The following is a 105,305-nucleotide window of genomic DNA, read 5'->3' on the forward strand; positions in this document are numbered from 1 at the left end:
TTCCAACTAAATTACTGAAAGAGCTGCTTCCTGTGCTTGGCCCTACTATGTTGAACATAATAAATGGCTCTCTATCCACTGGATGTGTACAAAACTCACTAAAAGTGGCAGTAATAAAGCCTTGACCCAGAAAATATAATAAACTATCGGCCTATATCGAATCTTCCATTCCTCTCAACATTTTTAGAAAAGGCTGTTGTGCAGCAACTCACTGCCTTCCTGAAGACAAACAATGTATACAAAATGCTTCAGTCTGGTTTTAAACCCCATCATAGCACTGAGACTGCACTTGTGAAGGTGGTAAATTACCTTTTAATGGCATCAGACCGAGGCTCTGCATCTGTCCTCATGCTCCTAGACGTTAGTGCTGCTTTTGATACCATCGATCACCACATTCTTTTGGAGAGATTGGAAACCCAAATTGGTCTACACGGACAAGTTCTGGCCTGGTTTAGTTCTTATCTTTCGGAAAGATATCAGTTTGTCTCTGTGATTGGTTTGTCCTCTGATGTCCTCTGATGTCCTCGGTGTTCCTCAAGGTTCCGTTTTAGGACCACTATTGTTTTCACTACATATTTTACCTCTTGGGGATGTCATTCAAAAACATAATGTTAACTTTCACTGCTATGCAAATGACACACAGCTGTACATTTAAATGAAACATGGTGAAGCCCCAAAATTGCCCTCGCTAGAAGCCTGTGTTTCAGACATAAGGAAGTGGATGGCTGCAAACGTCCTACTTTTAAACTCGGACAAAACAGATATGCTTGTTCCCAAGAAACAAATAGATCTTCTATTGAGTCTGACAATTAATCTTAATGGTTGTACAATCGTCTCAAATAAAACTGTGAAGGACCTCGGCGTTACTCTGGACCCTGATCTCTCTTTTGACGAACATATCAAAACTGTTTCAAGGACTGCTTTTTCCATCTACATAACATTGCAAAAATCAGAAACCTTCTGTCCAAAAATGATGCAGGAAAATTAATCCATGTGTTTGTTACTTCTAGGTTAGACTACTGCAATGCTCTACTTTCCGGCTACCCGGATAAAGCAATAAATAAACTTCAGTTAGTGCTAAATACGGCTGCTAGAATCCTGACTAGAACCCCCCAAAAATAATATTCATATTACTCCAGTGATAGCCTCCCTACACTGGCTTCCTGTCAAGGCAAGGGCTGATTTCAAGGTTTTACTGCTAACCTACAAAGCATTACATGGGCTTGCTCCAACCTATCGCTCTGATTTGGTCCTGCCATACATACCTACATGTACGCTACGGTCACAAGATGCAGGCTTCCTAATTGTCCCTAGAATTTCTAAGCAAACAGCTGGAGGCAGGGCTCCATTTTTATGGAACGGTCTGCCTACCCATGTGAGAGACGCAAACTCGGTCTGAAACCTTTAAGTCTTTATTGAAGACTCATCTCTTCAGTGGGTCATATGATTGAGTGTAGTCTGGCCCAGGAGTGTGAAGGTGAAGCAACGAACCGCCCTTGCTGTCTCTGCCTGGCTGGTTCCCCTCTTTCCACTGGGATTCTCTGCCTCTAACCCTATTACAGGGGCTGAGTCACTGGCTTACTGGTGCCCTTTCATGCCATCCCTAAGAGGGGTGCGTCACTTGAGTGGGTTGAGTCACTGATGTGATCTTCCTGTCTGGGTTGGTGCTCCCCCTTGGGTTGTGCCGTGGCGGAGATCTTTGTGGGCTATACTCGGTCTCAGGATGGTAAGTTGGTGGTTGAACATATCCCTCTAGTGGTGTGGGGGCTGTGCTTTGGAAAAGTGGGTGGGGTTATATCCTTCCTGTTTATGCCCTGTCCGGGGGTATCATCGGATGGGGCCACAGTGTTTCCTGACCCCTCCTGTCTCAGCCTCCAGTATTTATGCTGCAGTAGTTTATGTGTCGGGGTGCTAGGGTCAGTTTATTATATTTGGAGTACTTCTCCTGTCTTATCCGGTGTCCTGTGTGAATTTAAGTATCTAATTCTCTCTTTCTCTCTTTCTTTCTCTCTCTCGGAGGACCTGAGCCCTAGGACCATGCCTCAGGACTACCTGGCATGATGACTCCTTGCTGTCCCCAGTCCACCTGGCCGTGCTGCTGCTCCAGTTTCAACTGTTCTGCCTGCGGCTATGGAATCCTGACCTGTTCACCGGACATGCTACCTGTCCCAGACCTATTATTTTACCATGCTGGTCATTTATGAACATTTGAACATCTTGGCCATGTTCTGTTATAATCTCCACCCAGCACAGCCAGAAGAGGACTGGCCACCCCTCATAGCCTGGTTCCTCTCTAGGTTTCTTCCTAGGTTTTTTTCTTAGCCAACGTGCTTCAACACCTGCATTGCTTGCTGTTTGGGGTTTTAGTCTGGGTGTCTGTACAGCACTTTGAGCTGATGTACGAAGGACTATATAAATACATTTGATTTGATTTGATTTGAGATAGACAACCCTCTGTGCCGCTTTGTGGACAACGACTCCCCTTGTTAGAGCGGAGAGACATCCTGTCAGTATATCCATAATCTTTGGTGTAGCCAACCCAACTCTCGCATGGCACTATTGGGGGGCACGGTGTGTAGTAAAACATCACTACATTAAAATCACTACATGCCGTGCCCCCCAGTCTGCGGTCAGCGGATAGACCCTTCTCAAATATATATGTTAAGTCACTTTTTGGAAAAGGAACGGAAAAAACAAGGGGTCGTCTGATTCTAGACACATCAGTCATCATCCTTGGGCCCTCCGTTGAAGAGGTATTGACGAGCCAACTCCGTATATCCAAAGTTAAATACAAATTTAACGCGGTACTTACTGGTGTTAATCATATCCCCTTTCACGACCTCTTCATCTTTCAATGTGACAGTAATCTCACCTTCCTTCTTCACTACAAAAACTGCATCATCCTCTTTATCTTCCTCTTCTTCTTTCACTGAAACGTCTTTCTCTTCTTCTTTCACAGTAACAACCTCAACCTCTACTTGTTTTTTAACTGTGACATCCTCTTCCTTCTCCTCTTTCACGACAATGTTCAGCCCCAGAGCTTCTTCCTCCGTCCAGCAGACCTCCTCTTCTGTAACAAGAGGAGATAAGTTTAGTGAGCTCATGTTTGGGGATGTTAGCTAGCTAGCTATCATTAGTGACCATGCTAGTTCTAACTTAACCAGCCAGCTACTATAGCTGAGAATAAAAAATAACGTCATATTCAATAGGTTAACAAGTAGATACGACAGAAGTGTATCTAAAACACAGTAGGTAATATACACCGAAAGCGTATAAACAACTGGAATCTTTCAGCTATTTTGGCTAGCAAGCAATCGAGGTCGTTGACGAGCTGTTTCTGAAAAAAACGTCCACTAGATTATACGTCATGCTGGCAGCATCGCCTGAAAGACGCACATCGCCGTCTGCTGACTGGAGGGTAAACGCAGTTGAGGATCATATTTTATTTTCAGACAAAGATTATTTTAAATGGATTTAATTAAATAATACTATTATATTGAGACATACAAAGACAGGAATGTGTTGATTGATTAGTGCGAATAAAAAATGTTTACTACAGCACATTTAAGGCAGTTTCATTAAGTCAAACAACATCTAAATAAGTAGCTAGCTACTGTAGGTCTATACTGTTCCTACATGGTGTAAGAATAAATCATGTAGATGTATATAATCGACCGACTAGGTCTATACTGCTCCTACATAGTGTAACAATACATCATGTAGATGTATATAATGCACAGACTAGGTCTATACTGCTTCTACATGGTGTAACAAAACATCATGTAGATGTAAATAATGAACAGACTCGGTCCATACTGCTCTGCTCCTACATGGTGTAACAAAACATAATGTAGATGTGTATAATGAACAGACTAGGTCTATACTGCTCCTACATGGTGTAACAATACATCATGTAGATGTATATAATGAACAGACTAGGTCTATACTGCTCCTACATGGTGTAACAATACATCATGTAGATGTATATAATCAACAGACTAGGTCTATACTGCTCATAGATGGTGTAACAATACATCATGATGTACATTTGCGTTCAAAAGTTTGGGGTCACTTAGAAATGTCCTTGTTTTTGAAAGAAAATCTTTTTTTTTAAATGTATCATCTATAAAAACCTGTTTTTGCTTTGTCATTATGGGGTACTGTGATGTCATTATGGGTTATAGTGATGTCATTATGGGGTATTGTGTGTGGATTGATGAGGAAAATGTCTTATTTCATCAATTTTCGAATAAAGCTGTAATGTAACAAAATGTAGAAAGAGTGAAGGGGTCTGAATACTTTCCGAATGCATTGTATATATAGGGGCAGTACCTAGTGAAATCACTTCATTAAACAGGAGGTACAAATACATAACATAGGTTCAAAATATCAACGTACAATGTATCAAAATATATGACTAAGCTGGAAGTGTAAACGCCAGCCCAGCCACAATCCTAGAGGTTTACTGATGATCAAGCTCCTCCTTCACATCTGACTCCTGATGATCAAGCTCCTCCTTCACATCTGACTCCTGATGATCAAGCTCCTCCTTCACATCTGACTCCTGATGATCAACCTCCTCCTTCACATCTGACTCCCGATGATCAACGATACTTTTCTCGTCAATCATCTTAAATATTATACTTAATTCAAACCTGGAAATCAACCAATCCTCCGTTGTTAACGCAATGGAAAGGTCAAATGCTTTTTCATCTAAAAGTTGAAAGTGTCGGAGAGAAATAAAATGGTGCTGATGCGGGCGCTGGAGATGGGGCTGTGTTCTAGTGGGTCTGGGCAGGTGTGATGTGATGTAATATGGAAGACCAGCCTATTCCCTATGTAAACTACAACAGAAATAACATCAAATGTAGAACTTCAAATTAAACCAATCGTTTGTGCTCATGACTTGAGTGATTAAAGTAAACCACAGTTTTGGGAATACATAACGCCATCTAACCAAAATCAAAGAATGTTAGCTATATGCAGTTATCTTAGCCAGCCAGATAACATTAGCTATTTAGCAAACTAGCTATGGTCAGCGAGCTGGAGCCCGACTACCAGAGACCAGTTACAACCCGATGAACAAAACCCAACTAAAACATAACTGCAGATCAAAAGAGCAAAGACATACAGAATGATGTCAGGGAAAATCCCCAATATCCAAAATAGAAAGATTACAGATGTCAGTCAGCTAGTGCGCTAGCAGTAAAGCCAAGGTTGTAAAAGTTACAAAACTCCCATAGTCTACTTCACAGAGAACATGCTGAAAAGTAGGGATGGGGAAACAAAGCTTCCTGAAGCATTGACACTTTCCAGCCAATTGTGTTAAAAATAGATTCATTACTCAAGGCTTTGAGCGACACATCATTTTAAACAGCCACATTTTTATAGTTGACATCACACACGTCGTAGTGCCTGCGCAGTGTAGCCTTTATGTCATCTACTAAACCACTGGCCATGTTCGAGAGCATCAAATCCATGCGGAATTGTGAGTAAATTATGACTTGTTGACTGATTTATAAATAATAATGAGTAGTTATTTATGATGCAAGGTGATTTGTAGGTCAGTCAGTCAGCAGTTGGCTGCAATGTCAATCAAGCCCAATACCAAACCAATCAGGTGGTTGTTTCAACAAAATGAATCTTCAGACGCCATTGATGACGTGCTGCTGATAAAGTGATACAGGCATCGGCACACTGCTTTGAAGTTTACTGCTTAGCAATTTGGACGCATGCCTCATACTTCTGGTGTCAAACGTAACATCCCTATTGAAAAGTTGACAAAACAAAAAGGAGCAAGCAAATTGATTTCCTCTGTCGTTTTGAACCCACTGCAAGAAGGCACCAGAGACCACCGTGCTAACACGTTCCCACTAGATACCACAACCACACAGTATATGAAAGCATGAGGTGTGGCTAACGTTTGCAAGCTTGAGCTAGATATCGACCTAGTGTGACCTTCCTGGTCCCTCAAGTCAGTGAGTCAACACAGGAAGGAGCAATGAATGGATAGGTAATGGATAGTTTATTTCCAAAGCTGCAATGATGGGACACACACAGTATGGATGAATGATCAGTAGTGATGGGATATAAATAGCACTCCCACAGCATTTTTCCATAAATCTGCCCTATAATATACTAACAAAAAAACGATTGAAATGTCTATTATAGTTATTGTGATCGTACAGTGGATTTAACTATTCTTACTAATTCCTCATTTACTACAATACATTGTTTCCACGTGTAATCTCATATTTACAACATCAGAATAAACTGTCATCCATTTTAGTATCAAAATATATCAAATTAACCTGAAAAATTATTCAATGTCCCCCTCTGGTGGCGAAGAAGTATAATACACCTAAACTAACAGAACCGGGCTAATAAACTGGCTGGTGTTCATGAGTTTATAAAACATATACGTTGAATGATCAGTAGTCGACAGGGTAAAAATAGCACTCCTAAAAAATATGCATTTTCCAGTTAGCTACCAACTTGAAAGAGGGAACTTTAGCATAAAACCCACATGGAAAACTGAGATTTGGCATATAACATATAAAGAGAGGCTTATTTGACGCCAAACCAACAACAGTAGTTACTAAAACATAAATTGCTAATGTATGATGTAATGGCAAGTTTATACTTTTCTATCCCAGGACCACTCAATTTTCAAATTCTTAAAAAATCTGCTGTGGATTACCCAGGTTCCCATACCTTTATCATTGACTGTATTACACTGAGTAATACAAACACACGAGCAGCCCAGCAGTCTAAGGTACTGCATCTCAGTGCTAGAGGCGTCACTTCAGACCCTAGTTCAAATCCAGGCTGTATCATAACAGGCCGTGATTGGGAGTCCCATAGGGCTGCGCACAACTGGCCCAGCATCGTCTGGGTTAGGATTTGCCCAGAGTAGGCTGACAATGTAAATAATAATTTGTTCTTAACTGACCTGCCTAGTTAAATAAAGGTTAAATATATTTAAAACATGTATCTTCATTACACCGTTACACTGGCATACAAACTCAGTAGCACAGAGTAGATCATCCATATGGCGTTGAGAAATACTGCATTGTGGGCAGTTTAGATGATTTCCTGAAATAAGTTAATAAAAATGTAATAAGCAAAAACATAACTGTTTGTACTTATAGGTAACCAGATCGTGAATTCCACTAGCTTACTAAGTCTTTAACCTCACTGTGTTGTTACACTGGTGAGTAAAAACTAATGCTCCCTACACTTTAACTTGTCTGAACAATATAATATACACTGCTCAAAAAAATAAAGGGAACACTAAAATAACACATCCAAGATCTGAATGAATGAAATATTCTTCTTAAATACTTTTTTCTTTACATCGTTGAATGTGCTGACAACAAAATCACACAACAATTATCAATGGAAATCAAATTGATCAACCCATGGAGGTCTGGATTTGAAGTCACTCTCAAAATTAAAGTGGAAAACCACACTACAGGCTGATCCAACGTTGATGTAATGTCCTTAAAACAAGTCAAAATTAGGCTCAGTAGTGTGTGTGGCCTCCACGTGCCTGTATGACCACCCTACAACACCTGGGCATGCTCCTGATGAGGTGGCGGATGGTTTCCTGAGGGATCTCCTCCCAGACCTGGACTAAAGCATCCACCAACTCCTGGACAGTCTGTGGTGCTATGTGGCATTGGTGGATGGAGAGAGACATGATGTCCCAGATGTGCTCAATTGGATTCAGGTCTGGGGAATGGGCAGGCCAGTCCATAGCATCAATGCTTTCCTCTTGCAGGAACTGCTGACACACTCCAGCCACATGAGGTCTAGCATTGTCTTGCATTAGGAGGAACCCAGGGCCAACCGCACCAGCATATGGTCTCACAAGGGGTCTGGGGATCTCATCTCGGTACCTAATGTCAGTCAGGCTACTTCTGGCGAGCACATGGAGGGCTGTGCGGCCCCCCAAAGGAATGCCTCCCCACACCATGACTGACACACCGCCAAACCGGTCATGCTGGCGGATGTTGCAGGCAGCAGAACGTTCTCCACGGGGTCTCCAGACTGTCACGTCTGTCACATTTCAATTTTGAAATTTGCTGAAAATTGTCCAAAGTGTTCATATCATCCTGAATTAACAGTACAGCAAAAAAATTACATCCAGAGTGCATCAAACATGATTTAGACCTTGTTTTTGGAAAAAGTGTTTGTATCTCTGTATTTCATTATTGAAATTTGCTAAAAATTGTCCACAGTGTTCATTTCATCCTGAATTTACAGTACAGCAAAAGAAAATACATCCAGAATGCATCAAACATGATTGAGACCTTGTTCATGGAGAAGTGTTTATTTCTGTATTTCAATGTAGAAATTTGCTGAAAATTGTCCACAAGACAGTGTTCATATCATACTGAATTAACAGTACGGCAAAAAAAAAGTACATCCAAAGTGCATCAAACATGATTTAGACCTTGTTTTTGGAAAAGTGTGTAATTTTGTATTTCAATGCTGAAATTTGCTCAAAATTGTCCACAGTGTTCCTATACAACAATAACCACATTTTTTTGGTACCATCCGGCATGCCGCTAGTCCGCTAGTCTTTTTTAGGCTCCATTTGGCAAGTCGCTAGTTCGGCATGACGGGAGACACCGTTTCTGGGTCACAAATCCCGCTGTGCCCTCTGACAATCCATCAAACAGGCAAAGCATCAATACTGGATTAAGATCGAATCGTACTATACCAGCTCCAACACTCGTTGGATGTGGCAGGGCTTGCAAACTATTACAGACTACAAAGGGAAGCACAGCCGAGAGCTTCCCAGTGACACGAGCCTACCAAACGAGCTAAATAACTTCTGTGCTCGCTTCGAGGCAAGTAACACTGAAACATGCAAGAGGCAAGTAAAACTGAAACATGCAAGAGGCAAGTAACACTGAAACATGCAAGAGTGCATCAGCTCTTCCGGACGGCTGTGTGATCACTCTCTCTGCAGCCGATGTGAGTAAGAACTTTAAACAGGTCAACAATCACAAGGACACTGGGCCAGACAGATTACCAGGGCGTGTACTCCGAGCATGAACTGACCAACTGGCAAGTGTATTCACTGACATTTTCAACCTCTCCCTGTCTGAGTCTGTAATACCAACATGTTTCAAGCAGACCACCATAGTCCTTGTGCCCAAGAACACTAAGGTAACCTGCCTAAATTACGACCAACCCGTAGCACTCACGTCTGCAGCCATGAAATGCTTTGAAAGTCTGGTTATGGCTCACATCAACGCCATTATCCCAGAAACCCTAGACTCACTCCAATTTGCATACCGCACCAACAGATCCACAGATGATGCAATCTCTATTGCACTCCCACGCTGCCCTTTCCCACCTGGACAAAAGGAACACCTATTAGAGAAAGCTATTCATTGAATACAGCTCAGCATTCAACACCATAGTTCCCTCAAAGCTCATCTCTAAGCTAAGGTCCCTGGGAGTAAACACCTCCCTCTGTAACTGGATCCTTGACTTCCAATGTATCACACTACTCTCACTACTCCCTCCCCCTTGCCCCATCTTCCTCTACTTTCTTTACTGCCTCAGCATATGACAACTTCACAATGGAGAATATTATATCCTAATGACTCCCATTGAGTACACTCTTCTCTCTTTGGAGTGATTTATACAATATGCTTAGATTTTAAGAAGCCTTCTGAATTAGGATTTAGTCTTCATGTTTTTATATTTTTTAGACCTTGTTTATGGAAAAGTGTTTAATTCTGTATTTCAATGTTAAAATTTGCTGAAAATAGTCCACAGTGTTCATATCATACTGAATAACCTGTACAGCAAAAAAAATATATAATCCAGAGTGCATCACACATGATTTAGACCTGGTTTTTGGAAAAGTGTTTATTTCTGTATTTCAATGTAGAAATTTTCAGAAAATTGTCCAGACAGTGCTCATATCATCCTGAATTAACAGTACGGCAAAAAAAGTACATCCAAAGTGCATCAAACATGATTTAGACCTTGTTTTTGGAAAAGTGTTTAATTTTGTATTTCAATGCTGAAATTTGCTGAAAATTGTCCACAGTGTTCATATCATCGTGAATAACCTGTACTGCAAAAAAATAAAATACATCCAGAGTGCCTCAAACATGATTTAGACCTTGTTTTTGGAATAGTGTTCATTTCTGTATTTCAATGTTAAAATTAGCTGAAAATTGTCCACAGTGTTCATATCATCAGGAATTAACAGTAGATCAAAAGAAATTACATCCAGAGTGCATCAAACATGATTTAGACCTTGATTATTGAAAAATGGTTATTTCTGTATTTCAATTTTGCAGCTGAAAATTGTGCACAATGTTCATATCATCTAGTTTAAACAGTACTGAATTGTTTTTAACCTACAGAGTGCATCAATCATGATTTGGACCTTGTTTATTTATGGGAAAGTGGTTATTTCTGTATTTCTTGATTGCACCTTGCTGAAAATTGTCCAGTGTTCCTATCATCTAGTTTTAACAGTACTGCAAAAAAAAAAATACTTACAGAGTGCATCAAACATGATTTAGACCTTGTTTATGGAAAATTGGTTATTTCATTATTTCATGGTTGAAACTTTCTGAAAATTGTCCACTGTGTTCCTATCATCTGGTTTAAACAGCACTGCCCAGATTTTTACTTAGAGTGCATCAAACATGATTTTGACCTTGTTTTTGGAAAAGTGTTTATATCTGTATTTCATTGTTGAAATTTGCTAAAAAGTGTCCACAGTGTTCATTTCATCCTGAATAAACAGTACAGCAAAAAAATTACATCCAGAGTGCATTAAACCTTGTTTTCGGAAAAATGTTTATTTCTGTATTTCAATGTAGAAATTTGCTAAAAATTGTCCACAGAAAAAATACATCCAGAGTGCATCACACATGCTTTAGACCTTGTTTATTGAAAATGGTTTAATTCTCTATTTCAATGTTAAAATTTGCTGAAAATTGTCCACAGTGTTAATTTCATCCTGAATAACCTGTACAGCAAAAAAATATATATCCAGAGTGCATCAAACATGATTTAGACCTGGTTTCGGGAAAAGTGTTTATTTCTGTATTTCAATGTAGAAATTTCCAGAAAATTGTCCACAGATAGTGTTCATATTATCCTGAATTAACAGTACAGCAAAAAAAAGTACATCCAAAGTGCATCAAACATGATTTAGACCTTATATTTGGAATAGTGTTTATTTCTGTATTTCAATGTTGAAATTTGCTGACAATTGTCCATAGTGTTCATATCATCCTGAAAAAACAGTACAGCAAAAAAAAAATACATCCAGAGTGCATCAAACATGATTTAGACCTTGTTTTCGGAAAAGTGTTTATTTCTGTATTTCAATGTTAAAATTTGCTGAAAATTGTCCACAGTGTTCATATCATCAGGAATTAACAGTAGAGCAAAAAAAATTACATCCAGAGTGCATCAAACATGATTTAGACCTTGATTATTGAAAAGTTGTTATTTCTGTATTTCAATTTTGCAGCTGAAAATTGTGCACAGTGTTCATATCATCTAGTTTAAACAGTACTGAATTGTTTTTAACCTACAGAGTGCATCAATCATGATTTGGACCTTGTTTATTTATGGGAAAGTGGTTATTTCTGTATTTCTTGATTGCACCTTGCTGAAAATTGTCCAGTGTTCCGATCATCTAGTTTTAACAGTACTGCAAAAAAAATACTTACAGAGTGCATCAAACATGATTTAGACCCATACGTAGAATGTATGCACACATGACTGTAAGTCGCTTTGGATAAAAGCGTCTGCTAAATGGCATATATTATTATTATATTATTATTATTAGACCTTGTTTATGGCAAAGTGGTTATTTCATTATTTCATGGTTGAAACTTTCTGAAAATTAAGATTTAGTCTTCATGTTTTTGTAATTTTTTTATTAACGTAAAATATTAGTGCACAGATATAGAAAACAGTTTCATGAGTATATTATTATTATTTTATTTTTTTGTTGACAAAATCTACTAAGCGTTTTTTTTACAGTGTTGATAAATCAACTACATGAAAGAAGAATTTCTCATAAATCGAAACTTCTTGACATCTCGACAGCTTCACAAAATGAAAAGATATTAAAGGCCCTAATTACAGCCTGCAGGTTAAATGCCAACATTAAAGAACTAAAGTTATTGGGGCATAAACAACCTGGCGAATGCAAACTACGCAGGACAAAACAGCGGTCAAAACGACATAACCTGTTGAAATAAAAGGCATCAATCCAAAGGGATTATCTACAATTAGTCAAAGACGCATGGCAGACCAAAAAAGTGGAACCAAACAATTGGCAAAATCGGGAAGTAGAAAGGAAGACTCTGCGCACGCATTGCTGTATTCAGCACCATTAAATGGAGAGCTGGCTTCTGTTGCATCTCCACACATGAGACAGGAATTAGCGGAGCTCCGTGGTGCTGAAATGGACAGCGCCTCAGCCCAGATGGCAAGGGCTATTTCCCGTTTGAGGGAATTTTGACATGCTATAGGCACAGTTCAGTACACCCCTCATCCAACAGACCCCAGAATCTATATAACCCCCCTCGTGTAATTCTCACAGAAACCACTTTATGTCGGCAAAGTTTTTTTCCAACACTTTCCCTGGATGCGCACACTCTTGCTCAGCAAATAAGGTCATCTGTCTCATTTAAACTTTTTAATTCACTGCAACAAAACTATTTGAGGTGCTTTCATGGAATATTTAGTCACTGAGAAAAAATTATATACAGGCTATATAATGTAATGGCATCTAGAAAGTGTTTTAATATACATATACCAGTAGGGGAGCCTACAGATAAATAATGTTAGGTTAGAGAGAAACATTTTTTATAAATTAGTACAATTTAAGTTACCCTCATGTTATACTTCACAAACAGACAATTTCATGATGTAGTGTTCCAATCCTGCATTAGACAAAGCAGTAAAAAATCTGTAGGTTAACACCGGATTAAGTAATTAACAAATGAAAAATAATATCATAACAAAAGTAATGTGAGCATTGGAAAGCAATGACTTTATAAGAACACGTATTGCAATGTGATGCATGTATTTGTTGATGAAAAAGTAACTATGATTTGGTGTACTCTACTTGATAATGTGTTTAGAGTTTTGAAACCACTGCCTATTTGCTGATCTGTTGTTGTAGTTTTTTTTATACCATATACTTGTGAAAATTGCACCGGTTGAGCGTAGATGAGTCTGTGGCCATTGTGAATAAGCACTTCTCATCCAGTAGGTGGTGTTAAATCCCTCCCTACGTGGCTTGAATGATGAGAAGAGTTATTCCTTATAACTCCTAAGAAATGTTAGGTCAGTGTTGGCAACATTACTTCTGGTCCAGCAGGGGGTGGTGAAATCCCTCCCTATATGAGTTGACATTCCTTTGAGCTCCTAAATTAAGCATAAGGTGTCAACAGTGCATCACTGCTGAACCCTGTTCTGGGCCGTTTGCTTCACTTAATTTGAGATGATTCCGTTCTTCTTCATTAGTCCTTCTCCATGTCTTCCTTCCTGTCTTGCCCTGTGGGTTCCACTGAAGTGTGTTTTTTAAATCACTGGCCACTTTAATTAATGGAACACCAGTTACTTTAATAATGTTTACATATTTTGCATTACTCATGTCATATGTATATACTGTATTCTATTCTACTGTATCTTAGTCTATGCCGCTCTGACATTGCTCGACCATATATTTATATATTCTAATTTCATTCCTTTACTTAGATGGGTGTATTGTGTATTGCGTATTTTTTTAAGGAGAGCCGCACACTCTAGGAGCTCAGATGCAATAATTTAACCTCTTAAGCGCACCCGACACGCAGGCGTGCCATCTTGCCATCTGGAAATGCAAATGCGCTACGCTAAATGCTAATAGCACTCGTTAAAACTCAAATGTTCATTAAAACACACATGCAGGGTACTGAATTAAAGCTACACTCGTTGTGTATATCCAGCCAACAAGTCAGATTTTTAAAATGCTTTTCGGCGAAAGCATGAGAAGCTATTTTCTGATAGCATGCAACACCCCAAAATACCTGAAGGGGACGTAAACAAAATAATTAGCATAGCTGGCGCTACACAAAACTCAGAAATAAAATATAAAACATTCATTACCTTCGACGAGCTTCTTTGTTGGCACTCCTAGATGTCCCATAAACATCACTATTGGGTCTTTTTTTCGATTAAATCGGTCCATATATATACCCTAAATATCGATCTATGAAAAGTGTGTGATCCAGGAAAAAACAGCGTTTTAAAACGCGACATCTTTTTTTTAAATTAAAAAAGTCGACGATAAACTTTCACAAAACACTTCGAAATACTTTTGTAATCCAACTTTAGGTATTAGTAAGCGTTAATAATCTATCAAATTGATCATGGGGCGATGTGTATTGAATAGCTCCACGTCTTCAAATCATGTTCGGAAATTTCTCCTCCAAAACATCCTGTTGGAGACCGGAAGGAATGGGCTCTCTCTTACTCCTTTGACCAAGAAACAAAGCCCAGGCAATTGACAAGACTGGCGACATCGTGTGGAAGCTGTAGGACTTGCAATCTCAGCCCCATGTAATTTGCTTTCCCAAAGACAATACATGCAAGTGGCGGATTGATATTTTTTCCAGATTTTGGTGATCAGTCTTTCTTCCGCTTTTCGATGAAACACACGTTCTGTTATAGTCACAGCCGTGATTTAACCAGTTTTAGAAACGTCAGAGTGTTTTCTATCCACACATACTAATCATATGCATATACTATATTCCTGGCATGAGTAGCAGGACGCTGAAATGTTGCACGATTTTTAACAGAATGTTCGAAAAAGTAGGGGGTAGGCTTAACAACGTTTCGACAGACAAGCTGTACTTGTGTACTTCAAGCGCTTGCCAGAACCTCGCCTAAATAGGTGTGTGTTTCCTTCGCCTCTATTTTATTTATTTAACATTTATTTAACTAGGCAAGTCAGTTAAGAAAAAAATATTATTGACAATGACGGCCTACACCGGCCAAACCCGGATGACACTGGGCGCCACCCTATTGGACTCCCAATCACGGCCAGTTGTGATACAGCCTGGATTCGAACCGGGGTGTCTGTAGTGATCTCTCTAGCACTGAGATGCAGTGGGTAGTGGGTAAATGTGGCCTCAGGAGGGCTGTCGTGGTATCGGCTTGAAGGGGAATATACATGGCTGTGACTATAACCGAAGATATTTCTCTTGGGAGGTAATACGGTCAGCATTTGATTGTGAGGTACTCTAGGTCAGGTGAACAAAAGGACTTGAGTTTCTGTATGTTATCACAATCACACCATGAGTGGTTAATTGTGAAACAAGCATCACCGTCTTTCTTCTTCCCGGAGAGCTTTATTCCTGTCTGCGCAATATACTGAGAACCCAGCTGGCTGTATGTACAAAGACAGTATGTTCCAAGAGAGACCTGATGTCTCTCTGGAAGGAGATTCTTGCCCTGAGCTTGTCTACTTTATTATCCAGAGACTGAACGTTAGCGAGTGATATACTCTGAAGCGGTGGATTGTGTGTGCGCCTCCTGAGTCGGACTAGTAGTCCACTCCGAATACCTCTTCTCAGCCGGAGGTGTTTTGGATCAGGCTCTGGAATCAGTTAAATTGCCCTGCGGGGTACGAACAAAGGAACCAATTCGGGAAAGCCGTATTCCCGGTCGTAATGGTGGTTAGTTACCACCGCTCTGATATAAAAAAGTTATTTCCGGCTGTATGTAATAACAAAAAAACATTTCCTTGGCTGATAATGTAAGAAATAGCACACAAAAAATGAAATACTGTTCATTAACACGGTACTTCATTCTGTTTATCTGTCGGCCACAGCCTCGAACTCAGGCCGGCCCTGTGTGTAAGCGAACTGACCCTCTCTGCCCATTCATCGCCATTTACCCGTTGTTGTCTTAGCTCTCCCAATCAACACTTTATGCCTTTCTCTAATGTCAATATGTATACTGTTGTTTAGGGCAGAGCTCATTGTTTTATTTTACTGGAGAGCCCCTAGTCCTGCTCAACATGCCTCAGATGACTTCTGCAACCGTAAAAGCCTTGGGTTCATGCATGTTAACATCAGAAGCCACCTCCCTAAGTTTGCTTTATTCACTGCTTTAGCACACTTCGCCAACTCTGATGTCCTAGCTGTCCGTGTCTGAATCCTGGCTTAGGAAGGCCACCAAAAATTTGGAAATGTCCATCCCCAATTACATTTTCCGTCAAGACAGAACTGCTAAAAACAGCGGAATTGCAATCTACTGTAGAGATAGCCTGCAGAGTTCTTTCATCATACTATCCAGTTCCATGCCCAAATAGTTCGAGCTTCTACTTTTAAATATCCATCTCCCCAGAAATAAGTCCCTCACTGTTACCGCTTGTTATAGACCCCCCTCAGCTCCGAGCTGTGCCCTGGACACCATATGTGAATTGATTGCCCCCCATCTATTGTAAGATTTTCTACTGCTAGGTGACATACATTGGGATATGCTTAACACCCCGGCCGTCCTACAATCTAAGCTAGATACCTCAATCCAAGCTGGCGTAGCAGTGCAGACGTGTTTTTGTTTGTCCTCTAGTGTACATTTCATGAATTTGTACGATGTAGCCACGATTTTAACTTTGTGGTTGTGGTATAGAGTGACAACAGTTGAGGAACGAGGACGTTAAACGATGGTCAAAACTCTCCAGCACAGTAGGTGTCGGTAATGCACCATTATGTTGGATGCCAACCGCCCCCAAAAAACACCTAGGAAGAAGAAGAATTACCACTGACATCATTCAGCGTCAACTTGGTAACAAGTTGTCACGGAGTGGCCTGTTAGTACTGCATGTAGCGGTGGCTATCGTAATAGAATAATTCAAAAAATATAGATACATCATTCACTATGCCTCCGAAGAAACCAGTTCAAGCTGCCGCAGGTAGTAAAAAAACGCAAGAAAAGAAGAAGGAAAAGATCATTGAGGTGAAATCCCTTTTGCGCACGAGATCCAAATTACGTGGGATAATGCTAAGCTAGTTAGCAAGCTAAGTTACAGTAACGTTCAAATGTTATTTTGTGAAGCTAGTAAGTTAGACAGATAACGTTAGATGCTAGCTAGTTATACCACGTATTGTTGAAAGAACACTCTCCAACCGTTATTTGCTATGTACCAACCCAACGAACGTTAGCGTTCTTATGCTAATCCCTTTTTAAGAACGTGGTAGCTACTGGTAGCTACCTTGTGCTTGCATGATGTAGCTTGTTAGCTGCAGACAGTAACTAGCAAAGGTTACAATCGTATTTATTCGAATTAATGTTAAGTGTAGCTAAGTTGTGTGATCGTCTGTCCACGGCTTGAATTAACTGCTTAGTCTGTAGTTGTAACACAGATGAAAGGTTGGCTAGCTAGTTATCTCACATATTTGTCGGTAAAGTTAGCTAGTTAGTCAGCTACTATAACTACTTCGATAGCTAGCGCCAGAAACATTATTTTGTCGTTGAGGTTTCTTCTAGGTAGCCTGCCAACTAACGTTAAGTCCTTTATTAAATTGCTGATATTCAATTTGTTTATCTATGTAGGACAAGACATTTGGTTTGAAGAACAAAAAGGGTGGAAAACAACAGAAATTTATCAAGAATGTCTCTCAACAAGTCAAGCAAGTTCCCGGTAGTAAGGTAAGATTGAGCTGCGAGGCCTACAGTCGTATTGTTTCTCAATTAATTGTCCTAATGACACTGGCCTGACTTGTAATTTCTACAGATATGTTTGCCATTAGAACATCAATCTATAGCCATAATAACCCGGCCTTTGTTCGTCTTCTCTCTAGTTCGAATGTACCTAGTTCATAGACCTTAATTGCTTTAGCGCCTATTGACAATAGTATCTCGTCACTGAGAGGTTTAAGAGCCCGACGCTTGCTGTAAACATTAACACGCATCGCTTGCGGTACTGTTTTGGAAACATAATGAACATATCGTGTACATCAGCAAAGAAAAATAAACAAAATGTCGAAAAAATACACACTTTTTTATATGGTTAATGTTAGTGTTCCCACACAGCCATTTATCCGTGTTACTACAGCGCTTGTTTATTGAAGACTTATTGGAGGCTTCTGTCCAAACACTTAAACTTTCCAACCTTCCAGTTACTAGTCCAACGCTCTAACCACTAGGCTACCCTGCCGCCCAATTTAAGTAGACGTGCGCTCATAATTGACTCTAGGGCATATAAATAACCCACAAGCTACTGGTGGCTGAAAACACAATCATTGTGGGATGAACAAGTAAGTTTATACTCATGAGATGTCATCAGAAGTGTCCACTTAATTTGAGGGCTGAGGGGATAGGGTGGGTCTTTTAAGTGTTTGGACCACAACCACAGAAGTACCACCTGTGCTAATTAGCTATCTAGCGTGCTCCAAACACTTGTGTGTAAGCGTAACTCAGGTGTAGTTAGGTCGGATGGAGCCACCCACAGCTGTATGGATCTGTGCAACACTGCTTCAGTAATAGTAGATTTTTTTATTTGAATGCTTCTTTCTCACTAAGGGCTAAATGTTTTCGAAAGCTGTATCGCAAGCAACGATTATTTACGTTTCTAAACTTCAAAACAGCCGGGATTGTAGGTCACACGAGCCAGTTGTGGGTGACGCTGACAACTGTAAGGAGAAGGCAAAATGCTCCCTCGAGTTTTTGAGAGCTAGTCGGAAGAGTGTGTTATGCCAGAATGTGGACAGCTAATGTTAAAGCAATACGCTGGATTTTACAACACTTAAGGTAGCTACTACACCCCCCAATGCTAAGCGTTGCATTTTCTTGGGATTCAATGGACTGCTATAGCATTTGCTAGCCTATCAGGCTGATGAAAAAGGCAGTTTAATAAAAAATTGGCAATATTTCAATCTTATCGAACAATTATCATTTGGGAGAACAGTGACATATTCTATCCCTGGATTGAGGTACATTTTCCTAGCCATATTCCGCGCTGTCCAAGGTTCTGGCATAGCTCTGTTCCAACTAGAGAAGAAATTTACGTAAGTCAGGTTCTTATGGCAACATCAATCTATATATGTTTTCTCGCTAATTTACTTTGAATTGACACATCTAGCCTAATTTTTGCCTGGATCGAGCATCTTAATTCTGAGTGTGAACTTCCCACTCTAGTTGCTAACAATAACATATACAGTGGGGCAAAAAAGTATTTAGTCAGCCACCAATTGTGCAAGTTCTCCCACTTAAAAAGACGAGAGGCCTGTAATTTTCATCATAGGTACACTTCAACTATGACGGACAAAAATGAGGAGAAAAAAAATCCAGAAAATCACATTGTAGGATTTTTAATGAATTTATTTGCAAATTCTGGTGGAAAATAAGTATCTTTCAACTATGCTATGATGTTTAACGTACCATTTCAATCTATCTAATCAAATAGAATCTACAGATTGCATGTTGAAGATAAATACTTTTACTAAGAGTATTAGTTTATTAGTAATTGAGATCTCCAGATCTCCTAACAGTACTATTTCTATGGTCAATTTTAGATCAATGCTATGCATTTTCAGCCATTCTTGAACCTGAGACCAGAAACAGGCCTGAGGGCAATACCAAAATAAATGGTCCATTGATTCTGTATCCTCACAACAAAATCTGCAGCGCTTCGATGAATTCTTGCCCCAAATATTCAACATTTTGGTGGCAAGAATTCTATATAATAATTTTAGCTGAAAAGCACGAAGTCTTGAATCTTGCGTTGTTTTATGTATCAACTCATACACCCTGTACCATGGAATCGGTACATTAAAAATCTCTTCCCAACTATTTTGCAATCTGTATGGTACAGTTGTCAACATCCTGGTCCTCAAATGAAACTGGTATACTTTCCTATTTAAGCTATTTTTAGATATTTTGTCAAAAATGTCCAATGGCATAGGACCAACAAAGTGGACAATTGGCAGAGTAAGTCCAAATGACACTTCATTCAACATTCTGGCAAAACAAGGCACCTTCTGAAAAATGTAAATGTGTGTAAAGCTGGCCTAATCAAATCAGTTTGTCACGTGTGCCGAATACAACAAGTGTAGACATTACAGTGAAATGTTTATTTACAGGCCCTAACCAACAGTAAAAAATGTAAGTAAAAAATAGGTATTAGGTGAACAATAGATAAGTAAAGAAATAAAAAAATAAAAACAGTGAAAAGAGTGAAAAACAACAGTAGTTAGGCTATATACAGGCACCGGTTAGTCGGGCTAATTGAGGTAAGCTTAAGCTATAAGCTACAGCTTGCTATTAGGTCAGGAGGCCGGCAAACCTGGTTCCTGTTGTGGACTTGTGACTAACTAGATCCTGTTTTCCTAGGTTGCTGCTGAAGGGGACAAGAACAGAAAGGGTGACAAGAAGAAAGAGTTAGATGAGCTGAACGAGCTTTTCAAGCCAGTGGTGGCTGCTCAGAAAGTCGCTAAAGGTGAGGATGGAAATGTCTTCTGTATCCAGCTACAAAGTTTCCTCTCGTACATATATTCTGAAAAATGCTCTGTTTAATATAAAAGGACATTGTCAGGCTTAATCACTGATTAGCTCTATGTGGACTACCCACTACTGTTTGTCAAGAATTAGAACAGGGCAAAGGTGCAACAAGTTAATATGATATAAACTGAGCAATTTCAGACCATCTTCATGCACCAGGCAGAAAAGCCATCAAGTGTGCATAGAGTTGCATCATTGTGGTTTTGTGTCGGAGATACTATAAGACATTTTATTTTAAAGTTCTTATTTGCAATGACGGATGTTAAAATTCTAAATTATTCATTCCATTAGTGGATTGTTTTCTCAGGAGGGTTATATCAAGTTTCAATTAACACAATTTCCAATGTTTCCTCTAAGTTGTCTCGAAAGAAAGGTTTATCGCAATGCATCAAATTACAAGATTAACACTAGCATGTAAAAGCATTTGTAACACCTTTAACAAATTAGATGTTTACTGTTATGTTAATGAAGTTCTTACAGATTGTATTACATGTTTCAATTAATGAGTTTGTAATAAATGTTAATGTTTATGTTGTACAGTACCAGTCAAGTTTGGACACACCTACTCATTCAAGGTTTTTTTATTTATTTTGACTAGTTTGTAAGTTGTAGAATAATAGTGAAGATATCAAAACTATGAATTAACACATGGAATCATGTAGTAACTAAAAATGTGTTAAACAAATCAGAATATATTTTAGATCCTTCGAAGTAGCCACCCTTTGCCCTGATGACAGCTATGCACCCTCTTTGCATTTTCTCAATCACCTTTATGAGGCAGTCACCTGGAATGCATTACAATTAACAGTTCCTTTGTAAAAGTTAATTTGTGGAATTTATTTTCTCCTTAATGCCTTTGAGCCAATCAGTTATGTTGTGACATGGTAGGGGTGGTTTACAGAAGATAGCCCTATTTGGTAATAGACGAAGTCCATATTATAGTGTGAACAGCTTAAATAAGAACTTTGAAAGTTTTTTCAAGTGCGGTCGCAAAAACCATTAAACGCTATGATGAAACTGGCTCTCATGAGGACCGCCACAGGAAAGGAAGCACCGGAGTTACCTCTGCTACAGAGGATAAGTTCATTGAAGTTACCAGCCTCAGAAATTGCAGCCCAAATAAATGCTTGAGTTCAAGTAACAGACACATCTCAACATCAACTGTTCAGGGGAGGCTGTAAATAAACTACTACTAAAGGACACCAATAAGAAGAAAAGACTTGCTTTGGCCAAGAAACACAGCAATGGACATTAGACCAGTGGAAATCTGTCCTTTGGTCTGATGAGTAAAAATGTGAGATTCTTGGTTCCAACTGCATTGTCTTCAACCAATGCAGAGTAGTTGAGCGGATGATTTCCACGTGTGTGGTTCCTACTGTGAAGTGTGTGGCGGGTGCTTTGCTGGTGACACTGTAGGTGATTTATTTAGAATTCAAGGCACACTTAACCAGCATGGCTACCACAGCATTCTGCAGCTATATCCTGTCTGGTTTGGGCTTAGTCCCACTATCATTTGTTTTTCAACAGGACAATGACCCAACACCTCTCCAGGTTGTTTAAGGGTTATTTGACCAAGAAGGAGATTGATGGAGCTCTGCATCAGATGAGCTGGCCTCTACGATCACCCAACCACAACCCAATTGAGATGGTTTTGGATGAGTTGGACTGCAGAGTGAAGGAAAAAAGCCAACAAGTGCTCAGCATATGTGGGAACTCCTTCAAGACTGTTGAAAAAGCATTCCAGGTGAAGCTGGTTGAGGGAATGCCAAGAGTGCAAAGCTGTCATGAAGGCAAAGGGTGGCTACTCTGAAGAATCTAAAATATATTCTGATTTGATTTGTTTAACCCATGATTCCATGTGTTATTTCATAGTTTTGATTTCTTTTCTATTATTCTACAATGTAGAAAATAGTAAAACATAAAGAAACCCTTGAATGAGTAGGTGCCCAAACTTTTGACTTGTACTGTACATAATTTAAATAATTACCCAATATTGTTACCCTGTGTTGGGTTACAATAACAAAAGAGAATATTTTTTTCTTAGGTGGATTTAATAGAATAACTACACATTAACTGGCAACAGTGGCAGGAAAGACCCTGAGGTAATGAGCGCAAGAAGAAACATTCAGTACTTATTATATTTTCCTCTTAATTCTGCAGGGGTGGACCCAAAGTCTGTTCTTTGTGCCTTCTTCAAGCAAGGCCAATGCACCAAAGGAGACAAGTGCAAGTTCTCCCACGATTTGACACTCGAGAGGAAGTGTGAAAAACGGAGCCTGTATGTTGACAAGAGAGATGACGAGCTTGAGAAAGGTTGGTGTCTTCTAACCATTAGTGTTGTCAGCAGTGAAGAAACTGATAAAAAGAAGCTGATATCTCTGCTGGGTTTTGTAGAGCTGACTATTTATCCTGTTTTGTATAGACACCATGGATAATTGGGATGAGAAGAAGTTGGAGGAGGTTGTGAACCAGAAGCACGGAGAAGCTGAAAAGAAAAAAGCTCAAAGCTCAAAAACTCAAATTGTATGTTTTGGCACATCCCTCTAAGAGCTAAGATTCTTCACTACTTATACAGTGTGTTCGGAAAATGTTCAGACCCTTTCCCTTTTTACACATTTTGTTACAGCCTTATTCTAAAATGGATTACATGTAAAAAAATTAATCAGTCTACACTCAATACCCCAAAATAACAAAGCGAAAACAGGTTTTTCAATTTTACATAAGTATTCAGACCCCTTGCTGTGAGACTCAATTGAGCTCGGGTGCATCCTGTTTCCATTGGTAATCCTTAAAATGATTCTACAACTTGGAGTCCACCTGTGAAAAATTATATTGATTGGACATGAAAGGCACACACCTGTCTATATAAGGTCCCACAGTTGACAGTGCATGCCGGAGCAAAAACCAAGCCATGAGGACGAATTAATTGTCCGTAGAGTTCCGAGACAGGATTGTGTCGAGGCACAGATCTGGGAAAGAGTACCAAAACATTTCTGCAGCATTGAATGTCCCCAAGAACACAGCGGCCTCTATCATTCTTACATGGAAGAAGTTTGGAACCTCCAAGACTCTTCCTAGAGCTGGCTGCTCGGGCCAAACTAAGCAATTGGGCGAGAAGGGCCTTGGTCAGGGTGACCAAGAACCTGATGGTCTCTCTGACAGAGCTCCAGAGTTCCTCTGTGGAGATGGGACAACCTTCCAGAAGGACAACCATCTCTGCATCACTCCACCAATCAGGACTTTTATTGTAGAGTGGCCAGGCAGAAGCCACTCCTCAGTAAAAGGCACATGGAAGCCCGCTTGTAGTTTGCCAGAAGACACTAAATGACTCGGACCATGAGAAACACAATTTCCCTGGTCTGATGGAGTTTGAACTCTTTGGCCTGAATGCCAAGTGTAACATCTGGAGGTGGTGGTGGCAGTATCATGCTGTCAGGATGTTTTTCAGTGGCAAGGACTGGGAGACTAGTCAGGATTGAGGGAAAGATGAACGGAGCAAAGTACAGAGAGATCTTTGATGAAAACCTGCTCCAGAGCACGCATGACTTCAGACTGGGGTGAAGGTTCACCTTCCAACAGGACACCGACCCTAAGCACACAGCCAAGAAGAGTGGCTTCAGGACACGTCTCTGAATGTCCTTGAGTGGCCCAGGCAGAGTCCTGATTTGAACTCGATCGAACATCTCTGGAGAGACCTGAAAATATCTTCAGCGACGCTCCCCATCCAACCTGACACAGCTTTTATGATCTGCAGAGAATAGGAGAAATTCAGAAGTGCCAAGCTAGTAGCGTCATACCCAATAGGACTAGGCTGTAATTGCTGCCGAAGGTGCTTCAACAAAGTACTGAGTAAGGGGTCTTAATACTTATGTAAATGTAATATTTCAGTTTATTTTCCAACCATTTGCAAAAATGTCTAAAATTTTGTATTTGTCATTATGGGGTATTGTGTGTAGATTGAGGGGGGTGAAACAATTGAATCTAATTTAGAATAACGCTGTAAAGTAACAATGTGGGAAAAGTCAAGGGGTCTAAATACTTTCCAAATGCACTGTATATTAGGATACATTGACTTTAGACTGACTTCTGCTTTTGTCGTCTTGTAGGTTTGCAAGCATTTCCTTGATGCCATTGAAAACAACAAATATGGTTGGTTTTGGGTATGTCCTAGTGGAGCTGACACTTGTATGTACCGCCATGCATTGCCTGCTGGGTTTGTGCTAAAGAAAGACAAGAAGAAGGATGAAAAGGAAGATGAAATCTCAATGGAAGAGTTGATAGAGAATGAGGTAGATGTGACCATTTTTTTCACAAATTCAACTTCCTACTTGAGATATTATTATTTGGCCCATATTACACTTAAAGCCAATGTTTGTTTCAATCGGCAGCCTCGCTACTTTATCCACTCTGAAAGTCATAAAGAGCTATGGATGCCAGAACTGGCTGTTAACTCTGTTAATGTTTGCATTCACTCTGAGACCAACATACTTAAAAAAAAAAAATGTTTTATCTAACTTGTGACTTATTCAATGACAGTGCTGAGATTGAGATCCTGTGAAGTTTCCGTGGGCTTTTACTGTTTATGAAATGTTACCAAACAATTACTTTGTCTATCAGCGATCTGCCCTTGGACCAAATGTCACCCGAATAACTCTGGAGACCTTCTTGGCCTGGAAAAAGAGGAAAAGGCAAGAAAAAGTGGCCAAGGCAGAGCAAGACATGGAGAAAAAGAAAGCTGATTTCAAAGCTGGCAGGTCCTTTGGGGTGAGCTTTGATTTAGTTTTCTACCAGAGGATGTCGCCAAAGCTCAAAATAATCATATATTTTGATTGCAGTATCACATCTTACAGATGAGTTGAAAACATTTGAATACTAATACAAGTTGTTGTTGTTGTGTAGGTTAGCGGCCGTCAAGTATTTGAGTTTTGCCCAGATCTGGCTGATGATGACGATGAGGAGGCTGATGACATAAAATACGTTGAGGACAATGATGACTTTGAGGTAAGCCTGATAAAGCAGATTTTTCAATAGGCATGTATCTCAGGATACTGATAATCTTTATTGAAGTAGCTTGAGGACGTGTTGGCGCTTCACCAGATTTCATTACCATGAAGTGATACATATGTATAACATTGATATTAGAGGTCGATCGATGATGATTTATCAACACCGATAGTCATTTATTGGAGGACCAAAAAAAGCCAATACCGATTAATCTGACAATTTTTTAAAGTTCATTATTTTATTTTTAATAATGGCAATTACAACAATACTGAATGAACACTTATTTTAACTTAATATAATACATCAATAAAATCAATTTAGCCTCAAATAAATAAGAAAACATGTTCAATTTGGTTTAAATAATGCAAAAACAAAGTGTTGGAGAAGAAAGTGATGTTTAGGGTTAGGTACACATTGGTGCAACGACAGTGTTTTTTTTTTGCGAATGCACTTGTTAAATCATCACCCGTTTGGCGAAGTAGGGTGTGATTCGATGAGAAATTAACAGGCACCGCATCGATTATATGCAGCGCAGGACACGCTAGATAAACTAGTAATATCATCAACCATGTATAGTTAACTAGTGATTATGTTAAGATTGATTGTTTTTGATACGATAAGTTTAATGCTAGCTAGCAACTTACCTTGGCTTCTTGCTGCACTTGCGTAACAGCTAGTCAGCCTGCCACGCATGCTCCTCGTGGAGTGCAATGTAAGGCAGGTGGTTAGAGCGTTGGACGAGTAACCTGAAGGTTGCAGGATCGAATCCCCGAGCTGACAAAGAATTTACCCCCCCCAACATTCCGCTGAAAAGGCAGCGCAGGATATTCAAATATTTTTGGGAAATATTTAACTTTCACACATGAACAAGTTACAGCAAATGGAAGATAAACATCTTGTTAATTTACCCATCGTGTCCGATTTTTAAAATGTTTTACAGCAAACACAACATACATTCTGTAGCTCAGTTGGTAGAGCATGGCGCTTGTAACGCCAGGGTAGTGGGTTCGATCCCCGGGACCACCCATACGTAGAATGTATACACACATGACTGTAAGTCGCTTTGGATAAAAGCGTCTGCTAAATGGCATATATTATATATATTATGTTAGATCACCACCAAATTCCAAAAAACACACAGGCATTTTTCCCAGCCAAAGATGGTCACAAAAGCAGAAATAGAGAGAATTAATCCCCAAGCTTTGATAATCTTCATCAGATGACACTCATAGGATATCATGTTACACAATACATTTACATTACATTTAAGTCATTTAGCAGACGCTCTTATCCAGAGCGACTTACAAATTGGTGCATTCACCTTATGACATCGAGTGGAACAGTCACTTTACAATAGTGCATCTAAATCTTAAAGGGGGGGGTGAGAGGTATACTTATCCTATCCTAGGTATTCCTTAAAGAGGTGGGGTTTCAGGTGTCTCCGGAAGGTGGTGATTGACTCCGCTGTCCTGGCGTCGTGAGGGAGTTTGTTCCACCATTGGGGGGCCAGAGCAGCGAACAGTTTTGACTGGGCTGAGCGGGAGCTGTACTTCCTCAGTGGTAGGGAGGCGAGCAGGCCAGAGGTGGATGAACGCAGTGCCCTTGTTTGGGTGTAGGGCCTGATCAGAGCCTGGAGGTACTGAGGTGCCGTTCCCCTCACAGCTCCGTAGGCAAGCACCATGGTCTTGTAGCGGATGCGAGCTTCAGCTGGAAGCCAGTGGAGAGAACGGAGGAGCGGGGTGACGTGAGAGAACTTGGGAAGGTTGAACACCAGACGGGCTGCGGCGTTCTGGATGAGTTGAAGGGGTTTAATGGCACAGTCAGGGAGCCCAGCCAACAGCGAGTTGCAGTAATCCAGACGGGAGATGACAAGTGCCTGGATTAGGACCTGCGCCGCTTCCTGTGTGAGGCAGGGTCGTACTCTGCGGATGTTGTAGAGCATGAACCTACAGGAACGGGCCACCGCCTTGATGTTGGTTGAGAACGACAGGGTGTTGTCCAGGATCACGCCAAGGTTCTTAGCGCTCTGGGAGGAGGACACAATGGAGTTGTCAACCGTGATGGCGAGATCATGGAACGGGCAGTCCTTCCCCGGGAGGAAGAGCAGCTCCGTCTTGCCGAGGTTCAGCTTGAGGTGGTGATCCGTCATCCCCACTGATATGTCTGCCAGACATACATAAATACATTTATGTTTTGTTCGATAATGTGCATATTTATATCCACAAATCTCGGTTTACATTGGCACCATGTTCAGAAATGCCTCAAATATCCGGAGTAATTGCAGAGAGCCACGTCATATAACAGAAATGCTCATCATAAACTTTGATGAAAGATACATGTTTTACATAAGATTAAAAATACACTAGTTCTTTATGCAACCACTGTCAGATAAAAAATTTAAAAAAACTTTACGGATAAAGCATACCATGCAATAATCTGAGACGGCGCTCAGAGGTACACAACATTTCTCCGCCATGTTGGAGTCAACAGAGATACGAAATTACATCATAAATATTCGCTTACCTTTGATATTTCATCAGAATTCAGTGCCAGGAATCCTAGTTCCGCAATATATCGTTGTTTTGTTCGATAATGTCTATTACTAGTGTCCAATTAGCTACTTTTGCTAGCACGTTTAGTTCACATGTCCAAACGCTGGTGCCAGTCCAGGCAAACTCGGACGAAAACTTCAAAAAGTTATATTCCAGGTCGAATAAACTGGTCAAATTAAGTAGAGAATCATTCTTCAGGATGTTGTTATCATATATATCCAATAACGTTCCAACCGGAGCATTAGTTTTTGTTTACAGAGTAATGGAACGCATGGCGATATCATGAGAAATGCGCCTGACCAGGAACTGGCATTCTGCCAGACCACCTCAAATATCTGCCATCCGGCCCCAAATCACACTAGAGGCTTCATTCCACGTTCTACTAACTGTTGACATCTAGTGGAAGGTGTAGGAAGTGCGAACAGATCCATATCTTACTGGGATGTGAATAAGCGATGAGTTGAAAATTAACCCGCCCCAGAATTTCCACTTCCTGTTTGGAAGTTTGCCTGCCATATGAGACTCACAGACATAATTCAAACAGTTTTAGAAACTTCAGAGTTTTCAATCCAATAGTAATAATAATATGCATATATTAGCATCTGGGACAGAGTAGGAGGCAGTTCACTATGGGTACGCAATTCATCCAAAGTGAAAATGCTGCCCCCTATCCCTAAAAAGTTAATCAGTCGACCTAATTGATACTGGTTATACCTCCCCACAGGTTGAAGATGTTCAGGAGTTCCAGGACATTGATCTAGCCAGGTTTGTTCCAAAGGAAGTTGATAACACCGGGATAACTGTTGCTGCAGTTGACAGATTCACAGCCAAATCGAAGCCAACAAAGGAAACGAATGGTGAGTGTTTGAAATTATTCTGCCAATAAAATGAATGGAAGCCACATCATTCTTGATCTCAATTTTTTTTATAGCATTTATCTTTCTATCCCAAATGTTTTCCATAACATGTACAGTACTGCGTAAAAGTTTTAGGCAGGTGTGAAAAAATGCTTTAAAATAGACATGTTAATAGATTAATCAAATCAAATCAAATTTATTTATATAGCCCTTCGTACATCAGCTGATATCTCAAAGTGCTGTACAGAAACCCAGCCTAAAACCCCAAACAGCAAACAATGCAGGTGTAAAAGCACGGTGGCTAGGAAAAACTCCCTAGAAAGGCCAAAACCTAGGAAGAAACCTAGAGAGGAACCGGGCTATGTGGGGTGGCCAGTCCTCTTCTGGCTGTGCCGGGTAGAGATTATAACAGAACATGACCAAGATGTTCAAATGTTCATAAATGACCAGCATGGTCAAATAATAATAAGGCAGAACAGTTGAAACTGGAGCAGCAGCACAGTCAGATGGACTGGGGACAGCAAGGAGCCATCATGTCAGGTAGTCCTGGGGCACGGTCCTAGGGCTCAGGTCCTCCGAGAGAGAGAAAGAAAGAGAGAATTAGAGAGAGCATATGTGGGGTGGCCAGTCCTCTTCTGGCTGTGCCAGGTGGAGATTATAACAGAACGTGGCCAAGATGTTCAAATGTTCATAAATGACCAGCATGGTTGAATAATAGTAAGGCAGAACAGTTGAAACTGGAGCAGGAGCATGGCCAGGTGGACTGGGGACAGCAAGGAGTCCTCATGTCAGGTAGTCCTGGGACATGGTCCTAGGGCCCAGGCCAGTTGAAACTGGAGCAGCAGCATGGCCAGGTGGACTGGGGACAGCAAGGAGTCATCATGTCAGGTAGTCCTGGGGCATGGTTCTAGGGCTCAGGTCCTCCGAGAGAGAGAAAGAAAGAGAGAAGGAGAGAATTAGAGAACGCACACTTAGATTTACACAGGACACCGAATAGGACAGGAGAAGTACTCCAGATAAACAAACTGACCCTAGCCCCCCCGACACATAAACTACTGCAGCATAAATACTGGAGGCTGAGACAGGAGGGGTCAGGAGACACTGTGGCCCCATCCGAGGACACCCCCCGGACAGGGCCAAACAGGAAGGATATAACCCCACCCACTTTGCCAAAGCACAGCCCCCACACCACTAGAGGGAAATCTTCAACCATGCAAAGTGAGTGAAAAGAAGAAAAATCTACATCAAATTAATATTTGGTGTGACCACCCTTTGTCTTAAAAACAGTATCAATTCTTCTAGGTTCACTTGCACACAGTTTTTTAAGGAACTCGGCAGGTAGGTTGGCCCAAACATCTTGGGGAACTAACCACAGTTCTTCTGTGGATTTAGGCAGCCTCCGGGTGCTTCTCGCTCTCCATGTAATCCCAGACACTCGATGATGTTGATATCAGGGCTCTGTGGGGGCCATACTATCACTTCCAGGACTCCTTGTTCTTCTTTCACTGTATGTTTGGGATTGTTGTCATGCTGCAGAATACATTTGGGGCCAATTAGATGCCTCCCTGATGTTATTGCATGATGGATAAGTATCTGCCTGTACTTCCAGTTCATTCTGACCAAATCCCCTACTCCATTTGCAGAAATGCAGCCCTAAACTTGCAAGGAACCACCATGCTGTTTCCTGCAGACACTCATTCATGCACAGCTCCTCAGCCCTTTGGTGAACGAACTGCCTGCCTTCAGCTATAGCCAAATCTTTCAAATTTTGACTCATCAGGCCAGAGCACCCGCTGCCATTTTTCTGCACTCCAGTTCCTGTGTTTTCAGGAATATTTGAGTCGCTTGGCCTTGTTTCCACGTCGAGGGAATGGCTTTTTGTCCACAGGTCTTCCGTGAAGGCTGCATGTCTTTCATGAAGGCCGCTTCTGACCAGACTTCTTGGGACAATAGATGGGTGTACCAGGGTCCCACTGTTTTCTGCAAGTTCTGAGCTGATGCCACTGCTGGACATCTTCCGATTGCGAAGTGAAGTAAGCATGTGTCTTTCATCTGCTGCAGTAAGTTTCCTTGGCCGACCACTACCAGTCGTGGCAAAAAGTTTTGAATGACACATATTCATTTCCACAAAGTTTGCTGCTTCAGTGTCTTTAGATATTTTTGTCAGATGTTACTATGGAATACTGAAGTATAATTACAAGCATTTCGTAAGTGTCAAAGGCTTTTATTGACAATTGCATGAAGTTGATGCAAAGAGTCAATATTTGCCGTGTTGACTGTTTTTCAAGACCTTTGCAATCCGCCCTGGCATGCTGTCAATTAACTTATGGGCCACATCCTGACTGATGGCAGCCCATTGTTGCATAATCAATGCTTGGGAGTTGGTCAGAATTTGTGGGGTTTTGTTTGTCCACCCGCCTTTTCACCACAAGTTCTCAATGAGATTAAGGTCTGGGGAGTTTCCTGGCCATGGACCCAAAATATTGATGTTTTGTTCCCTGAGCCACTTAGTTATCACTTTTGCCTTATGGCAAGGTGTTCCATCATGCTGGAAAGGGCATTGTTCGTCACCTAACTGTTCCTGGATGGTTGGGAGAAGTTGCTCTCGGAGGATGTGTTTGTACCATTCTTTATTCATGTTCTTAGGTAAAATTGTGAGTGAGCCCACATCTTTGGCTGAGAAGCAACCCCACACATGAATGGTCTCAGGATGCTTTACTGTTGGCATGACACAGGACTGATGGTAGCGCTCACCTTGTCTTCTCCGGACAAGCTTGTTTCCGGATGCCCCAAACAATCGGAAAGGGGATTCATCAGAGAAAATGACTTATAAAAAATACCCCAGTCCTCAGCTGTCCAATCCCTGTAACTTTGGCAGAATATCAGTCTGTCCCTGATGTTTTTCCTGGAGAGAAGTGGCTTCTTTGCTGCCCTTCTTGACACCAGGCAATCCTCCAAAATCTTCACCTCACTGTGCGTGCAGATGCACTCACACCTGCCTGCTGCCATTCCTGAGCAAGCTCTGTACTGGTGGTTACCCTGAATCAACTTTAGGAGACGGTCCTGGAGCTTGCTGGATTTTCAGCAGTTGAACCGCTCTCCTTGAAGTTCTTGATGAGCCGATAAATGGTTGATTTAGGTGCAATCTTACTGGTAGCAATATCCTTGCCTGTGAAGACCTTTTTGTGCAAAGCAATGATGGCGGCACGTGTTTCCTTGCGGGTAACCGTGATTGACTGAGGAAGAACAATGATTCCAAGCATCACCCTCCTTTTGAAGCTTCAAGTCTGTTTGAACTCAATCAGCGAGTCAGAGTGATATCAAGCTTGTCCTCGTCAACACTCACACCTATGTTAACAAGAGAATCACTGACATGATGTCAGCTGGTCCTTTTGTGGCAGGGCTGAAATGCAGTGGAAATGTGTTTTGGGGATTCAGTTCATTTGCATGGCAAAGAGGGACTTTGCAATTCATCTGATAACTCTTCATAACATTCTAGAGTATATGCAAATTGCCATCATACAAAATGAGGTAGCAGACTTTGTGAAAATTAATATTTGTGACATTCTCAATAATTTTGACCACGACTATACAGTCCTCAACGTTGCCCGTATCTTTGCTTCTTCAAAAGAGCTTGGACAGCACGTCTGGAAGTCCCTGTCTCCCTAGACATTTCTGCCTGGGAGGGACCTTGCTGATGCAGTATAACCACCTTGTGTCTTGTTGCTGTGCTCAGTCTTGCCATGGTGTATGACTTTTGACAGTGAACGGTCTTCACCAACCTCACCTTGTTAGCTGAGTTTGGCTGTTCCTCACCCAGTTTTATTCCTCCTACACAGCTGTTTCAGTTAATGACTGTTTCAACCTACATGTTGAATTGATGATCATTAGCACCTGTTTGGTATAATTGTATAATCATACACCTGATTATATGCCTACAAAATCCCTGACTTTGTGCAAGCGTACCTATAAGAATTGATGCTGTTTTGAAGTAGGGTGTTTTGAAGGGGTGGTCACACCTAATATGGATTTGATTAAGATATTTCTTCTGTTCACTCACTTTGCATTTAGTTAATTGATAAATATATAATCTATTAACATGTCTATTTTTGAAAGCATTCTTACTTTAAAGCATTTTTAATATAATAATAATAATATATGCCATTTAGCAGACGCTTTTATCCAAAGCGATTTACAGTCATGTGTGCATACATACTACGTATGGGTGGTCCCGGGGATCGAACCCACTACCCTGGCGTTACAAGCGCCATGCTCTACCAACTGAGCTACAGAAGGACCACACCACTTTTTCACACCTGCCTAAAACTTTTGCACAGTACTGTATGGCTTTAAACCTCTTTCTATCATACAATTGGCCCTCAGCCTTTTAAAGGGGCAATCTGAGATTCACATGTTTCTGTCGAAAGCCGGTGAACTCTCAATATAGTTTAAGGGACAATCTGTAGTTGGTACATCTACTTTCAGACTTATGATATGTACCCATTGACCTCTGAAGAATAGTACTTATAAATGCCTCATGAGCTTAAGTTCAGCTGTCGTACCCCATCAGAATCCAAAATATAAGCTTGTTTTACTCCTATGTTTGTAAGCGACGTAAAACATGGTTAAAATGGCACAAGATATGACTGACATTTTACAGATTGGTAGAGAGTGAAGAGAGGGTTGAAGAGCAGGCTTGAAGCACTAGGCATCTTGTTATGACATGCATTATCTCAATTAGGTCCACAGAATTATACCTGGGAGAAGCAGCTTCTATGAAGGAACTTTGACTCTCCTTTGAGCTAGCTTACAAGCGTGTGTGTACAGCGGCACCAGAATTAAAAACACGTCTTTTTTTGTAATGAATAAATCCAATGTGAAATGTAATAACTAGGCCTATAGTAATCTTTAAGTAGCATTCAAAAAGTTCATCCATTCTTTTCTAACTAATAAAAAAGCTCCCGATCTTCTCACGGTTTTAACATCAGTACAGTAGCCTATACTTTGGAGGGGGAAGGGCAGGGACCCTGCGTTCACACAATGACAAATATTTTCAGCTTGCAGGGCTAGAAAAAAATGCCTGGAACGTAAAATGTTATTAACTGATTTCCATTCTTTTTAAAATAACGATTCTGTTACGGAGTATGGATCACTTTTGTTCCCGGTTCCAATTCTGTTACTCAATTAAATTTTTCTGTTCTGGTCCTTGAAGCGGTGCCAACCCCAGTTTTAAAACTATCATTTTGATATCATGGATGGTCAGTCCTTGCATCCATAGCTCTGTTTATGATTTTGAGTGATTTCCAGCCCCATCCCATATATTTTTGCTGAAATGGGCAGGGAGAATGCTTTGTTTCAACTGAGGATTTCCCCTTTAAGCATATACAGTGTTTTGTTTGTAAGCAATGTAATTGTAAACAATGGAGTAAAACAAGCTTATATTTTGGGTTCTGATGGGGTATGACAATTTAACTGAACTCATGGGGAATTTATAAGTTAAATTCTTCAGGAATCAATGGCTATATAAAATTATTTTTAAATCCAAAAATGTCCATTCTAATCCCATATGCCCCTTGAACAAAGTTGAATGACTCTTGACACGTCACCTACCATTGCAATTTCATTCATGGGTCACAGCACAGATGCTGCGTATATATCTGATGCCTTTGACTGAGCAGATGTGATGTTCTGAACCTGTGCCTTGCGCCCTCTCGCAGATGACCAGCTGAACGGGGCTTGTGGAGGTGTGGAGGAGAATGGTCACGATGGGGAAGACGAGACTCTCGACGACAAGGAAGCAGGGCCCGTGCCTGTGGACGAGAACCTTTTCACTGGCGAGGACCTGGACGAACTGGATGAGGAACTCAACACACTGGACCTGGATGACTGACGATGACTTCTAGTTGAACAGTGCCTCATGGACTATGAATAAGAGATGACTAAAACAGATTCACAATAAAACATCCTGATGCTCACATCTTGTTGCTGCTGCAGTTTCTTTCCCCCCTCAGTGGTCCTGATTGCTAAGAGTGAAAAGGATTTGAGAGGGGGTACATCTCAAACTGTATGTTCTTGAAACTGGTTCATGTGAAATCACCAGTTCTTTCTGGCTGTCCTGAATCCTGTATATTGATGTTGTGTTCTATCGTATAAGCATCCTCCTGTCTTGTATAATTAGACCATACCATGACAGATTGTGCAACTCCTTTCGAGCATGTACAAGGGAGAGGTGGGTTCTAGTGTAAAAAAAAACCTGATTGAATTAAGTACAATTCCATAATCATGCAATTCATTATTTTACACTTTTGGAATCTGCATATATTGAGTTTTACAGAATAATGACCCATGAAGTAGAGACCTCTGGGAATAAATCCTGGGCCTGGTTTCCTGACAGCGATGGAATTTAGGCTTATGAGTGTTTTTAACAATGCGTCTTTCCTACAACGGCCGATAATAACATGGTTTCCCAAAGCACTACACAAAGAGAACTTTGCTAAGTGTGTCGTTGAGGCATGTGTCGATACTGATAGGAGCGAAAGAAAGGCTAACGCTGCTCTCGGATCGGCTCTTTCCATTCAAAATGTACCTTACCATGATAATTATTCCACAATATTGACAATTGATCAGTCACTATAAAGATCTTACCAATGGCTGCAAATATTAAAGTAGCTTACTCTAATTCTTACCCTATAATGCACTACATCAAGATTTAGCACTGCACACATGAAATATTGAGGCCATTACAGACAGTAGCCTGCAATTTGTGAAATAGAACTCTGTTGAATGAACATGAGTATTCAAGACCCCTTAACTTTTTCCACATTTTGTTATGTTAGTCCTATTCTAAAATTATTTTTTTTACCTCAGTCTACACACGACTCCATAATTTTACTTTAGCAAATCTATTCAATAAACTTTTACATAAGTATTAATTTTGTTACGTTTACAGCCAGTTTTCACTTGAAGTATCTTCTTTTTTTTCCATTCTTTGCTTGTTTGTAACAATTGGAAAGACATTGGCAACTTTGTATTTGTAGCTAATTTCAACCAGAAGTTAAACATCGATTCTACAGTCGTGGCCAAAAGTTTTGAGAATGACACCTATTCATTTTCAAAGTTTGCTGCTTCAGGGTCTTTAGATATTTTTGTCAGATATTACTATGGAATACTGAAGTGACACAGTGGGGAGAACAAGTATTTGATACTGCCGATTTTGCAGGTTTTCATAATTACAAAGCATGTAGAGGTCTGTACTTTTTATCATCGGTACACTTCAACTGTGAGAGACGGAATCTAAAACAAAAATCCAGAAAGTCACATTGTATGATTTTTAAGTAATTCATTTGCATTTTATTGCATGACATACAGTGGAGCAAAGAAGTATTTAGTCAGCCACCAATTGTGCAAGTTCTCCCACTTAAAAAGATGAGAGGCCTGTAATTTTCATCATAGGTACATTTCAACTATGACAGCGAGTAGAGTTTAGACCAAAAAGCTCTTCTCATCAGACCACATGACCTTCTCCCATTCCTCCTCTGGATCATCCAGATGGTCATTGGAAAACTTCAGACGGGCCTGGACATGTGCTGGCTTGAGCAGGGGGACCTTGTGTGTGCTGCAGGATTTTAATCCATGACTGCGTAGTGTGTTACTAATGGTTTTCTTTGAGACTGTGGTCCCTGCTCTCTTAAGGTCATTGACCAGGTCCTGACGTGTTGTTGTGGGCTGATCCCTCACCTTCCTCATGATCATTGATGCCCCACGAGGTGAGATCTTGCATGGAGCCCCAGACCGAGGTTGATTGACCGTCATCTTGAACTTCTTCCATTTTCTAATAATTGCGCCAACAGTTGTTGCCATCTCACCAAGCTGCTTGCCTATTGTCCTGTACCCCGTCCCAGCCTTGTGCAGGTCTACAATTTTATCCCTGATGTCCTTACACAGCTCTCTGGTCTTGGCCATTGTGGAGAGGTTGGAGTCTGTTTGATTGAGTGTGTGGACAGGTGTCTTTTATACAGAAAATGAGTTAAAACAGGAGCAGTTAATACAGGTAATGAGTGGAAAACAAGAGGGCTTCTTAAAGAAAAACTAACAGGTCTGTGAGAGCCGGAATTCTTACTGGTTGATAAAAATGACAGACATGCTTTATAAGTAGGAAAACCTGCAAAATCGGCAGTGTATCAAATACTTGTTCTCCCCACTGTAATTACAAGCATTTCATAAGTGTCAAAGGCTTTTATTGACAATTACATGAAGTTGATGCAGTCAATATTTGCAGTGTTGACCCTTCTTTTTCAAGACCTCTGCAATCTGCCCTGGCATTCTGTCAATTAACTTCTGGGCCACTTCCTGACTGATCCTGGCTATGGACCCAAAATATCCATGTTTTGTTCCCCAAACCACTTAGTTATCACTTTTGCCTAATGGCAAGGTGCTCCATCATGCTGGAAAAGGCATTGTTCATCACCAAACTGTTCCTGAATGGTTGGGAGAAGTTGCTCTCGGAGGATGTGTTTGTACCATTCTTTATTCATGGCTGTGTTCTTAGGTAAAATTGTGAGTCAGCCCACTCCCTTGGCTGAGAAGCAACCCCACACATGAATGGTCTCAGGATGCTTTACTGTTGGCATGACACAGGACTGATGGTAGCGCTCACCTTGTCTTCTCCGGACAAGCTTTTTTCCAGATGCCCCAAACAATCAGAAAGATTATTCATCAGAGAAAATGACTTTAACCCAGTCCTCAGCTGTCCAATCCCTGTACCTTTTGCAGGGGGGGGGGGGGGGGGCAACCCAGACAGGAAGACTACGTCAGTGACTCAACCCACTCAAGTGACGCACCCCTCAGGGACGGCATGGAAGAGCACCAGTAAGCTAGTGACTCGGCCCCTGTAATAGGGTTAGAGGCAGAGAATCCCAGTGGAGAGAGGGGAACCGGCTAGGCAGAGACAGCAAGAGCCCAGTGCCTTTCCGTTCACTTTCACATGCCTGGTCCAGACTACACTCGATCACATGACCTGAGTCTTCAATAAAGACAAAGGTTGAGACCGGGTCTGCATCTCTCACATGGGTAGGCAGACCATTCCATGAAAATGGAGCTCTATAGGAGAAAGCCACGCCTCCAGCTGTTTGCTAAGGAATTCTAGGGACAATTAGGAGGCCTGCGTCTCGTGACCGTAGCGTAATACTGTCCCGATAACCTTGTCCTGCCAAAGCCATACAAATAAATATTCAGAGAATCTCTCCCATCCCTAAATTAAAGTCCCCACACAAAGTAGCTATCTGGATGCGCGTACAAAATACAATTAATGCACACAGTAGAAACAGAAACTGGTTAAGTTACAGAGTAGGCTACGAAGTGCATCTTTGAATGACACAAGGCATTTATTCAAAGACCAGGATCAAATTTGTTTTTTGATAATGATATATTCTGAATCGGGAGGATGTATTTTTGTCCATCCTCCCCTGATTCAGAATATATCATTTTCATGGCATGCTTTGTGTAAGAGCTATTGTAGAGAGAACAGAATATCCAATATACAGTTGAAGTCGGAAGTTTACACACACCTTAGCAAAATACATTTAAACTCCGTTTTTTCACAATTCCTGACATTTAATCCCAGTAAAAAAGAAACAAGCATCTTTCTGGTAAGAAGAGGGGCGGGGGGCTATGCCTTATGATTAACGAAACGTGGTGTGATCATAACACACAGGAACTTAAGTCCTTCCGTTCACCTGACTTAGAATTCCTCACAATCAAATGTCGACCGCATATTCTACCAAGAGAATTCCCTTCGATTATAATCACAGACGCGGATATTGCCCCCCCCCAAGCAAACACATCGATGGCCCTGAACTAACTTTATTTGACTCTATGTAAACTGGAAACAACATTCATTGTAGCTGGGGATTTTAACAAGGCTCATCTGAAAACAAGACTCCCTAAATTCTATCAGCATATCGATTGTGCTACCAGGGCTGGTAAAACCCTGGATCATTGTTATTCTAACTTCCCCGACACATAAGGCCCTCCCCCGCCCTCCTTTCAGAAAAGCTGACCACGATTACATTTTGCTGCTTTCAGCCTATAGACAGAAACTAAAACAGGAAGCTCCCGCTCTCAGGTCTGTTCAACGCTGGTTCGACCAATCTGAGTCCATGCTTCAAGATTGCTTCGATCACGAGGATTGGGATATGTTCCGCATTGCGTCAAACAACAACAATGAAGAATACGCTGCTTCGGTGAGCATTAGCAAGTGCATTGGCGACATCATACCCACTGCAACTATTAAAACATTCCCCAACCAGAAACCGTTGATTGATGGCAGCTTTCGCGCGAAACTGAAAGCGCGAACCACTGCTTTTAACCAGGGCAAGGTGACCGGAAACATGACCGAATACAGTGTAGCTATTCCCTCCACAAGACATACAAGCTAAGCGTCAGTATAGAGACAAAGTAGAGTCACAATTCAACGGCTCAGACACAAGAGGTATGTGGCAGGGTCTACAGTCAATCACGGATTACAAAAAGAAAACCAGCCCCGTCGTGGACCAGGATGTCTTGCTCCCAGACAGACAAAACAACTTCTTTGCTCGCTTTGAGGACAATACAGTGCCACTGACATGGCCCGCGACCAAAACCTACGTAAGTAAAACATTTAAACCTGTTAACCCTCGCAAGGCTGCAGGCCCAGACGTCCTCAGAGAATGCGCAGATCAGCTGGTTGGTGTGTTTACGGACATATCCAATCAATCCTTATCCCAGTCTGCTGTTCTAACATGCTTCAAGAGGTCCACCATTGTTCCTGTTCCCAAGAAAGCTAAGGTAACTAAGCTTCCGCCCCATAGCACTCACTTCCGTCAACATGAAGTGCTTTGAGAGACTAGTCAAGGACCATATCACCTCCACCCTACCTGACACCCTAGACCCACTCCAATTTGCTTACTGCCCCAATAGGTCCACAGATGACACAATCGCAACCACACTGCACACTGCCCTAACCCATCTAGACAAGACGAATACCTATGTGAGAATGCTGTTCATCGACTACAGCTCCACATTTAACACAATATAGTACCCTCCAGACCCTTGGTCTCGGCCCCGTCCTGTGCAACTGGGTACTGGACTTCCTGACAGGCCACGTCCAGGTAAGCGCCAGGGTAGTGGGTTCGATCCCCGGGACCACCCATACGTAGAATGTATGCACACATGACTGTAAGTCGCTTTGGATAAAAGCGTCTGCTAAATGGCATATATTATTATTATTATTATATTATAGGTAACAACATCTCCACCCCGCTGATCCTCAACACTGGTGCCCCACAGCAGCTCCGCTTCAACCTCAGGAGGCTGAATAAATTTGTCTTGTCACCAAAAGCACTCACAAACTTTTACAGATGCACAATCGAGAGCATCCTGTCGGGCTGCATCACCGCCTGGTACGGCAACTGCTCAGCCCACAACTGTAAGGCTCTCCAGAGGGTAGTGAGGTCTGCACAACGCATCACTGGGGGCAAACTAGGTAGCCCTCCAGGACACCTACACCACCCGATGTCACAGGAAGGCCATAAAGATCATCAAGGACAACAACCACCCGAGCCACTGCCTGTTCACCCCGCTTATCATCCAGAAGGCGAGGTCAGTACAGGTGCATCAACGCAGGGACCGAGAGACTGAAAAACCGCTTCTATCTCAAGGCCATCAGACTGTTAAACAGCCAACACTAACATTGAGTGGCTGCTGCCAACACACTGACTCAACTCCAGCCACTTTAATAATGGGAATTGATGGAAAATATATCACTAGCCACTTTAAACAATGCTACTTAATATAATGTTTACATACCCTACATTACTCATCTATGTATATACTGTACTCTATATCATCTACTGTATCTTTATGTAATACATGTATCACTAGCCACTTTAAACTATGCCACTTTGTTTACATACCCTACATTACTCATCTCATATGTATATACTGTACTCTATACCATCTACTGCATCTTGCCTATGCCGCTCTGTACCATCAATCATTCATATATATTTATGTACATATTCTTTATCCCTTTACACTTGTGTGTATAAGGTAGTAGTTTTGGAATTGTTAGGTTAGATTACTCGTTGGTTATTACTGCCTTGTCGGAACTAGAAGCAGAAGCATTTCGCTACACTCACATTAACATCTACTAACCATGTGTATGTGACAAATAAATTCGATTTGAAGTAAGGTGAGAGGAGCCAGAGCTGGATGATCCACAGTGGATATTAAAGCTGGAATTTTTAACTGACATCACCTGCCACCTGAACACGGTGAATCTCCAGCTCATAGGGAAAGCTACAACTCTGGGAAAAATGCTATGTGGTCACAGCATTTCAAACTAAAATCACCACACGGTTCATACCTGACAGTTTGTTCATTTCCCAAAACTAAGAGCAGTCACCACATCCAAACCAGACATACTGCAACATTTTAGCTATGATGCATTTGTGTGTGTGTTTGAGTCAAGATTCAAGGATATTTTAACTTCATTGAGAATCCCTATCCTGTGCCATCTCTGACCCCCTGACTGTGCTGGAATAGAGAGTGAGGTCGTGGAGCATTTCGCTACACTCGCATTAACATCTGCTAACCATGTGTACGTAACCAATAACGTATATAATACACTGCTCAAAAAAGTAAAGGGAACACTAAAATAACATCCTAGATCTGAATGAATGAAATATTCTTATTAAATACTTTTTTCTTTACATAGTTGAATGTGCTGACAACAAAATCACACACAAATTATCAATGGAAATCAAATGTATCAACCCATGGAGGTCTGGATTTGGAGTCACACTCAAAAGTGGAAAACCACACTACAGGCTGATCCAACTTTGATGTAATGTCCTTAAAACAAGTCAAAATGAGGCTCAGTAGTGTGTGTGGCCTCCACGTGCCTGTATGACCTCCCTACAATGCCTGGGCAAGCTCCTGATGAGGTGGCGGATGGTCTCCTGAGGGATCTCCTCCCAGACCTGGACTAAAGCATCCGCCAACTCCTGGACAGTCTGTGGTGCAACTTGGAGTTGGTGGATGGAGCGAGACATGATGTCCCAGATGTGCTCAATTGGATTCAGGTCTGGGGAACGGGTGGGCCAGTCCATAGCATCAATGCCTTCCTCTTGCAGGAACTGCTGACACACTCCAGCCACATGAGGTCTAGCATTGTCTTGCATTAGGAGGAACCCAGGGCCAACCGCAACAGCATATGGTCTCACAAGGGGTCTGAGGATCTCATCTCGGTACCTAATGGCAATCAGGATAACCTCTGGCGAGCACATGGAGGGCTGTGCGGCCCCCCAAAGAAATGCCACCTCACACCATGACTGACCCACCGCCAAACCGGTCATGCTGGAGGATGTTGCAGGCAGCAGAACGTTCTCCATGGCCTCTCCAGACTCTGTCACGTGCTCAGTGTGAACCTGCTTTCATCTGTGAAGAGCACAGGGTGCGCCAGTGGCAAATTTACCAATCTTGGTGTTCTTTGGCGAATGCCAAACGTCCTGCACGGTGTTGGGCTGTAAGCACAACTCCCACCTGTGGACGTCGGGCCCATACCACCCTCATGAAGTCTGTTTCTGACCTGTTTGAGCAGACACATGCACATTTGTGGCCTGCTGGAGGTCATTTTGCAGGGCTCTGGCAGTGCTCCACCTGCTCCTCGCACAAAGGTGGAGGTAGCGGTCCTGCTGCTGGGTTGTTACCCTCCTACGGCCTCCACCACGTCTCCTGATAGCGCCTCCACCACGTCTCCAGATAGCGCCTCCATGCTCTGGACACTACGCTGACAGACACAGCAAATCTTATTGCCACAGCTCGCATTAATGTTCCATCCTGGATGAGCTGCACTACCTGAGCCACTTGTGTGGGTTGTAGACTCCGTCTCATGCTACCACAGCATTCAAAAGTGACCAAAACATCAGCCAGGAAGCATAGGAACTGAGAAGTGGTTGCTTCCTAAGTGGACAGCTTGATTTCATACAAGTGTGATTGACTTGGAGTTACATTGTGTTGTTTAAGTGTTCCCTTTATTTTTTGAGCAGTGTATATAAAATTGACTATTAGACTTAGCTCAAAACAATCATTGAAAATGACAAATTACCCAATGATTCATGATACTTTTCTGGTAAAAACATGGGGGTGCAGCTGTTCTGTTTCCTCCATTGCTCAGATAAAAAAAGTCTCAAAGCAGATATGTGACGTTTGGGCAACCCAACCATCATTGACAGCAAGCCTAAGAAGCAGCGTATCTGTTTTGTGTGTGCTATTTCTATGATTCGCATGCACAACTTTAGTGTATTATTTCTGGTTTTGTACACCAGCTTCAAAACAGCTGAAAATACAATATTTGGGGTTATTGGAAAGATATCTCCCAGCAGTTTGGATGGTATGATTCTCTACATTGTTCATTTTGTCAAACTTAAATAAGGCAAACTATAATTTTAACAACCAGGAAATGGCAGAGCAATTTATGCATATTGCACCCTTAAACAATACTACATATAGAGATAAGTAAGCAAAGAACCGTGATTCAAATGACTGCCATTGGCAGCAAAGAACCGTGATTCAAATGACTGCCATTGGCCAGTCCAGTGTTGTGATTGGCTATAAAGAGCCTTCCGTTTGCGTGCCTTCAAAACAGATGCACTACAGAGCTGTCTGTTTAGCTTGCTAGCAGACTTGAATAGTAAGCACCTGAACAACTAGGTACACACAGGAAGGAATTAAAAATAAATACATAGATATACCAGTGGTGGGCCGTCAGGGCCAGCAAGGCCTTCTCTGCTGGCCTAAACATCATCTGAATATATATATTTTTTAAAATATATTTTCCCACAAATATGTATTAAATTATTCCCCAGAGTAAGAGTTACACTCTTCATTTCATAGCGTTCCTCTTGGTTGCACTGCTTCCAGCCCCAGGTTGAGATTTGGAGGGCTGGTCTTTATGTTAGATCTTTTATCCAATCATATTCAGCCATCATGTGTTGCCAGGGTTCTAAAATCTGCCCTCAGGCCTTCAGAATCAACAGTGTGGGCGCTTGTAGCTTAAAGTGAATGGAAATGAACATTTGGTGTCAACCAATCAGCTTTAGAGTTGGCTATTGTACGCCTGCTGGCTGGCTCCAGTGTTACACAGGAGCCAGCTAGCAGGCGTAGTGCGTGCACGTCTTTTAATTGGATTACCAATATTGAGAGGCGGGTCCTATATGGGCAGGTCTCAGAACTAGGAAACTGAAATTGATCAACGAATTAATTCGCATACTACTAAGCTGTTTTTTCAACCCACAATGGCGGAAGGAGAAGATATCGATTTGGTCGAGGATATAATTATAACGCCATTCTCAAGACAAACTTTTCAAGAAAAGTTAAGACATTGTCAGGAGAGGTAGACGCCGACGCTACAAAGCCTGTCACAAGCGGGAAAGGGATTCGTTCGCCACTTTCAACTATGGGCGCTATCGATGACTCACAGGCTCCGAGAAGCACTGCAAACTGTACTGCTGGGAATGCCTATTATTTGCAAGTGATCGATTTGGTGTTTGTTGCCACACTGGCTTTGCAAACCTGAGTTGTCTAACCAAGGCAGCAACGAGACACCAAAGTACGGCTGGGTACTTACAAGCAATGGTGCTTTTTAAAACTTTTGGGGACACCCGAGCGGATCTACAGCTCAACCAACAAGCTGCACAATGAGAAGGTATTGTACTCTTCCCCTGCAATTCTCTGAATAAAAGGTGACGCAACTGCAGAATACCAATCTCAATTTGGCATTGGAAGTTTTATTGAAGTCATTAATACAGGAGTCAAATCACATCGGGAGTCTCATCAGATCAGATGTTATCAGCAAGCCAGATCAATCTGTTGAAAGAGCACAAGCAGAACAAAGATATAAGTGCAAACAGATACAATTAATCTCTGCTCAACTCCTTGCATCCTTCTCAAAACCCATTGGAGGTCGGATCGTCTCCTCCACAATGGTGCATCGACAGCTCTGGGAGTGGTTACATTTCTCCAGCCCCATCCCTCAGCTTTTCGCAAAAATGGCAGCGGGGAGTTCGCTTTGTTATTGTTTCAACTGCTAATTGACACTTTAAGAAACACAAATGAGCATACATGTATGTTTAAGCATTCACAACAGTTGGGAGTGCGGTGCCATACCTTTAGTGCCCAGGTGCAGCAGAGCTGACACACTAAAGATGGAGTTGTGGCAGATGTCTTGATCACTCTCTGGCTGTTCTCCAGATAACAGTAGGGCTGGAAGCTGTCCCAAGCATTGTTTGTAGCAACATCACCTCCCTCAGAACCAGTGAAGATCTCCAGGTTCTTACAATGGGGCATCAGCATAATCTATGAAGAGAACAGAACAATACAGGAGATATTATAGATTTAGTAGGAGTGGAAGTCCAAACTTAAAAAGTCATTGTACAATCATGGGTAAAAGGTAACCTAAAGTAGGAAACTGGAGTTTGAGGAATGTGGAAGGAAACATACAGTGCATTCGGGAAGTAATTCAGACCTCTTGACCTTTTCCCAAATTGTTACGTTACAGCCTTATTCTAAAATGTATTAAATGTTTTTTCCCCCCTCATCAATCCACACACAATACCTCATACTGACAAAGTGAAAACAGGTTAAGAAATTTTAGCAAATGTTCTATAAATAAACAGAAATACCTTATTTTACATAAGTGTTCAAACCCTTTGCTAAGAGACTCGAAATTGAGTTCAGATTCATCCGATTTCCATTGATCATCATTGAGATGTTTCTACAACTTGGAGTCCACCTGTGGTAAATTAAATTGATTGGACATGTTTTGGAAAGACACACACCTGTCTATATAAGGTCCCACAGTTGACAGTGCATGTCATAGCAAAGACCAAGCGATGAGGTCAAAGAAATTGTCCATAGAGCTTCGAGACAGGATTGTGTCGAGGCACAGAAGGGTACCAAAATATTTCTGGAGCATTGAAGGTCTCAAGAACACAGTGGCTTCAAAAATTCTTAAATGGAAGAGGTTTAGAACTTCCAAGACTCTTCCTACGGCCAAACTGAGCAAACTGACCAAGAACCCGATGGTCACTTTGACAGAGCTCGAGTTCCTCTGGAGATGGGAGAACCTTCCAGAAGGACAACAATCTCTGCAAAACTCCACATACACAGTAAACTTAGTGTCTGTATACTTCTGACCCACTGGAATTGTTATACAGTGAATTATAAGTAAATAATCTGTAAACAATTGTTGGAAAAATGACTTGTGTCATGCACAGAGTAGATGTCCTAAACAACTAGCCAAAAATATAGTTTGTTAACAAGAAATGTGTGGAGTGGTTGAAAAAATAGTTTGACTCCAACCTAAGTGTATTAAACTTCCGACTTCAACTGAATGTATGTATGTGTGTGTAATATATATATATATTCACACACACAGTGGGCAGAACAAGTATTTGATACACTGCCGATTTTGCAGGTTTTCCTACTTAAAGCATGTAGAGGTCTGTCATTTTTATCATAGGTACACTTCAACTGTGAGAGACGGAATCTAAAACAAAAATCCAGAAAATCACGTATAAGTTTTAAGTAATTAATTTGCATTTTATTGCATGACATAAGTATTTGATCACCTACCAACCAGTAAGAATTCCAGCTCTCACAGATATGTTAGTTTTTCTTTAAGAAGCCCTCCTATTCTCCACTCATTACCAGTATTAACTGCACCTGTTTGAACTCATTACCTGTATAAAAAACACCTGTCCACACACTCAAACAGACTCCAACCTCTCCACAATAGCCAAGACCAGAGAGCTGTGTAAGGACATCAGGGATACAATTGTAGACCTGCACAAGGCTGGGATGGGCTACAGGACAATAGGCAAGCAGCTTGGTGAGAAGGCAACAATTGTTGGCGGAATTATTAGAAAATGGAAGAAGTTCAAGATGACGGTTAATCACCCTCGGTCTGGGGCTCCATGCAAGATTTCACCTCGTGGGGCATCAATGATCATGAGGAAGGTGAGGGCCCAGAACTACACGACAGGACCTGGTCAATGATCTGAAGAGAGCTGGGACCACGGTCTCAAAGAAAACCATTAGAAACACACTACGCCGTCATGGATTAAAATGCTGCAGCGCACGCAAGGTCCCCCTGCTCAAGCCAGTGCATGTCCAGGCCCGTCTGAGGTTTGCCAATGACCATCTTGATGATCCAGAGGAGGAATGGGAGAAGGTCATGTGGTCTGATGAGACAAAAATAGAGCTTTTTGGTCTAAACTCCACTCGCCGTGTTTGGAGGAAGAAGAAGGATGAGTACAACCCCAAGAACACTATCCCAACCGTGAAGCATGGAGGTGGAAACATGATTCTTTGGGGATGCTTTTCTGCAAAGGGGACAGAACAACTGCACCGTATTGAGGGGAGAATGGATGCGGCCATGTATCGCGAGATCTTGGCCAACAACCTCCTTCCCTCAGTAAGAGCATTGACGATAGGTCGTGGCTGGGTCTTCCAGCATGACAACGACCCGAAACACACAGCCAGGGCAACTAAGGAGTGGCTCAGTAAGAAGCATCTCAAGGTCCTGGAGTGACCTAGCCAGTCTCCAGACCTGAACCCAATAGAAAATATTTGGAGGGAGCTGAAAGTCTGTATTGCCCAGCGACAGCCCCGAAACCTGAAGGATCTGGAGAAGGTCTGTATGGAGGAGTGGGCCAAAGTCCCTGCTGCAGTGTGTGCAAACCTGGTCAAGAACTACAGGAAACATATGATCTCTGTAATTACAAACAAAGGTTTCTGTACCAAATATTCAGTCCTGCTTTTCTGATGTATTAAATACTTATGTCATGCAATAAAATGCAAATTAATTACTTCAAATCATACAATGTGATTTTCTGGTTTTTTGTTTTAGATTCCATCTCTCACAGTTGAAGTTTTCCTATGATAAAAATTACAGACCTCTACATTGTAAGTAGGAAAATCTGCAAAATCGGCAGTGTATCAAATACTTGTTCTCCCCACTGTATATATATATTCATTCAGAGCCATATCCCTGTAATGCTTAGAGAAGATCTAATGTCAAGTGTTATTGAAGTGTTGTGGTTGCAGGTTCTTGGGGACCTGAATATTGACTGGTTTTCATCAAGCTGTCCGCTCAAGAGGAAGCTTCCTACTGTAACCAGTGCCTGTAATCTGGTTCAGGTTATTAATCAATCTACCAGGGTGTTTTACAAACACTACAGGAACAAGATCAACCACATTATCAATCACATTTTTACTCATGCTGTAGAACTTTGTTCTGAAGCTATATCCATACACATTGGATGCAGTAATCACAATATAGTGGCTTTATCCAGCTTTATCCAGGAAAGGACCAACAACTGGGTGTAAAAAAGTATATAAGAGATCATTCAAAAGATTTTGCTGTGACTTATGTGGAATATTTGTTGGTCTGATGTGATTAATGAGCATCCAGACACTGCACTTGATGAATTTGCTACATCAAATTATTGATAAATATGCACCTGTTAAGAAACTGACTGTTAGAACTGTTAAGGCTCCATGGATTGATGAGGAATTTAAAAAATTGTATGGGTGAAAGAGATGGGGCAAAAGGAGTGGCTAGTAAGTCTGGCTGTACATCTGACTGGCTTACTTACTGCAAATTGAGAAATTATGTGATTTTATTATTTTTGTTGAGTTTACTTTTATGAAACCAAGATCAATGATATAAGGAATGATGGAAAAAAAACTTGAGTACTTTAACTTCTTTGGGTGACTGGTTTTTGTTTGGAATTTCAGATGACTTACGTGCCCAAAGTAAACTGCCTGTTACTCAGGCCCAGAAGCTAGGATATGCATATAATTGGTAGCATTGGATAGAAAACCCTCTGATGATTCTAAAACTGTTAAAAGCATGTCTGAGTATAACATAACTAATATGACAGGCGAAAACCCGAGGAGAATCCACCCGAAATGTTTTTTTTTTTAGTGAGGTCACAGGCCATTTCAATGCCAGCCTATGGGAAATACAAAATAATTCCTCCCAGATTGCAGTTCCTATGGCTTCCACTAGATGTCAAGTCTTTAGAAAGGGTTTCAGGCATACTTGTAGTTTTCCCAAGGTGTCCCGCATTAGAAAAACAGTCTTGTTGCGCTCGTGAAAGGGAGCGCGCTTTTAGTTATTTATCTTCCCTATTGAACATACCATTCTCCGTCGTAAATATTATAGTTTATTTAGATATTAGATTAATTAGAAACATCATTTAACTTGTTTGGACAAACTTTACCGATAACCTTTTGGATTTGTTTGTATGCATGTTGAATGAGTGGATTACTAAATCAAGCGCGCCAACTAAACATACATTTTTGGGATATAAAGAAGGACTTTATTGAACACAACGGCCATTCATTGTGTAGCTGGGACCCTTGGAATTGCAAACAGAGGAAGATCTTCAAAAGTGATTTATTTTAATCTCTATTTGGCATTTTTTGACACCTGTGCTGGTTTGAAAAAGTATTTTGGCATGGGGCGCGGTCCTCAGACAATCGAATGCTTTTGCCGTAAGGCCTTTTTGAAATCTGAACGCTGTTGGATTAACAAGTTAAGCTTTTAAATGATGTATGACACTTGTATTTTCATGAATGTTTAATATTACGTTTTCTGTATTTCGCACTCTGCAATTTCACCGGATGTTGTCGTGGTGGAATCCTAGCGGGACCCTGATCTAAAAGAGGTTAAATGAAATTATGGGCAGAGAGACAAATTCAACTCCATCTTTCATCAAATCTAATGTCTTATCACAAAACCATTTGATGTCGCCAATTATTTTAACGATAATTCCATTGGCAAAGTTGGCAAACTTAGGCAGGAAATGCCCATGACCAACAGTGAGCAATTATATTCAAGCATAAAAATAAAAGAATTATGAAACAAAAACAGTTCAAGTTTGAATTTTGTAAAGTTAGTGTGGGAGAGGTGGAAAAATGATTGTTAACGATCAATAATGACAAACCTCCCTGGCATTGACAACTTAGATGGAAAGCTATGAGGATGGTAGCTGACTCTATAGCCACTCCTGTCATATTTTTTATCTGAGCACAGAGGAAAGTCTGTGTCCTGAGGCATGGAGGGAAGCCAAAGTATTCCCGCTACCCAAGTGGTAAAGCGGCCTTTACTGGGTCTAACAGTAGACTTATAAAGCTTGCTGCCAGCTCTTAGCAAACTTTTGGAAATATGGTGTTTGACCAAATACAATGCTATTTCTCTGTAAACAAATTAACAACACATTTTCAGCATGCTTATAGAGAAGGGCACTCAACATTTACTGCACTGACACAAATGACTTGGTTGAAAGAAATTGATAATAAGAAGATCGTGGGAGCTGTACTGTTATTGACCATAACCTGTTGTTGAAAACACTTAATTGCTATGGCTTTTCAACCTCAGCTCTGAATCCACGATATGGCAATCTAATAGAACTCAAAGTATTTTCTTTAATGGACACGTCTCTAATGTAAAACATGCAAAGTGTGGTGTACTGCAGGGCAGCTCTCTAGGCCCTCTACTCGTTTCTATTTTTACCAATGACCTGCCACCGGCGTTAAACAAAGAATGTGTCTCAATGTATGCTGATGATTCAACCATATACGCATCAGCAACAACATCTAATGAAGTCACTGAAACCCTTAAATAGTTGCAGTTTGTTGTGGAATGAGTGGCCAGTAATAAACTGGTCCTGAACATCTCTAAAACTAAGAGCATTGTATTTGGTACAAATCATTGCTTTAGTGCTTGGATCTTGATTATTGTCCAGTCGTATGGTCCAGTGCTACAAAGAAAGACCTAATAAAGCTGCAGCTGGCCCAGAACAGAGCAGCACGTTTTGCCCCTAATTGTAATCAGAGGGCTGATATAAATACTATGCATGCCAGTCTCTCTTGGCTAAGAGTTGAGGAGAGACTGACTGCATCACTTATTTTTACAAGAAACATTCATGTGTTGAAAATTCCAAATTGTTTGCATAGTCAACTTACACACAGCTCTGACACACACTTATCCCACCAGCCATGCCACCAGGGATCTTTTTTTAGTCCCCAAATCCAGAATAAATTCAAGAAAACACAAAATATTATATAGAGCCCTTATTGCATGGAACTTCCATCTCATATTGCTCAAATAAACAGCAAACCTGGTTTCAAATAACAGAAAGCAACACCTCACAACGCCTCTCCCCTACTTGACCTAGATAGTCTACATAAACACATACACAACTATGTGTGCCTTTTAAAAATGGTATGTAGTTCTGTCCTTGTCCAATGATGTTCTGTATTGTTTCATGTTTTGTGTGAACCCAAGGAAGAGTAGCTGCTGCTTTTACAACAGCTAATGGGGTTCCTAATAAAATACCAATACCTGGGAGTAGTTCCCAGAGTGCTGTGTATAGAGGAAAGCCAATGTAACCTACTTGGAACAGAATGGATTCCTGTATCTCCTGTCTGTCAGCTGAGCAGAGACAAACTTCAACACCACATATTAGTGACAATGGACCTGCATGGAAAGAGGGATGGAGAGAGAAATGATTTGAGGTCATTCTCATTTACTGCACAAAAACTGACAAGGGTAAAAGTAATTAAATCTCGAATTATGCGGCTAGCGGTTATAAATATTCCCTATTTGTTTCGGAGCCTGACCCTTTTGGCTCCCCCAGAGAGGGTCTTCCCTGTATGTTCTCATTACCCCCCCCCCCCACCCCCAATGAGGTATAATAAAAACTCAAGACTGTGTACAAGACGTCCGACTGTTGTTTTCAAGGTAATCTACTCACGCCGATTCCAGGTTGCATCGAGTTTATACTGGATGCGCATGGCACTAGCACTCAGCGCAAGCAGCAACGAAAACATGACAGACATTGGATGAATATAAAATAACTTAGTCTATGTGATAAATAATATATATATATACACACACACTTTCGGCCTCTGTAATAATTAACTGAATAATTCAGTGGGTGTTTTGTGGAAAAAGGTGATGAAGGAAATTTCAAATCTGGCCGCCAATGGAAATTATTCTTTCTGGGCCAGGCATCAGCTAAACTGAACTGCAGTACCAAAAAAAAAACTGTATACCTTTATTTATTCAAGTTAATCTCATTGAGATAAAATCTCATGAGACCTGGTCCGACCTTGACACCAGCAGGGGGAAACAATGTTTGAGACAAATATCAGACATACTGTAACAACTTAGAAACACCATGAAATGGTGAATTCTTTTATTTTTATTACATACATTTCAATTAAAGAAACATATGTCATAGATTTCTTTTTTAAAATCTATGTACCACCGCATCAAGTTGTAATGATAATCACATTTCTCAGTAACATGTGAGTCAACCAAACTTATAAACTCCTCAAAGGAAACAAGATCCTGGGGCCCCTTGCTCCCCCCCTCTCCTGCCACTCAGTCATGCTGGTCTTCCAAGTCCTCCTCCTCTATTAAACCCTTCCTCAACATATCTACATTGCTCTTAGTTAAACCAGAGACTATAGAAAACAATACTACCTTTGGTTAAACCACAGGGTTAAATGTTAGCTGACTAACATTAGCTAGTTCGCTTTCTAGCTAACTGACATTAACCTAGCATGGCTTATCAATAGCCTGCTTTAATAACAAAAGACAAAATAACTACATTCAAATTTGAAATCATAGTTGATTAGCTAGCTGGTCGGTTTCTCTAGTGAAAAACGAATCAAACTTACATCATCAGCCAACGTTCACCATCCCCTTCCATCTTCTGTGGTCAAAAAAGCGGTAAGAGATCACTCAAGCCATGACTGGCCCAAAAACCTGACCACTTGTGTTTCAGTAGACTGCTACAGGTTATATTCACTGGCTAGAACTTTCCTGGTATAAAAAGATAGTAAGCAGTTGAGAGCTAAATGGATTTTGGAGAGCAAACAGGAAAATTGGTGAGAGGAGATCTGTGGTGATGTCTTGAAGTATTTCTTCAAGGGAACAAAAGCCTCTGGGCCTCCAAATAATTTACTGCATATGGCAATGTGGTTCTGCGCACTTAAAGTCACACTTGCAAGCGCTCAAGTTAAATTTGTGCACACCACGCTGGCCTGCACTCGTGTGAACCCGTCCTCTGCTCAACGACATTTTTTCTCTTTTGACTCGTTTTTACTCGCGCAATTAAGTTTCATCTTGTCCGCGCCCGTTTGACTTTAGAATTGGCTATGACTCCATACATTTACTCAAGTTTTTCCTTTTTTTGGCAGCTACCTGTATATCTATTGTTTTTGTCAAAATTGGTCAGGCTCCGTAAATTTGGTTTGGAGTCAGGGCTGAGACCGGACCACTCATGAACATCCCCATAACATGATGCTGCCACCACAATACATCAAAAATACAAAAGGGTGTCACTTTTGTATTGGATTTTACCTTGCATGAGACTGTGATACCTCTGGCTCACAGATTAATGCCATACATTTGTTTGTAAAACTTCCACAAAGAATGTTTAATAAAATTATAGTTTTTACTTAACTGTTTGTCCGTGCGGTTGGTCCTTTTGGCGGTTTGAATGAGACAATATATCCACAGGAAAGTATCAGTAAATAACCGTATCAAAGCACTGGTAGCAAGTAAGTAAGTAAGTCAGCAAGTATGCATGTACTTTCATCTTGTGCACACTTTGAAAAGTTGATCTATAATCTTCTGTGGATCACAGGAGTTGGTGGCACATTATATACCTTGCATTTGAGGGTTAGTTTAAGAGTTGGGGAAAACATGTCAGAGGCTGTTGAAGATTTTGCGCAAGGGCCCACCCTAGACTATGAGTCCAGCAGCGCAGTTGATACTGTGCTGTGGATTGTCATCGTCTCATGCCAGACAGCGTCACTCCTCCATAGCTCTCGTTTCTCAATCAGTTGAGGCGGAATCGACGCGCTGATGTAAGACCATGGTGGATTGCATTTTGTTTTTTACATTACTATTGTGACGCATAATTTGCCATGGTAATATGGAATGTCCAGTCAAATTAACATTTGGGGCCTTCCAACACTTACATCAAATTCTTTATAACAGCATCATATCCCGTAGTAACAGTGCCATTCCAAACACAAAAAATTAACTAATAATCATATAATAATAACAAGAGTAATCTTAGATAGTTAAAAGCCCTTTGCCCACTGAGCTTTGCAGCCCAAATGACACTCATCTAACCACTAGCAAGGGCCCCAACGTCTCCTCCTGACAACTCTCCTCTTTCAGCTCACGATCCAAATGGCTCTATGTCTCCGTGGGACTGGGCGAGAAGTGAATCATGTTCATCTGGGAGTGATGATTGTTATACTCGAGTACCTATACCAGCACTTTAATAGGCTTGCCTTGTCAACAAAAATAAAATACAGCGGGATATAAAGTAGCCTAATGGATGCAAGAGGATGACGCACTTCTTTTGAGCATAAAATGAACAATCGGCCCAAAATTGTAGGAGTAGACCCTCACGTAGCTTAGAATGCTGAATGTTTTTAAACTTTGCCTATCCAAGACAGTGTAAATTTGGTCCAATTGCACTTCCTAAGGCTTCCACGAGATGTCAACAGTCTTTAGAATCTTGTTTCAGGTTTCTACTGTGAAGGAGAAGAGAATAAGAGCTGATTGAGTAAGAGGTCTGCCAGAAGCCCATGAGCTGATCACATGCACTCCCGTGAGAGGTAGCTGCGTTCCATTGCATTTCTAAAGACAGGAATTCACCGGTTGAAACATTGAAGATATGTTAAAAACATCCTAAAGATTGATTCTATACAACGTTTGACATGTTTCTACGAACTGTAATGAAATTTTTGGACTTTGTCTGTCCTGCACATCGTGAATTTGGTTTGTGAACTAAAGGCGCGAACAAAAAGGAGGTATTTGGACAGTCATTTATCGAACAAAACAAACATTTATTCTGGAACTGGAATTCCTGGGAGTGCATTCTGATGAAGATCAAAGGTAAGTGAATATTTATAATGCTATTTCTGACTTCTGTTGACTCCACAACATGGCGGATATCTGTAAGGCTTGTTCTGGTCTCTGAGCTCTGTACTCAGATTATAGCATGGTGTGCTTTTTTGGTAAATCTTTTTTGAAATCTGACACAGCGGTTGCATTAAGGAGAAGTTATCTAAAGTTCAATGCATAACACTTATCTCTTATCAATGTTTATTATGAGTATTTCTGTAAATTGATGTGGCTCCGCAAAAACACCGGATGTTTGGAAGCAAAACATTACTGAATGTAACGCGACAATGTAAACTGACGATTTTTGGATATAAATATGAACTTTATCGAAAAAAAACATATTGTGTAACATGAAGTCCTATGAATGTCATCGGATGAAGATCAAAGGTTAGTGATTCATTTTCTCTATTTCTACTTTTTGTGACTATTTGGCTGGGAAAATGGCTGTGTTTTTCTGTGGCTAGGTACTGACATAACAATCGTTTGGTGTGCTTTCGTCGTAAAGCCTTTTTGAAATCGGACACTGGTGGGAATAACAAGTTTCTTTAAAATGTTGTAAAATACATGCATGTTTGAGGAATTTTAATTATGAGATTTCTGTTGTTTGAATTTGGCGCCATGCACTTTCACTGGCTGATGTCATTTCGATCCCATTAACGGGACCTCAGCCATAAGAAGTTAACACAATCACTTCAAACTGAAGCTGGCAAGACAAACTAGCTGCACTTCATTTCGTTTGACTTTCTTTCAAATTCACATCTTTGTATATATACAAAAACATTATGCTAGCCCATTCAATTTCGACTGGCTGAAAAACGGCTGTCTCGTTCCGACACGTTCATTACTAATGGGGCAGCTGTTGCACGTTGGAGACAGACAGCAAGGTTTATACAAATCCCCACTGCTGAAAATGAAATGTTAGTCTAAAAGAATGTGAGAATGTCTAGATGCTTTTTATATTGGAGATCAACTTTATAATTTGCCTGGATGGGCAGATGAGACAGTGGATTGCGCAGTCAGATTGAACAGAGTAAATAGGCATTTTAACATCATAGATTTAGCCGGTGTTAACTTGTGGAATAGACACCGGCTGGAATGTGGTTTTAACCAACCAGCATTTAGGATTAGACCACCCGTTGTATAATAGAGATATTATGGTGTCTGTGAAATGCAATGAATGATTAACAGACCAGACAAACTTATCCTTTTGTTTATTGAGCAATTCAGGGTACATACATGGTGAACAAGCTTGAGTATATATCGTAAGTAGTATTAACTGTGACTACACTACTGTAAATCCTAACTGACATCATACCTCACATTATGAAAAGAAACGTCTTGCAAGTTTGATGCTAGTGGCAATGTCACAAAAAGGTACAGCAATCAATGTCTGTAGTAGTTGGTCGTGTCATCGTCTCAGTATGTCCAGTCATGTCCGTTGTCATGTCCAGTCATGTCCGTGGTCATGTCCGTGGTCACCTCTGCAGAAACAAAAACATTCAGGGTACAGTGAGACATGTGGCTTTAAAGCCTTCCCTGGCATTGTCACTCAATTCAAACTGACTACTAGCCACCATCAATCTGATCTGAGGGAGTCAGGCCACGCGCCCAGTTAGAAAATACTACCCTTTGGAAGTGTGTAATTACGCTGTAATTAATCATTGTACCATTTTTGTCAATCAAACTTTCAGATAACATTTTATCGGTCGCATATTTAGCAGATGTTATTGCAGGTATAGCAAAATGCTTGCGTGTCATATTAGTTGATGGTGATATGAGACCAGTGTAAACAAACAGTTTTGCAAGGAATAAAGCGGTTTCTTCGACAAGCTATGCTACGCAGGCTACACAGAGAAGCAGCACAGCTCGTAGGGGAAAATGTTCGTAATTACACAATTTCATGTGTACTAGAGGTCAACCGATTAATTGGGACCGATTTCATGTTCATAACAATCGTAATCAGCATTTTTGGACTCCGATTACATTGTATGGCATTGCATTGCATTCCACGAGGAAACTGCGTGGCAGGCTGAAAACCTTATAAAAAAAACAATCTTCCCATAATCACTAGTTAACTACACATGGTTGATGATATTACTAGGTTAACTAGCTTGTCCTGCGTTGCATATAATAAATTCGGTGCCTGTTAATTTATCATTGAATCACAGCCTACTCCGCCAAACGGGGGTTAATTTAACAAAATAGCATTCGCGAAAAAAGCAATCGCTGCACGGATTTAAATGAAAAATGTTGAGTTGGTAGTAAAATAAAATATAACTAATACTTAAAAAAGGTCAATTGCAGCCATTTTTTCTCTCAATATTAAATAATTTCTGGGTAAAAATTAAGCACCTCAAATGTGATTATTTTTGACCATTTTGATTGAAAAACAAAAATATATATATCATAATATATCATAATTTTCACAGTATTAGTCAGAGTGGAATACACACACATGCATAATTAAGAAAATATAATTGAAAAGCTTTACAAAATTAATAATTTAAGGGTTAAGGTTAACAATGTTAATTTAGCATTAAAAAAATACATTAATCTTAACTTAGAAACGGACTTACCTCTTTTACCTAGGAATTGGCTAGTATGTCCGCGGGCGTTTGTGGGACTCCTCCCTTGGTTCCCTGGGCGGGTCAGCCAGCATCACCTTCATCCTCACTCCGTTCACCATTTTACCATGCAAAGCAGCCATAGCGTCGCCCGCGCTCTCTTTCTCTGCGTACTTCATGTAGCCTACGTTCCTCCCAGGCACGAGGTGCACCTCCACAAGGGAACCAAATCGACTGCAGAAAGAACCATCAGTAAGTACTTTATTAGGCCTGATTGCTTAGAAAACATTATGAAATAGTTTGTTAACCATTAGGTAACTAAATATTGTATGTCTTTAGGGACATTAGTCAGTGTCAGTGTGTGTGCGTGTGCATGTATGTTTAAACCATGTACAGTCGTGACCTCATCCCCAGGTTAATTTCGACCCTCCCCAGAGCATGGAAACAGTGTGTGATGCTCTGCGACTAAGGGAGCAAGGTTCCAAAGTCTAGGTGAGAGAGAGCCTCCTACAGTAAGCATTGACCGAGCCAGAACGGCCCATAGAGACAGGAGCCCAAGTCCTGTAGCGTGAAGCAGCTTGACGTACAATTACACGCCCTGGATGGCTGTCGCAGGGCCTTAACCCCAATCCATCTCCTTAAATGCTCAGCGCAAAGAGAGGCATATTTGTTGTTGAAGGCATGTTGTTTAAGTGTTCCCTTTATTTTATTGAGCAGTGTATATATATTAGTAGTATAATAGTGTGTATATACACTGCTCAAAAAAAATAAAAGGGAACACTTAAACACAATGTAACTCCAAGTCAATCACACTTCTGTGAAATCAAACTGTCCACTTAGGAAGCAACACTGATTGACAATAAATTTCACATGCCATTGTAAAAATGGAATAGACAACAGGTGGAAATTATAGGCAATTAGCAAGACACCCCCAATAAAGGAGTGGTTCTGCAGGTGGTGACCAGACCACTTCTCAGTTCCTATGCTTCCTGGCTGATGTGATGTTTTGGTCACTTTTGAATGCTGACGATGCTTTCACTCTAGTGGTAGCATGAGACGGAGTCTACAACCCACACAAGTGGCTCAGGTAGTGCAGCTCATCCAGGATGGTACATCAATGCGAGCTGTGGCAAGAATGTTTGCTGTGTCTGTCAGTGTAGTGTCCAGAGCATGGAGGCGCTACCAGGAGACAGGCCAGTACATCAGGAGATGTGGAGGAGGACAACAACCCAGCAACAGGACCGCTACCTCCGCCTTTGTGCAAGGAGGAGCACTGCCAGAGCCCTGCAAAACGACCTCCAGCAGGCCACAAATGTGCATGTGTCTGCTCAAACGGTCAGAAACAGACTCCATGAGGGTGGTATGAGGGCCCGACGTCCACACCGTGCAGGACGTTTGGCATTTGCCAGAGAACACCAAGATTGGCAAATTCTTCACAGATGAAAGCAGGTTCACACTGAGCACATGTGACATACGTGACAGAGTCTGGAGACGCCGTGGAGAACTTCTGTTGCCTGCAACATCCCCCAGCATGACCGGTTTGGCGGTGGGTCAGTCATGGTGTGGGGTGGCATTTCTTTGGGGAGCCGCACAGTCAACCATGTGCTCGCCAGAAGTAGCCTGACTGACATTAGGTACCGAGATGAGATCCTCAAACCCCCTGTGAGACCATATGCTGGTGCGGTTGGACCTGGGTTCCTCCTAATGCAAGACAATGCTAGACCTCATGTGGCTGGAGTGTGTCAGCAGTTCCTGCAAGAGGAATGCATTGATGCTATGGACTGGCCCACCCGTTCCCCAGACCTGAATCCAATTGAGCACATCTGGGACATCATGTCTCGCTCCATCCACCAACGCCACGTTGCACCACAGACTGTCCAGGAGTTGGTGGATGCTTTAGTCCAGGTCTGGGAGGAGATCCCTCAGGAGACCATCCGCCACCTCATCAAGAGCATGCCCAGGCATTGTAGGGAGGTCATACAGGCACGTGGAGGCCACAGACATTACGGAGCCTCATTTTGACTTGTTTTAAGGACATGACATCAAAGTTGGATCAGCCTGTAGTGTGGTTTTCCACTTTAATTTTGAGTGTGTCTCCAACCCAGACCTCCATGGGTTGATAAATTTGATTTCCATTGATCATTGTGTGATTTTGTTGTCAGCACATTCAACTATGTAAAGAAAAAAGTATTTAATAATAATATTTCATTCATTCAGATCTAGGATGTGTTATTTTAGTGCTCCCTTAATTTTTTTGAGCAGTGTATATACACCCCTTCACAATTACTGGATTCGTCTATGTCAGGCACACCGGTTGCTGACAGGTGTATAAAATCAAGCACACAGCCAGGCAATCTCCATAGACAAATATTAGCAGTAAAATGGCCTTACTGAAGAGTTCATCGGATGCCAACTTTCCAACAAGTCAGTTTGTCAAATTTCTGCCGATGGAGCTGCCCGGTCAACTTTAAGTGCTGTTATTGTGAAGTGGAAACATCTAGGAGCAACAGCTCAGCGCTAGTCCACACAAGCTCACAGAACTGGACCGCCAAGTGGTGTAGAGCGTAAAAATAATCTGTCCTCAGATTAACGTCAGCACAAGAACGGTTCATTGGGCGTTTCATGAAATGGGTTTCCATGGTCGAGCAAGCCTAAGATCATCATGCGCAATGCCAAGCGTCAGCTGGAATGGTGTAAAGCTCGCCTCCGTTGGACTTCAGAGCAGTGCCTCTATCAGTGCTCAGACTGTCCGCAATAGGCTGAGAGAGGCTGGACTGAGGGCTTGTAGGCCTGTTGTAAGGCAGGTCCTCACCAGACATCACCGGCAACAACGTCACCTATGGGCACAAACCCCCCGTTGCTGGACCAGACAGGACTGGCAAAAAGTGCTCTTCACTGAAGAGTCTTGGTTTTGTATCATTTATAAGACCTTCAATAAATGTGTTGTTATCAGTGCAAGGACTCTTTGGGATTGTGAATTGAAGGACTCAGTTTAGCTATTTTAAGTTCTTCCATACCAGAAGACATCTTCCAGGACATCCATGGGAAGAGGTGCAGGGCTGAAGACCACAAAGAGACGCTCCTTAACCCGGCTATCTGGGGGTGCCAGGTTCTTCAGGGAGGGAAGTGATACATCTGTCTGGACGCGGGGCATCGGAGAGGCTGTGCGGTAACCCTGAGACACGTCGCATCAAGAGATTAACAGAGTAACCATGCGCACACCAACATCCCAAAAGCAAATAATTGAAAATCTATGATCTAGAAAATGTACAACCTGTCTACTAAATGTTTTAATTGTGGTTGTGAGCTCCTCTGAGGATCTATGCCAATCTTGATACTAGAATAACTGCAAAGTGCAAGTACATTCAAACACTGTTTCCATTATGTAACAAACACCGTTGCTTACTGTGCTCATCTTCATCAGTTGCTGGCTGGTGGTAGGACCATTCCACACCATTGACATCATCTGAGCAGCAACCAGCTGCATTGCCATCTTCCCGACAGGACTAACAAACGACATGACAATTGTCTTACAATGGTGACCCACTAGAGTTGTTTTTAAAAATATATATTTCAGCATTTGTAGAATGTACTCGAAAGGACGGGTAGGGACACTGACAACCACATAAAGTAGACATCCAATTTGATGCATTCATGCTATCGATAAAAAAAACTTTTATGCTTGCGAGTACTGCTACTTCTAGGGAAACTGGTTGTGAGAGAAATTAAGCTGCGTGTATCCAATTGTAGTTAATACTATTAACAATCATTTATAACACGCTTTCATTGAAAAACAATGCAGTGAGTGCAATAAAATAAATTAAAACGAGACAAACTAGCCAGGGCCACTGACAAAGAACACAGTTGACACTTCAACGGACAAGGAACACAGCTTTAACTAAGAAGGCTTTCCTAAAGAGACGGGTTAAGGCCAGTTTTAACACTAGAACTGCCATAGGTCAACGGCCACAGATGTTTGATTTTGTACATTAAAAATAACTCCAAGATCCTGCACCTTCGGCGACATTTCCCAAATATTTATATTTTACATTGCTCAGTTGTCAGAATTTTAAAAAACAAACAAGTATTTCGATATGGAAGCATTTTGCTGACTAAACTCAATTGGAAATGTAAATGGGTATGCATGTGATAAAATTCTAATTGAAATGCAAAAGATATTGCATTATAATATTTATGATTGAGTATGCATAATGTCTGACCATTTGAAAAGGAAATAGCAATTTGTTGTTTGATATTCCATTTCCATGGTACTATCCACTGACATTTAAAAATATAATGTAAATGATTAAATGAAAGTTTTTCAAATGTTAGCCATTTCATTTCCTTGTGACAAAAAAATATTATCAATTGGCAATTGACAATGCTTTTCCATCCATACTATGTGGTTCAAGACTGTCAAAATTCAACTTCAACTATTTCATTGTCAAACACAGTGGGCAGGTTTTTGGTAATGTGTGGCAGAAAAGGTTGCCTGTGTTGCTGGCAACATTTACTTTCGGGCATGCTAGCTGTATCGATATGGTGTTAAGGTCGTACCGGCAACAACAGCCAATGGAAGACCCCACAGAAGAAGAACAGACAGTGTTTGCGAGGACTTTGACCGAGGGGACTATAAAGCTCAAGGGGCACGGGGAGACACTAGTAGCTCGCTAATATGGCCAAATCGGCGATTATACACAGTGTACAAAACATTAGGAACACCTTCCTAATATTGAGTTGCATTCCACAAGGATGCTGGTCTATTTTGATGCCAATGCATCCAAGGGAAATTACCAAGTATCCGGGTAGGCTGCAACCTGTTCAGAATGAGTCTGACGTCATCAGATACTGACCTCCAGGCATTGACTTGGAAAGTAAGACTTGATGTCGACCTCAAGACATGTGTTAAGGGGACCTGTAGTAGTTTTACTACACATCAATGTCTTACACCATTGTAGTGGTGATAGCTATAAAATAGACTCCATCATACCTATGTTATCCACGGAGGAGCTAACCTCACAATGGAGGGTTCTATTTATTAGTGGCATGTGAGTTAACCATCAGAAGAGTGTTCTGGAGATTCCCTTACATGTGTTGCAATCTGAGTTGCTACCATCTCCTCTGTCGCTGTTATCAATAGCAATTTGTTTTGGGAGATCTCTAACCCTTTTACTGATTGGGTCTGGACTGACTGTGCTGGCATTGGTAGTTGTACTCAAGAGGACCAGTTATTCTACCAATTTATTCTGAAATGTTATCCTACCGGAACACGATTAGAACATTTTACTAGTTGCAATGTAGTTGCACCTACACATGGCAAAGAATGGTTATTTTTGCCATTTGCTGGAGGTGGAAAGTCCACTGGACTTCATTCACAACCAACGTGGTACACCTCAGTGATATCTTAGATGTGTTCTAAGGTTATCCCCATAGAGAGGCTTGTCCGCTCCTCTCTGTTCAGATTCAAGGCTAGTAACATACACAGGTTGAACAAGCGATACATCCCGGAAGTTTTAGCATAACTATCAATGTGAGAGATGAGGTAGTCTGAGTGAATTGTCGCATCGTTCCCTCTTTAACCAATGTTTAGTCGGCTTCAAAGCCCTTTAGAGAGCTCTCTAACATTGTTCTAGGATGAGCGATATTGTCGAGCCCAAATCAATTAGCGCATTACAGGTTAAGCAGTCCTTCAGGACTGTTTCCAGGTATGGCTGTTTTGAGTTGTATTTAATGGACATATTCTTAACGACGTGATGTTCCGTTTCTATTCATGGTGAAAGCAAATTTCACGGATTTTGAGTGGGCTTGGCTTTTGACCTCTTTCTTTGCAACCTTTGTATCAGTCTATAGACAAAGCCTGTGGGCTTGTTTCTTGATCGAGCGAGCCCTGGATAGGGTCTCGAGTGAGAGCGGGAGAAATACGATTTTTAACGTCCTTGCGACGGGTGTTAATTCCTGTGGACTTGTTGCCCAGCAATTCCCAGTCTAGCCACCGTGTCTGATCTTTTTCCCTTTTCCAAAATGTGACTCGCTTTACGTTCTTCACATAGTAGAACTTCCAGGGAACATTGGTCACGTTTTGGTCGTATCAAACCTTTTGTTACCTGTGTGCTATGACACTGTGTGGATTGGGTGCAGGAACGTAGCGATCAGGTCGATTGTAGCGGCAGTCGTTTTGATAGACATACTTTATTTATTATTTCGACCGCAGTGGGTATTGGTATCACGGCAGAAACAGTTGTTGTGCAGCAGCTCTCAACGCTCCAATATCTGATAATGCACCCTCTAACTGGAGTGAGTGCTCATGGTCAAACTCCAAAACCAAGATGTCAGAGCTCTTAGCATTGCGTTTTGATGCCTCAAAAGCTGTGCTTGCAAGCTCTTTGAGTTGTGAGATTGGCAAGCCAACGTGGGCTGCACCGCCCAAGTAGGTAATGAAGGTGGGATACATGTTCGACAGAAACATTTGTTTGAATGGTAACAGCTCTTCCATTCCTGTTTCAGTGAGTAGACCAAAGTAAGCTGAATGAAGCCTATGATGGTAAGCTTGTGGGTGTTCATTCCGAGCTTGTTTGACAGTGTTAGCCAGGGAGCTATCGTGTTTGCAAGTCCAATGAATTCTAATTTCAAAGCGGTGGCAAGTTTAGTGTAGTCGTTTTGCACGTGTTGCTGTTCTAGACGAATTAACCTCGTCACGTGTCTATTTGATGTTCACTTCAACAGGTAAAGCCTATCAGAAACCGCAGCGTTCAGGTAGCCATCCTCTATGTCAGCTAGGAAAGTCTCAATGTTGTTTGGCTGACCTGGAACTGGGTCAAAGGTGGGAAAGTTGATGAGTTTGTCATGGCATTCCATGCCAAGCGGGTGGAGAGGGTTCGCTTCATCCTGTGGGGAAATTGGGGCCGAAAGGCCAAGAGGAGATGCCAAGCTTTGGCGTTGACGAAGAAGCACCATACTACTCTTTACCTGAACGGCCAAGAGGAGAAGATCTAGGGACACACGAGAGAGGCAAAGTCTGAAACCTATCATCTTCACTCCATTGAGTATGGGCTCCGGTTGCTTGGTTGGGTAGTCACACTGTAGCGCATGACCATTCTGAAATTCCACCAGTTGGTACCTAAGGGTGGTATCCTGCTGCATAGTAGAGTACACTTGATTGCTTAGAGTACCGATTTCAGACACCCGAGTGTCGCACTTGCTTCGTGCGGCCTCATACTTATGCATCATTGTATGCAGATGGAGGTCTTGAGTATGTACCAAGAGCCGTGATGAGATTTCCTCCGCTTGTTTAGAAAACAATATTCCCATCTTCATCACCTGAGTTCTCTCATCATTCATTTGATCAGCAACTTCAATGAGTTCTGCTGATTTGGCATCCAACTAAGTCACCATGTTCATATACGGATAGTCTTTGGTTTGCAGCATTTGCTTTGAGTAACGTTCATCAAAACTGCCTGCATGTTATCAAATTGCACGCTCCTGTTTGTAGAGAACGACAGATTTATCTAGTTTAGCGTGGCCTTCGACATATTTAGTTTGGGCTAAATCGAAGTTGTTCCTGTAGAAAACGATTTTGTTTTAAAGTTTGTGCTCGTTCATCTTCAAGTATTTGTAATTACTTTTAAAATTGTTCAGTTTTCAAAGAACAGGTCCTCGGCTAGCAGAATGTTTTCATTTCCTGATTTTGTCGATAGTTGCTCGGTTCTCTCCACCTGTCCCTTCATATCAGCCATATTTTGCACATGCTTCTGCTAAGCACTGGGGTACTAGACCGATGCCAATCTTTGATGGCGATACATAAAGGCTAAAGTGGAGAGAACCTTTACAATGCCTGCGTCCGATTGATTATGGAGAGTTTTTTCCCGCAATTTCTGCTGTCTTTCCGCTAATAGCATAGTTAGGGTTTGTATCGCTGCTGAGGTCAGTGATCAATCGGTGAGGGTTCACTAATTAGCGGGAGACTGGGAACCACCCCTCTGATAGCTTGCACATACTTGAAACATTATTTTAACATGGTTTTTTTTGTATTTTCTTTGAGGTGGTGGAAGCTGCAAAGACTATGTTAATCTATTTAAAGACGTTAATGAACCATCAATACTAGATGTTGAAAGTGAATTAATTTGCAAAAGCAAATTTAATTGACTAATCAATGTTAAGTAATCATACCTGTATAGGCTATTTGGGAATTAACTGTAATTAACCTGAAAGCAATGCTGCCACTAGGTTAATGCGGAACGTTTAAATAGTCTCTTTGGAAGAAATCCGTTTGGACCGTATCCAAATAATCTGACAATTTTAGCTTCTTAGTTAAATTGAACAAGACAACGATATCCAAATCAGTAAATATTGGCTGTATATAATAAGTGTGACCCCGTGTTACAAATGTGAGACAACGCTGGGTGTCACAGAAAAAGAAAAAAAAGTTTTAAAAGATGGCCGTTTCTTCACCCGAGGGGTCACTGGTCGCAGAAAGCTGAATGCAAAAGGAAGTCCTGAGGAGGTGGAACATCCGTTTTCTAAGGCATACGATGTTGCTGTGTGAATAAAGTGGAAAAACAAAATGCCTGCTCTCCCTTTGTTAGCATTAGCATCACATGCAAGCTAATCCTACTTTGTTCACTTTCAAGCACAACCAACATAGGATCCTTTACACTACGGGCAGGGGGTTTACTAGTGACGTCTCACATTCAACCCAGTCGGCATTCTTCTTTGCTAGCACTATATTACCGGAACGCGCGGTAACATAAAGAGAGACGCATGTGGACTATCCACGCTGTCTAAGCGTGATTGACAGATAAATAATACTCCGGCCCGATCAACAAATAGAAATTTGAGGATCGATCTATCATTGCTGGATCTATGGCCATGCTCTAGAAATTAATGCTGACCGAATCACTCGCTCCAAAGAGATGAGAAACAGAAATAGCACGTTTGGCTCCATTTCTCAAATTTCTATAATTGTTTTCTAGTGCTAGAAATTTTATCTCCCACCCTACACTGACTATGTCAGAGAAACAACATGGAGGCAACGTCCAGATGTATCTTGTTCAAATGGCAACACACACACACACAACAATTCCTGTGTACAACTCCTATGGTGTATCATTTAATCTCCTTTTCAAATTTAATTTAAACTGAATGCCTCATTCTCTCTTAGATTCCTCGCACAGGGCATCAATTATGTTGCGTCTCGGCTATCATTAATGTGATGACGATTGTTTTATCAAATTGATTAACTATTACGATGATTAAATTACTCATTTAAAAGTTGGCCGATTTTTATTTGTAATAATGACAATTACAACAATACTGAATTTCACAGTAGGAGAGGGAAAAGCAATACCTATCCAAACTCTTGTGCGAGCAAAACTCATGTGACCATTTGACGCGATGCTATCGTTCTGGCTCATTTTTCAAAATAAAAGCCTAAAACTATGTCTGAAGACTTGACACCTTGAGGAAGCGATAGGAAAGGGAATCTGGTTCATATCCCTTTAAATGGAGCAAAGGGAGGCCATGGAACATGGGGTTTTCAAAATAGAAGCCACATCCTGCTTTGATTTTCCTCAGGGTTTCGCCTGCAATATCAGTTCTGTTATACTCACAGACAATATTGACAGTTTTGGAAACTTTATAGAGTTTTCTATCCAATACTAATAATAATATGCATATATTAGCAACTGAGACTGAGGAGCTGGCCGTTTACAATGGGCACATTTTCATCCAAGCTACTCAATACTGCCCCTGCAGCCATAAAAAGTTAACCCACCGCTCCTGGGCCGTCATTGAAAATAAGAATGTTAACTGACTTGCCAAGTTAAATAAAGATTAAATAAATGGTGTAAAAAAAAATGAAAAGCTAAAACGGTGTCCAAAAATACCGATTTCCGATTGTAATGAAAACTTGAAATCGGCCCTAATTAAATCGGCCATTCCGATGAGTCGGTCGACCTCTAGTTATAATAGTTACATCAGACGTACCAATGGTCGTTCGAAGGAGAAATGTCCTTCTCACGTCTTCGGTTGAGTTTCTGAGACTATTTTACATATACAGCTGCAGACTGAATGTGGTCTTAAGTTTTGTAGATTTCTTAACCATTTCAACGTGTACTGGGGGGGGGGGGGGGGGGGGTCAATGAAATATTTGGACAATGAAATATTGTTTCATTCCCCAATCTATTGATGTTGGAGTTTTGGTGGGAGGACTCCCTTTGTTCCACAGAGGTTCTCTCCCTCAATATTACATGACAAAGAAGAGTTTCTATGAGGTCATAAAACGGCCAACTTCACCCCTCCCCCCTATGGGAAAGAGGGTGCTGTAGAGCGGACTCACTGTAACCTGATTCTTCGGATCCTCACAGAAGTCATGACAACTTGTAAAAGTCTAACACATACATGTATTTTCCATAAAGTATTTTTCTGAACAATTAACCATGACGTCTTGTTGACAATATGACCAGGTCGCTCATCCCTCACCACTTTCACCTATTCACGTCATGGGCCATAGCTCGGTGCACCCCAGTCCAGCTTAATTAAACTCCCTCAACATCATGGTTGTGCGAAAAGTGGAATAAAATTGAATAATTCTATTCATGTTGTAGTAACCTGAAAAAACACTCCCCACTGAATTCTTGTTTGTGACATTTTGTTTATTGCAAGTCAAGCTTTCGTTTGCACGCCATTAAATATTGTCAGTACTAAATTATGATACCCGCATTGGACAGTAACAGAGATTCTGTAAGGCGGCAGATGACCTATGATATGGACTGAAACCAGTCTGATTTTTTTTGTGTTCCTGTTGTCTGATTTGAAGGCTACCAAAGTTATTCTGGGAAGAAAAGCCTTTTCTATTTGAGCTATTTTGCCCCAGACCTGAGTGTGCTTTTCAACTAATCTTTTTTTTTCAACTAATCTATTCTAACCCGAGCAGCTCCTCCAGCAGACGCTGCTCCCTCCTATCTTCCAGATGCTGCTGCCCACCATCAGACAAGTAAAGATGCTCTACCATGAGCAAGGGAACCAAAATGGCTGAACGATGCATTCATAATATCACATTTACATAAGTATTCAGACCATTTACTCAGTACTTTGTTGAAGCACTTTTGGCAGCGATTACAGCCACGAGTCTTTCTGGGGTATGACGCTACAAGTTTGGCACACCTGTATTTGGGGAGTTTCTCCCATTCTTCTCTGCAGATCCTCTCAAGCTCTGTCAGGTTGGATGGGGAAAGTCGCTGCACAGCTATTTTCAGGTCTCTCCGGAGCAGGTTTTCATCAAGGATCTCTGTACTTTATTCAGGATTGAGAGAACGGAGCGGCTTTTGTGGAGTGATGGGTAACGCTGCTTCGAGTGTGGCTGTTGTCGATGTGTTCCGGGTTCGAGCCCAGTTAGGGGTGGAGAGGGACGGAAGCAATACTGTTACACTGGCAATACTATAGTGCCTATAAGAACATCCAATAGTCCAAGGTATATGAAATAAGTGGTAGAGAGAAATAGTCCTATAAATACTATATTAACTACAACCTGTTACCTTGGAATATTGAAGTCTCATGTTAAAAGGAACCGCCAACTTCCATATGTTCTCATGTTCTGAGCAAGGAACTTAAACGTTAGCTTTTTTACATGGCACATATTGCACTTTTACTTCTCCAACACTGTTTTTGCATTATTTAAACCAAATTGAACATGTTTCATTATTTAGAGGATACATTTATTTTTATTGATGTATTAGATTAAGTTAAAGTGTTCATTCAGTATTGTTGGAATTGTCATTATTACAACAACAAAAAAATTAAAATGGGCCGATTTAAATCGGTATTGGCTTTTTTTGGGGGTCCGCCAATAATCGGTATCGGCGTTAAAATCATAATTGGTCGACTTCTAATACATATATCATTTTATGTAATATCTTGTGTTCTTGTCTAACTGTTCTGTACTTTGTCATGTATTTGTATGTGGACCCCAGGAAGAGTAGCTGCTGCATGTGCAGTAGATAATGGGGATCCTAATAAACTAAATTGACTTACACCATCTTTCGACAACATTGGCGACAACTAAACACAACTAACTATGGCCTAGTAACTGACGTCGAAAGTTTCCCGTCTCAGGTAAATCATGTCATAAATTGGGTGAGTGGATGGCTGAAGTAGGTCTTTAGCAATGAATATGTACAAGATCAAATAAACCTAAAGATCATGCTTTAATGCGTATTACTTTCAAATAAATCTATTATCATTATTGATAGACAAAAATCAAGACATTTGACACATTTTAAGTGTACCATCAAATGATAAGTCTGTACCTGGTCCTGTCTTCTCCATCCTCTATGTGGGCCACGATGAGGCGGTTTCCAGGGGGATACTCAAAGCCATTCAGCTTCTCCTTGGCGTAGAGGGCAGAGCCCAGATTGTTGTAGCGAATCACAGCATGTCCTGGGGGGCGTTAAAACGTTTTAAATGCATCATGAGCAACAACAAACATTAATGTGAACAATTTAAATACAAAATTAGGAGTGTTAATCTTTGTGGGTAACACTACATAAGAATGTCAAAAATATGTATATTAACAGAAATAATGAGTAGGCTTATTCCAGAATGTCTTATAAGCATTATGAACATAGACATTACTATAAAGACATCTATAAACTAAAGGGTTACTCTTGATAAATCAATGTGTGACTCAAATTTTATTTAACCACATCTTCCCCTATTAAATACATAATTATCAATGTATAATACCTTTGTTGAGCCCACAATGATCCCGCTGCATCTCACAGTAATCCATCCCCGGTATGAGGTCAAAGAGGCCATAAATCTGCTCCTGGGTAACACTAGCTCTCGAGGATACCATTAGGCACCTGGTGATGAGGTCACTGGATCGGTAGTCAGTTACGGCATAACTGCCAGGGTCAGCTGTCAGGTAGGGAACACAGACAGATGTCAGACCACAGCTAGATTAAAGCAAATGCAAATGAAAGCAAAGGTGACATTCTGAATCAGAATGAAGTACTTCACATACACACTCCAAAGGAATAGGGGTTCATTCCCAGGTCACTTGACATGTGCTCTGCTCTGCCACTGCTGTGATAGTCATTATCTGCAGTTAAGTTCTTGCTTCGGGGCTCAGCAAGAACAGCCCTGTAGGCTGATTGCACAGACATGGGTTAAATTGATACAAATGAAATTCTACAGTGAAATCATTGAAAGGGAAAGTGTTTTAACTTGAGTTTATCTGTTCTGAGGCTTCAATGAAAGGGCTGATGCCTGCTTACCTCTATCACAGTTCTCAATGGCAATGGCTGCTTGTGATGGCTTATGATACCTCACATATCCCAAGCCTTTGCTCTCCCCTGTGGTTTTATTCTTTATGATCACACAGTATTCTATGTCCCCATACTCCTACAAGCAAAAACAAAAAGAAGAATTATCTATATTGGTCTGCTATCTTAAGGGCTGCAGGTGTTTAGAGCATTGAGCAAGTAACGGAAAGGTTGCTGGTTCAAATCCCGAGCCGACAAGGTGTGTCGATGTGCCCTTGAGCAAGCGTCTGCTAAATTACTAAAATGTACGGGTGGTCACTTAGGCCAGAAATATTTCACCAAGTGATAAAATGCAATGCAATGGACCTCGTACCTTGAATGTGTCTTTCAGATCTTCTTCTGTGAATGTTTTGGGAATCTTTATAAATATTCTGGTGAGCTCTTCATCCTCCACATCTCTGTGTCTACCAGAGGACCTTGACTGGGCAATGAAGACCTGAAACAGTAGTCATATTCAGTCAAAATGCATAACTTGTATACAGTGCATTTGGGAAGTATTCAGACCATGACTTTTTCCACAATTTCTTACGTTACAGCCGTACTCTAAAATTGATTAAATTGTGGGGGGTTTTCCTCAATCTACACACAACACCCCATAATGACAAAGCAAAAACAGTTTGACATTTTTGCAATATTAGAAAAAAATATTCAGACCCTTTACTCAATATTTTGTTGAAGCACCTTCGGCAGAGATTACAGCCTTAAGGTCTTCTTGGGTATGGCGCTACAAGCTTTGCACACCGGTATTAGTGGAGTTTCTCACATTCTTCTCTGCAGATCTTCTCAAGCTCTGTCAGGTTGGATGGGGAGTGTTGCTGCAAAGCTATTTTCAGGACTCTCCAGAGATGGTCAATTGGGTTCAAGCCCGAGACTTGTCCCAAAGCCACATCTGCGTTGTGTTGGCTGTGTGATTATGGTCGTTGTCCTGTTGGAAGGTGAACGTTCGCCCCAGCCTGAGGTCCCGAGCGCTATAGAGAAGGTTTTCAAAGATCTCTGAACTTAGCGCCACTTGCCTCAATCCTGACTAATCTCCCAGTCCCTGCCGCTGAAAAACATCCCCACAGCATGATGCTGCCACCACCACGAACCACCGTAGGGATGGTGCCAGTTTTCCTCCAGATGTGATGCTTAGCATTCAGGCCAAAGAATTTAATCTTTGTTTCATCAGACCATAGAATCTTGTTTCTCATGGTCAGAGTCCTTTAGGTGCCTTTTGGAAAACTCCAAGCAGGCTGTTGTGCCTTTTACTGAGGAATGGCTTCCGTCTGGCCACTCTACCATAAAGGCCCAATTAGATTGGTGGAGTGCTGCAGGGATGGTTGTCCTTCTGGAAGGTTCTCCTATCAGCAGCTCTGTCAGAGTGACCATCGGGTTCTTGGTAACCTCCCTTCGACCCCGATTGATCAGTTTTGCCAGCTCTAGGATGAGTCTTGGTAGTTCCAAACTGTGTTTTTGGGGACCTTCAATACTGCAGATTTCTTTGTATCTTTCCCCAGATCTGTTCGACATAATCCTGTCTTGGTGCTCTACAGACAATTCCTTCGACCTCGTGGCTTGGTTTTTGCTCTGACATGAACTGTCAACTGTGGGACCTTATATAGACAGGTGTGTGCCTTTCCAAAATCAACAGGTGGACCACGATCAAGTTGCAGAAACATCTCAAGGATGATAAAGGGATACACCGGAGCTCAATTTCAAGTCTCATAGCAAAAGGGTCTGAATAATTATGTAAATAATGTATTTTTAAAAAATTTTTTATGAACCATTACACATTTAAATAAATCCTATTAGCTTCCAGTGTGGTGAGAACGGCTTTATTGCAATGCTACGTCACACTGGCCAAATGTCTACCTGCTCGAATGGCTAAGATATAGATAAAAACATGAAGTGACCCAGGTAATGGATAGAACGACATTCAGAGATGTACAAAAATAAATATTACATTCAAAATGGGTGAATCTTTACTTTAAAAAGGTATAGCTCACCCGGCCCCAAGCGGTCTGTCTAAACTACTGGCACACAGCTCAGACACCCATGCATACCCCACAAAACATGCCACAAGAGATTTCCTCACAGTCCCAAGTCCAGAACAGACTATGGGAGACATATAGTACTACATAGAGCCATGACACCATGGAACTATATTCCACCAAGGACTGACACAAGCAGTAAAATTAGATTAAAAAAAAAAAACACCTCATGGAACAACGGAGACTGAAGCAACAAACATTGGCACAGACACATACATACACATGGATTTAGTAATGTAGATATGTGGTAGTGGTGGAGTAGGGGACTGAGGGCACACTGTTGTGAAAGCTGTGAATGTATTGTAATGTTTTTATATTGTATAAACTGCCTTAAATTTGCTGGACCCCAGGAAGAGTAGTTGCTGCTTTGGCAGCAGCTAATGGGTATCCATAATAAATACATTGGTTTCCTTACCCTGTAAGTAGTCCAATGACAAGGTACGACAGGAACCAATGTTTGTTTATCTGGCAACTGATTTAAATGCAAACTTTTTTAGCATTTGCGGCACAAACCTAATGCATGTCAATGGTAACTATATTATCATTTGAAACAGTGGCCAAGCATGGGTTGCTGTCATACCTTGTCTATAGACTGCTTACAGGGTAATGAAAATGTAATTTTTTTATTTGGGTGAACTAACCCTTAAAACAGTGAGGGGGGTCTAATATATATATATATTATATACTGCTAAAAAAAATAAAGGGAACACTTAAACAACAAAATGTAACTCCAAGTCAATCACACTTCTGTGACAAACTGTCCACTTAGGAAGCAACACTGATTGAAAGGACATTTCACATGCTGTAGTGCAAATGGAATAGACAACAGGTGGAAATTATAGGCAATTAGCACCCCCAATAAAGGAGTCGTTCTGCAGGCGGGGACCACAGACCACTTCTCAGTTCCTATGCTTCCTGGCTGATGTTTTGGTCACTTTTGAATGCTGGCGGTGCCTTCACTCTAGTGGTAGCATGAGACGGAGTCTACAACCCACACAAGTGGCTCAGGTAGTGCAGCTCATCCAGGATGGCACATCAATGCGAGCTGTGGCAAGAAGGTTTGCTGTGTCTGTCAGCGGGGTGTCCAGAGCATGGAGGCGCGACCAGGAGACAGGCCAGTACATCAGGAGACGTGGAGGAGGCCGAATGAGAGCAACAACCCAGCAGCAGGACCGCTACCTCCGCCTTTGTGCAAGGAGGAGCACTGCCAGAGCCCTGCAAAATGACCTCCAGCAGGCCACAAATGTGCATGTGTCTGCTCAAACGGTCAGGAAACAGACTCCATGAGGGTGGTATGAGGGCCCGACGTCCACAGGTGGGGGTTGTGCTTACAGCCCAACACCGTGCAGGACGTTTGGCATTTGCCAGAGAACACCAAGATTGGCAAATTCATCACTGGCGCCCTGTGCTCTTAACAGATGAAAGCAGGTTCACACTGAGCATGTGACAGACGTGAGAGTCTGGAGACGCCGTGGAGAACATTCTGCTGCCTGCAACATCCTCCAGCATGACCGGTTTGGCGGTGGGTGAGTCATGGTGTGGGGTGGCATTTCTTTGGGCAGCCGCACAGCCCTCCATGTGCTCGCCAGAGGTAGCCTGACTGCCATTAGGTACCGAGATGAGATCCTCAGACCCCTTGCGAGACCATATACTGGTGCGGTTGGCCCTGGGTTCCTCCTAATGCAAGACAATGCTAGACCTCATGTGGCTAGAGTGTGTCAGCAGTTCCTGCAAGAAGAAGGCATTGATGCTATGGACTGACCCGAGCGTTCCCCAGACCTGAATCCAATTCAGCACATCTGGGACATCATGTCTCGCTCCATCCACCAATGCCACGTTGCACCACAGACTGTCCAGGAGTTGGCGGACGCTTTTGTCCAGGTCTGGGATCTCTGGGAGGAGATCCCTCAGGAGACCATCCGCCACCTCATCAGGAGCATGCCCAGGCGTTGTAGGGAGGTCATACAGGCACGTGGAGGCCACACACACTACTGAGCCTCATTTTGACTTGTTTTATGGACATTACATCAAAGTTGGATCAGCCTGTAGTGTTGTTTTCCACTTTAATTTTGAGTGCAACTCCAAATCCAGACCTCCATGGGTTGGTAAATTTGATTTCCATTTATAATTTGTGTGATTGTTGTCAGCACATTCAACTATGTAAAGAAATAAGTATTTAAGAATAATATTTCATTCATTCAGATCTAGGATGTGTTATTTTAGTGTTCCCTTTATTTTTTTGAGCAGTGTATAGATACACATTTATACATACAGATTTGTTTAATCTACTAATAGCAGGAACAGCACAATCTAGTGGTCAGAAGACATTTGCTTATTTGAGCTGTTCTTGCAATAATATGGGCATGGTCTTTTACCAAATAAAGCTATATTCCGTATTCCACCCCTAACTTGTCACAACACAGCTGATTGACTTAAATGTATTAGGTAGGAAAGACATTCCACAAATTAACTTAAGGCACTGTTAATTTAAATGTATTCCAGCTGACTACCTCGTGAAGCTGGTTGAGAGAATGCCAAGACTGTGCAAAGCTGTGAAGGCAAAAGGTGTTAAACTTTGAAGAATTTCAAATATAAAATATTTTGATTTGTGTCAATGTTTTTGGGTTACTACATATGCCATGTGTTATATCAGTTGTCTTCACTCCTATTTTACAAAATGTAGATGTAGTAAAAAAAAATGTAAAAAATAATAATAATAATACCCTAGAATGAGTAGGTGTGTCCAAACACACACTATTATACTATTACACACACACTACTATTGTACAATCTGTGTTGTGTCATTTTCCTGAGCTATTGTTTGTTTGAATTCAAGACCAGATTGATCTTAATTTGTCAGTGTCAGATTAGCCACTTATTTCGGTCATTTGTGGTATTAAAAAAAGATTCAGTTAATGTCCATTTAAGTATTCTGGAATTGCATCCGGCCCTGGTTATTGAAAATATGTCAGGGCGGTTTTGATGGAACAATGGATTCTCGAGACATACATTTGTTTGCGAACTATTAGATGCAACCAGCAAATAGCGGAGCGAGTTCTGCATGATGCACCTTCGAGGAAAGATTTGAACGGAGAAAGCTGATCCGAGAACAGCGCTCCCTTTCTTTCCATACTATTTTCACCTTAGACGAAGTACTGTGGCGACCATTTTCTCTGCTTGATGTTTCGGGCAGTTGCAGGAAACGTGCATCGTTAAAATATGGGTAAAACATTCAATCGCTATCGGTGAACAGGGCCCAGCATGTAATATTTTTTTTTATACGTAAGGAAATAAATAGTTTATGTTAGAAACTTGGATGAGGTCATATTAAGTTTAGATGTATGTGCATGCAAACCTTAATGGGCTTCGTTCCGTCTAACAGGCATTTTCCATGCATGTCCTCCATTGCGGTGCATGCTTCCGAAGACTTCGCGAATTTAACATAGGAGATCCCCTTCGATTCTTTCGTCTGTTTGTCCTTAACCACCCATACACCTTGGACCTCTCCAAATGCAGAAAATTTCTCTCGAATAACATCATCTGAAACCGATCGACTTGTTACGAGAAACAAGCGACTGTTAGGAGGATTGTCAAGATTTTCAACTGATTGCTTGGATGAGTAGTCCTCCATTTTGGTTATCAAGAAATTACGTTGTGTGCGTCACATAGTACATGTTTGATGCGGCGTTCAAGTCAACTCGGAAACATTGTGCTCTGAGTTTCCATTTGAAAGTACCAGAATCAACCAATAAGAATCTACGTAAATACGTTCGTTATAACTCGGTACGTTCTGATAGCACACGAAGACAGCGTTTCTCCGCGTTTTCCACTTGGAACCAGAACAAATCAATTGGAATCTATGCGAAAATGTAGGCACATTTTAACTTGCAGTTTCAGCTTAGTCTTGAAAGCAGTTAACTTTTGTTGCCTTTCATTATGAGAATATACATTTTCAGACTTTCACTGATCACAAAAATTAATGCAGTCAAAGGTCATTAAGCTTTGACTGTAAATGTCTGCAGTTCCTCTTCACTGCCTTCATCCTGCATTGTGGGAGGCTCTATTGTCAACCAATCATTTGTGAGTTTGTGTTACCCTTTCTATGAGCTTATAATATAAACTACAACACAAAGGTATGGTTTTCTTCATGTCAGCACATGTAACAGCAGTTTACAGCCATTTCTTTGTTTCTTATTCTTCCTCTCCCCAATTCACTTAAACTATATTTCTGTATTTCCCATGGGCTTCACCAGAGTACCCCCTAGTGGCTGGAATACAACTGTATTAAGCCTTACAACACCCCCTGCAAAAATGAAATGTCCCAAACATTTCACTGGCCTCAAAACAAAGAGGATGTAAGTACTGGTCATGAGAACAACTGAGAAAATTGGCCTAACAGCCATATAACTATCTAGACATGTCCAGTCTACCTTTATGGGTAAAGACGCAACCCCTACCAAACATTATCACACTGTGATTAGTAAAGGTAAACAAGAAAATATATACACACATCTCTAGTTGGTGTCCTGATAAGAGCTGGGCAGCCCTAAAGTGTCATAGGTTTGAATGTCCCTGGGCCTCCTCTGCCAGGAGTCCAGCTGTCAGGTGTCCACTTCATACATTTACATTACATTTAAGTCATTTAGCAGACGCTCTTATCCAGAGCGACTTACAAATTGGTGCATTCACCTTATGACATCCAGTGGAACAGTCACTTTACAATAGTGCATCTAAATCTTAAGGAGGGGGGAGAGGGATTACTTATCCTATCCTAGGTATTCCTTAAAGAGGTGCGGTTTCAGGTGTCTCCGGAAGGTGGTGATTGACTCCGCTGTCCTGGCGTCGTGAGGGAGTTTGTTCCACCATTGGGGGGCCAGGGCAGCGAACAGTTTTGACTGGGCTGAGCGGGAGCTGTACTTCCTCAGTGGTAGGGAGGCGAGCAGGCCAGAGGTGGATGAACGCAGTGCCCTTGCCCTCATGAGATGATTGAGTCTGAGCCTTAGGCTCAGGCTGAGGCTGAGCCTTAGGCTGTTTCCATATTTACCCCCGTTCTCTCCTTCCTCTCTCTGAAGACTGGTTGGCACTCCTTCACAGTGAAGTTTATCAGTCTGACCCCGTTCCTCCCCATTATCTGATACTAGCTGTGTGCTACTCTGTCTGCTCTCTTCATCCCTATGTGACCTATTGATGAAAACTGGATAAGAATCCTCATCTGAGCGCTCAGACTCAGCGCGCTCCCCATTTTTCTGCTTCCCCTTGTGGAGAAGGGGTGGTTCCCTTCTCCACAGACCTCTCTACTGGGTGTTTCAACAGGTTCCTCAATGGTAGGGAATTACATGACATGAGCATATTGTGATGCAGAACCCGGGCCCTGCCTCTACCCCTCGCGGGTTTGACCTCATAGACAGGGCTACCATCACCTTTCCTGGTTACCACCACATGTATTTGGGTCCTCTCAGTGTGATCTTAGCTTTCCCAGCCAACCACGTTCTGACATGTTCCTCACCAGTGCACGATCCCCTGAGACCAGACCTAATTTTCTTCTGATCGTAGTAGGCTTTTCACTTTGCTGTTGATTACTCCATTTTTCTAATGGCGATGTCATAGGCTTCCGCCATCTGTTGCGACCACTTCTTAGCATAATCCTGGTATGATTTCTCCTGTTCCTTTATCTGTAACCCAAAGATGAGTTCAACAGGTAGCAGTGAAGCCCTTCCTGTCACGGTTCATGAATCCACTCTCTCTCTCTCTCCCTCTCTCTCTCGTGTTTGTGTGGGAGTGGTTCCCAATCTCGGCCTGATTGTCTGCGCCAGCTGGAACCACTTATCTTCCCTTTATATGTTCTGTAACCAGTGTTTCTTGTTGTCAGATCGTTGTTACTTCCCTGAGGTTGTGTTGTTACTTCTCTGAGGTTGTGTCGTTACTTCTCTGAGGTTGTGTCGTGTGTCAGTGCTCATCTCTCGCCGCCCTTGTGTGGATTATCTGATGTGCTCCTTCCTTCCCATCCGGACACACTCCCCTGGATTTCTCAGCACGCTATCACTGGAGGATGCGCCCTAGTCCCTGGGTCGGATTCCGTCTGAGTACAGTCTGTCTGTCCTGTTGCTGCTGTAAATTGTATTCATTAAACCATCGTTGCTTGCATCTTGCATCCGCCTCTGTATTGTTACACTTCCAAATAGCAGGAAATATGGTGAGAACCCAGTAGCATCACTGGTGGTACAGTTATATGCATGAATGACGTTATTCAGATAATCACCCCAGTTGGCCTTTTTCTCTTTATCTAGTGTGGGCAACATTGATAACAGTGTACGGTTAAATCTCTCTACCGGATTCCCCTGTGGATGATATGGAGAGGTTCTGGAATTGGCTATTTCCCTTACAGTCCTGCAAGACTCTAAATAACTAATTTTCAAACTCTCTTCTCTGATCATCATGAATCTTTGACAAGGCCAAACTTTGTGAGAAAAAAAAATCGTATTTTTTTTACTGCAGTTCTGACTTATTTCTAGTGGGGTAGGCTTGTGCAAATTTTGTAGGTATCTAAACTAACTAAAATATACTCGTAGCCCCCCCTCTGCTTTTCTCCAAATGCACAGTCAATTGCAATAATCTCGAAAGGAGCTGTAGCTCGTACGTTGCATCGGGGCCCTAGTTATTACACTGGGTTTCTTTTGTTTGATACACTTACACACTTTAGTAATAAAGTGTTCAATGTCATGTTGCATGCGTGGCCAATAAAAGCCTTCGAGTGCAAAGTTCAACACTCTTTCTGTTCCTATATGGGCCATTTCAGTGTGTGTGTAAGTACTTGTAAATCAGTGTACTATACAGACTTGGTACCACAACTTGTGTCCTTTTTGCTCTTTTCCTTTGTAATAATCCATCTGGTGAGACATTGAGCCTGTTCCACTCTTGCAGTAACTGTTTCACTTTGTATAACTCGTTGACATTCTGTTGGTTTAGGCATCGTCCTTTGACTTTTCCGTTCCAAGATTCTCGATACAGCTGCATCCTTTAACTGAGCCTGCATGAGATCGTGTGGAGACAGTCGGTCTGTAACTGTTCCCCCCCTCCATGACAGCTCATCTTGCACTGGCCTTAGTGTGACAGCGGATATCCAAGTTACACAGTCATTCTGTTGTGTAATACAACTGTATTAAGACCCTTACATTTGACCCATAGAACTTGGTCAAAGCGTGACTAGCAGAGTTCTATTAAGCTGGCTGGGGTTGAACCAGCCTATGGCCCTAAACGTGACTAGTGAAGCCTCGAGTGAGGAGCGCCCTGCTCAAATCAAACAGAAATCTGCAAAGCAGTTGAGGCTGCTGAGGGGAGGATTTCTGGAAAAATTAATTATATTTAATTACTACAAAAAATTGCATGAAAAATGATAGAATGACCAACCAAATAGATAGGCAAAGTGTGATTTCTTCCCTGTCTTCTCTCTGGTGGTGATGAGAATGATGAAGAACTGTGTGTGTGCACATGAGCCAATCAGAACATTGAAAAAATTTAACTAATTTCACCTTGTGAAATTTATGTTTTATAAAACTCCAGACTCCCTCTTGCACAGTGGAACCCAGAACGATATGTAACCTCTTGGTTATGGCGACACCGTTCTGCTGAGGACAACCAAAGCAGAACGGCCACCGCAAAGCCCAAGGAGCCTGACTCTCTCTAGAAGTTGCTGTAGCCCTGCTTGAGATATTTAGCCTATATTGGCAATTGGTTGAGACTCAGGGCCCCATTCTAGCTTAGTATGTCATCGTGGGAAATTGGAAATATGAATTGGAGGTAATAATACATTTAGGTTATAGTTTATCGAGATGTGTGAATACACCACACTAAAGATTTTATGGCTGTTTTAAAGCGGTTTCCTGCACTTTTATGTATTAATGATGTGTTAACTACTTGGTCAATTGATTTGATAGCATGTTTCAATCTATGCAAATCAATTATATTAATTGATAGTTCACCTCTTTTCTTTTATTCTCTAATAGGGTATATTGTAACCATGCATTCAACTAATGGAATCAATGTTTATTTATGATACAGTGTAGTGTAAGCTACACAACGCAATTACATGCCTACTCGCAATTTAAGCTCTCCTACAAACAGTGTAATGAAATTAAGCGATATGTATTTGTATTTACATGAGGCTATAGCCTACTTAAAGCTATACAAAGTAGTTGAAATAGCCTATTAGGCTATACTGCACTTATTTTTCCTGAACTGGCCAAATGGCAGAGCTATCATTCAGCACCACAAGTTGGTTCAACTTATACAACATCATTGCACAATCCTGGTGCTATCCTTTCAGAACCATGAAGGGCACTCCAAACATTTAAAAGAACACTTATCAAGATCTGTTGCCTATACCTAATAGTCTTACTCATCACTTATTACAAATAGAACATTACTAAATGAGCACCATTGTGAGAAGAGGTAAAGTTAAATCAAAGCTGAATCAATGTCTTGCAAGATCACATAATGATGAATTTGTATTTTACATAACAGAACCAAATATACAGTAATAACGTAGCATAGTAGGCCTATAACAGTACTGTTACACCAAAAACACCGCCTCATATCTTATGAGATTTCCGGATGGTTACCAGAAGCTGAATAGTCACCCAAAAAATGCACCAAAACTCAGAGCGTGCCACTAGGCAGGATATGCTTGATTGAAACAAATTACAAGAAACCCGTTAACTCCATCTGCTCTAATTCACTCACAAAAAAGTAGTTAATGAAGATTGAAATGCATAGTATATTCCCATGCAACTGGTTGAGATCAATCAAATACCAGTGTCACCGGCAAAACGTGAAGAACTATAATTTACAATTGACAGTGAAAGTTCAGTATGCCTAACTTTGTCACGCCCTGATCTGTTTCACCTGTTCCTGTGATTGTCTCCACCCCCTCCAGGTGTAACTTTTTCCCCCCAGTGTATTTATCCCTGCGTTTCCTGTCTCTCTGTGCCAGTTCGTCTTGTATGTTTAGTCAAGTCAACCAGCGTGTTTTTCCCCGCACTCCTTTCCTATTATGTTTGTCCTCCCAGTTCTGACCCCTGCCTGCCCTGACCTTGATTCCGCCTGCCCTTCGGTACCTATTGGACTGAACTGGTTTTGACCTTTTTGCTTGTCCACGACCACTCTTGCCTACCCCTTTGGATTAATAAACATTGTAAGACTTCAACCATCTGCAGCTGGGTCTCACATTGTGCCTTGATAAACTTGGTGTTTGAGGGTATTAAAAAGAGAAAATGTTCTTGAGACAATGTGGCCATAGACAGACCTTTCATTTTATGCATATTCTATATAATGATAGGCTACATCAGTTGGTAGAAATGTTGATTGAGGAAATGACTTCATCAACATCTGAAAATGCACTACCTCACCTAAAAGAAAATTGCACTACACAACTGGTGCATACCTACATCACTTTTGTTTTGAGCCTACTTCGCCATCAGCCAGGGGGCAGCCTGGTTCCAAAACCAATGCAATTACTTTTCACCCAGTGCAAACTATGCCTATCCTTGCGCCTGCTCCAACTTAATAAATGCTTCTCCCTTTTTTTTCCATGCCCCGCTACAAAGTTTCTCCCTGCAGGCAGTCACTGAGTCTGAGGTGCTAAAGGAGCTCCTGAAACTTGACCCCAAAAAGCCATCTGGGTCAGATGGTTTAGACCCTTTCTTCTTTAAGGTTGCTGCCCCTATCATCACCAAGACTGTCTCTCCTTTCTGGGAAGGTTCCCATTGCTTGGAAGGCAGCCATGGTTCGTCCATTATTTAAAAGGAGAGATACAGCTGATCCTAACTTATAGGCCTATTTCTATTTTGTCGTTTGTCAAAAGTGTTGGAAAGACTTGTTACTAATCAACTGCCTGCCTTTTTTGATGTCTAGTATTCTAGTACTCTGGTATGCAATCTGCTTTCCACTCAGGTTATGGATATGTTACTGCAACCTTAAAGGTCCCCAATGATGTCACAATTGCCCTGGATTCTTAGCAATGTTGTGCTGCTATTTTTATTGACTTGGCCAAATGCAATCACTTTTCAACCAGTGCAAACTATGCCTATCCTTGTGCCTGTGCCAGCTTAATAAATGCTTCTCTTTTTTTTCCATGCCCCGCTACAAAGTTTCTCCCTGCAGGCAGACCATTCCATTCTTGTGAGCCGGCTAAAGAGTATTGGTGTCTGAGTGGTCTTGTACTGGTTTGCTAACTATCTCTGAAAGAGTGTAGTGTATAAAATCAGAATCTGCTGTCTCAGCCACTGCCTGTCACCAAAGGAGTACCCCAAGGCTCAATCCTAAGCCCCACACTCTTCTCAATTTACATCAAGATAGCTCAGGCAGTAGGAAGCTCTCACATCCATTTATTTGCAGATACAGTCTTACACTCAGCTGGTCCCTCCCTGGATTTTGTTTTAAATGCTCTACAACAAAGCTTTCTTAGTGTCCAACAAGCTTTCTCTACCCTTAAACTCGTTCTGAATACCTCCAAAACAAAGGTCATGTGGTTTGGTAAGAAGAATGCCATTCTCCCCATAGATGTGATTAGTACCTCAGGGTTTAGAGCAGGGGTGGGCAATTCCAGTCCTCAAGGGTCTGATTGGTGTCACAGTTTTGCCATAGCTAACACACCTGCCTCCAATCACCTAATCATGAACGTCAGTTTAGAACGCAATTTGATTAATCAGCTGTGTTTGCTAGGGATTGAGAAAGGCCTGATTGGTGTCACACTTCGAGGACTGAAGTTGCCCATCTCTGGATTAGAGCTTGAGATAGTCACCTCATACAAGTACTTGGGAGTATGGCTAGACAGTACACTGTCCTTCTCTCAGCACATATTAAAGTTGCAGACTAAAGTTCAATCTAGACTTAGTTTCCTCTATCGCAATCGCTCTTCTTTCACCCCAGCTGCCAAACTAACCCTGATTCAGATGACCATCTTACCCATGCTAGATTACGGAGGCATAATTTATAGATCAGCAGGTAAAGGTGCTCTCGAGTGGCTAGATGTTCTTTACCATTCGGCCATCAGATTTGCAACCAATGCTCCTTATAGGACATATCACTATATACACTCCTCTGTTAACTGGTCATCTCTATATTCCCGTCGCAAGACCCACTGGTTGATGCTTATTTATAAAACTCTTAGGCCTCACTCCCCCTTATCTGAGATATCTATAACAGCCCTCATCCTCCACACACACCCGTTCTGGCATCACATCCTGTTGAAGGTCCCGAAAGCACACACATCCCTGGGTCACTCGTCTTTTGAGTTCGCTGCAGCTAGCGGCTGGAATGAGCGGCAACAAACACTCAAACTGGACAGATTTATCTCAGTCTCTTCATTCAAAGACTCAATCATGGACACTCTTAATTACAGTTGTGGCTTCTTTGTGTGATGTATTGTCTCTACCTTCTTGTTATTTGTGCTGTTGTCTGTGTTTCCTCAGACACATTGGTGTGACTGGCTTCCGGGTTAAGCGCGGTTTATGTTTCGGTATGACTCTACCTTTGACTCCCAAGCCTGTTGGGGAGTTGCCGCAATGACAAGATCAAAATTGGGGAGAAAAAAAAGTCAAATAGTAAAATCTATGTATAATATACGAATGTCAAAATGTCAGCTATTGTGGTTCCAAATGTTTAATAGCTACAAAAATCTCTGGTGTGACCCATTAAGTCAAAAGATTAGAAAAAGCTTAACCAGAAACAGAATCATTTTTACATGAGAAAAAAATAAAGGTCAATGGGCGCAACATCAAGACACACCAAGCAGATGTATTTATAGAGTAGCACATTATGAGTCATAATACCCATAAAACGTAGCGGTCAAACAGGGAAATGGTTCCAATCGTTTCTTCACCATACAAGATTGTTTTATGTTATGACACTGCCCCTGTGGGGCTCTATAACCATTGTTTAAAATGTAACTAAATATCTGCATGCACCTTTTCTGAAAAGGCATGACAAAAATATTTTGATTTATGAACTTGGATGCCATACATACACGTTTCCTGTTGTAAATTAGACACGTCATTAAACTGTGCACAAGCATTACAACTCCACCTGAAAAACACCCATCAGTCAACTTTTATGGTGACAATAATGCCTTTATTTGCAAGTATAGGTTAGCTAGCTAACTAATGAAACAACACTATACAGTACTATTATATACAAAGGCACATGATACTTATAGCAATGCTAATATATGGCCAACTGCTAAAAACGAAGCAGCATGCTTTGAACCTTTACTCAGAAATTGTTTTATGACGTTGTACAGGTATTCAATTAGGCCAAGACAGTAGCTAAAGGAAATAGCAATGGCGAATGTGATCAAATCTCTTTGTAGGTGTCAGTACAACACTATCAAAGAGTACAGTAAGAGCAGAAACTGCTTTTCCAATAGAAATCCCTGATCACGCTTGTAGGTATTGTCATGCAACATTGGCTAGCTAAGCTCATGCATAGAAACACGTCGGGTCTTACGGTCGTCTCACTCTGAACTGCGCATCAAATCGAAAGCACTATAACATATATATATATATTTTTAATGTGTCAGTTTGTCACTTTCACTAGGTTATGCCTTGAATTTGAGAAAATTAACAGCTAAGGAAGTGTTGCTCCCTTCTCTCATAGACTTCTCAAACCATGGCCTGGTCTGCTTGGTATGTTTTGTAAGCGTTCCCGGAAATCTTGCGCCTCTGGGTTTAGAAACTGACTGTGTACATACGAGTTAGGGGGCAAACATACTTCTCACCCATACAACATAGCGGTCTGTATTGTCCAATCACAAAGCAAATACAAGTGACCTGAAAGCGAACACATGATGAAACTGTTCACTAATAGATCATGTGACTTGTATCTGCGCGGCTCACGTGCTATCAGTTATCCAGGGGAGAACGACTGCTCCCTCTCATTGAGGACTTCAAATTCAAGGCAGACCGCCATTGCAGAAAACAGGGTCCCCCATTATAGTCAATGGGACACAGGAGGTTGGTGGCACCTTAGTTGTGGAGAATGGCTCGGAGCGGAACACGTGTAATCAAATAAAATTGTATTTGTCACATGCACCGAATATAACTATCACGTCTCAGTTAAGACCCAAACGCAGACTGTTGAAGTAACCATGTTTATTACAACAACAGGGGCAGGCAAACAGCTCAAGGCAGGCAGGGATTGATAATGCAGAGTTGTGGGGCAACGGTACAGGACGACACAGGCTCAGGTCAGGCAGAGGTCGGTAATCCAGAGTAGGGGCAAATGTAACAGACGGCAGGCAGGCTCAGGCAGAGTGGTAAGGCAGGCGGGCTCAGAGTCAGGACAGGCAAGGGTCAAAACCAGGAGGGCGAGAAAAAGAGACTGGGAAAAAGCAGGAGCTGAGAAAACGCTTGTTGACTTGAACAAACAAGACGAACTGGCAAACGTACCCAGGGGATACTGGGCGACACCTGGAGGGGAGTGGAGACAAACAAGTGAAACAGATCAGGGTGTGACAACAGGTACAAGCCCTTAACTAACAACGCAGTTTAAGAAAGAGTTACGAAAATATTTCACAAAATAAAGTAAAAAATGTAATAAAAGTAACACAAAATTACAATAACGAGGCTATACACAGGGGGTACCGGTACCAAGTCATTGTAAATAGTCCAGGTGGCCATTTAAGTAATTGTTCAACAGTCATATGGCTTGTGGGTAGAAGCTGTTAAGGAGCATTTGGGACCTAGACTTGGCGCTCTGGTACCACTTGCCATGCGGTAGAAGAGAGAACGGTCTATGACTTGGGTGACTAGTCTGACAATTTTTTGGGACCAATATCAACTCCAACATGCACCTGCTTGTTGTGGCAGCATACATAGACTAGGCCGAATTACATTACATTACATTACATACATTAAGCCAAATTAAATTAATCTTGTCTGTATGCTATCGGCAGGGTAATTTATTCACCTTCCCATTTTATGACCCAACTTTATTTTTAGTCAACATTTACCACATGTAACCTCCTTTGAACTAGCTGACACATAAGACACTTAGCTGCACTAGCCTTCTTTTTCCCCAGAAACTCCTTCATGGCACTAAACTAGAATACTACTGACAAACAAGATTATGACATTTAATTCGCACGCATAGAGCGCTGGTTGCTATGACATGAAGATAGCACAATCAGCCATGTTACAACTTGTGAATGCATGTGACTGAATGCAAATGACTAAGCATTGATGGAAAAAGCTTACGCCTATTCAACATGATTAATTGTTTTGTACAGTGTGTCATATATTAGGCTCTGTCATGCAGGAAGTAATTTCATGTGAAGCTATGTGCAAACAAAACTTCTAATAAAAATCAGGGATGAAAGGCGGTAGGCAAAATAAATAGCTTGGTTACGCTGTACCGGTAACACAATGAAAACAAAAATGACAAGAAAACAGTAGGGTATTTCACCACTGCATGTCAGAGGCATGAAAAATTAGCAAATAGACTTGAAAAAGGGTGGTATATTACATTTTTCCATTTTTCCATTTTTCCCCTGGTCAGAGATGAGTAGCCGAGATGCGCGCAGACAGCAGTGGACGCATGAATTCAGGCCTAAGGTCAGACGCCAAATGTCAAAAGACTGCAGTATAACTGTAAGGTGTGCCATCAAAGAAATACCTCCTGAAATAAGCGCCACTGGTGCCGAGTAACTGAAACCCTATTTTTTGCACTGCAAGTTGGAGAGAGAGGGGTAGTTCCTGTTTGATACCTACCCAAATAAACTACATTCGTCCACCTCAACCTTTTTTCGCAAAGCATAGCCTCCAAGTACTGTACTCAGGAATTTACTAGAGATGCTATGGTCTTGACCCACCGATCGCCTTCTGTCCTGTTCTTGCCTGACTTAGATTACGACTGTCTGCCGCTTGTACTATTGTAAACTGAGACTCCTACTATCCGTCTCCTGTGTGTGTGTGTGTACGTGCATGTTTAACATGCCACCCATGTACCTCAAGCATGTTTGCTTCAGACATAAGATGAGTCGTTACATTCGTCTAACTCCAAGTCCTGACTCACTTACAGCTCCGTCAGCCTAAAGAGGAACACAATTGTTACACTGTCCTTTTACATTCAGACTAGCACTGTAATGCTTTATTAACTTAATCCTACCTGTGTGCGTGTGTGTCCAACATGCCACCCGTTTAGATGGGGCAGGCAAGCGACAGATCAAGGGCAGGCAGAGATCGGTAATCCAGGGCAGAGTCCGTAAAGTACAGAGTGACAGGCAGGCTCAGGTCAGTAATCCAGGGCAGTGTCAAAAGGTACAGAATGGCAGCAAGGGTCAGGGCAGGCAGAATGAGCAAAAAAAGGGATAACTAGAAAAAAGGCGCTCAAGCAAACAGGAGTACAAAAAACAGGCTGGTAGGCTTGACAAGACGAGCTGGCAACAGACAAAAAAGAGGTATAAATGCACAGGGAATAATGGGGAAGGTGGGCGACACCTGGAGGGGGGTGGAGACAAGCACAAAGACAGGTGAAACAGATTAGGGTGTGACACCATCATTTCGTTAAAACATGAAGGTCAGTCAATATGGAAAATTTCAATAACTTTTAAAGTTCCTTCAAGTGCAATCACAAAAACCAGCAAGCGATATGATCAAACTGAGGACGGCCACGATCCGATGGAGAGAGAGGAGACACCATTGAGGCAATCTCTTTGACTGATAGAAGGGTTGATTTAATTGTATTTAGCAGAAACAATAAATATATTATCTGAGTGTACACTTTGTAAAGCAAATAAATCACATTTTAACTTGCCCTTGTCATATTTTCAGGTGCACAACCCTTTTTTCTCCCTTTCTGTCTCGATCTCCCTTTCGTTCACTCAAACTCACACACGCAGTTGCAGAGAAGGGTAAACATATTTACCTTGACTGTAGGGTTGATGCACCACTGTTCAAAAAGTTTGGGGTCACTTAGAAACGTTGTTTTTGAAATAAAAGCAAATATTTTTTCAATTAAAATAACATCAAATTGATCAGAAATACAGTGTAGACATTGTTAATGTTGTAAATTACTATTGTAGCTGGAAACTGAAAGCAGAAACTCAGTCTATTCTTTTTCTGAGAAATGAAGGCTATTCTATGTGAGAAATTGCCAAAACTGAAGATCTCGTACAGCGCTGTGTACTACTCCCTTCACAGAACAGAGCAAACGGGTGTAACGATTGTGAAATGGCTAGCTTAGTTAGTGGTGCGCGCTAAATAGCGTTTAAATCGGTGACATCACTTGCTCTGAGACCTTGAAGTAGTGGTTCCCCTTGCTCTGCAAGAGCTGCGGATTTTGTGGAGTGATTGGTAACGATGCTTCGTGGGTGACTGGTTATTGATGTGTGCAGAGGGTCCCTGGTTCGCGCCCGGGTATGGGCGAGGGTATGGTCTAAAGTTATACTGTTACATTGATGTTGTTGACCCGGATCACTGGTTGCTGCGGAAAAGGAGGAGGTCAAAAGGGGTTTGAGTGTAACGGATGTGAAACGGCTAGCTTAGTTAGCGGTGCGCGCTAAATAGCGTTTCAATCGGTGACGTCACTTGCTCTGAGACCTTGAAGTAGTGGTTTCCCTTGCTCTGCAAAGCTTTTGTGGAGCGATGGGTAACGATGCTTCGTGGGTGACTGTTATTGATGTGTGCAGAGGGTCCCTGGTTTGCGCCCGGGTATGGGCGAGGGTACGGTCTAAAGTTATACTGTTACACAGGCTCTTACCAGAATAGAAAGGAGTGGGCGGCCCCTGTGCACTGAAGCAAGAGGACAGGTACTTTAGTTTCTAGTTTGAAAAACAGATTCATTAAATTGTACCCGCAAAACACCAGTCTCAATGTCAACAGTGAAGAGGCGACTCAGGGATGCTGGGCTTCTAGGCAGTGAAGAAAGACATATCTCAGACTGGCCAATAAAAAGAAAAGATTAAGATGGGTAAAAGAACACACGCTGGACAGGAACTCTGCCAAGAAGGCCAGCATCCCGGAGTTGCCTCTTCACTGTTGACGTTGAGACTGGTGTTTTGCGGGTACTATTTAATGAAGCTGCCAGTTGAGGACTTCTCAAACTAGACACTGTAATGTACCTGTCCTCTTGCTCAGTTGTACACCGGGATGGCGAGCTTACCCAAAGAGATCAACATTTTCGATTCCATGCAGAAGAAAGACATCTGATCACCCCAGTCCCAACAAACACAGTAAAGCTGTGGAGAAGAGTGTACTTAAGTGCCCTTCAAGAAAAGGTCCTCTTGAAGGGATTTCTTCAGATAAGCATCTCAGCTCCAAAGTAGGCTACAAGTGAAGACAGACACATCGGGACACAACTGCGTGCACCCCTCTTATCGAATGCCGAGGCGCATATTGAAGATGGTAAAAGAACTGTCCATATTTAATTTTCATCAGCCAACAAGATGAGTAGGCCTAACGAACAGCAAATGGTCTAACCTATGTCAATCTACTATCCCCCATAGTACAAAAGTTGACCTATTCTATTGTTCAAACATTTGGGGTTTCTGTATGACAAAAAAATATTCCAAACATATTCTGGGACAGTTGTGGGATCTAATAGATCCCAAATTAATACAACCACCCGCATATTTTTTTTTAAAGCAATGAGGTTGATTCAACAGATCAGAATGTTTAGCTTAAAATGTTGATAAACAATTAGGCTATTTCTTTACATTATAAGCGCAGCAATACTCACAGGCTATAACCGCAAATGTTCCAAAATACAATCAATTAGCGGAAAAACACTGTTCTCAAAAGTCACCACGAATGTGATTATGCATGTAATACTTTATTATAAAGGTGCATTTTTATGGTGAAAATGATCTTCACGAAACTTGAAACTCACGCGCCGCCCAACGTATGCCAGTTAGGCTCTACACCGGTTGTAAAGCGGATTAATGTGCTTAATTTTAAGAAGATATTTGGCCACTTTAGTTGTGATAAAATCCTTATGAAAACATATTGTCACGCCTACTCCTGCTCTTCCTCCCTCTGGCGCTTAAGGGTGCCAGACTCCCCAACATTACGCCACCTTCAGTACGCACACCTGCCTTTCCCCGTCACGCGCATCAGTGTTCATTGGACTCACGTGGACTCAATTACCTGTTTAATTTCCTTCCCTATATCTGTCTGTTTCCTAGCTCTGTTCCCTGCCTCGGAATTGTTTGTCATATGTCCTTGTTTTCCCGTGTGCTGACGCTGTTCCTGTCGTGGTCTATGTCTGTTCCTGAATGAATGTTTGACTCCACGTACATGTTTCTCATCTCCTGCGTCAGGTCCTTGCAGAATCCCAAAGCCATCACACGAAGCACCGGGTCTGGGTCGTCACCGATGGAACTGGGGGTGTCTAGCCAGCTCCTCGGGATTCCACGCCCTAGCTGGCTCTAAGTTTTCTTGCCCCAGTTGGCTTGGACGGCGCCCATCCCACGTTGGGCCTCAGCCGGATCGTCAGGTCCTGTTTGCCCAGCCGGCTCGTCAGACTGTCACGTCTTTGTCGGATCATCGGGCTTCCACGTCGCAGCGGGATCGACAGGCGTTCATGTCTCGGCCGGCTCGCCCAGGTGGGTACTGTCACACCTGTCGTCGTCCCCCCCAGCCGGCTTGCCCAGCGCCTATTTCTCGGCCGGTTCGCCCAGATGGAGGTCCTTGAATTATGCCAGGTGCCCCTGGAGGTCCTTGCATTATTGATTAATTGCTGGAATAATTATTTGATCTAATTCATTATAATTCATTTGGTTATCCTATCCAAAATAATCAAAGGTGGGGCACCACTGAGATTTTGACATCCGGTTCCGGTTGGAGCGAGTGGTCGCATCTGCACGTCGCTCCAACGGGTAGTATAACTTTTTCATTATATCTCGGTTTGATTTGTCTTATCTTAGCAATTTCTTCTCAGCTAGCTACATAGCCGTCTTTGTATCAAAGATAATTGCGTAATTATCGTATTTCGCCGTCCTAACGTAGTCTTCACTAGCCAGCTAGCTAACGTCCACTGATTAGCTGCACTGAGAAACTTTTACACTCAACTGAACGACTTGATTAGTTTAGTGTTAGCTACCTACATAGCTGTCTTTGCTGTCTTCGTATCATCGTATCCAAGATAATTGTGTTGTTTAGGTTTAGAGTGTGTAGTCTTAGAGTGATTATCTTAATTTACCGAGGTTAGCTAGCCAGCTATTTGTCGTCCTTAACGTAGGTGACTCTGCTAGCTAGCCAACAGCTAGCCAACGCTAGCCAACGTCTTCTGTATAGAACTCAACTACCCGGTCGCATTCACAGGTTGTATCACATTTTCACTTCATTTCATTACAGTACAACGGTTTGATTTGTTTGATCGTAGCTAGCTACTTAGCTAGCTACATAGCCGTCTTTGTATCAAAGATAATTGTGTAGTCTAGAGCGATTTTCTAGGTTCGCTAGCCATCTATTGTCGTTCTTTTAACGCAACGTAACGTAAACAACACTGCTAGCTAGCCTGCTAGCCCCCGAATAGCAACACTGCAGAAACTATTACACTCAACGGAATGACTTGATTAGTGTAGTGTCAACAACGCACCCACTGCCAGCTGGCCTACTTCAGCAGTACTGTATCATTTTAATCATTTTAGTCAATAAGATTCTTGCTACGTAGCTTAACTTTCTGAACATTCGAGACGTGTAGTCCACTTGTCATTCCAATCTCCTTTGCATTAGCGTAGCCTCTTCTGTAGCCTGTCAACTATGTGTCTGTTTATCCCTGTTCTCTCCTCTCTGCACAGACCATACAAACGCTCCTCACCGCGTGGCCGCGGCCACCCTACTCTGGTGGTCCCAGCGCGCACGACCCACGTGGAGTTCCAGGTCTCCGGTAGCCTCTGGAACTGCCAATCTGCGGTCAACAAGGCAGAGTTCATCTCAGCCTATGCCTCCCTCCAGTCCCTCGACTTCTTGGCACTGACGGAAACATGGATCACCACAGACAACACTGCTACTCCTACTGCTCTCTCTTCGTCCGCCCACGTGTTCTCGCACACCCCGAGAGCGTCTGGTCAGCGGGGTGGTGGCACCGGGATCCTCATCTCTCCCAAGTGGTCATTCTCTCTTTCTCCCCTTACCCATCTGTCTATCGCCTCCTTTGAATTCCATGCTGTCACAGTTACTAGCCCTTTCAAGCTTAACATCCTTATCATTTATCGCCCTCCAGGTTCCCTCGGAGAGTTCATCAATGAGCTTGATGCCTTGATAAGCTCCTTTCCTGAGGACGGCTCACCTCTCACAGTTCTGGGCGACTTTAACCTCCCCACGTCTACCTTTGACTCTTTCCTCTCTGCCTCCTTCTTTCCACTCCTCTCCTCTTTGACCTCACCCTCTCACCTTCCCCCCTACTCACAAGGCAGGCAATACGCTCGACCTCATCTTTACTAGATGCTGTTCTTCCACTAACCTCACTGCAACTCCCCTCCAAGTCTCCGACCACTGCCTTGTATCCTTTTCCCTCTCGCTCTCATCCAACACCTCCCACACTGCCCCTACTCGGATGGTATCGCGCCGTCCCAACCTTCGCTCTCTCTCCCCCGCTACTCTCTCCTCTTCCATCCTATCATCTCTTCCCTCCGCTCAAACCTTCTCCCACCTATCTCCTGATTCTGCCTCCTCAACCCTCCTCTCCTCCCTCTCTGCATCCCTTGACTCTCTATGTCCCCTATCCTCCAGGCCGGCTCGGTCCTCCCCTCCCGCTCCGTGGCTCGATGACTCATTGCGAGCTCACAGAACAGGGCTCCGGGCAGCCGAGCGGAAATGGAGGAAAACTCGCCTCCCTGCGGACCTGGCATCCTTTCACTCCCTCCTCTCTACATTTTCCTCCTCTGTCTCTGCTGCTAAAGCCACTTTCTACCACGCTAAATTCCAAGCATCTGCCTCTAACCCTAGGAAGCTCTTTGCCACCTTCTCCTCCCTCCTGAATCCTCCGCCCCCTCCCCCCTCCTCCCTCTCTGCAGATGACTTCGTCAACCATTTTGAAAAGAAGGTCGACGACATCCGATCCTCGTTTGCTAAGTCAAACGACACCGCTGGTTCTGCTCACACTGCCCTACCCTGTGCTCTGACCTCTTTCTCCCCTCTCTCTCCAGATGAAATCTCGCGTCTTGTGACGGCCGGCCGCCCAACAACCTGCCCGCTTGACCCTATCCCCTCCTCTCTTCTCCAGACCATTTCCGGAGACCTTCTCCCTTACCTCACCTCGCTCATCAACTCATCCCTGACCGTTGGCTACGTCCCTTCCGTCTTCAAGAGAGCGAGAGTTGCACCCCTTCTGAAAAAACCTACACTCGATCCCTCCGATGTCAACAATTACAGACCAGTATCCCTTCTTTCTTTTCTCTCCAAAACTCTTGAACGTGCCGTCCTTGGCCAGCTCTCCCGCTATCTCTCTCTGAATGACCTTCTTGATCCAAATCAGTCAGGTTTCAAGACTAGTCATTCAACTGAGACTGCTCTCCTCTGTATCACGGAGGCGCTCCGCACTGCTAAAGCTAACTCTCTCTCCTCTGCTCTCATCCTTCTAGATCTATCGGCTGCCTTCGATACTGTGAACCATCAGATCCTCCTCTCCACCCTCTCCGAGTTGGGCATCTCCGGCGCGGCCCACGCTTGGATTGCGTCCTACCTGACAGGTCGCTCCTACCAGGTGGCGTGGCGAGAATCTGTCTCCTCACCACGCGCTCTCACCACTGGTGTCCCCAGGGCTCTGTTCTTGGCCCTCTCCTATTCTCGCTATACACCAAGTCACTTGGCTCTGTCATAACCTCACATGGTCTCTCTTATCATTGCTATGCAGACGACACACAATTAATCTTCTCCTTTCCCCCTTCTGATGACCAGGTGGCGAATCGCATCTCTGCATGTCTGGCAGACATATCAGTGTGGATGACGGATCACCACCTCAAGCTGAACCTCGGCAAGACGGAGCTGCTCTTCCTCCCGGGGAAGGACTGCCCGTTCCATGATCTCGCCATCACGGTCGACAACTCCATTGTGTCCTCCTCCCAGAGCGCCAAGAACCTTGGCGTGATCCTGGACAACACCCTGTCGTTCTCAACTAACATCAAGGCGGTGGCCCGTTCCTGTAGGTTCATGCTCTACAACATCCGCAGAGTACGACCCTGCCTCACACAGGAAGCGGCGCAGGTCCTAATCCAGGCACTTGTCATCTCCCGTCTGGATTACTGCAACTCGCTGTTGGCTGGGCTCCCTGCCTGTGCCATTAAACCCCTTCAACTCATCCAGAACGCCGCAGCCCGTCTGGTGTTCAACCTTCCCAAGTTCTCTCACGTCACCCCGCTCCTCCGTTCTCTCCACTGGCTTCCAGTTGAAGCTCGCATCCGCTACAAGACCATGGTGCTTGCCTACGGAGCTGTGAGGGGAACGGCACCTCAGTACCTCCAGGCTCTGATCAGGCCCTACACCCAAACAAGGGCACTGCGTTCATCCACCTCTGGCCTGCTCGCCTCCCTACCACTGAGGAAGTACAGCTCCCGCTCAGCCCAGTCAAAACTGTTCGCTGCCCTGGCCCCCCAATGGTGGAACAAACTTCCTCACGACGCCAGGACAGCGGAGTCAATCACCACCTTCCGGAGACACCTGAAACCCCACCTCTTTAAGGAATACCTAGGATAGGTTAAGTAATCCCTCTCACCCCACCCCCCCCTAAGTTTTAGATGCACTATTGTTAAGTGACTGTCCCACTGGATGTCATAAGGTGAATGCACCAATTTGTAAGTCGCTCTGGATAAGAGCGTCTGCTAAATGACTTAAATGTAAATGTAAATGTAATTTTATATAGAGACCCCTATAATTAACTCTTATCAGTAGTTATTAACCATTATACCATTAATGCTTATATCAACAGTAGTTTAAATCAATAGACAATTTCTACACTGAACAAAAATATAAACGCAACATGTTTCATGAGCTGAAATAAAATATCCCAGAAATGTTCCATAAGCACAAAAAGCATGCACAAATGTGTTTATATCCTTGTTAGTGAGTATTTCTTCTTAGCCAAGATAATCCATCCACCTAATAGGTGTGGCATATCAAGAAGCTGATTGAAAACGGGTAGCGACAGTTATTTGAATAACTCAATGTCCACAAAATTGATGACTAAAGTGTCTTATTAGGAATTTTCAAATCTGACCTCTCTATGAGGCCGTGTATGTAAATTCTCTTTCTGGGCAGGGTATCAGTTAAAGCGACAATCAGCAGTAGAAACAATAACAAAGTGGATGAGGCTGGAGAAATGTAACCACTCTCAATTGATAGAGCTATGGATGCAAGGACTGACCATCACTGATATCAAAATTATATTTTAACCATGTTTTGGGGCTATTATAGTGTTTGTTTACATTTTCTTTGTATACAAACGATGGAGTAAAGCAAGCTTATATTTTGTGTTCTGATGGGGTACGACAGCTGAACTGAGTTTATGATGCATTTATAAGTTATATTCTTCAAACATCAATGGGTGCATATCATTCATTTAAGTAAAACAATTTATGAAGCAACTGCTCATTGTCCTTTTAAACTGCAGTACTGAAACAAAACTGTTAAGAGCCTGTGAACTAGAAGTCTTCATGGGTCCAAACAGTTTGACCCATTCTGAAATGGAACTGGGGCATTCCCACACTGACCCTACCGTTTTGCACGGTCCTGAGGACAACTAGACCCGTTTCGTATAGACCTGGTTGGATCCATAACCTGTCCGAACGGAGTGAGGGAAGCAGCTGAAAAGTAATTTATTAAGCTACTTTAATAAACAGAGTTGACAAAGCGTGAGAGGAGAGAGAGGTGCCACTCTAGCAGGCGGGGGAATGACCATACTGTGAGCAAGTGGCATGGGGAGCAGGGAGGGAGAAAGACAGCAACCAAACAAGCCGACTCGTGCTATAGTAGACTAAAAGCTGCCATAGCAAGGTTATCATCAAATATGATTACATAGTATGTCTTGACTGCATCAAACCGCATATGCTTTCTCTTTCTCCTACAGTTACAAATAGCAAAAACTCCATTAAGAATATTAGGTAGCCAGTAGCTGCTCTTGGTCGTTGTAGCCTATCATTCTCCTTTACCTTTTGATTGAAGACTGTCAGAAAACATGGTTGTAACATTAATAATTTGGTTGTTATTTCATTGGTTACCTCTACGCAGATGCCCCAGGGGCAGAGTGGCACACACTCATTGATTATGGAACTTTTAAATGTTAGCACATTCACTAGTACACTAGTAACATTTCTTGTTGATTGCGTGTTTCTCACTGAAACATGGCTGTCTTCAGCCTATAGTGCTGCTCTTATTGAAACCCCCCCACTCCAACCATTGATGCCATAGCTCCGGTAAAGTTGAAAAAGGCCACATACAAACGGAGAGCCCCCTGGATGAGGGAGGAAACTAATAAATTAAAGAGAAATGCAGAAACGCAGAGTGGAAGCGGAGAAAGTCAATGTTGCAGGTCCATTCTGATATTCTGTGAGAGCAACTTGGCATATAACAAGGCAAATAGAAATGCCAGACAGGCTCATTTTTGTAATTTGATCACTAATAAACTGATAAATCCTACCCCTCAAACCTACCTTATGCAAATTTTCCTCCGCATCTAAATGTGATGAGTTTGCTGCATATTTCAGAGATAAAGCTGGGTATCAGTCAAGCAAGACCTGGTAAGAAGTTTGATATGTACTCAGGCCTACCACGCAAAGTAACAATTAATTTATTTCCCCTGGTTGACACAGACATGCTCAGGAAAATGATATCACAACTTAAGCCTTCTACCTGCCTTCTCAATCCTACCCCCACCACCTTTTTCAAAACAGTTCTTGAATATCTGAAGAAGTGCAAACTAATGTTATTAATCACTCCCTGTTCACAGCCACTTTCCCCACTGCACTAAAAACTGCTATGGTGAAACCCCGTCTGAAGAAAATGTATCTAGATTCTTCAGCTCTTAGTAATTTTCGGCCAATCTCCATCCTTCTATTCTTAAGCAAAATTCTGGAGAAATTGGTTTTCAAACAGCTAAATTATATTTTCATTGCCAATGTTATTTTCCAATCTGGTTTTCAGGCCCACTACAGCACAAATATAATTTAGCCTGTCACGCCCTGACCTTAGAGCTTTTTATGTCTCTCTTTTGGTTTGGTCAGGGAGTGATTTGGGTGGGCATTCTATGTTCTATTTTCTGTTGGTATTTCTTTGTTTTGGCAGGGTATGGTTCTCAATCAGGGACAGCTGTCTATCGTTGTCTCTGATTGGGAACCATTCTTAGGCAGCCCTTTTTTCCACCTGTGATTGTGGGTAGTTAACTTTGTTTGTGGCACATAGCCCTCAAGCTTCACGGTTGAATTTGTATTGTTTATTGTTTTTGTCAGCGTCATCCTAATAAAAAGGAATATGTACACTCGCCATGCTGCGCTTTGGTCCAGTTCTTTCGACGGCCGTGACACAGCCTTAGTTAAAATTGTAAATGATCTTAGAGCCAACACAGCCAAATATCTCTCTGTTCCTGTACTTGTGGATTTAAGTGTTGCATTCGTCACTGTTGACCATGATGTCTTCTGGACAGGCTGGAGAAGTCTCTCCTGTCCTGTTCTAAATTGGTTTAGGACATATTTAACCGGTCGAGAGTTTTGTCACCCTTGGTGAACATAACTCAGAGAAAATACATAACACGTGGCATTCCACAAGGATACATTTTGTGTCCGGTACTGTTCAGTTTATATATGTTACTCCTTGGCAGCGTTACCAGAAAGCACATCATTGATTTTCACTGCTACGCAGATGATGCACACCTTTACATTTTTGTCACCGGAGGATTTTAGCTCAATGGATAAGTTATTAGACTGTGTATATACTAGGATGGCTCACAACTTCCTTCAGCTAAATCAAGACAAGACTGAGGTACTTACTTTTGGATCCAAAGCACAATGAGAGAATCTGGCAGCACATTTTAATTCATGGGCAATAAAGATAAAACACCAGTTTAAAAAACTAGGTGTTGTTTTAGGCTCTTGAGTGGCGCAGTGGTGTAAGGTAATGCATCTCAGTGCTAGAGGCGTCACTACAGACCCTGGTTTGATTTCAGGCTGTATCACAACCGGCTGTCATTGGGAGTTCCATAGGGTGGAACACAATTGTCCCAGCGTCGTCTGGGTTTGGCCGGAGTAGGCTGTCATTGTATACATGAATGTGTTCTTAGCTGACTTGCCTAGTTAAATAAAGGTTACATTTATTGGGGCGGCAGGGTAGCCTAGTGGTTAGAGCGTTGGACTAGTAACCGAAAGGGTGCAAGTTCAAATCCCCGAGCTGACAAGGTACAGATCTGTCTTTCTGCCCCTGAACAGGCAGTTAACCCACTGTTCCTAGGCCGTCATTGAAAATAAGAGTTTGTTCTTAACTGACTTGCCTAGTAAAATAAAAAATATTCTGAACTCAATTTTGAATCACACATTAGGAATGTGACCAAAATAGCTTTTTCCACCTGAGGAACATTGCCAAGGTGCAGCCGTTTCTCTCTCAGGCTTATACAGAGAAACTCATCCATGCTTTTATTACAAGCAGGCTTGACCACTGTAATGCTCTCCTGTCTGGTCTACCCAAGAAAGCCATTGGTGAACTGCAAAACATACAGAATGCTGCAGGATGGGTACTGACTAATACAAGATGGAGAGCACACATTACACCGGTTTTAAGGTCTCTGCACTGTTTGCCTGTGAGTTTTAGAATTCATTTGAAGATTCAGCTATTGGTTTTTAAATCAATCCATGTTTGTGCACCCCAATACATGTCAGGCATGCTTTTAAGTTATGAACCCAGTAGGTCCCTCATGTCCTCTGGCATTGTTCTTTTAACTATCCCAAAGCCGAGGACCAAGAGGCATGAAGAAGCAACCTTTAGTTACCATGCCCCCAGTCTCTGGAATAGACTGTCAAAGAACCTAAGAGGGGTCGAGACTGTTGACATTGTTAAGAGATTTTAAAACACCTTTTTAAATCTTTGCTTTTCCTTAGGGTGTTTTTAGTCATTCAGTTTTTGTTGTTATTCTTAATTGTTTTATCCTCTTATGTTAGTTGTGTAGTAAATATTTATTTTCATTGTTGTTTTTATTTTCCTGTGAATCACATTGTGTTGCATTCCATGTCTGAAAAGTGCTGTATACATAAAGCTTGATTTGATCTGTATAAATAAAGCTTGATTTGATCCTAACTTTTACCACACATGGAGGCTCTATGACTATATCTTATTGTCGCTTTGATGACTTATGACTGGCCAACAACAACAAGCTCCACGTGCCACATTCCACTCTTGTGAAAAGCAAGAGAAGCAGAATAAATTATAAAATGTCTCTCTCTCTCTACTGCAGCAGTCGCATTTGGATCTGTGCGGGTCCTTCCGGAAAAGTCAGTTAAAATTACACATACAGTGAGTGACCAGTGACAATCATATCAGATCCGACCCAGACCCATGACGTTATTTAGAATTATGGATCCGGTCTCGGATATTTAGGAACAGGCGGATTCGTGAACAGCTCTAGCGCAGTGTTTCCCAAACTCGGTGCATATTTTGGTTTTTGCCCTAACACTACACAGCTAATTCAAATGATCAAAGCTTGATGATCAGTTGATTATTTTAAAACTTCTTATGGCTGCAGGGGCAGTATTGAGTAGCTTGGATGAAAGGTGCCCATATCAAACGGCCTGCTCCTCAGTCATAGTTTCTAATATTTGCATATTATTAGTAGTATTGGATAGAAAACACTCTGACATTTCTAGAACTGTTTGAATTATGTCTGTGAGTATAACAGAACTCATATAGCAGGCAAAAACCTGAGAAATTCCACTTCCTGTTTTTTATTCTTCTGGAGGTGGCATATTTTCAACCAAGGCCTCATTGAAATTACAGCGAGATATGGATGAGTCTTCACTTCCCACGCCTTCCACTAGATGTCAGCAGTCAATAGAACTTTGTCTGACTCTAATGTGAAGGGGGGTCGATTGACACAGGAAATCACCACAGCCATGAGTGGACCATGCTTTCACCAGGCGCATTCACAGGGGAAGGACTTGCATTCCACCGCTCATCTGAAGTAATTCCAATTCTCCGGTTGGAACGTTATTCAAGATATATGTAAACAACATTCTAAAGATTGATTCAGTACATAATTTGACATGTTTCCACTGACTATTACGGAACTTTTGGACATTTCATCACGTTATAGTGGACGCTCCTTGTGTGACTTTGGAATTGTTTACCAAACACGCTAACCAAAGTAGCTAATTGGACATAAATAACAAATTACATTTTTGAACAAATCAAGCATTTATTGGGGACCTGGGATTTCTAGGACTGCATTCTGATGAAGTTCATCAAAGGTAAGGAAACATTTATCATGTATTTTCTGGTTTCTGTTGACTCCAACATGGAGGCTAATTTGGCTACTGTTCTGAGCGCTGTCTCAGATTATTGCATGGGTTGCTTTTTCCGGAAACTTAAAAAAAAAATCTGACACAGCAGTTGCATTAAGGAGAGGTATAGCTATAATTCCATGTGTATTATCATCTACATTTATGATGAGTATTTCTGTTGAAACGATGTGGCTATGCAAAATCACTTGATGTTTTTGGAACTAGTGAATCTAACGCGCCAATGTAAACTCTGATTTTTTTATATAAATATGAACGTTATCAAATAAAACATGCATGTATTGTGTAACATGAAGTCCTATGAGTGTCATCTGATGAAAATAATTCAAGGTTAGTGATTCATTTTATCTTTATTTATGCTTTTTGTGAATGCTATATTTTGCTGGAAAATGGCTGTGCTTATTGTGGTTTGGTGGAGACCTAACATAATCGTTCGTTGTGCTTTAACTTAAAAGTATATTTGAAATCGGACAGTTTGGTGGGATTAACAACGAGAATAGCTTTAAAATGATATAAAACACATGTATGTTTTAGGAATTGTAATTTTGAGATTTCTGTGGTTTGAATTTGGCGCCCTCTATTTTCACTGGTAGTTGTCATATCGATCCCGGTAGTGGGATTGCAGCCATATCAAGTGAATCAGTTGTGTAGTTCCAGAGCAAAAAACAGAACGTGCACCCATTGGGGTCCCGAGGAATGAGTTTGTGAAACCCTGCTCTAGTGTGAACCCTGGACACTTGGTTCACACACATCTCCCCTCTCATTGGCTAGAATCGTCCCACCTGATCTTGCCTCCACCTGACTGCCTTCCATTTTTTAAGACATGTATTTTCGTTGTTAGGGCAGCCACTATATAATCTGTGATACCACCACAGATAAAACAATGTGCCAGATATTTCACCAGATGTAGAAATGTGAAGCATCCGGTTGGCGTTTCCACTTATTACCAAGTATGGGGATGAGAGTCAGGGACCAAGAACCTGATGGTCACTCTGACAGAGTTCCCCTGTGGATAAGAGCGTCTGCTAAATGACTTAAATGTAAATGTAAATGTAATGGAGATGGGAGAAACTTCCAGAAGGACAACCATCTCTGCAGCACTCAGGCCTTTGTGGTAGAGTGACCAGACGGAAGCCACTCCTCAGTAAAAAGCACATGGCAGCCCACTTGGAGTTTGTCAAAAGGCACCTAAAGGACTCTCAGACCATGGGGAACAAGATTATCTGGTCTGATGAAACCAAGATTGAACTCTTTGGCCTGAATGCCAAGCGTCACGTCTGGAGGAAACCAATACCATCCCTATGGTGAAGCATGGTGGTGGTAGCATCATGTTGTATGGATGTTTTTCAGCAGCAGGAACTGGAATCAAGGGAAAGATGAACGGCGCAAAGTACAGAGATCCTTGATGAAAACCTGATTCAGAACCCTCAGACTGAGGTGAAGGTTCACCTTCCAACAGGACAACGACCCTAAGCACACAGCTAAGACAACGCCGGAGTGGCTTCTGGACAAGTCTCTGTTCTTGCTTTGTCATTATGGGATATTGTGTGTAGATTGGTGAGGAGGGAACAAATGAGAACAATTTAGTCATAGTGGGCAGCACAAGCATGGAGGTGGGCAGGGACAAGCATGAGCTAGCGAAATCCTATTGGCGCGTTCTAGCATGCCTGCGCATATTGCCATTAGGGAACACCTACATTGTGAAGTGTGTATGTGCAATAACTCAATATGCCTTTGCACTCCTAAAAACAACTAAACATTTTTTTACTTAGTGAAGTCTGCAAAAGTCAACTCTGTTTGTAACATTCTAGTTTTGGGAACAGAAAATTGTATGTAGATCAAATGTTTCATCGATGAGAAAATTAGCAGAATGTAGGCCAAAATCCATCTTGATCCATCTTCTCCCACTGCCGGCAACTGGGCTTCCTCTCACTACCATGCATTGTAGTGAGTGGAAATGCCAAGCGGACGCTTCACATGTATACATCCAGTGAAATATCTGTCTCATTCATCTATCTGTGGCTGAACTGAGGTCCATACTCCAGTCCAGGTGGTGGTAATGCACCTTTAAGTTGGATTCCAACCAATAAAGACCATAGAGGAAGACCAAAATAGGCAAGATTACTAGTAACCAACTAGGTTTTCCCTTTTATCTGTAGATTAATTGTCGGAGTAGAGAACACAGGATTTTGTGTGACTCAAAATGGATCAAAATTCTACAAAGATCAAGGGAAAAAAGGACCTTGTGCGAAATCTGACATGTCTTGGGTCAATAGGATTTAAACCCCTTTCTTATGACAAGTCCAAATAAGTAAAAATGTGCTTAACAAGTCACATAATAATTTGCATAGACTCACTCTGTGTGCAATAATAGTGTTTAACATGATTTTTTAATGAGTACCTCATCTCTTTACCCCACACAGACAATTACCTGTTCCTCTGGTCAAGCAGTGAATTTCAAACACAGAATAAACTACAAAGAACCAGGGAGGTTGTCCAATGCCTAGAAAAAAAGGGCACCTATTGGGCAAAAAAGCAGACATTTAATATCCCTTTGGTGCAGTTATTAATTACACTTTGGATGGTGTATAGTCCCAGTTGGTATTAGACAGAACGCCGCAGCCCGCGGCTGTGGGGAAAACAACCAATAGTCAATTCCGTAGCCACTGACCGAAACATTAAGCTAACCAAGCCCAACACCACAAACAAACGGAATATACAGATACAGGTGAGTGGAGTTACAAATGGACTATACTAAAGGAGTTAAACGTTTTACCTATGATGAAATGTTTTTCACACACATTTCTACATGTAGCCTACTTGGACACCGGTTCCCCACAAGTTCCCACTCTCCCACACCGAGTAGCCTGAAGCCACAGGGCTGTTTCACACAGGCTCCATTTTCCTATGTGGGAGCATGGCAAACTATAGTTTGGGATATTTGACCTGGTTACATTTACTTTGAACACAGCAGTTTTCGGGATGTTTTGTTATTTCTGTATACCAAAAATTGACAATGAAGTTGGCTCTTTTACACTGGAGGTCAATGGGAAAGAATGTTGGTTTTCCCCCAATTTGCAAAGATAGACATCCTTCGTAACTCAGTTGCTGGAGAGGAAGGAAACCGCTCAGGGATATCACCATGAGGCCAATGGTGACTTTAAAATAGTTACAGAGTTGAATGGCTGTGATAGAAGAAAACTGAGGATGGATCAACAACCTTGTAGTTACTCCACAATCCCTAACCTAAATGACAGAGTGAAAAGAAGGAAGCCTGTACAGAATAAAGCAATTCCAAACATGCATCCTGTTTGCAATAAGGCACTAAAGTAAAACTGCAAAAAAGTGTCAAAGAATGGACTTTCTGTCCTGAATACAAAGCGTGATGTTTGGGGCAAATCCAACACTTCACTGAGTACCACTCTTCATATTTTCAAGTATGGTGGTGGCTGCATCATGTTATGGGTATGTGTGACACATGTAGCTAAGCACAGGAAAAAATCCTAGAGGAAAACCTGGTTCAAATTCAAATTCATCTTTCAGCAGCACAATAACCTAAAATACAAGGTCAAATATACATTGAATGTCAAATACGACATTGAATGTTCCTGAGTGGCATAGTTACAGTTTTGACTTAAACCGGCTTGAAAATCAATGGCAATACTTGAAAATGGCTGTCTAGCAATGACCAACAACCAACTTGACAGAGCTTGAAGAATGTAAAAAAGAATAATGTGCAAATATTGTACAATCCAGATGTACAAAGCTCTTAGAGACTTACCCAGAAAGAGTCACAGCTGTAATTGATGCCAAAAGGTTTGACTCAGGGGGTTAAATACTTTTTACATTTTTCTGTATTTCATTTTCCATAAGTTTCTAAAAATATGTTTTCA

General features: G+C 41.9%; 2 protein-coding genes and 2 long non-coding RNA genes across 5 annotated transcripts; 1 reads left to right on the forward strand and 3 right to left on the reverse strand.

The window, feature by feature from the left end:
• Window positions 1–16,819: 16,819 nt before the first annotated feature.
• On the forward strand, window positions 16,820–34,944 carry LOC124008607 (zinc finger CCCH domain-containing protein 15-like). Its single transcript, XM_046320008.1, has 10 exons — window positions 16,820–17,013; window positions 17,611–17,706; window positions 20,389–20,494; window positions 22,717–22,869; window positions 22,979–23,079; window positions 24,663–24,845; window positions 25,174–25,320; window positions 25,456–25,557; window positions 28,837–28,969; window positions 34,687–34,944. Exons 1-10 carry the CDS (start codon window positions 16,936–16,938, stop codon window positions 34,857–34,859), a joined length of 1,272 nt encoding a protein of 423 aa, XP_046175964.1. The 5' UTR covers window positions 16,820–16,935; the 3' UTR covers window positions 34,860–34,944.
• Window positions 34,945–44,776: 9,832 nt separating this feature from the next.
• On the reverse strand, window positions 44,777–51,738 carry LOC124007911. The gene is made up of 3 exons (XR_006834035.1): window positions 51,475–51,738; window positions 45,176–45,364; window positions 44,777–44,875 (listed from the first exon to the last, which is right to left on the reverse strand). It is a non-coding gene; the product is annotated as an uncharacterized LOC124007911 (long non-coding RNA).
• A 4,469-nt stretch (window positions 51,739–56,207) lies between these two features.
• Window positions 56,208–76,591, reverse strand: LOC124007910 (RNA-binding protein 45-like). Of its 2 annotated transcripts, none has more exons than XM_046318775.1 (10): window positions 76,282–76,591; window positions 71,210–71,332; window positions 70,849–70,975; window positions 70,596–70,721; window positions 70,316–70,489; window positions 69,880–70,009; window positions 60,984–61,083; window positions 60,595–60,752; window positions 57,599–57,811; window positions 56,208–56,494 (listed from the first exon to the last, which is right to left on the reverse strand). In XM_046318775.1, the coding sequence occupies exons 1-9, from the start codon at window positions 76,555–76,557 to the stop codon at window positions 57,610–57,612; spliced, it is 1,416 nt and encodes a 471-aa protein (XP_046174731.1). In that variant the 5' UTR covers window positions 76,558–76,591; the 3' UTR covers window positions 56,208–56,494; window positions 57,599–57,609. The 2 variants fall into 2 exon arrangements, with proteins under 2 accessions (XP_046174731.1, XP_046174730.1); XM_046318774.1 differs by having other exon boundaries at window positions 57,590–57,811.
• A 9,765-nt stretch (window positions 76,592–86,356) lies between these two features.
• On the reverse strand, window positions 86,357–88,338 carry LOC124007863. Its single transcript, XR_006834030.1, has 3 exons — window positions 88,086–88,338; window positions 87,926–88,008; window positions 86,357–86,389 (listed from the first exon to the last, which is right to left on the reverse strand). It is a non-coding gene; the product is annotated as an uncharacterized LOC124007863 (long non-coding RNA).
• Between the last annotated feature and the right edge of the window lie 16,967 nt (window positions 88,339–105,305).

This window comes from Oncorhynchus gorbuscha, linkage group LG21 (genome assembly GCF_021184085.1).
Source record: "Oncorhynchus gorbuscha isolate QuinsamMale2020 ecotype Even-year linkage group LG21, OgorEven_v1.0, whole genome shotgun sequence".
Classification (NCBI taxonomy): domain Eukaryota; kingdom Metazoa; phylum Chordata; class Actinopteri; order Salmoniformes; family Salmonidae; genus Oncorhynchus; species Oncorhynchus gorbuscha.

Bases quoted from the DNA above. Each gene is read 5' to 3' on its own strand.
- LOC124008607 (XM_046320008.1), top strand. From the start codon at position 16,936: ATGCCTCCGAAGAAACCAGTTCAAGCTGCCGCAGGTAGTAAAAAAACG. The intron at 22,870-22,978 runs GTTGGTGTCTTC...TGTTTTGTATAG, and splicing joins AGATGACGAGCTTGAGAAAG to ACACCATGGATAATTGGGAT. The intron at 23,080-24,662 runs GTATGTTTTGGC...GTCGTCTTGTAG, and splicing joins AAAGCTCAAAAACTCAAATT to GTTTGCAAGCATTTCCTTGA.
- LOC124007910 (XM_046318775.1), bottom strand. From the start codon at position 76,557: ATGGAGGACTACTCATCCAAGCAATCAGTTGAAAATCTTGACAATCCT. The intron at 71,333-76,281 runs GTTTGCATGCAC...CTACTGTTTCAG, and splicing joins ACGGAACGAAGCCCATTAAG to GTCTTCATTGCCCAGTCAAG. The intron at 61,084-69,879 runs GTACAGACTTAT...GTCGTTTGTTAG, and splicing joins GATGGAGAAGACAGGACCAG to TCCTGTCGGGAAGATGGCAA.